This window comes from Lontra canadensis, unplaced genomic scaffold (assembly GCF_010015895.1).
Source record: "Lontra canadensis isolate GAN:19392208 unplaced genomic scaffold, GSC_riverotter_1.0 scaffold179, whole genome shotgun sequence".
Lineage (NCBI taxonomy): Eukaryota > Metazoa > Chordata > Mammalia > Carnivora > Mustelidae > Lontra > Lontra canadensis.
Window position 1 is genome coordinate 3031828 of NW_022631173.1, and position 142568 is coordinate 3174395.

General features: G+C 44.6%; 3 protein-coding genes across 10 annotated transcripts; all 3 read left to right on the forward strand.

The window, feature by feature from the left end:
- The first annotated feature begins 1272 nt into the window (after positions 1 to 1272).
- On the forward strand, positions 1273 to 69796 carry STIL (STIL centriolar assembly protein). Of its 4 annotated transcripts, none has more exons than XM_032846642.1 (17): positions 1273 to 1475; positions 3685 to 3771; positions 7588 to 7695; positions 10567 to 10679; positions 11003 to 11190; positions 12166 to 12413; positions 17406 to 17489; positions 18965 to 19051; positions 24528 to 24678; positions 26948 to 27057; positions 32092 to 32206; positions 33332 to 34267; positions 41341 to 41506; positions 44820 to 45048; positions 50311 to 50521; positions 52006 to 52253; positions 67332 to 69796. In XM_032846642.1, the coding sequence occupies exons 2-17, from the start codon at positions 3728 to 3730 to the stop codon at positions 68116 to 68118; spliced, it is 3825 nt and encodes a 1274-aa protein (XP_032702533.1). In that variant the 5' UTR covers positions 1273 to 1475; positions 3685 to 3727; the 3' UTR covers positions 68119 to 69796. The 4 variants fall into 4 exon arrangements, with proteins under 4 accessions (XP_032702533.1, XP_032702536.1, XP_032702535.1 ...); XM_032846645.1 differs by having other exon boundaries at positions 32092 to 32194; XM_032846644.1 differs by lacking the exon at positions 1273 to 1475 and adding an exon at positions 1728 to 2003.
- A 13972-nt stretch (positions 69797 to 83768) lies between these two features.
- TAL1 (TAL bHLH transcription factor 1, erythroid differentiation factor) lies at positions 83769 to 97345 on the forward strand. 4 transcript variants are annotated; one of them, XM_032846658.1, is made up of 5 exons: positions 83769 to 83825; positions 86511 to 86669; positions 90015 to 90458; positions 91781 to 91875; positions 95979 to 97345. In XM_032846658.1, exons 3-5 carry the CDS (start codon positions 90016 to 90018, stop codon positions 96431 to 96433), a joined length of 993 nt encoding a protein of 330 aa, XP_032702549.1. In that variant the 5' UTR covers positions 83769 to 83825; positions 86511 to 86669; position 90015; the 3' UTR covers positions 96434 to 97345. The 4 variants fall into 4 exon arrangements, with proteins under 4 accessions (XP_032702549.1, XP_032702550.1, XP_032702548.1 ...); XM_032846657.1 differs by lacking the exon at positions 83769 to 83825 and adding an exon at positions 83855 to 84913; XM_032846659.1 differs by lacking the exon at positions 86511 to 86669 and having other exon boundaries at positions 83771 to 83825.
- A 20771-nt stretch (positions 97346 to 118116) lies between these two features.
- Positions 118117 to 123812, forward strand: PDZK1IP1 (PDZK1 interacting protein 1). 2 transcript variants are annotated; one of them, XM_032846668.1, is made up of 4 exons: positions 118117 to 118327; positions 121050 to 121158; positions 122703 to 122798; positions 123383 to 123812. In XM_032846668.1, exons 1-4 carry the CDS (start codon positions 118261 to 118263, stop codon positions 123456 to 123458), a joined length of 348 nt encoding a protein of 115 aa, XP_032702559.1. In that variant the 5' UTR covers positions 118117 to 118260; the 3' UTR covers positions 123459 to 123812. The 2 variants fall into 2 exon arrangements, with proteins under 2 accessions (XP_032702559.1, XP_032702560.1); XM_032846669.1 differs by lacking the exon at positions 118117 to 118327 and adding an exon at positions 120060 to 120123 and having other exon boundaries at positions 123383 to 123491.
- The last annotated feature ends 18756 nt before the right edge of the window (positions 123813 to 142568 follow it).

Below are 142568 nucleotides of genomic sequence, written 5' to 3' on the forward strand. Positions count from 1 at the left end.
GAGGCTCTTTGTACACTCACACCAGAGCTGAGGAACTCACCATCATTTCTCTTAAAAATGTGTGCTTTACATTCTAATAATTTTTTCAGGAAAGCAGAGAATGACATTCTATAGGACATATATCTCTTGGCTAGTTTTTGTTTTGTTTTGTTTTTGTTTTTAAGATTTATGTATTTATGAGGCAGAGGGAGGAGAAAATCTCAAGTAGACTCCCTGCTGAGTGCGGAGCGCCCCCCCCCCCCCGGGATGATTTTAGGACCCCAGATCATTATCTGAGCTGAAATCTGGAGTCAAGTGCTCAACCAACTGAACCACCCAGGCGCCCTTCTCTTGGCTAGTTTTATACATTTTTCAGGATAGTGTTTTAGGAACACCTGGGTGGCTCGGTCCACTAAACGTCTGCTTTGGCCAAGGTCTTGATCCCAGCGCCCTGGGATCCAGTCTCCCAGTGGGGCTCCTTGTTCAGTGGGGAGCCTGCTTCTCCTTTGCCTGATGCGGTGCTTGCGCGCTCTGACCAATAAATAAATCTTTTTTAAAAAGTGTTTTAACTCCCTCAAAAGAGTGGACGCTTATTCAGAACAATACAATCTGTAGATGCATCTCACACTTTGACACTCCCATATTGCTCAGGAAACTAACATAAGTGAAATATAGTGGAAAGGTTAAGTGGCATTTCAAATCATCACTCTGCTCTAACTAGCTGTGTGATTTCTAACATTTCCTCCCATGTTGATTAGCGATAATAATACCCACTTTGGCTGTTGGAGGACAATCATATAAAATAATGGTGGAGAAGGCTCAATTACCAACATTAGTTGTAGAAACCAAGAATAAATGGTTTATAAATTTAAATCATGTTCTTTTTTACTCAACGGTAAGGAACAAGCTTTTTGTTGTTGTCATTGAGAGGAGAAGAGTCTTCTTCGTTAAGAAACTAGAAGGAATCGAACTTCCCTCCCTTTTGTCCATTTAAGTAGAAACTTTTGTCCGCTTCTAATCGCTCGGCGACAATCTGGGAAAGAGCACTTCCGACTTCCTCTGCCACTCCCGCATCCACCAGATTGGGCTTGTCATTGCGCGTGCGCAAGGTCCACCCCACCCCGGAACTTAACCGTTGACCAAAATGTAGTGTTTAAATCCTCCGGTATCTGATCTCGGAGAACGGGTGGCGCACTCTTTCTCCAATGAGGCTTGGGATTGGCCAAGCGCCGGATTGGTGCGGAGAGCTGATTGGCTGGTGTAGCAACACGTCGCGGCGACCGTGCGTGTTGCTTCTGGCACCGCCCCTGCCCCTGACGGGTCGGATTTCTGACCAATCAGTAGGCGCGGCGCGGGCTTTGGTTTCTCGAGGCTGTTTGCCGCCTCGGTTCCCGCGACCCCAACGTCCCGCAGGCGGGGCGGAGGCGGCGGAGGCGCTCCTTGGAGCCTACTGCTGTTCCGGTCCAACAAACAGACCCGACTGGGCGGAGGAAGCGGTGAGTGGGGCTTTCTGTTCTGGATTCTCTCGAAGGGCGGCAGCGAAGCTAGGAGGACGGTGGGAACTTTCAGGGCCCTTTGGTGGATTCAGCCCTCCTGGAGCCTGGCGCCGATGACGTGAAGGGAAACTAGTGGGAGGAATCAGTCATGCGGACCACGAATTCTCTAGGAATGGTTTGTCATTAGGTATGTGAAAGAGGTTTGCCGTCGATAACGTGCCATTTAAAGGTGAAAGTTTGACGGCTGAAGTGTGCTCGTTCCTGCATTCCTCACTTCCAGCTCATGTGGCTACGTAGTGAAGGGGTCAGTTAAAGTTTGAAGTCCGCGGTCTCCTGGGAATAGTGTGTCAACAATACTGTGTGAAAATGCTATGTGTGAACGCAGGCAGTGGTCACATCACTGTGGTGTCCAGGAGATGGTTTTACAGAGCCAGGGACATTCGATTGGGGTTGTGAAGGATGATGATTTACCAGGGCATTCCAAGTCAGGGCAACAGGCTGTGCAAAGATGCTCAAACTCGGGGAACTGTAAGTAGTTCAGTTTGGTTGGAATGTGGGATAAAGGGGAGTAATAAGGTGGACCAGACTGTGAAGGTGCTTTCTTCTGTATATAAAGAAGAGCCATCAGCGCTTTTTTTTTTTTTTTTTTTTTTTTTTAGGATTTTATTTATTGGATAGAGACACACCGAGACAGGGAACACACGCAGGGGAGTGGGAGAGGGGGAAGCAGGAGCCCTGCTGAGCAGGCAGCCCGATTTTGGGGCTCCGTCCCAGGACCCTGAGACCACGACCTGAGCTGAAGGCAGACGCCTAACCACTGAGCCACCCAGGCGCCCCAAGCCATCAGCTTTTTCAGCAGGGAAAATAATGTAGTCAAATATGCAAAAATACCCTTCTGGGAGCATTCTGGGGACTTTTCAGTAAATCTGGTGAGAATTGATGAAGTCAGGAAATAAGGTCCTAGAGATGTTAAGGCAGAATATATATCGGGAAACAGGGAGAAAGGGGAGGTAAGGATAACTTGAGGGTTTCCATTTTGATAAAGGATGATGCCATTATCTGAGGAGGGTGTTTTGCTAGGTATAGGTGTTAGGTGGTTTTAGTTTCACTGGCTTTAATTGCTTGCGTGATGCTGTCAGAATAAACTCATGTATTGTTTTAAAATGAGAAATAGATCAACATCATCTTTTTGCCCTCATACATAAAGAAAGAAGAGACAAATATGGAGCTTTAAGACTCTTTCATTTATTGAAGTAAAATGGCATTTTATATACTTCCTAGAGTTACAGTTATTGATCTGAATACTATTATGCGTGACAACCAAATGACATAGAAGGGCTTTCAAGATTAAAGCCTTCATTCCATAGATGATGCATGAAGTCCAGATATCTCCAAGAGAGACTTTTTAGTCAACCTTACAAGAGCACTTTAAACAAGATTTTCTTCTAGTCAATAATTTCAGCCTCTGGCTTTATCTGAAAAAATCTCTTCTGCACCTGCATTAATAACTCTTTCCTCCCTTATCTTGCTTCAGACAATTCCTTCTTGCTAGGACTGAAATAGAATGTTCAGCGCCTAAAGAACGCTAAGACCTAATAAAAGAGTAAAGGAAATACTGAACAGTAAAGAAAAGACTATGAGCTCTGTATTTTCCTTTGATAATATTTAGATGGAGCTATCCAGTGGGCAGTTTAAAATACAGGTTTGAAACTGAGAAGAGAGGTGGAAACGGAGTTTGCTATGTACAGTATAATGGGAATAGATGAGAAGTACCCAGAGAGGGCATGTGAGACCAAAAAAGGATCACTGATTCTGTAGGAAAACAAGTCTGTTTGTAGGGATGCAGTATTGTCTTCTATCTCCAGAAGATTTAAGGTTTGTTAACTTCATTACAGATTCAATAAATATCTAGTTTGTTGTTCCTATGTACTGTTTGGCAGTTTTTGAATATTATGAGGCTTTTGGCCAAAATTTCCTATATTAAAAACTTCCTGCTGCCCAGATTAATATTAACATTAGTTTATAGGCAGAATGACTATAAAGTATGAAAATGATCAGAATCCACAACCATTTTCTCTTACTAATCTATAGATGAAGGTACTTCATACAAGTAACCTAATTTTGTCTGTACTGTTAATATGTGGTTAAATCATGTTTCTTTTTTTTTTTTTTTAATCATTCATTAGTAACATTTTCTTTACTTTTTTAGGATTCTGAGCATTTGAAATCGAATACATAATTCACCAGCTGTCATGGAGCCTACATCTTCTCTTGCAGGGCCCCAGATGAATACAAGGTATAGAAGCATTTTTACAAAATGTTTTTTTCACTGCTTCTCATAACTTGGGAAGATAGGTTGGAATAGAAACAAAACAAAACAAAACTTTCAAGTCAGGAAAATCTGGATCCACGTCCCATCTGTACCACTTGGTAGGTGGGTGACCTTGATCAGGTTAATTAACTTCTATAAGCCTCAGTTTCCTCATCTGTAAATGGGGGATAGTAATCTCTATGTAACAGAAATTATTGTGAAGGATTAAATAAGATTACTAAGGTAAAGGGTCTGGCACACAGTAAGCACTTGGTAAATATTAGTTTTATTCCCACCTTCCCTTTTCTGGTTTCACGGAGCATCTTTATTGATGGGAAATAGAACCCGAGCTCCTGAGGCTAAAAATCATATACATATTTATTTACATCCTAGACAAATGAGAAAGTGGTTGGGTTCCTTCCCTTTTCTAAACCCTAATCCTTGATGGAAGATTTCACACTGGATATACCAAGTTTCTTTAAATGTCCCTAAGCCTTTTCCCACTCATGTAGAATGGGAAGGAGGAGCTTGCCACCTGTCCCCTAATTTTCTCAGTCTGTCAATACTGTAGGGATAAGGCAGATTGGCTTGTGTTATTTAGCTGTTTGGATCATTTATTGTTCTTTTTTTTCCCTCGAGAAAGGGACAATTATTGCTGACATGTGAATTTTTTTTCTTCTATAGTATAATTATATCCGTGAGTTACCTTCATTCTCTGTACTTTTCTTTTGTACCAGATGTTTTTGATGAAGACAATGGGAAACGTGACCCAAAGAGGCTATCATATTCCTTTTGCTTAATTTTGACCCTTCTGTTTTATCCTATTAGTACTTCTTATTCTTTGAAAATTTGTCAACTTCTGTTCTTTTAAGGAACTTGTTGCACTTGCAACAAGTCAATACATTATCTTTTCTATTTTATTTTTGGGTCAAATTCATTCCTTACATTCTAGGTAAGATAATATACTCATGCAATTTAAATTGATTTTTCCTGATATATTCAACTTAGTTTTTTTACTTATTTAATGATTTTTGGTTTTCTTTCTTTCCTTTTTTTTTTTTTTTTTAAATGAGAGTGAGAGAGAGAGAAAGCATAAGCAGGAGAGAGGGAGAGGGAGAAACAGACTCCCCACTGAGCAGGGAGCCTGACCTGGGGTTCGATCCCAGGACCCCAGGATCATGACCTAAGCATGAGGCAGACCGTTAACTGACCGTTAAGCCACCCAGGTGCCCCGACCTCTGGTTTTCAATAATCTCTGGGCTGAGAGCAACAGTTCTGAATTACTTAGGGGTTGCAGACCGCTTTGAATATCTGATAGCATGAATCCCCTTTTTATATGATAAAACACTTAAATACATACATGTAAAATTTTGTGCCACATTTCAAGATGTTTCTGTTTCCCCTGCCTCTAAAGTCTACTATGTACTTTAGATTAAGAAAACAACTAATAGCAACATTTATTGTTTATGTGCCAGGTGCTGTGCTAAGCACATTATGTGCATTATTCTTATTTAATCCTTATAACAAACCTATGAGGTATAGGTACTATTATTATCTTCATCCCCCTGCCTTTTTTTTTAAAATGAGGAAACTGACATGGAGAGATTAACCAATCCAAAGTTATATGGTTGGTAAGTGATATGGGGCAGGATTTAAACCTGATGTGACTTCTACTTTAAACCCTTTACATATATGGACTCATTTAATATTCAGTGTAACTGCCTGGAGATACAGATACAAGTATTACCTGTTTAACAGATGAGGAAACTGAGGCACAGAGACATTAAATAACGTGAGAAAGGTCACAGAGCTAGCAGATTTTGAAACGAGTTTTCAGACCTAAGCAACTGATTTCCAGACATTTTGCTTTACCCACCACATTATGCTGCCTCTCAGCAACTGATAAGTGATAAATATATTAAATATAGAAACAGATAAACTGACAGTTTGTTCCTACTAGCTTTGTGACCTTGAACAGATTTCTCAATCTCAGACTATGTCCTCATTTCAAAAAAGGGAGATTAAAGATCCTTCTTATAGATATTATGAGCTCAAATCAGACATGGATTTGAAAGCACACAGCTAGGAATAGTGGTGGAGCCAGAAATAGAACCCAGGTTTTAAATCTCTATACCATTCAGCTTCTGGAAGTATAAGTTTTGAAATCAGCCACACTTAGATTCGGAGCCCACCTTTGCTACTTTAATTATTGTATAAAGTTAGGAAAGTTACTGTTTGCTATCTATAAAATGGATAATAATGTGGTTCTGGAGCAGTTTTAGTGAGAAATATTGTGTATGTAAAGTGCCTGCTGGGATGCCTGGTACATAGTAGGTGACCAGTAAACAGTCTAGTTTTGTAGTTGAGAAGCTTCGTTAGATGATACAAGAAAGGAAGATTTAGAATGAGCTATTCTTAAAACATGATATGTTAAATAATCTTTCAGTTCAGCTTTTGAATAGTCTACTACCATGCAAGTGTATTGGTGTAGTTAACTCCCTGTCAGAGCTTTCTTAATTTAATTACATGGGACTTTGGCTGGTATCTTTTCCTCAGTCCTTTCTCTCCATTGTTTCTTATGGTTTTCTCATGTTACTCACTTACGTAAAATAAAAACTTTATGATTGTGTTCTGGATGACTTAACATTGAAACCTTGCTTTACGCTGTATCTAGGATGTTTGCTTAAGGAATTACTTATTATGCTGTCCTTTTGATGCTTCGGTAACAATTAAACTGAAGTGATAGGACCCAAGTTTAGAAACACTGAAAAATTAAGACTATATTAAGTTTTTGTGCTTTTCATAATTTTATTGGATATTATCTAGGAATTAGTTCAGAAGGATAGAATTTTAAATTTAAATGTAATTTCATGGTTTATACTTTTTCTCTTACTTAATGAAGATATTATAGGATTGATCCCTATTTATTTATTTATTCATTCATTCTTTCATTCGTCTATTGTCTTTTTTTTTTTTAAGATTTTATTTATTTATTTGACAGAAATCACAAGTAGGCAGAGAGGCAGGCAGAGAGAGAGAGGAAGGGAAGCAGGCTCCCCGCTGAGCAGAGAGCCCAATGCGGGGCTCAATCCCAGGACCCTGGGATCATGACCTGAGCCAAAGGCAGTGGCTTTAACCCACTGAGCCACCCAGGCACCCCCGTCTATTGTCTTTTTATTTTAAGTAGGCTCCATGCCCAGTATGGGGCCTGAATTCACAACTGTGAGATCAGGGGTCACATGCTCTACCAACTGAGCCAGCTAGGTGCCTTTTCCCATTCTTTTTAAGAAACGTGTGTATGTAAATTTATGTAAGCATAGGAAAAAAAAAAAGACAGGAAAAAGCTATACCTAAATTTTGAGTGCTTCTTTTTTTTTTTTTTTTTTTTTTAAAGATCATTTATTTATTTATTTGACAGACAGAGATCACAAGTAGGCAGAGAGGCAGGCAGAGAGAGGAAGGGAAGCAGACTCCCTGCTGAGCAGAGAGCCCGATGCGGGGCTCGATCTCAGGACTCTGGGATCGACCTGAGCTGAAGGCAGAGGCTTTAACCTAACACTGATCCACCCAGGTACCCCGAGTGCTTATTTTCTTGATAGTAAAGTTACAAGGATTTTTCTTTTCTTTTTTTCTTTCTTTCTTTCTTTCTTTTTTTTACTTCTTAAAAATATTTTTAAGTTTTAAAAAAATTAACATAAGTAGTTTGAAAAGCTCCATTATTTAATGTTAAACTGCTTCTTATAAAATTTCTGCTAAGTTTGCTTTTCATTGTGTTTTGATTTAAACATTTTTTTGTTTAAGGTTTCCTTCAAGCAGGATGGTACCTTTCTACTTTCCTCCATCAAAATATGCACTTTGGAACCCAATCCCAATTGGAGATTTCATCTACTTACACCTCAATTACTACAGGTATAAGATGTTTCTATTTTCAAATCAAACCAGTAGAAACAGGAATCAAAAGGATGTGTAAGGCAAAGTTGATTACTATAACTAATTCCTTTTTTTTTTAAACTTTTCTATTCAGAAACTCTGCTCAAACTATCTCTTTTACTGCTTCTTAAATCTATTTCTTGTGCTTTTGAGAAGTAATCTTAATTTCACAGTTAAAATGTTCTGCAAGTCTAAATTGCTAAGTATTATAGGAATTCAAGAGACAAAATATAATAAAAACTGGAAGGGTTTTTGATTGTGCTTTAGCATGCTGTCTTTGTAAAACATTGAGAAGACTGAACTTTAAGTGGATAGATCATGTTAGAAGGAATATAAATCATGGTTAGGGCAGGATCTTGAAAGAAAGATATAAAAACTTAAGCTTAAAGAAATAGAAAATAGAGATCCACTATGATTTTGTGTATAAGGGAGTTATTTGTTGAAAGTAGAATTCTAGGAAGGATGGGTCATAATGGGGAAAACCTGGAGTTAGCTTAGCTGTGGGATGGTTTTCTGTAATCTAAGCAACATCGATTTATGCCCTAGTGGTTTGTTTAAAGTTTTGTAACTAGAGTCAAACTGCCTGGAGGGTCAAATCCTGATTCTACCACTTCTTATTTATGCAACCTCAGTAAAGTAGGCAGGGATCAGTTTCTTTATTTAGAAAATGGAATAATGATACCTGTTTCGTAGCACTCTTGTAGGGATTAAATGAGACAGGCTCTGTAAAGCAGCAGTTGGCATGGTGCCTGGAACATAGGAAGCATTCAATAAATGGTTGCTATTATCAGGGTTTAGAGCAATGTAGCAGTATTAAGATCAAAAGGAAAGAATGAAACAAGGCTTTTTGAAGAAATAGCTTATAGTATTTGATGATGGATTCAGTGGAACTAAAGGAGAGATACAAGTCAAAACATAATGAAGCTCTAAACCAGTTGGCAGAGAAGGATAGTATCACTGATTAAAAAAAAAAACAAAACAGTCTTGTGGGGGTGCATGCGTGGCTCAGTTCGTTAAGCATCTTCGGCTCTGGTAATGGTTTCAGGGTCCTGGGATGGAACCACACACATCAGGCTTTCTGCCCAGTAGGGAGTCACCTCCCTTTCTCTGCTCACACTCTCTCTGTCTCTCTCAAATAAATAAATAAAATCTTTTTTTTTTTTTTTTTAAGATTTTACGTATTTATTTGACAGAGACGCAGTGACTGAGGGAACACAAACAGGGGGAGTAGGAGAGGGAGAAGCAGGCTTCCCACTGAGCAGGGAGCCCAATGTGGGGCTCATTCCCAGGACCCTGGGATCATGACCTGAGCCTAAGGCAGACACTTAACAAGTGAGCCACCCAGGGGCCCAATAAATAATTTTTTTTTTTTAAGATTTTATTTATTTACCTGAGAGAGAGAGAGAGTGAGAGATAGAGCATGACAGAGGAGAGAGTCAGAGGGAGAAGCAAACTCCCCACTGAGCAGGGATCCCGATGAGGGAAATGATCCTGGGACTCCAGGATCATGACCTGAGCTGAAGGCAGTTTCTTAACCAACTGAGCCACCCAGGCGCCCCCAATAAATAAAATCTTAAAAAAACAAACAAACAAACAAAAAAACCCAACAGTCTTGTGGAAGTTTAATTAAATATTTCTTAGACTTGTTCATTCTTTTCTTGATGTCTCTTGACCTTTTACATTTTCTATTGTTATCTTTCTGAGCTACAATGTGGGTAATTTTTTCTTCAACTCTACTAATTTTCTCTTTAGGTATACTTAGCCATCTAACCTGTATGTTTAGGTTTTTTACATGTGGAAGTATTCCATCTATATCAAAGATTGTTTATAATATATATGCAAAATTTATAGGATAGTAAAAATTCATGTACCTATCCCCTGTTCATTACATTGATTTTTTAATTGATTTTATATATATATATATATATTTTTTTTTTTTTTTAAGATTTTATTTATTTATTTGACAGACAGAGATCACAAGTAGGCAGAGAGGCAGGCAGAGAGAGAGGGAAGCAGGTTCCCTGCCAAGCAGAGAGACTGATGCAGGGCTCGATCCCAAGACTCTGAGATCATGACCTGAGCTGAAGGCAGAGGCTTTAACCCACTGAGCCACCCAGGCGCCCCAATTGATTATATTTTTATTTCTGCAAGTTCTTTGTGGTTCTTTTTCAAATTTGCCTCATCTTTTTTGATAGTATCTAGTTCCTTGCTCATATATTGGAGTCCCATTTATATATCTTTACACATTTTTTTCTTTTTTTTTAAGATTTTATTTATTTATTTGACAGAGATCACAAGTAGGCAGAGAGTCAGGCAGAGAGAGGAAGGGAAGCAGGTTCCCCGCTGAGCAGAGAGCCCGATGTGGGGCTTGACCCCAGGACCCTGAGATCATGACCTGTGCCGAAGGCAGAGGCTTTAACCCACTGAGCCACCCAGCTGCCCTACACATTTTAATCATAGTTTTATATATTCTACATTCAATAATACTAGGATCTGAAATCCATAGACCATATGTAAACAAACAGATGTGGTATTTCAACCAAATCTTATTTATAGAAACAGGAGGCTAGCCTCATAGTTTCTTGAACCTTGCTCTGGTTTGTAAAGTTAAGCAAATGCTCAGAGAACGACTATAACTTCAGCGTCTACTTAACTTCAGTTGTGGTTTCCAGGCAGCTCTCCCTATGCACCCCCAACTCCTGCCCATCTTTGACCCTAGGATTTCTCAACAGTGACTTTTCTGTATGTGTTAAAAAATGTATGTTATATTTAGGGCAGCATTTCATGGCAGGAGGGTTTTTTAGGATATCAGACCTACCATATTCATAAAAGGCTTTTGTTATTTTTCAGAAATCCAAAGCTTGTAGTAACTGAAAAGACCATCCGACTGGCTTGTCGTCATGCTAAGCAGAATAAAAAAAACCTGCCATGCTTTTTACTTGGTTCTCTCATAGTAGATGAAGGTAATATACTTTAAAAAAATATTTTTATAACTATAATAGAATTTGTGTTTCAAATTCAACCAATTGTTGTAATGTTCTTTGTACTAATTTTCTTTGCAATAGACCAAGTTTATAAAGGTAAGTAAAACTTCACACTGCCTATCACAGACTTCACAGGTCAGGTGGAAGAATATGTATGGGAGCCATTTTTTAAAATAAGAGCTTAGTGTGCTATTAGTATGAACAAAATGCTTTGTTATAATAGTAGGCTTACTTGGTTGATTTCAAAATTTTATTGTCATATCATAAATTTTATTTATAATAACTGCTGTTTTGTTCTTCAGATGAAGAAAGTGTGACATTGACAGTAGATCGTTTTGATCCTGGTAGAGAAGTACCTGAATGCTTAGAGAGAACCCCTACTGCTTCTCTTCCTGGGGACTTTGTGATTCCATGCAAAATTCATACTCATGGACTTTGTTCAAAAGAATTAATAGTTCATGATGCAGATGACTTCAGTTCAGCTTTTAAGGTGAGATATATTGATAACTTGATTATTCTTAATTGAACCCAAGTATCAAATTATGGGTATTATATTGTATTTCAATAAACCCATATTTAACAAGTATTCATAATTAATTTCTGGTTGAATGATTGTTGCTAAAATACGATTAAATGGGGTTTCTGAAGGCAAGAATTTTAAGGAGGTAATATGTATGGGTAGTTTTCTAGAAGGGAAGGCAGTATGACCAAGATAACAAAATGCAAGATGTGCTCAGGGTAATATTAAGGGTATAGATTTTTTGCTGCATTTATGGATAATCAGACTGGACTATTAGTTTGGCCAGATTGTAGAGAGCCTTGTCTGCCAGGCTAAGGAATTTGAACTTTGTTATATGGGCTATGTAGAGTCATTAAAAGTTTCGGAAAAGAGGAAATACTATTAAATCAAGGATAGTTAATCTGATAGGGCAGCCTGACTGAAGTTAGAGAGAGTAGGTAGGCCAAGTCTGTAGTCAGATGTGTGTTCGAGAATGTGTATTAGCCTGGAGAAGAGTGGTAGCAGAATGTCTAGGAAGGACACAGTGGGCCTGAGCAACTATGCAGGAAGAACTGACTTGACAATTTGTGGAAATAAAATAATTAAAGAAGAATGGACTTTGGATTTTCTTAGTTGAGTTGGAGTTAGTTTACATCTATTTTTTTCGTGTGATGAATGTTTACTGGAAGTGACATTCTCTAATAAGAATTTTAAATGCTGCTGGGACATCTAAGTGGGCAATATGTAATGGAACTTGGTACAGTAAATCTTACTTCCTTTGACATAATTATTCATGTAACTTTTTGGTCACATGGAAAAAAATCAGAATTGAAATGTTACAAATCAGAAATTGTTTAATTTTGTTAGATCAAGATGTATATATGTTGTACCAGTATGAAGCAGAACATTTAGAGATACAGACAAATTTCAAAGTTTTAAAGTAATTATATAATATTGATTCCTCAGGCTCTGCAGCACCATGTATGTAGCAAAGATTCCTTGGATTGGGGTAAACTGCTTTCCCTAAGAGCTCATATCACTTCCAGGGAAAGTTTGGACATTGTGGATTTGGATTTGCATTGGGCAGCAGTAACTCTGGCAAACACCTTTAAGTGCACACCTGTAAAGCCCATCCCCATTATTCCAACAGCTCTGGCAAGAAACTTGAGTAGTAATCTGAATATTTCTCAAGTTCAAGGTACCTATAAATCTGGGTAAGTAAGAGATAAATTAATTTTAAATATTGGTTACATTAGTATGTTTTCATGGCATTCACATCATATGAGATATTTGTGCATTCAGTTTATATGCCAGAGATCTGTGGTGGCTAGATAAATAGCCAAGGAAAGTGAAAAAAGAAGTTGTTCAATTTATTTGAATATAGTTCAGAGTTGTGGCTTATCATCCCCAGAAAAATAAATGGTAAAATTTATATTTAAAATTGATTGTATTTCGTGATTTGAAATTAGGAGGCATTATCCTCTGTGTCATTTTGCCCTTTGTATTTTGCCTAGGTTTGGGTTGTTGTCTTTTTTTTTTTAAGACTATGAGCCTACAGAGGCTGAAAATTTTTTTATTACTTGCTTGTTTTATTACTTGTTTTAATTGTGAATAATGAGCATGGCAGAGAGAGAAAGGAGATAGCTAAATAAAATTCGTAGTACTCTTGCTTACCAAATTGTCAACCACTTGAGGGTGGAGTTCCCCCACACAGCTGGAGCAGCATCCTCTCCAGCTTTCTGTCACCACTCTTAGTTTCTTAGGAAGTGGAAGCCAAATTGCATGCTTTCTGACTCTCAGCAGGGCTGCTTCCCTGAATCCTCATCCACTTTCTTTATCTATTGTCTACTGAGCTAGGTTAGACAATGGAAGCACCCTCCGCTTTAAAGTCTAAGCAACTCACTTCTGGTTTCCTTTCCCACTGACTCCACCCTAGTTCCTGTTAGGTCTCTAGAGCTGAAAATGTTTGCCAAGATACACTCAACTGCAAGTCCAGTCCTCTAAAAATGCCTCTTCAAAAGAGGAAAAGAAAAAGAGAGGGTTTTCTTTTCAGAGGGTCCCTGGAATAGCAAGAAAAGTCCTATTTTTGAGTCCTGCATGCTGACCAGAGCAATGTTCTTGTTGGAGTGGTACAAAGGGAAAAGTGTGTATGTTCCAATATCATGGTCTGGTCAAAGGTGATATTGATAAGTGTTTGAATTAAGTGAAACATTTAATTCTCTAGGAGTAATAAGTGGTATTCAGTTGGGACATGGGAATTTTTTAAAAAATTAACCAAAAAATTAGTTTTTCTTAGTACCCATGCCCACCTACTAGTGAAGTATGAATTTATCCTTCTTTAAATTTTCCTTCTGTGACCCCTTGGCATGTTAGTAGTAACCCAAGATGTTCAATATTCTATCTAATTACATGTCTTCCTTGCCCCTTCTTACCTAGAATTATCTAATTTGTGACATTGTCCTTTTCCTTGACCACATTCATTCATTTATCCTGACATTTTTTTAGGATCCATTATAGAAGAGGTATTGTGTTAAACACTGGAATTAAATAGATAAAAACCACATTTGTTATGCATAAAGTATATTAATATATAAACATGATGCAGATAAATATAATGGGAGTTTTTATACAGTGCAGGGAAAGCAGGAAGGTGTGTCCAAACTGCCTGGGAAGTCATGGAAAGCTTGAGCTAGTTCTTTTAAAGAATAGGAATTTATCAGATGGTCAAGGCATAAGAGCTTTCAGAGCAGATGTATTTTTATTTTTTATTTTTTATTTTTATCTTAAGTAATCTCCACACCCAATGAGGGACTCCAATAACTCAACCTTGAGATCAAGAGTTAGGTGCTCTTCTGACTGGGCCAGCCAGGTGCCCCAGATGTCATTTTTTTTTCTAAGATATTATTTTTAAGTAATCTCTATACACAACATGGGCTTGAACCCACAACCCCGAAATTAATAGTTGTATGCTCTATCAACTGAACCAGATAGGTGGCCCTAAGTATCGTTATTGATCCATAAATCTCCCTGCCAACTCAGGCTTAATCATCTTGTCACATGGCCTGATACATTCTTTATCTTTTTGTTTTAGGGTTATTATAGCAATAAAATATATCCTCAGTGGTACTATTAAGACTATATATCACTAATAGCATCATTTTGAAGCACAAGTATTTGTGCATCATTGAAGCACAAGTATTGGAACTAGCAAACTTTCTAACCTTTTCATTTTTGTGTTTTAAAGCCATAATGATGAAATTAACCCTTTTTTTTTGAGAGAGTGAGTGAGAGTGTGGGGGTTGGGTGTGTGGGAGTGTGAGGGGCAGAGGAAGAGGGAAGGATAGAGGAGAGAATCGTAAGCAGGCTCCATGCCTAGCGTGGAGCCTGGTGCAGGGCTCAATCTCACAGCCCTGAGATCATGACCTGAGCTGGTATCAAGAGTCCTGACATTTAATTGACTGAGCCATTGAGGCACCCAAACTCTTGACAATTCTATAGTTGTTCATATTCTTAAAACTTAATGTCTCAATGTAGTTTTAATTTGAATCTCCCTGATGACTAGTGATGATGAACATTTTTTCATGTGTCTGATAGCCATTTGTATGTCTTCATTGGAGAAGTGTCTGTTCATATCTTCTGCCCATTTTTTGATATGATTGTTTTGTGTGTGTTGAGTTTGAGGAGTTCTTTATAGATCCTGGATATCAACCTTTTGTCTGTACTGTCATTTGCAAATATCTTCTCCCATTCCATGGGTTGCCTCTTTGTTTTGTTGACTGTTTCCTTTGCTGTGCAGAAGCTTTTGATTTTGATGAAGTCCCAAAAGTTCATTTTCACTTTTGTTTCCTTTGCCTTTGGAGACATATCTTGGAAGAAGTTGCTGTGGCTGATATCGAAGAGGTTATTGCCTATATTCTCCTCTAGGATTCTGATGGATTCCTGTCTCACGTTGAGGTCTTTTATCCATTTTGAGTTTATCTTTGTGTACGGTGTAAGAGAATGGTCGAGTTTCATTCTTCTACATATAGCTGTCCAGTTTTCCCAGCACCATTTATGGAAGAGACTTTTTTCCACTGTATATTTTTTCCTGTTTTGTCGAAGATTATTTGACCATAGAGTTGAGGGTCCATATCTGGGCTCTCTACTCTGTTCCATTGGTCTATGTGTCTGTTTTTATGCCAGTACCATGCTGTCTTGGAGATCACAGCTTTGTAGTAAAGCTTGAAATCAGGTAACGTGATGCCCCCAGTTTTATTTTTGTTTTTCAACATTTCCTTAGCGATTCGGGGTCTCTTCTGATTCCATACAAATTTTAGGATTATTTGCTCCAGCTCTTTGAAAAATACCAGTGAAATTTTGATCGGAATGACATTAAAAGTATAGATTACTCTAGGCAGTCTAGACATTTTAACAATGTTTATTCTTCCGATCCAAGAGCATGGAATGGTCTTCCATCTTTTTGTGTCTTCTTCAGTTTCTTTCATGAGTGTTCTGTAGTTCCTCGAGTACACCTTACACCACTTAGAATGGCCAAAATTAGCAAGACAGGAAACAACATGTGTTGGAGAGATGTGGAGAAAGGAGGAGAAACCCTCTTACACTGTTGGTGGGAATGCAAGTTGGTGCAGCCACTTTGGAGAACAGTGTGGAGATTCCTTCAGAAATTAAAAATAGAGCTTCCCTATGACCCTGCAATGGCACTACAGGGTATTTACCCCAAAGATACAGATGTAGTGAAAAAAAGGGCCATCTGTACCCCAATGTTTATAGCAGCAATGGCCACGGTTGCCAAACTGTGGAAAGAACCAAGATGCCCTTCAACAGACGAATGGATAAGGAAGATGTGGTCCATATACACTATGGAGTATTATGCCTCCATCAGAAAGGATGAATACCCGACTTTTGTAGCAACGTGGACGGGACTGGAAGAGATTATGCTGAGTGAAATAAGTCAAGCGGAAAGAGTCAATTATCATATGGTTTCACTTATTTGTGGAGCATAACAAATAGCATGGAGGAAAAGGGGAGTTAGAGAGGAGAAGGGAGTTGAGGGAAATTGGAAGGGGAGGTGAACCATGAGAGACTATGGACTCTGAAAAACAATCTGAGGGTTTTGAAGGGGTGGGGGATGGGAGGTTGGGGGAACCAGGTGGTAGGTATTGGAGAGGGCACGGATTGCATGGAGCACTGGGTGTGGTGCAAAAACAATGAATACTGTTACGCTTAAAATTAATTTAAAAAATTTAAAAAAAATAAAAAACTTATTGTCAATAATAGGGGCACCTGGCTGGCTCAGTTGGTGGAGCATGTGACTCTTGATCTCAGGGTCTTGAGTTCAAACCTCACACTGAGTGTGGAGATTACTTAAAAAAATAAACTTTAAGCTACTGTCAATAATAAATGTAATAACAAAGTTTAAATGTGGTATAATGTCCTTTTGGGAAAAAGTGAATTTTGGCGTCTATCATAATGGTTCCAACGTTCTTTGATAGTGGTTGGAAGAGTATAGTGCATGGAAAATTGAATATATCTCACATAATTTAGCTTTGTTTGTGAGGAGTCACATCTTTTGCAGTCTTGTCAAGTCACCGGGATGCTTGAACACTTCTAGTAACAGGAAATTCACTTCTCCCTGGGAAACCTATTTGAATATGAAATAGCCTTGATTTTAATATTCCTGATGAAAATAAGTGGATACTTTTTTTTTTAAGATTTTATTTATTTATTTGACAGACAGAGATCACAAGTAGGCAGAGAGGCAGGCAGAGAGAGAGAGAGAGAGGGAAGAGGAAACAGACTCCCTGCAGAGCAGAGAGCCCGATGTGGGGCTTGATCCCAGGACCCTGGGATCATGACCTGAGCCGAAGGCAGAAGCTTTAACACACTGAGCCACCCAGGTGCCCCAATAAGTAGATACTTTTAGAGCAAAACTTTTTAAAAAGGTGTATGATCGTCAATGACTGTTTTAGTAGAAATTTTAAGATATTAAATCTCTTCAATCTCTTCCTCTTACTGGATTCTTTTTTTACATTTTGACCTATTTTCTGTGTGTGTGTGTGTGTGTGTGTGTGTGTGTGTATGAGGGAAAGCATTCATTTGAATCATCTTCCCTGCCTAAAATATGCTTCTCCAAGCACTCAGATTATCTCTTTTAGGTAAAAAGTACATACTCTTAATTGTTTTTTACATGAATATCTTCTGTTTAGGTATCTTACCATGGATGAAACACGCAAATTGTTACTTTTGCTGGAATCAGATCCCAAGGTTTGTTCTCTACCATTAGTGGGAATGTAAGTATTATATATGAAAGCTTTTTCAGCCACATATGTATTGAAATGTATATAATAAGCATGTTAATTAGTTATACTATGAATATATACTTAATACTTAGGTCAGCTTATAAAGCTACAAAGGCCAGTGATTCTTTTTTTTTTTTTTTTAAGATTTTATTTATTTATTCGACAGACAGAGATCACAAGTAGGCAGAGAGGCAGGCAGAGAGAGAGGGAGGAAGCAGGCTCCCCACCGAGCAGAGAGCCCGATGCGGGGCTCGATCCCAGGACCCTGAGACCATGACCTGAGCCGAAGGCAGAGGCCTCAACCACTGAGCCACCCAGGCGCCCCAAGGCCAGTGATTCTTAAGCTTTCTTATTTTCGTAGCAGAATCAGTTAAAACCAGATTTTGCTCAATCTTGGGAAGAACTCCAGTAAATAAAACATATAAAGTTAAATTCTTCTGATTGAAGTTGAAACCTTTGAACCCTGTTTCTTTACCCTTCATCACTATCCCCTGTCCTTAAAGCACCTTGAAGAACACAGGGCTCAGAATAACACTTCAAAATATACCGTCAGGCAGTTTTGCGGTAATTCCCTTTGGTGTTAATGGCTTTCTCCTTAGAGTTCATGGTTAATGACATTTAGACAGATTATTCAGTCAGAAATTTATGTTCTTTGAGTATTTATTGAGTGCTTACACTATGCATAGCATTATATTTGGTACTGTCTTAGGATTTAAAGCTCTCCAAGAAATTTGTAATCAAGGTGGAGCAATCAAATATACGTATATTCACAAATAGGAAAATAATAAGGAAGTATATGATTTATTATAAAATGAGCAATATAGACAGTGAGCATTATTAGTATTCATTAGAGGGATTATAAGGGACATTTCCTTAAAAAAAGCAAACTTGAGCTGGACCTTAAAGAGTTTGGATCATAGGAGGGAGGGGTCTGGTGGTATGTGCAGTTAAACAATGAGAATGTACAAATCTTCTGCAGACAACAAAATCTTACGGTCTTTTTCCTGTGGTCCTGGTATTGGCTATGTGTTATACCAAGTGAAGAGCCTTGGGTGTTGGGGGCTACATATGTATGTTACAGCATTTAATCCTCTCAATAACGCTATAGTTTTAGGCTGTGTTAGCATTCTCTCCGAATTTAGCCCATTCTTCTAGTCCAGACTAGTTTATTCTAATTGATTTCTGCTTTCATCTGTGTTGTTAACCATTTTGTTTCCCACCATTTTCTTGTCCTCTCAAGTGGAAGAGGGCAGAGAGAAATATCTCTCTGTCTATATCTATATCTATATTCCTTTTAATTATTAGCATGGTCTAGTGTCCATAGATTTCTTATTTATGAGCTGTAATGTGTTGCTGGTGAATATCAAGACTCTCTGCTATATCACCTTGAGAAGAATGTAATCTAATGTACATTAAGTATTAATTTGTAAGTGACTATATCTTTTAATTTGTATTTTTTCTTTTAGTTGGCTCTCTGGAATTATACATATCTATAGTCCTCAGGTATGGGCTTGCTGCTTACGATACATGTTTAGTTCTTCTATTCAAGAAAGGCAAGTGATATTTTGTATTTTATTTTGATCTTCTCCCTGTTCATGTTTAATTGGTCTTGTTTAAAATTCATGCAGTGCCTTAACCTTTTATAATACTTACAGAACGGTAGAATAAGCACACTAAGAAAAACAAATCTTACATTAAATGGGAATAAAACCAGACAGAAAAGAAGACGTTGCAGTATACATGGAAATGTGAAGAAATTCACTTGTCTAACCATAGTACTATAAGACAGACATACACTTTTCAGGTGGGGGGGGTGGTTACCTAGAGATCATCTACTGTAGCATCCTATTTTATAAATAAAGAGATTAATTTTTAGTGAAGTGATTGAAAATGAGTTTAAATTTGTTGCCTTATATGTGTTTTATTAAGTTACACAGTGCTAATACTAGTACCATAAGAAATATTTGAGAAGAGATATTTAATTTTCTTTCTGGAAGTGAAGTACAATTATTGGAACTAGCAAAGAAACTTTCTAACTTCAACTCCTCATTTAATCTTGGTATTTTGTGTGTGATACCACCATTTGCCTCAGCTTTTCATCTATTAAAATTTCCAGGCCTGTTTGTGTCTACCTTGGGTAGCTATAATACCCGTTTTTTTGTTTTGTTTTGTTTTTTAAGATTTTATGTATTTATTTGACACAAAGAGCGCATGCATGCACAAGCAAGGGGAGAGGCAGCAGAGGGAAAAGCAGGCTCCCTGACTGAGTCACCCAGGTGCCTCTATAATATACTTAAAAAAAAAAAAAAAAAAAAAAAAAACTTTGTTGAAAAGGCGGTTCAAGTCCATGGCAATAAATCAAATATATGTAAAGATACTTAAGTTTCTCTTCTTCCCCCATATCCGCAGAGCCTATTCCCAGAGACAGTCAGTATTAAATGTTAAATAGTACCTTGTGCTTCTTTCCTAAAATATCAGTGTGTAGACAGGTATCACACTCTCCTATCACAAATTAGGAATATAGTGTTCTTTTCTGTATGTTGCTTTTTTTCTCTCTATCATTATACCTTAGAGGTCATTACATCTTGGCACATACAAATTCAGTCATATTATTTGACAGTTGAATAGAAAGTAAGATGTATTGGGACGCCTGGGTGACTCGGTCTGTTAAGCATCTGCCTTCGGCTCAGGCTATGATCCCAGGGTCCTCGGATCAAGTCCCACATTGGACTCCTTGCTCAGCAGGGAGCCTGCTTTCCCTCTGTTGGGTGCTCCCTCTTCTTGTGCTTTATTTTTCTGTCTCTCTCTGACAAATAAATAAATAAATAAATCTTTTAAAAAAAAAAAAGAATATGTATTATATCTTAAAAACTAGTCCTTTTGCCTTTGCAGCAATTTTGTGTATACATCTTTGTATACATACACATATGTACATATATTAGCATATTTGTAGAATAAATTCCTAAAAGTGGTTTTTTTATGTCAGAGTATGTAATTAAAATTCTTTTCTTTTGTAATTTAAATTTTTATAGATATTGGCCTTCAAAGACTGCCAGTTTATAATCATTCCAACATTGTTTGAGAGTGCCTGTTTTCTCCATCCCCTCACTAACACTGTTGAACAAAATATTTATTGAGCACCTACTGTGTACCAAGCACTGTTCATGATATTGGGGATAGGCAGTAAACAAAGACCCTGCAGTGATAGGCAGTAAACAGAATAAGTAAAATAAGTAGTATTTTATAAGGTGATGAATGCTGTGGAGAAAAATAAGCAGAATAGGTAGATATTGTGTGTCTGGATGGTAGTGATAGGTAAAGAGTTGAAATTTTATTTTGTTTTCTTTTTTTTTAAGATTTAAAAAAAAAATTTTTAAGTAATCTCTACACCCAAATTGGGGCTAGAACTTACAACCCCGAGATGAAGTGTCACATGCTCTACCGAAAAGAGTTGGTATTTTATTTTATTTATTTTTTTAAAGACTTTATTTATCTACTTGACAGACAAGAGATCACAAGTAGGCAGAGAGGCAGGCAGAGAGAGAGAGGAGGAAGCAGGCTCCCCGCGGAGCAGAGAGCCTGATATAGGGCTCCATCCCAGGACCCTGGGATCATGACCTGAGCTGAAGGCAGAGGCCTTAACCCACTGAGCCACCCAGGCACCCCAAGTGTTGATATTTTAAATAAGGTGGTCAGGGAAGCAAAGGTTTGAGGGGAGGAGGTAAACAAAGCCATGTGGCCATCTGCAGCAGCATCCCAGTCAGAGGATACATTAAGTGCAAAGACTGTGGGTGAAAGATCACTTTGCATCTTCAAGAGACAGCAAGGAGGTTATGCCTGAGAAGAAGAAGGGGAGGGGAAAGTAGCAAACCTCAGAGAGGTAACTTTTGATCTTTACAAACCTGGTGAATGGAAAATGGTCTTTTCTGATTTTTATAACCTCTTCTGGGATCTTCACATTCATGTCTCTGGCCTTTCTATTGGATTATGCATCTTTTCCACATTGCTTTGTAATAGCTCTGTTTCTCTTTCTCATTCTCTATATACATATATAGTATGTAAAACACAGAAATGTACATTTATAAAAATGGGTGTGTGTATGTATGGTAGAGGTTATATAAATACAAAAATTTGTGTGTATATGTATATGGCAAAGATTTTTTTTCCCCCAGATTGTCCTTTCATTTAATTTTGGTTAACGATATTTTTCCCAGACTTAACTTCTAAGTCAGATTATCAGTCTTCTTTTTCAGTCTTAGAAAGGAATTGCCCACTCAGGAATATTTATTGAAATAAAAAATCTCTTGTGTTCAGGTACTTTTTGCAGTTCTACTTTTTATATTTTGTTTCACCTTTTCAAGATAATTAGTTTTATTTGCAATAAAATATTCATTTTAGTATATTAGTACAACTAAGTTTTGTTATCAGTGACTGGTCTTACTTTTAACTACTTATAGACAGTAAATGCTAGGTAAAATTAGTTTTGAAACTCTTTTAGTCTGTGTTCAGTCTGAAGCATTAGGCAATTTCTTTGATACCTGAACTCTTTAATTACTGCCAACTCTATGAACCAGAGAGAAGTCAGCACTGCTCAGCATAGGTTGGTGCTTTGCAACATTCTGAACAGTGGGCTTGTCTGACCCAAAGGAGGAGCTGAGCAGAACAAACATTCTGTCTCTACAGCCCTCACTGCGCTGTTTTATTAATGTTGTAACGTATCCCCAGATTATCTTTCATTCAGTGTTTTACAAAGGAGAGACAACTCCTAAAAGGGTTTTATTTATTTTAAGGTTGTACTTGTTTGTTAGAGAGTACGTGCAAGTGCGTGTGTTGGGGGGAGGGGGAGAGGGAGAGAGAATCTCAAGCAGGCTCCATGCTGAGCCCTGAGCCCAAAGCAGGGCTCCATCTCACAACCCGAAGATCACAATCTGAACCGAAATCAAGAGTCGGAATCTCAACCAGCTGAGCCACCAGGTGTTCCTTTATTTATTTAAAAAATTTTTTTTCTTAAAGTATTTTTAAATACAGTTTTCCTCCCCTACCCCATCTGAAAGAACAGAGCGCTCCTATGAAATCTTTTGTAAGCTGAAATGACAAAGCAAAGAACCAACTACCATTAATTTATATGGAAAATTTTTTCATTGTTCCCAGACTGAGAAAATAGCTTCTCAGGCTTTTTTGACACCTTAGGACATGTCTTACTAATGGATGCACAAAATAAATTGAGGTAAAACATAGTACTCACAGACACAGTTCAGAGCTATGGCTGCTTGATGCTGAGATGCTGCATGTAGTTCCTGAAGAAGGAGCCCGGCAGGGCTGCTCTCGCTTTTGATGCATGCTAGCTCTGTAATGGCTCATGCAGCACAAATGCTGAACATTATTTTCAATTTTGCCTTTTTTTTTTTTTTTTAATAAAAGCAAAAATCCTCTTTGGATTTCTCGGTTAGTGAAAGCAGGTTTTAATGTAGGTCTTCTATAAAAGTGAAGTGGCCTAATGTGAACTTTTGAAAAGAGGATATCTCTTGTTGGTTTTAGTATGTGTTTTAAGGATTCTTGATGACTTTACAAATATTTGTTGAGCCATTCATTGAATAATAAAATGAATGTTTTTATCCATGCTTATAATAGTGAAATATTATAAATAATTAAAATACCTACTTTTAGAAGTCTAGGTGAATAATGGCACATCTCTAAAATGTAATACTTAGTAGTCACTAAAGAAGAATAAAGAGGTCTGAGGTATAATACAGAGTAGTGACATGGGAAGAAATCCAAGACAGTGAACTGAAAATAGCAATTACTAATACAGTTGACCTTTGAAAATTCAGGTGGTGGGATACTCAGTCAGAAATATAGGGGTACCTGACTGGTTCAGTCGGGTAAGCATGTGACTCCTGATCTCTGGGTCATGAGCTCATGCCCCACACTGGGCGTAACATTTACTTTAAAAAAAAAAACTGCATATAACTTGATTCCCCAAAAACTTAACTGTAATAGCCTACTATTGACTAGAAGCCTTATAGATAACCTGGTTAACACATATTTTGTATGTTATATGTATTATATCCTTTAAATATTCTCAAAATATTACAAGTATTCTTCAGTAAAGCAAGCTGGAGAAAAAATGTCATTAAAATCATAAGGAAGAGTAAATACACTTACAGTACTGCGCTGTATTTATTGACAAAAATTCACATATGCTGCGCCTTGGTAGCTCCGTTGTTAAGCATCTGCCTTTGACTCAGGTCATGATCCTGTGGTCTTGGGATCGAGCCCCCGCATCGGGCTCCCTACTCAGTGGGGAGCCTGCTTCTCCCTCTCCCACTCACCCTGGTTGTGTTCCCTGTCTTGCTGTATATCTGTCAAATAAATAAATAAAATCTTAAAAAAAAAATTCACATGTAAGTAGACTTGCATAGTTCAAACCCATGTTGTTCAAGGGTCAACTGTAGTATGTATGGTACGGCCTCATTTTTGTAGGATTGTGTAAAATGTTTTTGTATGCCAAGGAGAAAATTATGGAGTTATATACACTAAACCAGAGAGTGAGGTGGTTTTCATTTTGTTTTATATATCCCTGTCTTGCTTTAAGTTTTTATAAGGAATATGTATTTCAACATAAAATGTATTTTAAAAAATAAAAATCAGTAACACTAAAAAGTAAGCACATTTGCTCCCTAGTTTTTTCATTTCTTTTTTTTTTTAAGAATTTATTTATTTATTTGAGAGAGGAACAGAGTGCCTGGGACGTGGGGAGGAGAGGGAGAAGGAGAGGGACAAGCAACCCCCTGCCAAGCCCGGAGCTGGAAGCAGCCCTGATCCCCAGACCCTGAGATCATGGCCCAAGCCAAAGTCAGTTGTTCAACTGACTGAGCCACCCAGTCATCAAACCTGCTCCCTGGTTTTCTTCCCAAAATTAGACTGCTTAAGTAGTTTATTAACTAGGTTGACAGATTTATGTAGATTTGTTAGAATATACTCTTAGTATCCTCAGTAAATTTTAATTAAATGGCTTTTTTTGTCCAGGGTTTTTTCCGAATCTGGAAATTTCATTATAGTTCTATATTCTGTGACACATAAGGATCCTGAATTTTATGAATGCCTCCCGTGTGATGGCAGGTCATCTGACCTTCAGTTCCAGCTACTAACCAGCAAGGAAACATTACGTCTTTTCAAAGTAAGTGATTTGATTAAGTAGCATATTAATGACTGTTTAGGGTTGCATGTTGGCAATTTAAATCCAATGGTCTTTTCCCTTTAAAACAGTAACTCAAACTACTAGGTTTTGTTTATAATTATTATTGAATATTAACTTTATTCATTTGTGGTTAGTGTCTTTTTATAAATGTTAGATCATATCTCTAGGACCAAATTATAATACAGGATCAGAGCTTTTCCACAAAATAACTTACTCATGTTCTAAAGCCTTTGAAGAATATTAAGAATTTATATGTTTGTATCATTTTATGATATTGAGATATTAATAATATTGAGAGTTAATTTGTGATCTTAACATTTGTTTTCCCTGTTGTTTTTTATTATTTATTTATTTATTGAAAGATTTTGTTTTTATTTATTCTGATAGACAGAGATCACAAGTAGGCCTAGAGCCAGGCTGGGGTGGGGGGGGTGGGGGGGTTGGGGAAGCAGGGGAAACAGGCTCCCCGCTGAGCAGAGAGCTCAATGCAGGGCACATCCCAGGATCCTGGGATCGTGACCTGAGCCAAAGGCAGAGGCTTTAATCCACTGAGCCACCCAGGCACCCCTCCCTGTTTTTTAAATGTAGATACAACAAATGGTTTCTCACATTTGAAAATTAGTTTTTATGTCTAATCCTAGGAATCAGAATAGATTGTTCTGCATCTCATAAAACACATAAAAAATATGTAGGTGATGGTCACAGAAAAAGTAGATATTTGAAACCGTAAGTGTAGTTACATGAAAACATTCAGAGACTACTTTTCAGTAAAATGATTGATTGTCCTGTGTCTCAGACTAATAATTAAAAAATTCTCAAGGTGCCTGGCTGGCTCATTTGAGTGTTTGACTCTTGATCTCCAGGTCATGAGCTCAAGCCTCATGCTGGGTGCAGAGCTTACTTACAGAAATAAAACTTTAAAAAAAAATTCTGTATTTTAATTATAAATATAATTATCTTAATTGAGGTCTAATAATTTATTTCCGTTTTAGAGACATATATCACTTATTTTTAGATCACGTCCTCAGTTCATAGTTCTTATTTTCACTGAATCCCTGGTTATTGAGTGAGTTACATAATACAGGTAATTAAGTTTTCACTTTTATTTATGTGGCAAGGAAATGGACAGTTTAAAAAAGGTTATATAGGGCACCTGGGCGGCTCAGTTGGTTAAGCAACTGCCTTCAGCTGAGGTCATGATCCTGGAGTCCCGGGATCGAGTCCCACATTGGGTTCCCTGCTTGGCAGGGAGTCTGCTTCTCCCTCTGACCCTCCCCTTTCTCATGCTCTCCCTTTCCTTTTCTCTCTCATTCTCTCTCGCTCTCGCTCTCGCTCTCAAATAAATAAATAAAAGTCTTAAAAAAAAAAAGGTTATATAAAAATAGAACTAACATATGTTTAAGCAGTTCCACTTCTGGGTATTTATCTAAAGGAAACAAAAACACAGACTTCAAAAGATATTTGTACCTCCATGTTGATTGCAGCACTGTTTACAATAGCCAAGACATGGAAGCAACCTAAGTATCCGCTGATGGGTGAATGGGTAAAGAAAATGTGGTATATGTATAAAATGTGGTGTGTGTGTGTATATATACACATACATATATGTGTGTGTGTGTGTGTGTGTGTGTGTGTGTGTATATATATGTATATGTATATATAGTAGAATGTTATTCAGTCATAAAAAAAGAAATCTTGTCATTTGTGACAACATGGATGGACCTTGAGGGCTAAAGAAGTCAGAGAAGCCAAATACCCTATGATCTTACTTATGAGTGAAATCTAAAAAAACCCAATCAAACTGAACTCATAGATAAAGAACACAGACTGGTGGAGCATTGGTGGAGGGCTGGATGGGTGAAGGGAGTCTAAAGGTACAAACTGTCAGTTATAAGACCTGAGGATGTAATGTATAGTATAGCATGGTGACTGTAATTAATAATATCTTTGTGAGTTGCTAAGACAATATATTCTCAACACAAGGGGAAAGAATTATAAGTCTGTATGTATGGTAATGGATGTTAACTAGACTTATTGTGATAAGCATTTTGTAGTATACGCAAATATTCACTATGTTGCACACCTGAAACTAATGTAATATGAGATGTCAGTTATCTCATTTTAAAAATGGTTTTTTAAGAAAGGTTATAGTAGTAGGAATGTCTCCCTCCTCTCAGTGTTTCAGAGCGACTTTTTATCTACATAGAATTTTAAGTCAGCTCTCAAAGTACAACCTACTTTATTTCAGAATGTTGAACCTTCTGACAAGAATTCACTCCATTTTGAGCTGACTGCTGAAAGCCAAAATGCAGAAACAGAGTTTTTCAACAAGGTTTCCAAGCATCTTTCAATTGAAAGGTAAAAGATGTTTTTGTTATCATGTATACTTTTTAAATTATATTTACTAGTTTTTGATGAGTAATAAAGTAACTCCCTAATCTGATGAAGCTAATTATATATCTTAGATATCATAAGATGTCCTTGCTTTAAATGCATTACTTCATACTCAGCATACTCAGATGTTGGATGATAATTTTTTTTTTTTTTTTTTAATTTCGTCAGAGAGAGAGAGATACAGAGCACAAGCAGGGGGAGCTGTAGGCAGAGGGAGAAGCAGGCTCCCTGCTGAGCAGGGATCCTGATGTGGGACTCCATCCCAGGACCGTGGGATCAATGCCCTGAGCCAAAGGCAGCCACTTAACCGACTGAGCCACCCAGGCATCCTGTTAGATGATAATTTTAATGAGGTGACAACTTTAATATGGTTGTCATTTGAGTTGCTTTATTACATAGGAAGAAAAAGTGTCAAGAAATTATCTTGTTTAGGAAGAAGCATCTTGTTTTTGTTTAGTTTGCCTTCTATTCTTCTCTTCCTTGTAGTTTTAAACCTGAGCCTATCAAAGAGACTACTGTAAAATATAACTTCTTTACCTAAAAAGGAAAATGCACTTGAGGAATAGTAATTAAATAATGACTGTGGCTTTTGGGGTCTGTATATACCTCTTCTGGTAAAAAAGATATTCCTTCATAGTAGAGTTCTCTAGAGAAACAGAAACAGCAAGATGGAGAGAGAGAGAGAGAGAGAGATTTGTCTTATGGAATTGACTCATGCAATTGTGAAGGCTGAGAAGAGTTGCAGTTAGAGAGTGATCTGCTAGCAGAAGTGCTTCTTTTTTTTTTTTTTTTTTTTATTAAAGATTTTATTTATTTATTTGACAGAGAGAGACACACTGAGAGGGAACACAAGCTGGGGGAGTGGGAGAGGAAGAAGCAGGCTTCCCGCTGAGCAGAGAGCCTGATTCGGGGCTTGATCCCAGGACCCTGGGATCATGACCTGAGCCGAGGGCAGATGCTTAACCACTGAGCCACCCAGGCACCCCCAGAAGTCCTTCTTGGGGGTGGTAATGCTTTGTTCTATTAAGGCCTTCAGCTGACTGGATGAGACCTGTCCACATTGTGGAGGATAATTTGATTTACTCAGAGTCTACTGATTTTAATATTAATCTCATCTAAAAATACCTTCACAAAGAGGCACCTGGGTGGCTCAGTCAGTTATGCATCTGACTTTTGATTTTGGCTCAGGTCCTGGTCTCAGGCTTGTGAGATTGAGCGCAGCATCAAGCTCCACACAGGGCATGGAGCCTGCTTAAGATTCTCTCTCTCTTTCACTCTGCCCCATTCTCCTCCTTCTCCTCCAGCCACCAAAAAATATCTCCACAGAAACATCTAGAATAATAATTGACCAAATATCTGGTTACCATAGCCTAGCCAAGTTGACACATTAAATTAACCCTTCAGATCTGTATTCCAGCTTTCTCATTTGTTCTATGATATGCCAAAGGCTGGGGATATGGTGGTATTAAAAACAGTTGTAGACATGATTTCTTCCCTCATGGAATTTATAGTCCAGTGATGAAGTGTGTTCAGTGTTCTCCGTATTATTGGAGAGGTCCACTAATGTAAGTTAGTAATTTGCCAAATGTTTAATAACCTCATTTAAAAGTTACTTTGGGGTGCTGGTTTATTCTTGATGCTGTGGGTCTGAAACTATTGTTTTTTTAGTAAACTCTGCACCCAACGTAGGGCTCTAACTCAGGCCTCTGAGATCAAAAGTTATATGCTCGACTGACTGAGCCAGCAAGGTGCCCCCAAAACTATTGTTATTTTAACTTGCCCTAGCAGTTAATTTATCCTTTTCTCAACTTTTTGACTATGACCTTAACTTGTCTAGGGGCTGCTTTAATACTGTCTATTTAGTGTCTCGCATGAGGATTAAGAGGTATAAGGTTCATTGTAGTTTATTGCAATTATTGAGAAAATGGCCTGACTTTTTTTATAGCATTCATTCATCTGTCCTTAACACTTGATTCTGTAGGGAGAAATAACTGTGGTACAATTTTAAAATAAATGCCAACTATATGAACTGTTTATAGTGGGCACAACATAATAGATGTGAGCTCAGTTTGGTATAAGACATCTGCATTCAAGTCCTGGTTTAAAACATCATTATTCCATCTGTAAAATGGGAGTTATGATTGAATCTGTATTAGTTTCTGGTTGTTGCTCTGACAAATTACCACAAACTTGTTGACTTAAAAACAATAAAATTTATTGTCTTCCAGCTTTGGACATCAGAAATCTAAAATGGTCTTTGAGGCTAAAGTCAAAGTGATGATAAGGCTGCATTCCTTCCAGAAACTTTAGAATCCATTTTATTCCCTTTTCCAGCTTCTGGAGGCCATCTGCATTCCTTTTCTGGTGGTCCCTCACTCTGTCTTCAAAGCTAGCTTCTGACTTCTGCTGCTAATCCTCACATCTCCTTCTCTAACTCTGACCTTTTTGCCTCCATTTTATAAAGGCCCTTTTGATAACATTGACCCTACCTGGGTAATTGAGGATAATCTCTACATCTCAAGTTCCTTAACTTAATCACATTTGCAAACTCCTTTTTACCAAGTGCAGTAAACATAGTCACAGTTTCTGAGGTTTAGAAAATTATCTAAAGTATACTATCTCCATCTTTGGGCATTTTAAGTTATCCTTGATATAGGTTAGATCACCAGAAAACTATATTCTTACAGCTTTTCAGGAACACCTTCACTGTCTTTTTAAGTCTTTATTCAAGGTTTTATTAAATATTTATGGAAGAAAAGACTAGATTAAGGGAACATAATTTCTTTAACATTATTTTTGAAAATTTTGCCAATATTCAATTCTGATCAAAGCTTTAGTAACCATCAGTCACTTTTAGATTTTTTTTTTTAAGATTTCATTTATTTAACAGAGGGAGAGAGATCACAAATAGGCAGAGCAGCAGGCAGAGAGAGAAGGGGAAGCAGTTTCCCTGCTGAGCGGAGAGCCTGATGTGGGGCTTGTTCCTAGGACCCTGAGATCATGACCTGGGCCAAAGGCAGAGATTTAACCCACCAAGCCACCCAGGCGCCCCCCACTTTTAGATTTTTAGTAAAATGTTTGTCTCACCTAAAGAACTGATGTTTAATTATACAACATAAGGTTTTTTATTTTTGCCTTGGCTACTATAAAAGCTCAGAAATGCATCTTATTGCTCGATGTCAGAAGTTTTATGTGTGTTTTTATATATGTTTGTGTTATCATAAGTAAGCATAGAGCAAATTTTAATTCCTGGGGCTCCTGGGTGGCTCAGTTGGTTAAGCGTTTGCCCTCAGCTCAGGTCATGATCCCAGGGTCCTGGGATAGAGCCCTGCATCAGGCTCCCTGCTCAGTGGAGAGTCTGCTTCTCCCTCTGCTTGTGTTCTCTCCCTCTCTCTCTCTCTCTCTCAAATAACTAAATAAAATCTTCAAAAAATATATTAATTCCTTGCCACAAACGGTTTCAAAAAAATGTAACTTTTTTTCTTTTTAAAAGTAATTGAACTTGATTTCTAATTTGACTGCCCAGTTGTTATAGAACCAAATTTCAGTCAATTCAAGATCTGTTTATCTTCTTTTCTATGAGGTTATATACAATTTGGAGGACTTAATGCTGTCCCAGTAGTGATGATGTGGGATGGCATAATTATGATCCAGCCAAGCTGCCATCTGCTCAGGTGTTTTCATTTGCATCTGGTCTTTGGCAGTAGATTTGTGTGGGCCTCTGCTATGACCTCCTTACTCTAGTCAGGTCACTGGCTCTCTGTCATGTCCATGCTACACTTAGGCACAGGGGGTATCATAATATTCTCCATGTCACTCTTGGGTGCTGGGGGAGAACTCTGTGGGGCCGAGTGCAGACCCTGATGCTTAAACACACCATGCAGACATCCTGATTATTTCTTTGCAGCCCCTTGACTCAGAAGGACCTCTGTGTTTGTTTCTCAGACCCATCAGGGTCTAGGACAAAGGTCTCTCAGACCTTCTGAATCCACCTGGGGGTTTCTTTTGTGCTTGCTGCCAGGGAGACAGGATGTGGGACCCTTTCTTAGGGATTCTGTTAATGTCTACACTCTTTTAGGTTCCTTCTGGCTCTTCTTTTCTCTTCCCTGAGCTCATCCTCTTGAGACTTTATCTAGGATGCAAAAAAAACCCAATGCATATAGTCTTCCAAATTTTAATCTTAAACTCTCAGCTTTTGAAACTCTGTACCAGAACTCAAAATTGGTCTCTGTTCTATTAGAGCAGGCCGCTGTGACACAATGATGACAATTGATTCAGTAGGAGGAAGTACCTCAGTTAATGTCTCAGTTTTCCATCACAGATATAAGTGTTAAGGAAAATGGAGTAGTTCCTTATCGAGTTCTCTTTTTAACAGTGTTTAATGAGTGTTGAATGCAGTGAGTGTACAGCTTTATCACCAGTTTATAATTTTTTTATGGCAAGCATTGTGCCTTATTTATGACTATGTTCCTCAAAGTGGTTAATCAGAAGATGCTCAGTAACTGTTGATATTTTGTGACTTTAATAATAACTGGGTTAAGGGGCGCCTGGGTGGCTCAGTGGGTTAAGCCGCTGCCTTCGGCTCAGGTCATGATCTCAGGGTCCTGGGATCGAGTCCCGCATCGGGCTCTCTGCTCAGCAGAGAGCCTGCTTCCCTCTCTCTCTCTCTCTCTCTCTGCCTGCCTCTCTGTCTACTTGTGATCTCTCTCTGTCAAATCAATAAATAAAAAATCTTTAAAAAAAAAAAAAAGAATAACTGGGTTAAACTTCCCATGATCAGGCAAAGGGAGGTAGTTTATTAATCATGAATCCGACTGGACCAGCTTTTCTAGGCAGCTAACACTGGCCTGAAAAACAAAATAATCTGTGATTGTCAGATACCAAATTAAATGATCCAGATACTACTGGGGCTTATTAAAGTACTTTATTCAGTTTCAAAAAGAAAGAACAAATAAACAGATCACTGAAAACTTTTCCTTACTCCCCTGTATTCTTTAGGTCCTCACAAAAGTTATCTCCAGGAAAAATGCCAATAAATGATCGTGATTCTGGTGTTGAAGATGAAGATTTTTCTCCAAGACCAATTCCTAGTCCTCATCCTGTGAGTCAAAAGGTATCACCGATCTTATAAAGAACCCACCTATGTGTTTAGAAACCTAAAATCTCTTCGTGTTAAAACATTCAACAGTATTACTGAAACTTATTCAAGTTTTATTCAAAGATATATCTAGGTATATATCTATATGGCTATATCTGTACATACAGATACAGATATTTTTCATGTAACTATTATATGTTACATATATAATGATACATATGTATATATGTGTACATATTATATTATATCGCTTCCAGAGAAAACTGAGGCACAGATTGGTTAAGTTGCCTGCCCAGTATTGTACTAGTAAGAGAAAAGTAGAATTCAGGAAGTTTGAAATTCAGTAAAGCTAGTAATTCAGAAGGTTTGGTTTCAGAACTTGGTGCCTTTAACCCATATAGGCTCAATATTCTTAACCTTCTCCAGAACTTGACATTGTTATCACCAAATCTGAGAAAACATGGTACTTGCTTTTGGAGATTGCTAAATCTCCAATCTGTTATAATTTTTTGGTTATACAGGCAACCAGTGGGTTATTATGGAGTTGTTGTACCTTAATTGGACCAATTACTTATTAGAAGAAAAAGGAATAAGAAAGATTTTTAAAAATTAATATCAAATTATAACCAAATTCACGACAGCAAATATTTAGTTTATTTTTTCCTGCTCTCTTCCAACTCTTAGTTGGTATTGGCAGTGAATAATTTCACTTAGTAGAAAAATATTCTGAAATACTTATCAGAAGATCTTTTGTTACTGAAGAGGCAGAAACATTATTTGCTATAAGATCTATTGAAACATTTTGACAGTGATACGTTTTTTGCAGAGAGAGGGTAAAAAAGTATTATAAAACAGTTTCCCATATTGTGTTATGTAATTTAAGCAACATAAATCAGTATTCCAATAAAGGGAGTTCCATTGTTAAGTAATAAGTTTGTGAAGGCAAAGACCTTGTTTATTTTACTCACAGTTGTATTCCTAGTGCTAGCACATAGAAGATGCCCAGAAAATATGTATCAACTGTCTAAAGAATAAACACTTTTTAATAAGTAATTGGATATAGTTTGGAAACTATTAGTCTAAATAAAACAGAACATCCAAAAAAATACTTTTCCTCTTTCATTTCATTCCCATTTATAGGTTTCTAAGATCCAGCCATCAGTTCCTGAACTTTCCCTTGTTTTGGATGGCAATTTCATAGAATCAAATCCTTTGCCTAAGCCATTGGAAATGGTAAATAATGAAAATCCTTCTTTGTTGATTAACCACTCTGAACACTTGGAGCCATTGCAACCCCAGCTTTATGATGACAAAAGCAACCTAGAAGCCGAAGCTGGAGAGCTTTCCTTGAAAGGGTTACCAAATCAATTAACCCAGAGCACTGTTCCTTTGAGATGCAGCAAAGTAAGACAGCCATCTACCTGTAAGAATGGGAGCGCCCATATCAAGAACAGTCTTAAAGCATCTTCTCTTAATAGGCCATCTTCTGATTCAAATGTACACAAAGAAGAATATCCTGTAAGATCCTCCACATTAAATTCCAAGCAGTCTTCTCTTGCCTCAGGGTCTCACCCACACAATTTGTTTTTTTCATCCCATAATTCAGAAAGACCAATGGAAATTCAGATACCTACTCCACCACCGTCTTACTGTCCTACGAATGTTTGCAGTTGTTGTCAGCATCATGCCCACGTGCAGTATGGTCCAATAAATTCTTGGCAAGGAGTGAATACAGTAGAGTCTGTTCAAGACCTCCAATCTGAAGCCATTCACAAGCATTCATTATTTCACCTAGGTGGATGTCCAGCTCTGTACCCTAATGCATTCTGTTCTTCAAGTAGTCCTGTAGCCTTGAGACCTCAGGGAAACATGGGTGGTTGCTCTCCCCTCAACAATGTGGAACCATCGCCTGTGGCAAGACAGCCTTCACATGTGGGCTCCTGTAACCCACCGCCTTGTGCAGTATGCATGCACACACCCAGGACTGGCTCAGACAACGGAATGATGGGACTGTCTCCGGATGCATATAGGTTCCTCACAGAACAAGACAGACAGCTGAGACTGCTTCAGGCACAGGTTTGCAAGCTTTCTTAGTTCTTTTGAATTCACGGTATTAATATGGTTGCTTAAAAATAACTGGCAGTTCTTCAATAACTACATTTTATGGAATAAAATTGTAGAATATCAAAACTAGAAAAAACCTTGGAAAATGAATTCTGGTTTCTTTTGTTTTACTGATAAGTAAGAAGAGGATTAGAGAGAGAAAATAATTTACCCAATGACACATTGCTAGTTAGGAGTAGAACTGGGACTAGAAAGTAAACCTTCTCTTCTCTGCCTTGTGCATATCCTAATCTACAACATAACTACATTTTTCTTCCGTTTGTTGCCTCTAACAAAAAAGTCTGTATAGTTTAATAAACCTTGGTATACAACTAAATATAAAACCTGCGCAATAGATTCCGATGCAGCTCTAATTTGTCAACCATGTAGTATATTTAGTGCTTTTAGCCAGTGTGCCTTTAGAGAATAGTTCTAGAACCTCTTCTGTGTATCTGTACTAGATGTGTTTCACTCATTTTATTATGAAATGCTTCCTTTTTTCAGGCCTTTATGGCAGTTTTTAGTATTTTAGTTATATCCTTACACCATTCAGTCTTGTACCTTTTTTTTTTCCTTTTCTTACTGGTACCCTTCTTCCACATACCTACCACAAATCCCCTACAAATCCCCTACCTCCTTCCTCCCTCCTCCTGACAGCATGAATGAAAACAACCTGAATTGCATTCTTCAGTATTTTGCCCATGATCCTATAACTATGCAAATATATGTGAAATGGACATTATATACATGTACAATTTAAAAAAAAAACTTTGTTTTATAAAACTGGAGTCATAGTGTTTGCATTTTGCAAAAACAAAAAAAGACAATTTAAAACTTCTGCTTAGGAGCACCTGGGTAGCTCAGTCAGTTAAGCTGTGTTTGCCTTTAGCTCGGGTATGATCCCAGGGTTCTGAGTTCAAGCCCTATGGCTGCTCCCTGTTAAGCAGAGGATCTGTTTCTCCCTTTCCCTCTGCCCTCACTTTGCACACTCATGTTCTCTGTCTCTCTCCCTCCCCCAAATAAATAAACAAAAAATCTTAAAAACCCAAAAACTTTAAAGACCCCTTCTGCTTTAAAATGCTGTAGTTAGGAAACCTGAGAAGAATGTAGTTTCACTGTTTTTTAGACCTAGTAAATTCTTCGAAGTTGTAAAATAAAAGTTTGATTTTTACAAATCCTTACAAATATTAGACACTCGTTTTAACGTAGCTAAATGTTTCACATTGAAAAGAAATAGTTCTTATATATTTCTTGTTTTGTTTTTTTAAAAAAGGCAGGCTAAAAAGATCTTTTAAACAAAAATCTTAGTTACTTGGGATTAAAATGTAGATATAGACTAATGAGCACATTATCTGAATCATTATACTTGGAGAATACAAAAAAATGATGTAGAAAATGCATTTATGATAAATACACACACTTTTATTTTGCTCATGTGAATTTTTTTTTGAAGATTTTATTTATTTATTTGGCAGAGAGAGAGAGAACACAAGCAAGGGGAACAGCAGAGGGAGAGGGGGAGGCAGGGTTCCCGCTGAGCTGAGAGCCAGATGCGGGGCTTGACCCCAGGACCTTGGGATCATGACCCGAGCAGAAGGCAGGCGCCTAATCAACTGAGCTACCCAGGCGCCCCAACTCATGTGAATTTTTTTAAACTTTGTTTTAGGTACCACTTTATTTACATGTAAAAAACTATCTTAACACATTTTCTGTATAAGAATATATAGAACTATCTTATTCTGTATAGGATTTTGTTAAAATGATGTACAACAAATTTTCTAGTTAGTCTCCTATTCCATAGTTTGAAGTTTTTGCTATTGCAAACAGTGCAGCAGTCAGCATCCCTGTGTTTGGCATTGCCCTGCATGTGTGCACATATCTCTGTAGCATAGATCCCTAGAAGTAAAAGTGTGAGGTTGAAGGGAACACACATTTTAAGTGTTCATAGATAGCCAGACTTGTTCCAGTCCATTAGGAGACTTGTTTCGAGTCTCATTTTGGTGTAGTGGTGAAGGGATGGCACCAGCCTCCTTGAGTTCTAGTCCAGTTTCAGTGTAAAATAAAGTAATGCAATCTTGGGCAAATTACTTCACCTCTCAAACTTCAGTTTTCTCATTCACAAAATAAGAATGTACCTAAGTGTATGGAGTTCTAAGGATTGAATGAGTTACTAGGGAGAAGTGGCTTAGAATAGTGCCTGGCATATAGTTAGTGCTCAGTACCTGTTAACTATGACTATTTTCATTATCATTATTAGTTCAGTTAATGACATCACTTCTCATCCTGTTGCTCAGGCAAAAATTCTGGGTATCAGAAACCCAGGTTTTACTTTCTAGGTGTATCTTGAACTTAACTGTTTCTTAACCATCTTTCCTGACACCTCCCTAATTGAAACCATCTTCTTTTCTTATCCAACCATGCTACTTCCAGTACTGTCCCCATTTTTCCTTGGAAACAATTGAAACATGACAGCCATCTTCTTTTTTTTTTCTTTGAGTTTAAAGATTTTATTTATTTATTTGACAAATTGAGATCACAAGTAGGCAGAGAGGCAGGCAGAGAGAGAGAGGAGGAAGCAGGCTCCCTGCTGAGCAGAGAGCCCGATGTGGGGCGGGATCCCAGGACCCTTGGAATCATGACCCGAGCTGAAGGCAGAGGCTTCAACCCTCCGAGCCACCCAGGCGCCTGACACCCATCTTCTTAAAGCTCAAGTCAGATCATAGGGTTTTGCTCTCAGTGGTTTTCCTTTGTAGTTAGAAAATCCAGATTCCTTACCCTGACCCTTGAAATCTTGTCATTTGGCTCTGTGTGCCTCCTCTTCTAGCTCATCTATTGCCGCCATCTTCTGTATTCACTACACTTCAGTTGCAGGATGTGCTTTTTGTTCTTCAAAAACATGAACTTGTTTGTTTCCACTTTAGATTCTTGAGCTTGCCCCTCTGCCTATACCTTCTAATGGCTCACTCCTTCTCAAGGGTCAGGCCTTAATTATGAGTTTTTGGTTTTTGTCTCTAGGGAGCTGTAGGGAGAGAGCTTACAAGATTCATCACTGTATTTTTTTTAAAAAGCACTTTGAATAGTACTTTACTTATAATAGTTACTTAATACATACTTTGTAACTTGAATGAGAATGGCCACCCAAAAAGATTGTGCCAGTTTAATACTCCAAAGTTGTTTTTCCACATCTCCAGTATTGTGCATACAAAACTAGTAAAATTAGTATCAGTCTTACAAAAAGACACTGTTTTAATTTGCATTGTATTGTCATAATCCAGATTGATCATTTTATTATTTATTGGCCATTTATATTTTCTTTGTGTAAAGTCCGTCATTTATCCATTTTAGGTCCTTTTCTAATTAATTTGTAAGAGCTCATTGTAAATTAGGAAATTGGTTTTTTATCATATATATGTGGTAAGCATTTCTTATAGTTTGTCTTAAATGTTTTTTGTTTTAACCATTTGTTTTGTGCAGAATATTCCAATTTAAATATAGTTAGGTTTATTGGTGATTTTCTTTCTGCATGTTAATTATGTTTAGAAAAGCCTGCTTCAAGATTATAAAAAATCTATTCTTAGGACACCTAGGTGGCTCAGTGGGTTAAGCTTCTGCCTTTAGTTCAGGTCATGATCTCAGGGTCCTGGGATCAAGCCCCACATTGGACTCTCTGCTCAGCAGGGAGCCTGCTCCCCACCCCCCTCCCCCCGCCTGCCTACCTGTGATCTCTCTCTCTCTGTCAAATAAATAAATAAAATCTTTAAAAAAAAAATCTATTCTTCATCTTCCCTCCCCCTTCAGGATTATTTTGTTGCTTTATTTTGATATATGAGATAAGAGGTTTTTCCATTTTAATCCTCAGATAACTGGCCTCATACATTTATTGAAATATATCTTTTTAATGATTTGGAAATACTTTTTTTATGGTGTAATGGAAGTATCATGCATTTGTATCTACTTCTATACTATATTCTCCATTGATTTGCCTGTCTGTTCTAACACCAGTACCATTCGATTAATCACTATAGCTTTATTGAGTGCTTCCTGTGTGATCTCTAAACCTCACTTTTCTCATCTGTAAATTAGGAGCAGTGATTGGTATTATATGTAGATTGGATGGTTTAATGAGTTTATGTATATGTGTGTGTGTCTATATGTATATGTATATATAAAGTGGTTAGTGTAGGTCCTGGCTATAGTAAACATACAAAAAGTTACAATTATTTTGTCTCTCTTTTTCTTTTTTTTTAAAGAGATTTTATTTATTTATTTGACAGACAGAGATCACAAGCAGGCAGAGAGGCAAGTGGGGGTGGGGGGGGGGGGCGCGGTGAAGCAGGTTCCCTGCCGAGCAGAGAGCCTGATGTGGGTCTTGATCTCAGGACCCTGAGATTGTGACCCGAGCCGAAGGCAGAGGCCCAACCCACTGATCCACCCAGGCACCCCAATTTTGTCTCTTAATCCTTACAATTACTTTAATTTTAAGTGATACTGAGGCTCATTGTGGTTAAATAGCTCATCCTAAAAGATAGCAGAGTGGGATTTAAACTTATATCCTCATGACACCAGAGTCCACACTGTAAACCACTATAAATACATATGCCATTTTGTATTATTAATGCAGGTTATATTTCTACTGATCTTAATAATTTATTGATAATTTATATTTTCCTATATTAGTAAAGGTAATTTGCTCAAATTAATAAGACAAATTGAACACAATGGTATAATTTTTTTTAAGATTTTATTTATTTGTCAGAGAGAGAGAGAGAGTGAGCGCGCTTACAAGCAGGGGGAGCGGCAGGCAGAGGGAGAAGCAGACTCCCTGCTGTGCATTGAGCCCGATGAGGGACTTGATCCCAGGACACTGAGATATGATCCTAGCCAAAGGCTAAGCTACCCACCTGAGCACCCAAGCATCCCCACAATCGTATAATTTATAGGGAAATAGAAAATCGCACTTTAAAAAGGGAGGCTCTTCTACTCCTAAATATATACCCAAGAGAAATGAAAAAATATGCTCACATAAAAACTTGTACACAAATGTTCATAGCAACATTATCTATGATAGCCAAAAGTGAAAACAGTCCAATGTCCATCAGCTCATGAATGGGTAGATACAATGTGACATATCTGTACTATGGGATATTATTCAACCGTAAAGTACTGATAGGTACAACAAGGATGAACTTTGAAAATGTTATGCTGAGCGAAAGAAGCAAGATTCAAGGCCACATACTGTGTGGTTTCATTTATGTAAAGTCTCCAGAATAGGCAAATCTGTAGAGACAGAAAGCAGATTAGTGGTTTCCAGAGGCTGGGTGTGGGCAATGGAAAGTGACCACTAGTGGGTACAGGTTTTTTTCAGGGGATTAATGAAAATGTTCTAGAATTAGATGGTTGTGGTGGTTGCAAACTTTGTGGTGAATTTGCTAAAAACCACTGACTTGTATACTTTAAAGGGATGAATTTAATGGTATGTGAGTTATATTTCTGTTTTAAAAGAAGCACGGGAAACTTGGTGTTTGAACCTCAGCATTGCTACTGGTTAGTTACATGACCTGGGCAAATAATGTTAATTTCTCAAGTTTTCTTATCTGTAAAGTGTGTTTAATAGTAGTACATTCCTGGGGTGCCTGAGTGGCTCAGTGGGTTAAGCCTCTGCCTTCAGCTCAGGTCATGATCCTGGGATTGAGCCCCGCATCAGGCTCTCTGCTCAGCGGGGAGCCGCTTCCCTCTCTCTCTGCCTGCCTCTCTGCTTACTTGTGATCTCTGTCTGTCAAATACATAAATAAAATCTAAAAAAAAAAAAAAAAGAACTATAAAAAAAATAGTAGTATATTCCTAATGGGGTGGATTGTAATAATCATACATAAAAGCTCTCACTATAGTGCCTTATAAAACAGGACCCACTCAGTAATTGTTCGCTACTGTTATTAATAATTCCAGTTTTAGCATGGCCAAACATGGACTATTCTGATTACCCTTTATAAGAAGAACCTTGTGCAAAAATGTTCACTATTTGGTAAGGAGTTAGATTATAGCTCTTACCTTGATTTTGATTTGTAAGTGGAAGAGGAGTGAAATACTGATTTGAAGTGTTAACATTCAGGCTTTTTTACACAAGTGTCAATTTATAAATGCCAGTTTAAATGCCTTTATGTTTTTACTTTTAAATTTACACTTAGCTATGGGACACCTGGCTGGCTCAGTCAGTAGAACACGCAACTCTTGATCTCAGGGTTCTAAAAGCCCCACATGAGGCATAGAGTTTCCTTTTTTTTTCCCTTAAAGATTATTTACTTGACAGAGAGAGACACAACAAGAGAGGGGACAAAAGCATGGGGAGTGGGAAAGGGAGAAGCAGGCTTCCCGCTGAGAAGGGAGCCCTGTACGGGGCTCGATCCCAGGACCCTGGGATCACGACCTGAGCGAAGGCAGAATGCTTAACAACTGAGTCACCCAGGTGCCCCTAGAGTTTACTTTAAAAAAATAAATAAAATTTGCACTTAGCCTACTTAAGTGCTTCTTAATAATGAAGGATGGTGATTTCTGCATTGAATAAGTTTTATGGTATGATCTAACTGAATTGTGAGAAAATAGAGTTAAAAGTATGATTGGGGGCACTTTGTAATTCATTTTTAAACTCCACCACCAATTTGGTTGATTACTTCACTGCCAGTTTAAAATATGTTTTTTTGGTTTTTTTTGTTTTTTTTAATTGTGAAATTTTTTTTTTTATAATTTTATTTTTTATAAACATATATATATATATTTTTTCCCCCAGGGGTACAGGTCTGTGAATCTCCACGTTTACAAACTTCACAGCACTCACCATAGCACATACCCTATAAGTCAATCGGAGAAAGACAACTATCATATGATCTCCCTGATATGAGGGAGAGGAGATGCAACATGGGGGGTTAATGTGGTAGGAGAAGAATAAATGAAACAAGTTGGGATTGGGAGGGAGACAAACCATAAGTGACTCTTAATCTCACAAAACAAACTGAGGGTTGATGGATAAAATATGTTTTTAACTGATACAGATTCAGCGTTTGTTGGAAGCACAGTCTCTACAGCCTTGTTCCCCTAAGACAACTTCTGCTGAAGACACGGTGCAAGCTGCAAGACAGATGGAGCTGGTTTCCGTGGAAGCACAGTCTTCCCCTGGCTTGCACATGAGAAAAAGTGTAAGCATTGCTGTGAGCACAGGTAATTTCCTTCTCTTTTAATTTGTAAGGAATTAAAAAAAATTCTTTTCATATCACTTTTAAAATTTTTGCTTTGAAATTGGTGCATGGTACAAACAGAACCAAAGCCAAAGTGAAGAGAGTATCATTTATTTAAGTCTTTGTGTAATTTTACTCTTTATGAAAGAACTGTATCAGAAAACAAATGGGAGACCACATGACATGATACTTTGTTTTTGCTTCTTTCCTAGACTGGACCCAGTTCTTTTTTTTTTTTTTTAAGTTTATTTATTTATTTGACAGACACAGTGAGAGAGGGAACACAAGCAGGGGGAGCGGGAGAGGGAGAAGCAGGTTCCTGCTGAGCAGGGAGCCCAACTCAGGGCTCAATCCCAAAACCCTGGTATCATGACCCGAGCCAGAGGCAGATGCTTAATGACTGAGCCACCCAGGTGTCCCTGGACACGGTTCTTATAAGAATAATCATCTGTGGTTTGAGGGATCAGGGAAGGTTTGTTTTATCTATGCAGTGGTATTGATTCTGGGCCTTGAAGGATGTGTAGGGTTTTAGGAGGTAGAATGGAGAGATGGCAGAACAGGATGGATAGGGAAAACAGTAGGGGCACAGGGAGAAAACACAGAGCTCTGAATTGTCTAGTAACAAAGGAGACCCTTTATTACATCTTTCAAAAAGGAATGTTTGCTTTATTCGGTAAGCAACATTAAAGGCCTTTAAAAAATCAATTAATAATGTAATGGCCTATATTTGTTCACATGTTTGATCACCACCAGACCATGAGATCTTCAAGAACGTCCCCAAGATCTAGCAAGACGCCTAGTACATAGGGTGATGGTGGTAAGAATGAAGACAAAGAGTTGTGTAGGGTGTTGATAAGATTTGGTTAACTAAATGGATGTGGCAGTTGGAATAGGAGGATTCTGAAGTTACTTGTTTAGATCCTGGAACAGAAAAAAGGACATTAGTGAAAAAATCAGTGAAATCCAAATAAAGTCTGGAGATTTAGTTAATTGTAATGCACCAATATTAGTTTCTTGATTTTGAAAAATGTGCCATGGTAATGTAAGATATTAATGTCAGGTGAAACTGGTGAGGAGTATATAGGAACTCTTTCTTATCTTCTCTATAAATCTAGAATTATTCTAACATTAAAAGTTTATTAAAAATGAAAATAAAAGTTACCCAGGATTTTCAGCTTAGAGGACCTAGGGAAGGCAAGTTAGAGAAGAAGCAAAAGAGAGAGGATGAGTTCAGTCTAAATACCTATTGCATTTGAGCTGCTTTGGGAAATGAAGATGGTGAAACTCAAACATTTGAGGAGTGAGAAGGGATGATGACCTAAGACTTGTAGAAGTAACAGATGAAGATTTGAACCGAGAAAATAAATATTTGAGAGGGAGAAAAGGAAGGAAGGCAGATTTCTATGTTCTATCTCTGAACCCATTTAACTGCCCATGTAGAGGGGAGCAAGGAAGGAGAGAAGGAAGAACCCCTTATACATTTATAAGTCAGATATTACTGAGTATTAGTCAAGATTCTTTGGCTGCAAGTAATGTAAACCACTTTGAAATAATTTAAGTAAGGAAGGGGAATTTACTGGGAGGATATGAAGTTGTTTCATGAGAACCAAGGCCAAGAGTGGGGCTGACTTCAGGAAAAAACTAGAACTAGAGACTAGAATACCATTAGGGCTATCCAACTATATGGCTGTTTTACTCAGTTTTTCTACTCAGTTTTTGTAGCTCACCCAAAGCTCCAAAGTGTATGTGTCACACAGTTTTAGCCATGTAAACAAACCAAGTTACTCTCCTTCCATCTTGTTTCAAATTGCAGAGAACCTGAAGGGTCTAGTTTGGATTAGGGTTTAATCCCTGGTTCAGTGGTGAGGGGGTTGAGAAGCATGTAAAGGGACATATCTGCCGGAGTCTCACCTTTGTTAATTGCGGGGGTGACAGTCTCCAGGGGAAGTTTGTGTATGTTGTGGAGGGGTGGCGGACAAGGAGCTGTGGGTATTATGAGCTAACCAAACATACATACCAAACATACCAAAAAAGTGCAGTTTCCTCCTATAAACTGTGCTTTTATTATATTACAGTTGCTTCTCATCTGTATCTGTTCCTAGACTACAAGCTTTTAGGATGTTGAACATTGCCTTATTCCACAATTGTATGTCATTAGCTAACATGATGCCTTAATCATAATGTGTGCTGAATAAAAGATAATTGAATGAAGTCATTTACATGTTTAAGCTGATATTCTGGAATTATTTTGAAACCTCATAGATTCACATTCAGTTATTCAACTTGGATGACCTGGGGTAGTTATTACTTATATGCAGAAAAAAGCATTATTAATAACTGTTAGAACTAAATGGCTTTTAAAACATGTTTATTCTACAATGTTACTTAATTTCCTGAAGGTATGTATTGGTAAATATTCCAGAAGAGTAGCAGCACTTATGTAACTTTGTCATAATTGTCCTTTCTTTTTCTTTTTTTTTTTTTTTTTTTAAGATTTTTAAAATTTATTTGAAAGAGAGAGAGAGAGAGCACATGTGCATGTGAGCTTTGGGGGTGTGGTGGAGGGAGAGGGAGAGAGAGTCTCAAGCAGGCTTCTCACTGAGTACTGTGCCGGTCATGGGGCTCCATCTCATGACCTGAGCCAAAACCAAGAGTTGGATGCTTAACCGACTGTGCCAACCAGAGCACCCAACATTTGATTTTTAAATAATTGCTGATATTACATATGTCTGATATGTCCCTGAATATTCTCATAAATATTGTATTTAAAGATAGAAATCAGAGAGCCTAGGGACTCATTATATTATATGTTTTCCCTTGTTTTTCAGAAGAGCAATTTTCTGTACACACATAAACCTAAATCATATTCAGAACCTTTATATGTGAAACACATCATTTGAGAGCCACACCTCTTGAAGAGACAGAGCCCAGAATGTCCCCTGTTCCATTTGTCCCAAGTTGTTTTTTTGTTTTTTGTTGTTTATTCTTTTTTGAAGTAGGCTCTGCACCCAGTGTAGAGCACGATATCCTTGAACTCCTGACCCTGATATCATGATCTGAGCTGAAACCAAGAGTCAGACAGTTAGCGAGCTGAGCCACTGAGGCTCCACCTTGTACACCAGTCCTCTGGCTTTTCGCCTTACCTCTTTATGGCATTTCTGAGAAGAGATAATCTGCAAACATTTCTAGGTAATTGTGTCAAAACAATATAGTTAGTCTTACTTAGAGGTTTGTCGGAGGATTATTTTTATAGTAAGATATTTGTTTCAGTATGTGCTTAATCATTTAACTTCCAGGGGCCAGCTTGTTTTGGAATGCAGCGGGCGATGGTGAAGAGCCTGGATCTCAGCTGAGGCAAGATGATACCAAGATTTCCAGTGAGGACATGAATTTTTCTGTTGATGTTAATAATGAAGTTACAAGTCCGCCAGGTAGCGCGTCTTCACTGAGAGCAGTTGATATTCCCAGCTTTGAAGAAAGCAACATTGCTGTGGAAGAATGTAATCAACCACTTTCTGTATCCAAGTAAGGTGTCTTTGATGATGCAGCATTCATCCTCCTTTTTTTCTTTTTAAGTTCTAATATTCTTTCGGTGTTTTCACTCAGAAGCTGTTTGTTTTGTAAATGGTATTTTCAGTAGTGTCTTTCCTGATACGGTTTTTACGTAACTGACAATTGTGGTGCTCCTAGAACTGTTCCCAGATGTCAGTCATTGGTTTGTTACAGTCTAGCTGAATCAGAACATCTGAAGAAAATTTCGGACATACATATGCTTAGACCTCACTGTAGAGATTCTGAAACTAGGCCCTAGATGGAGATGGGGCCCTGAATTTTTTAAATTTTTAAAGATTCTCCAAATTGCAATTATACATTATAAGAATTTATTTCTGAGATTTATTTCAAAGTAACCCGGTGAGAAAAAAAATAGCTGGTGGGAGATGAAATGACTAGGGGTGTAACCGGAGTAAGACTGATTATAAGTAGGTAATTTTTTGGGGTGCCTGGGTGGCTCAGTGGGTTAAAGCCTCTGCCTTTAGCTCAGATCATGATCCCATGGTCCTGGGATCGAGCCCCACATTGGGCTCTCTGCTCAGGAGGGAGCCTGCTTCCTCCTCTCTGCCTACCTGCCTCTCTGCCTACTTGTGATCTCTGTCAAGTAAATAAATAAGAATCTTTAAAAAAAAAAAAAAGTAGGTAATTTTTTTTTTAATTTACTCATTTATTTTAGAGCAAGAGTGCGTGTGAGGAGGGTGGGGTCGTGGGAGGCTTGGGGCAGAGAGAGAGGGAGAGAGAGAACCCCAAGTTGATTCCATGCTGAGTGCAGAGTCCTACATGGGGCTCGATTCCAGGACACTGAGATCATGGCCTGAGCCAAAGTCAAGAGTCGGCTGCTCAACTGACTGACCTACCCAGGTACCCAATTTAAAAATTAGGTAATTTTTTAAAACTGTGTATAATGGTTTGTTATACTGTTTTTGCCTGTGTTTGAAATTTTTCCTGAAGATTTTTTTTTTATTAAACAAGGATTTCGAAGTAATTTAGATCTTCAAGAAATTAGGAAAGAAATTCAAATATCTTTGAGCTTCTAATAAAAGCTGCCACAGAACTAGGCCCTAGAGATTGAGTAGTAGGTTAGGAAAAGCTGCTAACTTCATGGAATTTCCATGACTTGTTCCCATGACAAATAATAACCATATAAATAACAAATAATTTAATTTCATATAATGACAGCTGCTCTGAAGAAAATAAACCAGGGTGATCAAGTGGAGTCTAACCAGTTGGTGGCATGGGAGTGAAGGATATATTAAGTAGGGGATGGTAAAGGAAGCCTTCCCTGAGCTGGTAACATTGGAGCAGTGACTAGAATGATGAGAAGGAGCCAGCTCTGAGAAAATCTGCAGAGTGTTCCTGGTAGAAGAAATGGCATGTATAGACCCTAAGTTGTGCAGGGGCTTGACAGTTCAGGAAACAATTAGGAAAGCCGTTATGGCTAGAAACAGTGACAGAGGGGGAGGGGGGGGTTGGGAGGGAGTGCGGGTTGGAGAGAAAGTGCTCAAGAGAGCATGCTTATAGGAAATGGAGTCAGGGATATAGGCAGAAGCCAAATTATGCGGGAGCTTTGTAGGATGTAGAAAGGAGCTTTGAATTTATTCTATGCTCATTAAATCCAGGGAGGATTTTAGACAAAAGAGTGGTGTGATCTGATTTTTCATTTTTTAAATAGCTGTTCTGTGGCAAATGAACGGAAGGAGTTTAGAGTGGATGTAGGGAAACTGGTTAGTATAGTAAAAGCCAACCCAAGTGAGATGAAGGAGCTTGGACTTGGAGAAGTGCTAAAAGGAATCAGATGCAGAATAAATAGAATAAATTTGAAGGTAGAGGAATGATGTAGTGTAAAACACCATAGGTAACAGTTAAAAGAGGTGAATTTGGTGGTGGGGTGGCATGGGGCAGACAACTGATTTTTTTTTTAATTATAAAACTTGTGATAATATTTGACTTTTTTTTTTTTTTTTGCCTGATACTTTATAGGTGCATTTTATTTATTTATTTATTTATTTATTTATCTATTTTTAAGATTTTATTCATTCATTTGACAGAGAGAGATCACAAGTAGGCAGAGAGGCAGGCAGAGAGAGAGAGAGAGAGAGGAGGAAGCGGGCTCCCCGCTGAGCAGAGATCCCGATGTGGGGCTCGATCCCAGGACCCTGGGACCATGACCGGAGCCGAAGACAGAGGCTTTAACCCACTGAGACACCCAGGCACCCCGGTGCATTTTATTTTTAGGTATTTTTTTAATTTAAAGTTTAAGTAGTTAACATTCAATGCAATATTGATTTCTGGAGAAGAATTCAGTGATTCATCGCTTATATACAACACCCAGTGCTCATCACAGCAAGTGTCCTCCTTAATACGCATCACCCATCTAGCCCATCCCCCACCTACACACCTCCATCAACCCTCACTTTGTTCTCTGTTGTTAAGAGTCTCTTAGAGCTCGTTTCCCTCTCTCCTTTTTTCTTTTCATCCTTCCCATATATTTATCTGTTTTCTTTCTTTCTTTCTTTCTTCCTTCCTTTCTTTCTTTCTTTCTTTCTTTCTTTCTTTCTTTCTTAAGAGAGACACACCGAGAGAGGGAAGACAAGCAAGGGGAAGTGGGAGAGGGAGAAGCAGGCTTCCTGCTGAGCAGGGAGCCCATTGCGGGGCTCGATCCTAGGACCCTGGGATCATGACCCAAGCTGAAGTCAGCCGCTTAAAGACTGAGCCACCCAGGTGCCCCTCATCTGTTTTCTTTCTTAAATCCCACATATGAGTAAGATCATATAGTATTTGTCTTTCTCTGGCTGAATTATTTCACTTACCATAATACACTGTAGATCCATCTATGTCACTGCAAATGCCAAGATTTCATTCTTTTTGATGGCTGAATAATGTGTGTGTGTGTACCACATTTTTATCCATTCATCAGTCAATCTCTATAGTTTGACTGTTGTTGATAATGCTGCCGTAAACATTGGGGTGCATATACCCCTTCAAATCTGTATTTTTTAATCCTTTGGGTGAATACCTGGTAATGTCATTTCTTGATCATAGGGTAGTTCTATTTCTTTTTTTTTTAAGATTTTATTGTTTATTTGACAGACAGAGATCAAAAGTAGGCAGAGGGTCAGGCAGAGTGAGAGGGGGAAGCAGGTTCCCTGCCGAGCAGAGAGCCCAATGCGGGGCTCCATCACAGGACTCTGAGATCATGACCTGAGCCGAAGTCAGAGGCTTAACCCACTGAGCCACCCAGGTGCCCCAGGGTAGTTCTATTTTTAACATTTTGAAGAACCTTCATACTGTTCTCCAGAGGGGTGGCACCAGTTTGCATTCCGACCCAACAGTGCAAGAGGGTTCCCCTTTCTCCACATCCTTGCCAACACCTATTGTTGAAGAGACTGTCTTTTCCATCTATGGATAGTCTTTCCTGCTTTCTCAAAGATTAGTTGACTATATAGTTGTGGGTCCATTTCTGGGCTCTCTATTCTGTTCCATTGATATATGTGTCTGTTTTTGTGTCAGTACTATGCTGTTTTGATGACTGCTGCTAGCTTGAAATCCAAAATCATGATGCCTCCAGTTTTGTTTTTCTTTTTTCAAAATTTCTTTGGCTATTCAGGATCTGTTGTGGTTCCATACAGATTTTAGGATTATATGGTCTAGCTCTGTGAGAATTACTGGTGATATTTTGACAGGGATCGCATTAAATATGTAGATTGCTCTGAGTAGTGTGGACATTTTAACAATGTTTGTACTCCCAATCCATGAGCATGAAATGCTTTTCTATTTCTTTGTGCCTCTAATATTTGTCATTTTAAATTATTCTGATTACCATAGTGATTAAAACAATAAACATGTTCCTCCAGAAAACTAGAAACATTTATCCCCTTTGCTCAGTATAGTATATGTTTTAATCATATAATTCTCATATTATGTGCCACAATGTATTAAAAAAGTTATGTAAATATGTCTCCCCCATTAAATTGGATTCCTATAGGACAGGGATCATATTTGTTTCTGTATCTTTAGAACTCGACCCAGTGTATAGGGTATAGGGTATAGATGAAAATACTCTAAAATGTTAATAGTGGTTTTCTCTAGGTATTAAACTATGTACGAGGGGTTCCTGGGTGGCTCAGTTGGGTAAGCGTCTGCTTTCAGCTCAGGTCATGATCTCAGGGTCCTGGGATCGAACCCTATATTGGGCTCCCTGCTCAGTGGGAGGTCTGCTTCTTTCTCTCGCTCTCTCCTAACCCTGTTCTTGCTATCTCTTTCTTTCTCAAATAAATAAATAAAATCTTTTAAAAAACAAACTGTATTTTTTTTCATATTTAGTATAACTTTGAGCGGTTAGCTAACCTCTCTGTGCCTCATGACCTCATCTGTCAAATAAGCACAATATGTAGTATCTCACAGGTCTTTTTGGTAAGGATTTTGTAAGAGGATGCACTTAAAACAATGCCTAGCCTGTAATAAGCTTTCTGCTAGCTAATATTTATTATTACCTTTCTCTACAATAGCCACATTATTGTTCTTGTAAGAAATGTCTTTTAATATTGCTTTCCATAGTAAATTTAGAAATATGTATTTATATGCTAAGTTTAAAAGTAATAAATGCTCGTTGTATTAAATTTGAAAAATAAGTAAAAGCATAAAGAAGGAAAGAAATACTACCAAATATATAATGTGATTATAAATGGCAGCTTATGAACTCTTCTTTGCCAGGAATCTTTTTTTTTTTTTTAAGATTTTATTTATCCATTTGACAGAGAGCAAGCACAAGAATACAAGCAAGGGGAGCAACAGGCAGAAGGGAAAGGGAGAGGCAGGCTCCCTAGCAGGGAGCCTGATGCAGGGCTCAATCCCAGGATGCGGGGATCATGACCTGAGCTAAAGGCAGAAGCTTAACCAACTGAGCCAACCCAGCACCCCTTGCCAGGGATCTTAACTATATTTTAAAACTTAAAGTAAACAAATAATATATTTAAAAATTTTGATACTTGCATCAAGTTCAGGACAAATCAACAGGTTGTTTGCCAGCTTTCAAAAAAAAGTCTGACTATAAATAACATGACTTGAAAAGGTGTTATGATCTGGTTTATGTGCAGCCTATCAAGATGAGAGCTGAAAATATAAACCAGAATGCTGTTGAATCTTATCCCTTTATTTCAAAGTTACTGCACTTCAAATAAATGTATCTTGAAAGAATATTGATAACTAACACATTATTTATATCCTTCCAAGCAGCTCTTCTCCAGGTGTGAGAAAAGAACCCGACGTGCCTGTGTTCTTTCCGAATTCCATGCTGGCAGAAAATGTAAGCATGTGCTTACAGAGTGGACCAACAGAGGGTGCCAGTAACCACTCTGTAACATCAGGGGAACCAAAAATTGAGCAAGTAATGCAACCCTTGCCTCAACAACCTACAGATAATCAGAAAATATACCAGGATTTATTGGTAAGAAACAGTAATACATTTCATCTTTTCTGAGATGATTACTTTTGGGTAGACTAGTTAAGCCTCTCCTTTCTTTAAACTGATTGGGACCTTGATATAAAAAGATTTTTCCTAAATTAATGACATAATTTATTTCTTTTAGCTCTTCGTGATTATGATAACCTAAATTCAGTAATTTTGTATAAGCATCCCAGTCATCGGATACTTAGATAGCCGGGGGAAATCATAAAACAAAATAACAACAACAAAAACAGAGTAAAGTTAGTACCAGAAAAAATAAGGAACAATTTGCAGGAAGTTTGAAAGTTGCAAAGTAGGAGAATATCTATGGTAATATTGCTTTCAGGTAAAGAGATTTTTATTGAATACTTAGTCTAAGAAAGTGAACTAAGTAAAAAGTAAAATAAGTAAGTGAACTAAGTAAAAAGGAGTGCCTGGGGGGGCTCAGTCCGTTAAGTCCAACTCAGTTTCAGCTCCAGTCATGATCTCGTGGGTCATGAGATTGAGCCCTGCAGTGGGCTCTGCACTGTTAGGAGTCTGCTTGAGGATTCTTTCCCTTTGCCTCCCTCCCAACACCCCCCTTTTCTTTCTTTTTCTCAAGTAAATAAATCTTATTTTTTTAAAAGTGAATAATATAAAGATAAGTATGATAGTCTCTGCTCTTGAGAAGCCAGGGGAAATAACACATGGATACCAGTAGCAAACAATTATAGGACAGGCTGAGAAGTGCTATAAACAAGGCAACATGGAATAAAAAGGGTAATTCTGGTTGGAGGAAATGGTCATCTAGTCATCTTGGAAAAATTAAAATGTAAACTAAGACTTGAAGCTTAAATGACCCTGGCTGTCACTTCCATCCGAAGTGAAGACTAAGGAACATTTGATTTCTCCATATTTCATAGGGCCCTAAGTATTCTTCGGTGAACACATACTTGCTGTTTGCCGGCTGGGTCTTTTACTGGCGCTAGCAGCTGTGTGCTCAGGGAATGAAATGTCCTCTAATGTCAGGAAGGCAGAGGTAGTATCATAGGTCATTCTCATTCTGAGGGAGAAAAGAGAGAAACCAAATTCTGAAAGGAACCTAAAGATCTAATATATAACTCTGAAACTACCATTTTTCAAATGAAAGCGTGATTTAAAACTTTTGTTTATAGTTCCTATAAACCCTTAAAAATACTTGAAATATTATTCAAATGCCTCTAAAGCTGATAGCTTTAAAATGAACAAGTTCTGAGCATTCTAAACTTCCTCTAGGGTCTGATAAAATCATTCATTGAGATGGGCTTCCTTTATAAAAACCCCATAAAAAATATAAAAACCTCATAAAAAAATATAAGAAATTTCCAAATGTACTTGATTCTTTGTAGAATTTGGCTAGTCATTATTTTGCTTTTCCCTGGCCTTACTTACGCTGCTACTTACAGTTTTGTTTCCTAAGATTGTTAATAGTGGTTTTTCAAATACATCTTTTTTCTTTTCATCAGAGTCAAGTGAACCACCTACTGAACTCCTCCAAAGAGACTGAGCAGCCATCGACCAAAGCAGTAATTATCAGCCATGAATGCACCAGAACACAAAATGTTTACCATACAAAGAAAAAAAAACATGATTCAGGTCTGGTAGACAAAGATTGTGTTCTTAACGCAACCCTTAAACAACTAAGAAGCCTAGGAGTAAAAATTGATTCTCCCACTAAAGTGAATAAAAATGCACATAAAGTGGATCACGCCAGGTAACTTTCAAATTTGTTTTACTTCTTTATTTTCAAAATTTTATTTAAATTGTAGTTAGTAAGCATACAATGCAGCAGTATTGGTTTCTAGAGTAGAATTCAGTGATTATCACTTATAAATGATACTTCGTGCTTGTCATAACAAATGTGCTCCTGAATACCCTCACCACCTCCCTCCATCAACCCTGTTTCCTATCTATCTTTAAGAATCTCTTATGGTTTATTTTCCTCTTTTTTTCTTTTTTCTCCTATGTTCGCTTATTTATTTCTTAAATTCCACGTATGAGTGAAATCATATGGTATTTGTCTTTCTCTCACTTATTTCACTTAGCATACATTTTAGCTCCATCCACATCATTGCAAATGGCAAGATTTCATCCTTTTTGATGGCTGAGTAATGTTCCATTATGTATATATATCACATCATCTTTATGCATTTATCGGTCATGGACCTTTTGGTTCTCTCCATAGTTTGGCTATTGCTGATAATGCTGCTATAGGCATCAGGATGCACGTACCCCTTCGAATCTGTATTTTTGTATCTGTTAGGTAAATACCTTGTAATGCAATTACTGGATCATAGAGTAGTTTTATTTTATTTATTTGTTTATTTATTTTAAGATTTTATTTATCCATTTGACAGACAGAGATCACAAATAGGCAGAGAGAGAGGAGGAAGCAGGCTCCCTGCTGAGCAGAGAGCCTGATGTGGGACTCGATTCCAGGGCCCTGAGATCATGACTTGAGCTGAAGGCAGAGGCTTTAACCTACTGAGCCACCCAGGTGCCCCGAGTAGTTTTATTTTTAACATTTGGAAGAACCTCCATACTGTTCTCCAGAGGGGTGGCACCAGTGGCTACATCATTTTGCTTTCCCACCAATAGCACATCTTTTGTTTCTTGTGTTGTTAATTTTAGCCATTCTGACAGGGGTGAGGTGGTATCTCATCCTGGTTTTGATTTGTATTTCCCCAATGATGGGTATTATTATTGAGCATCCTTTCATGTGTCTTTAGCCATCTGGATGTCTTTTTTGGGAAAGTGTCTATTATGTCTTCTGCCCATTTCTTAACTTGGTTATTTTGTTTTTTGGATGTTGAGTTTGATAAATTCTTTGTAGATTTTGGTTGCTAACCTTTATCAGATATATCATCTGCAAACATCTTCTCCCATTCCATAGGCTGCCTTTTAGTTTCGTTGATTGTTTCCTTTGCTGTGCAGAAGCTTTTATCTTGATGAAGTCCCAGTAGTTCATTTTTGCTTTTGTTTCCTTGCCTGTGGTGATGTGTCTAGGAAGAAGTTGCTATGGCCGAGGTTAAAGAGGTTTCTGCCTGTGTTCTCCTCTAGGATTTTGATGGTTTCCTGTCTCACATTTAGGTCTTTCATCCATCTTGAATTTCTTTTTGTGTCTGGTGTAAGAAAGTGGTCCGATTTCATTCTTCAGCATGTTGCCATCCAGTTTTCCCAATACCATTTGTTGAAGAGACTGTCTTTTCCATCTATGGATGGTCTTTCCTGCTTTATAGAGGATTAGTTGCATCATATAGTTGTGTAAAACTCGTTTTAAAAGATGAAAAAATTGGGGCACCTGGGTGGCTCAGTTGGTTAAGCGACTGCCTTCAGCTCAGGTCATGATCCTGGAGTCCCAGGATCGAGTCCCGCATCAGGCTCCCTGCTCTGCGGGAAGCCTGCTTCTCCCTCTGACCCTCCCCCCCCACCATGCTCTGTCTCTCTCATTCTCTCTCTCAAATGATAAATAAATAAAATCTTAAAAAAAAAAAAAAGATGAAAAAAATTGTAGGGGGCGCCTGGGTAGCTCAATCTGTTCAGCATCTGTCTTCAGCTCAGGTCGTGATCTCAGGGTCCTGGGATTGAGCCCTGCATTGGGCTTCTTGCTCAGGGAGCCCTCTTCTCCCTCTGCCTGTTGCTCCCCATGCTTGTGCATGCCCTCTCTTTCACTCTGACAAATAAATACATTTTTTAAAAAACATGAAAAATATTTAGATGTATTATAGCAATATCATGAGAAAAGGTATAAGCTTGCCACTCGATTCAGTTGCTTCATAATTTATTCAGGGCCTAGTAGGTGTGTGATAACAAAGAGACCATCTCTACCCTATAGCAGGAGAGTGGGTTTTACATACATAAGAGATACTGTCAGATGTCTCCTAGGTAAAGATGCCAATAAAATGCTCTGGGACTCTTGAAAAAAGAAATGAATCTTACTCATTTCTCGTGTCTGGAAGGTCTTCCTGGAGGTGATAGGGTCTGTGTCAGCTATTGGATATTCAGTTACGCAGTTGTGCCATCTAAAAGGCAAAAACATTCCTTTCCTTAGGAATGTGTTTTGAACAGTATAGTCATACAAAGCTTACTCATTGCTTACCACTTACAGTTGACCATGTTCTTCTGTTCAGATTCCTCTTTATCAAAGATGACTTAGCACATATTTGTTTTTAAAATCTGAAAGTTATATTACTAAGATTAGCATGTTTTCTGTTAATTACTTTTATTATTTTCTACTGCAAAAGTAATATGGTTTCATGATTTAAGAAAGTATTAAATAGCACACAAGAATATCAGGTAAAATGTAAAAAGCTCCCACTCCCCGAATTCCTCAATCTGAACCCCCTGCCAAGGTTACTTCTCTTAACTGTTTTGTTTTTTTTTTTGTATTCTTTAGAAATGTTCCATGCATGTTCAAGTGTATATGGTTGTGAAGAATATTGCAATTTTGTTTTGTTTTGTTTACTTAACATTATGTCTTAGATACTTTTCTTTATAGGTCTATGCAGTTCTTTCGCATGCATTTAAACAGCTGCATGATACTCTCTTGTATCCATGTACGATAAGATAATGAACCTGTCCTCTGTTAATGGACTTTTAGGCTGCTCCTCTTATTTCTTATCTCAAACAATGCTAAGTAAGCATCATTCTATAGGAACTTGTACAAGTATATTTGTTGGATAAACTCTTAGAAGTAGGCAGGATCAAAGGATATGTGCATTTAAAGTTTTAGTAGTTGCTGCCATTGCTCACCAAAATAGTTGTACCAATTTACATTCCTACCAACAGTGTAAGAGAGTAAGGCTAGCATTTTTAAAGGTTTTAGCTCAATACTGTGAGATAGAGGCCACATAATGTATGTTAGAATATACAAATCACCCTGCTATCTGCGTGGAACACTGTATTTTGATGTGGTGCTGGGGGTTGGGGGGGTTAAGTAATTATTTCTTCAGACTGGTTACCTAGTTTTAATTCTTTATAGTGACACATTGGAAATCATAAATTTCCAGCATATAATGAACCTGATTGGTATTTTAGATGCTTTAGAATGAAATGGGAAGTAAAGTCTTTTTGATTTATCAATGGGAGTAGTCATTGTTTTAATCAGGTTTATTCTGTTCTCCATTTAAATAATAATCTACATTATAAATTTATACTATGAAAAGTATACATGCTCAGAGTTGCTGTTTTAGAAAATGAAGAAAATGTCATCTGAATTTATAATAACATCTGAAAAAAATTAGCTTTTTAAGAAACAGTTGCAGTTTACTATATATACATAAAAATTTTTAAGTATTTTAATATTGTGGCCTATACCCATTTTTAAAATTTGATTATGTGAGTTGAAAAACCCGTGGATATATTTTCATAGATGGAATTTTAATTTCATATAAGATAATTTTCTCAAGGAGGTGAAAGCCAATATGAAGAAAATTGTTTTCAGTTCAAAGCAATATGTTAAATTAAGTATTTCCATAGAGGAGTAGGCTGGCAAAAACCTAACAGTAACATAGGTATATCTTCATATGAAAAAAAATTTTTAAGTTTTATTATATGGTATAAGTTGTATAAAATATTGTAGAGCTTTGGAAATAGAGTTTGCTATTTGTTTTGTTTTCATTGTCAAGGTAATATAAACTTACTTTGTGAAATGTAGGAAAAAAACCATATTCATTACAAACTCATTTATTATTAAAGCTTTACTTTTTCTTTTTATTCCTTTTCTAAAACAATTTTATTTTGTTTTTATTTACTAGAGAGAGAGAGAGAGAGAGAGCATGAGTGAGGGGAGGAGCAGAGAGAGAAGTAGACTCCCCACTGGGCAGGGAGCCCGATGCGAGGCTTGATCTAGGACTCTAGGATCATGACCTGAGCCAAAGTCAGACCTTAACTGTTTCCTTTGCTGTACAAAAGCTTTTTATCTTGATGAGGTTCCAATAATTTGTTTTTGCCTTTGCTTCCCCTTGCCTGTGGTAACATGTGTTGTAAGAAGCTGCTTCGGCCAAGGTCGAAAAAGTTTCTGCCTGTTTTCCTCTAGGATTTTGATGGCTTCCTGATTCATATTTAGGTCTTTCATCCATTTTTAATTTCTTTTTGTGTATGGTATAAAAAAATGGTCCACAATGTCATTTTTCTGCGTGTTGCTATCCAGTTTTCCCAGCACCATTTGTTGAAGAGACTGTCTTTCCACCTATAGAGAGTCTTTCCTGCTTTTTCTTTTTCTTTTTTTTTCTTTATTTTTAAAAAATTTTTAAAAGATTTTATTTATTTGAGAGAGAGAGAGGGAGAAGCAGGCTCTCCACTGAGCAGGAAGCCTGATGCAGGGCTCGATCCCAGGATTCTGGGATCATGACCTTAGCCGAAGGCAGACGCTCAACCGACTGAGCCACTCAGGTGCCCCTCTTTCCTGCTTTTTCAAAGATTAGTTGACCATATAGTTGTGGGTTCATTTCTGGGTTCTCTGTTCTGTTCCATTGATCTATGTGTCTGCTTTTGTGCTAGTACCATACTGTCTTGATGATGACAGTGTTGTATAGAGCTTGAAGTCCAGAATTATGATGTCACTAGTTTTGGTTTTCTTTCTTTCTTTTTTTTTTTTTTAAGATTTTATTTATTTATTTGACAGACAGAGATCACAGTAGGCAGAGAAGCAGGCAGAGAGAGAGGAGGAAGCAGGCTCCCTGCTGAGCAGAGAGCCTGATGCGGGGCTCGATCCCAGGACCCTGGGATCATAACCTGAGCCGAAAGCAGAGGCTTTTAACCACTGAGCCACCCAGGCGCCCCTAGTTTTGGTTTTCTTTATCAACTTTTCAGTGGCTATTCAGGGTCTTTCTGGTTCCATACAAATTTTAGGATTATTTGTTCTAGCTCTCTGAAAAAAGTTGATGGTATTTTGATAGGGATTGCCTTAAAATGTAGATTGCTCTAGGTAGCATAGATATTTTAGCAATATTTGCTTTTCTAATCCATGAGCATGGAATGTTTTTTTTATTTCATTTTGTCTTCCTCAGTTTCTTTCCTGAGCATTCTGTAGTTGTCTGAGTACAGATCCTTTGCCCCTTTGGTTAGGTTTATTCCTGGGTATCTTGTGGTTTTAGGCAATTGTAAATGGGATCAACTCCTTTATTTCTCGTTCTTCTATCTCGTTGGTGTACAGAAATGCAACTGAGCTCTGGGTATTGATTTTATATCCTACCACTTTAGTGAATTCCTGTATGAGTTCTAGCAATTTTGGGGTGAAGTCTTGGGTTTTCCACATACGGTATCATGTCATCTGTAAAGAGTGAGAGTTTGACTTCTTTGCTGATTCAAATACCTTTTGTTTCTTTTTGTTGTCTGATTGCTGACGCTAGGACTCCTAGTACAGTTTTGAACAGCAGTGGCGATAAGAGGCATCCCTGCTGTGTTCCTGATCTTAGGGGGAAAGCTCTGTTTTTCCCCACTGAGAATGATATTCGCTGTGGGCTTTTCATAGATGGCTTTTATGATATTGAGGTATGTTCCCCTATCCCTACACTGTGAGAGTTTTAACCAAGAAAGGATGCTGTACTTAGTCAAATGCTTTTTCTGCATCTGTTGAAAGGATCATAGGGTTCTTGTCCTTTTATTTATATATTGTATCACATCGATTGATTTGCTAATGTTGAACCACCCTTGCAGCCCAGGAATAGATCCCACTTCTTAGTGACTAATCCTTTTAATGTACTGTTGAATCCTGTTAGCTAGTATTTTGGTGAGAATTTTTGCATCCATGTTCATCAGGGATATTGGTCTGTAATTCTCCTTTTTGGTAAGGTCTTTGTCTGGTTTTGGGATCAAGATAATGTTGGCCTCATAGAGTTTGGAAGTTTTTCTTCCATTTCTATTTTTTAAAACAGCTTCAGAAGAATAAGTATTAATTCTTCTTTAAATATTTGTTAGAATAGCCCTGGGAAGCGATTTGGCCCTGGGCTCTTATTTGTTGGGAGATTTTTGATTACAGCTTACGTTTCTTTTCTTTGTTATGAGTCTGTTCAGGTTTTCTATTTCTTCCTGGTTCAGTTTTGGTAGTTTGTATGTCTCTAGGAATGCATCCATTTCTTCCAAATTGTCCAATTTGCTGGCATGTAGTTGCTCATAATATGTTCTTATAATTGTTTGTATTTCTTTGATGTAGCTTGTGATCCCCCCTCTTTCGTTCATGATTTTATTTATTTGGATCCATTCTCTTTTCTTTTTGGTAAGTCTGGCCAGTGGTTTATCAATCTTATTAATTCTTTGAAAGAACCAGCTTCTAGTTTCCTTGATCTATTCTACTGTTCTTTTGGTTTCTATTTCATTGATTTCTGCTCTAATCTTTCTCAGTTTTCTTCTTTTGCTGTTCTTTCTCTAGCTCCTTTAGGTGTAAGGTTAGGGTGTGTATTTGAGACCTTTCTTGTTTCTTGAGAAAAGCTTGTATACTTGTATTGTTACATACTTCCCTCCTAGGACCGCCTTTGCTGCATCCAAAGGTTTTGAATAGTTGTGTTTTCATTTTCATTTGTTTCCATGACTTTTTAAAAAAATTCTTCTTAATTTCCTGGTTGACCCATTCTTTAGTAGGATGCTCTTTAGCCTCCATGTATTTGAGGTCTTTCCAAATTTCATCTTGTGATTGAGTTCCAGTTTGAAAGCACTGTGGTCTGAAAATATACAGTGAATAATCCCAGTCTTTTGGTACCAGTTGAGACCTGATGTGACCCAGTATTTCATCTGTTCTGGAGGATGTTTCATGTGCATTTGAGAAGAATGTGTATTCTTTTGCTTTAGGATGGAATGCTCTGAATATATCTGTGAAATCCACAGATAGTCATTCAAGCCTCTTGTTTCCTTGTTGATCTTCTGCTTAGGTGATCTGTCCACTGCTGTGAGTGGGGTGTTAAAGTCCCCTACTATTTATTATTGTATTATTATTAATGTGTTTGTCTAATTTTGTTATTAATAGTCTTATATAATTGACTGCTCCCATAAATATTTATAAATATTTATAATTGTTATATATTATAAATATTATAATATTTATAATTATAATTATAATTTATATGTAATTATAATTTATTTATAATTATAATTATAAATATTTATAATTGTTAGATCTTCCTGTTGGATAGACCCTTTAATTATGATATAGTGTCCTTCCTCATCTCTGACTACAGTCTTTGGTTTAAGATCTAATTTGTCTGCTGTAAGGATTGCTACCCTACCTTTCTTTTGATATCCATTAGCATGACAAATGGTTTTCCACCGCCTCACTTTCACTCTGGAGGTGTTTTTGAGTCTAAAATGGATCTCTTGCTGACAGCATATCTATGGGTCTTACTTTGTTATTCAATCCGATACCCTGTGTCTTTTGATTGGGGCAATTAGCCCCAATTTGCATTCAGAGTAGCTATTGAAAGAGTTGGCTTCAGTGCTATTGTATTACCTATAAAGTCACTGTTTCTGTGTATTGTCTCTGTTTCTTTCTGGTCTGTGTTACTTTTGGGCTCTCTCTTCCCTTAAAGGATCCCCTTTAACTTGCAAAGCTGGTTTAGTGATCACAAACTCTTTTAGTTTCCGTTTGTCCTGGAGGGTTTTTCTCTCTCCTATTTTGAATGACATCCTTACTGGATAAACTATTCTTGACTGCATGTTTTCTCATTTAGCACCCTGAATATATCATGCCTATCCTTTCTGGCCTTCTAGGTCTCTGTGAATAGGCCTACTGCCAGTCTAATGTTTCTAACCTTGTAGGTTATGGACCTCTTATCCTGAGCAGCTTTCAAGATTTTTTCTCTGTCTCCAAGATTTGCAAGTTTCACTATTATATGTCAAGATATTGACTATTTTTATTGATCTTGAGGGAGGTTCTCTGTACCTCCTGAACTTCAGTTCCTGTTTTCTTCCCTAGATGAGGGAAGTTCTCGGCTATAATTTGCTCCAGTATACCTTGTGTTCCCCCTCTCCTCTCACTCTCCTCTTCTTCTGGGATCCCAATTGTTCTAATATTGTTTTGCTCTTTGGTATCACTTACCTCTCAAATTCTTCCCTTGTGATCCAGTAGTTGTTTATCTCTTTTTTCCACAGCTTCTTTATTCTCCAGTAGTTGTTTATCTCTCTTTTTTCTCAGCTTCTTTATTTTCTATCATTTTGTCTTCTATATCACTAATTCCTCTTCTGCTTCATTTATCCTAGCAGTTAGAACCTCCATTTTTTATTGCATCTCATTAATAGCCTTTTAAATTTCAGCTTGATTAGATTCTAGTTCTTTTATTTTTCCAGAAAGGGATTCTGTAGTGTTTCCTATGCTTTATTTTAAGCCCAGCTAGTTGTCATCCTGAGACCGTGCTATTCCACCTAGGATTCCACCCTGTTTAGCCACCTGAACACCTTTCAGGCCCAAATGTCTGTCACTGGAGCAGAGTTATAAAAGTTCTGATTTTTGTGCTCCACTGCTCTATCACTTGAGGGTAGCCAGCTGGTAGAGGCCCCCTCTCTAGCAGTTTATCCTCCCATATACTGTGTCAGATTCACTTCTCTTCACCTCCTAACTTTCAGAAAGTGGTTGCTTTTCTATTTGTAGAGTTGCAGCTATTCTCTTAGATCCCTGGTTGAATTTGTAGATGTTCAGAATGATTTGGTGGCTATCTAGCTGAATTCCTGGGACCAGATGAGACTAAGGTCTCCTACTCCTCCACCATCTTGGACTATCTCCTATGCAGTATTTTTCATTTAATCCTTAACAGTAATCTGTGTGGTAGACATTATTACTTCTGTTTTGTAGATAAGGAAATTAAGTATCAATTTGCTCAAGTCCCTATACCTGTGATTTTAGACCTACTCTTCTCTAACTCCAAAGTCCATAGTTTGTTTTTTGTTTTGTTTTGTTACTGTTTTGCTCTATTGCTTACTGCTTATTTAATTTTGGTGGGGTCTCATGGTGATACTCTGTTTGCTGCTTTGTGTTTTGACCATCATGTGTCTGCCCAAAAAAAAAAAAATTTTTTTTTGTTTTTTTTTTTTGCTCCACACTCGTAAATAATGTTTCCAAGTCATTGTAACCCTTTCTAAGCATCAACTTTAATAGGGATATAATAATCCATTAAGTGGGACCTAGCATTTGTTTACCTTACCCTTCCCCTCTTGTCATAACTGAAAAGAACTTGTTGTGAAGTTAGTTACAATTTCTTACTTAAATTATTTTTTAAAAGATTTTTAAAAAAGATTTTATTTATTTACTTTAGAGAAAAAGAGTGAGAGAGAGAGCATGAGAGGGGAAAGGGTCAGAGGGAGAAGCAGACTCCCCACTGAGCAGGGAGCCTGATGTGGGACTCGATCCTGGGACTCCGGGATCATGACCTGAGCTGAAGGCAGTCGCTCAACCAACTGAGCCCACCAAGGTGCCCTTTAAATTACTTATTTATTTATTTATTTTTAAAAGATTTTCATTTTTGAGTAATCTCAACACCCAGCATGGAGCTCGAACTTAGAACCCTGAGATCAAGAGTCACATGCTGTACTGTCTGAGCCAGCCAGGCACCCCAGTTTCTTCCTTTTTATTTTTTAAGTGGGCTCCATATATAGCTTGAACTCACAACCCTGAAATTAACACCTGAGCTGAGATCAAGAGTTGGAATTTTAACTGACCAAGACAGTCAGGTGCCCCAATTTCTTACTATTTTAAATGTTGTTATGATGAACATCTTTTTCCAAAGATTACATTTTTGTTTAGTTTTAGGATTATTTCCTTAGAGACTCAGAAATGGGAAGACTAAGTCAAAAAGGTCAGAAAATGTTAAAGCTGTTGCTACATTGCTTTCTGAAAGAGTAAGGTTTTACAGTCTTAGCAGCTGTATATTTTTCACCAGTACTTTCACTCATTTTACTTTAATAAATATATATTGAACTTTTATTTTGAGCCAGCCCTGAGAGACATCATGGCATACAAGTTGAAGATATCTTTGCCCTCACAGAGCTCATAGTGTAGTGGAGAAGACACTCAGATAGTCAACTATAATATATTCTGTTGCCTCCTGTGAAAAGGATAGATACAGTTTGTTGTAGAAGCACATAGGAGAGATAACTAAAATTGCCCTTTTAAAAGATATGTGCTATTTAGACCAAATATATCTTAACCTATTCTTAGTTAATTTATTTATTTCTTAGTTTGTTCTTAATTTATATTTTATTGATTATTAATGGGTTCTACAAACTATTATGATTAAAAATGAAACTGGGACACCTGGGTGGCACAGTTGGGTAAGTGTCTGACTCTTGGTTTTGGCTGAGGTTGTGATCTCAGGGGCATGAGATCAAGCTCTCCATCGGGCACCATTTCGGTGTGGAGTCTTCTTGAGACTCTCCCTCTGCCCCCCCAATCAATCAATCAGTCAATCAACAAACAAACGTTAGAACCTTAGAAAACAAAGATTGTAAAATGAAACTTACACTGAAACTGTTTCTGACACATGGAAGTCAGATTTTGTCTGTCATTAGTCTTAGACTGAGAGAATACTCCAAACATAAGACCATCTAAAGCCTACCTGTTTAATTTACATTGTTTCACAGTTTGTCTTAAACTTGTTTTTTTTCGTATAATCTGTCATTCTCTGCCCAATTTCCAACTTACTCAGCATTGGATATGCAAGGTTCCTTGCTTTACTTTTATGTGGAATACTTTTTCTTCTTTCTGCCTGCCAGATCCTCTTATCTGTCCTTCAAAGCTGAACTCAGATGACAAGGTTTGTTAATCAAGGTTTCCTGGACCCCTCATCAGAATATTGATGTTTTTAGTCAGAATACCTTGTTCCCAATAGATTATAGCATGTTCCTGTGATAGTCTTTCCAGCAAGATTGGGAATTTTATATATCTCTGAATCCTCTTTTCTTTTCTTCTTCTTCTTTTTTTTTTTTTTTAAGATTTTATTTATTTGACAGATAGAGATCACAAATAAGCAGAGGCAGGCTGGTGGGGGGAGGTTGGAAAGCAGGCTCCCTGCTGAGCAGAAAACCCGATGTGGGGCTCGATCCCAGGACCCTGGGATCATGGCCTGAGCTGAAGGCAGAGGCTTTTACCCACTGAGCCACCCCGGCACCCCTGAATCCTCTTTTCTTCTACCACATTTGGTAGGCCTCCCATGAGTCATTTGCTAAATTAGTGAAATCCCACTATTTGGGTCATCACTGAAGCTTACAGTGAATGCTTTATTTTTAGCACCTCTGTAGTATTTATTGTCAGTATTTATGGTCTTATTATCTTTTAACACATATGAGTATATAACTGGTATGCTTAAAGTTCATAAGACAGTTATTTAGAATTTAAGGTACATTGTGCTTTAGAAATAGTGTTTTAAATTAGTTTAGTATTCTAAGTACTGTGTAATTCTTAAAATCTGCACCGTTCTCCCTAGTTCTGTATACCACCTATTCTTTGTCATTATACCTATGTGAAAACTAATTTCATGTTCCCCTTCTGGACTTCAGGAGCAGGTCCTACCACCAGATGAGTAGCTGAAACAAGGGAAGGCGGATTTCCTTTCTTTTCTTTTCTTTTTTTTATTTTAAGATTTTATTTATTTGAGAGAGCGAGCATTCATGAGCGGGGTTGGGGGGGTAAGGAGGAGGGAGAAGCAGACTCCCCACTGAGCGGGGAGCCCAATGCTGGGCTTATTCCAGGACCCTGGGATCATGACCTGAGCTGAAGGCAGATGCTTAACAACTGAGCCACCCAGGTGCCCCAGAGATTTCCTTTCTGCTTTCCTGTTCCAGAATACTTCAAAGATTAGACAGCAGAGCAATGAAAGAAGGTCCTAGACAACCCTAGAAATTGTGGGGAAGATGGAGATTGTGGTTTTGGTGTCTGGCAACAGCCTTTATAGGCAGATTTCCAATTCCTTTCAAATTTGAAACAGATCTTAAGCCGTCTCTTAGTTGCTTCCTTCCTTTCTACTTATTAGTTGAAAATTCCATGTAGGATAAGTAGGAGGTGACTAATTGGAATTCAAACAGGACAATAAAGTCAAGGTTAGTTTTCATCTTGAAGAAAGTTGGAATGATTTTTGAGCATCCCTTAATTGTCAGCCTGTGACTCTTATATACAAACATCAATGGATTCTCATCATCCTTTTGTGACTGCCTATATAATGAGATTCTACCATAGTATATTTGTGCTCAAGGCTGTAAGTGTTGTTTAGCGGAATTGGCCTCCTTTTGCTTCTCACCTTTAATTACCCTGGTGTTTATATGCACTGGTTCTGAGGATTATTGATTTGTTTTCTTTTCAAAGTAATGTTGTTACCCCAACCCCAAATTGAAATTAGTGAGCTGTGTTGCACAATGAAACTTAAAGAACCTTCTAAACTGATATTGACTGATTTACAGATTTATATAGATTCTTTAGCTATTCTATCAAAGAAAATCTAATTCAAATGAGACCTTCTTTTTCTAAATATTTAACATTTTGCACTAGAAGTTTTTGTCTATTCAAATTATTTACATTAATATTATCTCTAGAGCTATTATACCTATATATATATTTTAATGGGTACAGGTCTCCTGGTTCAGTATGCCGATTGCTTATAATTTTGAAGAAATAGGCAAAAAAAGTAGAAAAAGATTTTATAGTCAGAAGATAATGCCACTATGAATATTTCATAAAAGAATAATGTCTAGGGGCACCAGGGTGACTCAGTCAGTTAAGTGTCTGTCTTCGGCTCAGGTCATGATCCCAGAGTCCTGGGATTGAGCCCCAAGTTGGGCTCCCCTGCTTCTCCCTCTCCCTCTGCTGCCCCCACTGCTTGTGCTCTCTCGCTTGCTTTGAAATAAACAAAATCTTTTAAAAAAAAGAAGAAGAAGAAGAAGAAGAAGAAGAAGAATGTCTAGATAAATTGGTATCATTTCCATCGTATTAAGACAGTCTCCAAAGCAGAAAGTACCAAGAAGCTTAAGGAAAAATTACAAGATGGTTTTAAAAACCAACATTATTGAGCATACAGTTCCATTTCTTGGTGATGACATCACTGGTTTCAGGAATATTAATGGTTGGAAATAGCTTCTTCAGAATTTCAGATGCTTCTCAGAATGAAAATACCTGGTCATTATTTGGGTTTTAGAGAGTTGGTCATATAGACAGTGGCTGGCATACATAAAACAGCTACATTGGCTGATAGGGAAAGTCATATCCTAGTTTTTGACTGGAATATAATGTTTACCACAACAAAATGGTACACAAAAGATTCTTTTAGGGAACCGAAAAACTGATAGCAAAATACAAGTTGCTGAATATAGTGTAGTGAAACAGTGGTTGTAGAGCCCCAGAGAAGAAGACAGACCTGGGCCTAGCGCTTCAATTCCTAGCTGTTCAGTTAGGAAAAGCAGTTAAAAATCTCTCTTCCTTAGTTTTTTCAACTGTAGAATCAAGATAATGGTACCTATTTCTTGTATTCATGTAATAAATAATTAATGAGTGCCTATTATGTACCAGATACTGTTTATAGCCACCAAGGATATTGATTGGTGTGGGGATGGGTGTTAAAAATCCTTGCCCTCATGGGGTTTCATGAATGAGTTAGATGATGAATAAGAAATGTGAGTTAAGGGGCACCTGGGTGGCTCAGTGGGTTAAGCCTCTGCCTTCAGCTCAGGTTATGATCTCGGGGTCCTGGGATCGAGCCCCGCATAGGGCTCTCTGCTCAGCGGGGAGCCTGCTTTTCCCTCTCTCTGCCTGCCTCTCTGTCTACTTGTGATCTCTCTGTCTGTGACATAAATAAATAAAATCTTAAAAAAAAAAAAAGAAACGTGAGTTAAATATATGGACTGCCAGTAAATGATACAAATGTGAAGTGTTGGAGAATGGAGAATGAGGTCAGAATATTTGAAAGGGAAGACATCTCTGAGAAAGGTTTCTGTGAGGATGAAATGAGATACTGAATGTTTATCAGAGTGCTTGGCATATAATAAGGCATCAGTAAAAATTAGAAGCTATTATTGTATTTGTGGTATTAAAAAAAAGGCAAGTAGATTGGTTAATATTACTGAGATAACACCAATCAAAAGTGAGTTGAAGATTATATCTAATGAAAGAAAATTAGTGTATACAGAGATACACACACACTAGTCCATATCCAGAGACTGGTTGATATTTTTTATTCAAATGGAATCTCTTCGGGACGCCTGAAGGCTCAGCTGTTAAGCATCTGCCTTCGGCTCCGGTCATGATCCCAAGGTCCTGGGATCAAGCCCCACACTGGGCTCCCTGCTCAGCAGGGAGTCTGCTTCTCCCTTTCCCGCTCCCCCTGCTTGTGTTCCTGCTCTCACTATCTCTCTCTGTCAAATAAATAAATAAAAACCTTTTAAAAAGAAAAAAACAAACAAGTGGAATCTCTTCAACCATAAACAATTTAATATTCTGAGCTACTCACAAAGTTGTAAATGGTACATCATCAGATGTTTTTTCTGTTTGATTTTATTTTTGTTTTATTTTACCAAAATTAAATGACTTTTCATTTTGGGGTGTTGTATTTCTTAAAACCGTGATGTATGTATAAATTTGGAAAAACTAGTTTGCATTCCACTTTCAGTCTTTGAGTCAGGGATTATCTTCTAGTTTATCATGTTTGTCTCTTGAATGTATCTAGATCATTAAGACTTAGATGTTTGAGCACTCAGCTAAAAAAGCACCATGAAGCCTAAAGCTGAAGACCTTTTGTTATTTTCATAGAGTGGAATACATTTAGAATAACACAATTTTGGTACTCAAAATAAGATAAATGATGGCCTACTCCTTTGTGTCTTTCAGTGTATTGGCATGCATCAGCCCTGAAGCAGTGATTTCTGGATTAAACTACATGTCATTTGCTAATGTTGGCATGAGTGGCTTAAGCCCCAGCGGTGTGGATTTGAGCATGGAGGCAAATGCTATAGCTCTGAAGTACTTAAATGAAAATCAGCTGTCACAACTGTCTCTCACTCGATCAAACCAAAATAATTGTGATTCATCTTTTAGCCTTCTACATATTAATACAGACAAAAGCACTGTGGGGCTTAGTTTAATTTCACCAAACAACATGTCATTTGCAACCAAAAAATATATGAAGAGATATGGACTCATACAAAGCAGTGACAACAGCGAAGATGAAGAAGAGCCTCCAAACAATACTGAGAGCAAGAGTGAACATTTATTGACTCAGAACCTTACATCCACACCTGAACAACTTGACTGTCAGAAAGAGCCTTCTAGGAATGCCTGTGAAATCATTAATCGTTATGACTGTGAATCCGGGAGCACCCACACAGACACGCCAGTATTGAGAAATATTACAAATGATGTTGTTCAGCCAAAAGCAACACAGCAATTGGATGAAAACCCAGCTTTCTTACTAAAAAACCATAAACCAAGTCCTGCAATGAACCTCCGAACCGGAAAAGCAGAGTTTACCCAACATCCTGAGAAAGAAAATGAAAGGGACACCCCAATTCTTCCCAAAGGTTTGAAACCTGAAACTTTAAAACAAATGAGTAGTATGAATTCAGTAGGCACCTTCTTAGATGTAAAGCGGCTCAGACAGTTGCCAAAACTATTTTAAACCTTAAACTTGCCACTCTCCTGTTTCAAGGATGGGGGTCTCTCTTGAAGAGGCTTAGGGAAGCCGAGCCTTTGGTAGTTTGGGGGATACCCTAAGCATTCTAGGGCCCAGTCTGTTTCTTGGTAGCAGCTGACTGCAAAGAGCTGAACAGGTGACCCAATGGTCGGTGAGATGGTGCGAGCGTAGAGGAGCGAGAAGTGTCTGTTCACGGAGAGCCGTTCAGCATCCCTGCAACCGTTGTTAAAACAAATCCTGAGATCACTTATCTCGACAGATATAGGTAAACCAGTACTATCCAACTCTGAATCTGAACTGCTGTTTTATATTGTAAATTGTGAGAAGTAACTCCATTTTCCTAGTGTGTTGCATCTCTCCATCTACCCAGTTTCACCTGAAATAACGTAAAATAAACTTATCATGACCCTGGCTAAATTAGCTAAATTGGCCCTTATTGAATTTAAGGGGAAGGTTTTATTTTTAAAAATAACTTAAAGATCTTTTATACAATGAGTATATATGTTCTCTTAATTAAGATCATATTTGTTAAATTCTGTGGAGGTAAATCTTTTAGTCTGGTGGTTTGATGTTAATGTAACATTTTCAGCTTATAGCACTAGCTATCACAAAATAAGAAAATTATTGAGCATGAGTTGTTTTATAAACTTTGAGTATTTCAAGTGTTTTCATATTTTTTAATAGAACTTAATAAAAATGTCTAGATTTACTCTTTTCCTCTATAGCATATCCTTCTCCCCTTGTTATTAAAAAACTTATTTGACTTCACAAAACTTACAAAAATAATAACACAGTTTAGGTATACCCTTTACCCAGTGACCCCCAATTATGGTATCTTACATAACTGTAGCAAATGATCAAAACCAAGAAATTGACATTGGGTGTGATATTAGTAACTAAACCACAGGCCTTGCAGGTTTCACAGGTTTCTACTTGTACTCATTTATTCACTTTTTGGTGTATAAGTCTGTGAAATTTTGTCACTTATTACAGATTTGTATACCCTCCACCGCAATCAGCATACAGAACTGTTCCATCACCACAAAGAAACTCCCTAGTGCTGCGCCTTTAGAATACAATCCAACCGCCCCCAGCCCTAATCCCTGACAACCAATGGTCTGTTCTCCATCACTAGAATGTTGTCATTTTGAGGACATCAATATAAATGGCAGCACAGTGTACAACTTTTTGAAATTAGTTTTTACTAAGCATGAGGTCCTTGAGATCCATCCAAGATGTTAGTGTTGCTTCCTTTTTTCTCCCACCTTCTTAAAAATTAAGTTTTAAATTTTTATTTCTAAATATAAATGGAAAAAGTCCTCATTCACTTGAGAGATAAAGCTCTTCTGCTGAAGTTAACTTAAGCTGTGGTTGCCTTATATCCAACTTTGACATGTAAGCTGGAAAGAAGGGGACTTTGGATCTCTAAATACTTTCCAACTCATCTGGGCCTTCTGAGCTAATAATCTGATAGAACCGCTCATAGTTTGTAAGCCAAAGTGTAGTGACCTGGTGGCTCTCTGCTGGTCCCTGCTGGAGCCCTGACCAGTTGCTGCCTGTTGCCCTGCAATGTTGCTCTTGCCAGTGGAAAGTAAGACATGGAAATAGCAAGGACAAGAAGTCTGTGTCTTCCCTTTGTTTCCTTAGGTAAGAATCATTTGGCAACTTTAGTTATTTTGTTAAATAGCATAAAAACCCACTTAAAGGCTTCACTAGAGTCAACTTTTAAGAAACGGAATTGTCAACGCCACTTTGCATGTGCTATACTTAACGCTAGCCCCCAGTACCTCACCCAAGGAGCCAGTGTGGGCACAATTTATACTGCACGTGATTAAAAAACCTGAGAGAATTCTAGTAAATTAACTGACAGCCTCACTAACTCTACCATTATCACTGGGAACCCTATCATTTTCACAGCAAATAAGAAGCTCTCTGTCTGAACAATAAAAACTGAACTTGAGGCTTTTTAGGCAAAATCTAATTCCATCCCTTCTGTTAACCACATCTGATTTAAGGCCTACGATAAGACACTTAAGCAGTTTTGGAGACTGAATTTAGACTGCAGACGAATTCAACAAAACGTGTCTCTTTCTACTACATGCATGTCTAGAGAAGAGGTGACCATCACTGAAGCCTCCTTTGGAAAGTTTTCTAAGAATGTTTTACTCTGGGAGCACCTGGGTGGCTCAGTCGGTTGAGCATCAGACTCTTGATTTCAGTTCGGGTTGTGATCTTAGGCTCGTGAAGTCGAGCCCTGTGTGGGGCCTCGTGCTGGGTGTGGAGTCTGCTTGAGGTTCTCTCTCCTCCCTCTGCCTCCCTGCCACTGCCCACATGCTCTCACGCTCACATTTTCTCTCTCTCTCAAAAAAAAAAAAAAAAAAAAAAAAGTTTACTGTGTGAAGTTATTTGGTAAATTCATTGCTATGGTAGCTTTTAAGCATCTTTGAGCAAAGCATGAGTACTGGAAAAATTGGATTAAAAGACTAGATACGATTGCCTCTCAAGTGATATTTGTCTGAATATTTTTCTTTCATTCAGTCCCATAGCATACTGTTTAGATACATGGGTGCTATTTCAAACGGAATAAGGAAATGATGGAGCTTCCATTCCTCAGCTTCTGGAAAACAAACCCACTCATCTAGGTCCTGGCCAACTGGCCTTTCTGCTTTCACCAAACATCCCCTCTCTGAACCTCTGAACCCTTTGCTGCCTCATAACGCTATGCTCACTTGTCCTCTGCCTTACCCTTCCTGTGCTAACCTGCACAGAAGTAGATGCAGACATATTAGACATAAACCTTGCCTTTGCCAGCCGTGAAGACTAAGGAAAAGAGATACGCCCCGGAAAGAGTCATACCACAGTATGAGACAGGTGAAACACTGAAAGGAGTGATGGAGACTGGAAGGATCACAGAAGCATAATCATGACAGCTTCCATCTTTTTAGGCCCCCTGTGTTCACTGGGTGCTGTGCAGAGTACTCCACATGCATTGATCGATTCATTTAAGCGTCCTTGCTGACCCCAGCTGATGCCTGTCATTCTCACAGTTAAGGGAATAGCCTGAGGGAGATAATTGACCTAAGTAAGTTGCTAGCAGAGATGCAAGCTCAAGTACAATCCCAGAGCCCAAGCTCTTACTAAGCCACTGAGAAATACAACTCCTCTTAGGCCTGAGGAATTCCAGAAGAGCTTCCTACAAGAAACATGTTGAGCTGAATGAGTGATTTCAAGTACTGCAGTCAATGCTGTTTTGAATATGTGCTGTCCTCCAAGCTGCCCTGCCTCTTTGGCCCCAAGAAGGAGTCCTCTGGCCCTTAAGCCAAGACCAAAAATTACTATTTTCTACTCAACAGTCCTGAAGTAGACAACCCCAGCTCTGTCAATGTTAAAGAGTTCACGTCAATGATTTTACATCATGGTAGTCAACTGAGTCTACTCTATGAGCTCCAGAAAATTAGAGGAACAAAAGAATTTTCTGTGCTTTTATTTTCTAGATGTTATGAGGCCAGAACCTTTCCTACTTCCCTAGATTAACTGAGAGGGCTTTGTGCCTGTAAAATAAATTTAATGGTAGTGTCTTGGGTTTGTAGACTGCTTTGGATTTTTCAAAGTGCTTTCTGACATACTTCCTCATACAATCCTCACATCCAAAACCAGACTGAATCATGGATGGAAGGCATCATTAGCCCCTTTTTACACATAATGAGAAAGACACAGATAAGGTACAACTGGGTCAAGGTCATACATTTATAGTTAACGAGAACATGAGCCTTGTGTTCTTCCATAGCATCCAGCCCAGCAACAGCTTTTTCCTCCATTCTTCCTCTCCCCACCAGCACCTGTTTTACTCCTAATCATTCAACAGGTATCCAGCATTGATTCTGCTGGGCATGCAGCTAGATGCTGAGCACAAGGTGATTAACAAGACAAACTTGCCTGTGTAGGATCTCAGTCTAACCGGGGAGAGACCTGCAAATATTAGCAATACAGTGAGGTCAGCACTCATTTAAAAAAAAAAAACTCTATAATGTGTGAGGGTATATGAAGAGGAGCTGGGAGGTGGGGTAATTCTGAGAATGTTCTAGATTTTTCCAGAAACTTGTAGGAAGAATAGGGAAGAAAAGGCGAAGAAATATTATTTCTGATAGAAAGAACAGCTTGTTGGGAAGCATGGAGATACGAAGAGGCACAGCATTGGAGGAAGGAATTGGGGTCAGGAAACCAAAGGGAGAAAACATGCAAGTAGGAAGAATACTTCACTGAGTCAGCAACAGTTGGGTTTCTCTTGCTGCTCTGCCCTAAATTCTATGACTTTGGGCAAGTCACCTCTTAACACTTGGCTTCTGTTTCCCAATTTTTGAGGTGAAGGGTAGCCTATCTATCTGGCATTCTGTGATTATGAAACAATGATGCAGAAATACAAGGTATGAGGAGCGGTTTGCAAGTCCAGAGGAGGGAGAGGCTTCTGCAAGAGACAGCATTGGAGTTAGGCCTTGAAGGATTTTGAAGGATTTCCACAGTCACAGTTAAGGAAAGGAAATTTCCCTACTTTTTATAATGCTTAATATATTTCACAATTTAAAATGAAAAAGAAAATTCCATTTTCTCCAAAATGTTGAGTGATACCTGTTGTAAGGGGTATCAACATGTCTTTCTCCAGCTCTGAATTTTGTAGTCCCTGTATTTAAGGTGTTCAAAGTCCAGCGTGGAAGGAAACCTCAAACCCACAAAAAGGGGCTTTATGGTTTGGAAGCATGGGTGAAATTCCCTATCTCCTCCTCTCCACCCCCCAAACCGGAACTGTCTGGGTCACAGAGAACATCCTCAGAGGAAATCCTGTTTTCCACTTCCTGGTCAGAGGCTGAACTCCAGGAAAAGGATGGATTTGGGGAGAGCTCTGTGTCCTGCCTCTTCATGGGCGGTCTGAGGCTAGGAGGATGAGAGGGACTAATTAAAAAAACAATGGAAAAGATGACGTCAGGTATCCGAGTGTGTCAGAGCTGCAGGGCCCTCAGAAATTACTTGGTCTTCATTGTACAAATGAGGACATTGGGGTCCTGAAAAGGGACTTGCTCAAGTTCACACACTTAGTAAGCACAGAGCTGGGACTGAAATTCAGGACTCCAGACCATACTACCATATGCCATGGTATCTGAATCAGTAAGTTAGGTATCAAGCAACGACCTAGGCCCTTCCTATTTTCCTTTATACCATAAAGGGAATAAAAAGGCAGTGTCTGTGCATACACACACACGCACACGCACACGCACACACACTTCCCAGCCTGCTTGGTTTGCTCACATGGCTTCCTTCGCCCAAACCCTCCATGGGTTCAAATCCCTGTGTATATCCTTCAAAACACAGCCTAAAAACTACCCTGCCCCACATGCCCTCCCCATCCTACAGGAAACCTTCCCAAAATCCTGTTGTGGAACTGAAATTTTACTCCTTTGACTTTACATAATTCTCTCTTTGATCCTCTGTCCTCTTACAGATTTATTACAACCAACTAGTATGTTGGCTATGTGTCCCCATGGCTGGGAGCTCCTCAAGGTCAGGGACCACATATGATCCCCTTGTCCAGTGAAGAGTCACAGGGACAGGGTCTACTGACCATTTCTGCTATATCTGGGGCCTTGTGCTAGACCCCAGGGAGCATAACCAAGGAAGCAAAAGACCCTGTTAAACCCTGCTCTTGTACAAATGCATTTTTTGCGTGCCTAGACACACACGTGCAAATCCTATTCATATCTATCCAAGTCCTACTCAGAACCTCATTTAGACCTCACGATAATCCTGCGAAGTGACGGGAGCAAACGTGTAGTTTCACCTGCAGACACACATTGTCCTCAGTGAAGTAACGACAGTTTACTGAACGCACCTGCTCTGTTCTAAGCCCTTTACGTTTGTTGACTGAGTCCTCGGGACAAATCTTAAGGGGCAGATACTTTTACTATTCCTTATGTTATGGGCTAGAAATTAGGAACAGAGAGGTTAAGTAACTTTCCCCCAAGGTCACACAGTCAACAGGAAGAACAAGGATTCAAATCCGGGCAGTCTGGCTCCAGAGCCATTGCTCTTAACCTGAGCATTGTGTCAGGATTCTCCCTGAGAGGAAGTGGAGACTCGGTGGTAAAGTGATGTGCGCAAGGTCACAACAGGTGAAGTCAGGATTTGAACTCAGGCCTGTCTAGCTTCAGAGCCCATGTTTTCCTTCACTTCCCCTTTTTCTCCTCCTCCTCATCCCTTGGCGACAGCAGGCACTTGAAGGAAGCATGTCTTTCAGTTCCCTAAAGCCCATGTTCCTACCTTGATAAGATGATGCAAGGTCATAGATGCTTCTTGGAAGGGAAGCGGGTACATGGACCATAGCTGTCACTCCTGATGAGGGATTTGCTCCAAACCCCCAGAATCACGCTGAAGAGGCCTGCGCTGTTACTCTCAAAGCCCCCTCCCCACCTATGCTCCCTCCCCACTGAGCACAGAGAGTACACGCAGAGACCAGAGACCAGGGGTTCAGGAGCCCCATCCCCATGAAGGCCCATATTTCCTGGGCTTCCCCAGGAAGAGGCTGTGACTCACAGCTTGCATCCTTGTAGAGTCATTTCTCTCTCCTAGTAAGGACCATACAGGACACATTCGCACATTCTCTGTGACTGGTTTCTAGGGCCGGGAGGGCTGGCCAGCTGGGCTTCCTTTAAGCTCATGGCCTAAGTTCCTGCTGGGTGGTGTCCTTTTCCCTCAATTTCTTTCTCCAGTTGTGCTACTCTTCATCCTTCAACATACAGTTGCGGGCTGCTACTCTGTCTCTATGATATGTTGGGGCATAGACAAATCAGACCCGGTCCCGGTCTCCAAGGGGCTCATTGGGGGTACAGAATACCCCTGCTATAGGTGTTTGGCACCATATTGGAGGGATGTTTAAGGGACATGGGAGAAAAAGCTAGAGGCAGAAACTTCTGCTTTCCAGGAAGTCCCAAGGCAGCCAAAGTCCTTGGCTTCCTCAGTCTGCCTAAGGAGATCTCCTTGGTGTTCACCTTGTCCCTCTCCCTCTGCCACCCAGTGCCGCAGGACCCCAGTGTACAGTCCTGGGGAAACAAGACCAGGGTGGGACTGACCCGGAAAAAACAAAATACCCAGCCTTGTGCTGTCAAAGGCCTGAGATCATGGATATGATTCCAGTTGGCTCTTTTCCATTCTCCCAAACCTCACAGACATAAGCCTCAGCTCCTGGCAGGTAGCCCAGGTGGACTCTGGGTCCTCTCATATCCCTGGCAGCCCCCACAGGGCCCAAAATTGCCATTCAAAAGTGTTTGTTTAAAATGAACAAATAAGCAGGAGCCATGCCCACTATACAGATGAGGAAACTGAGTTCCAGAGAGGGTGGAGAGTTGCTCTCCCACCACAGCTTTCAGTAATCGAATGAGAAGGAAGCCAGATTTCTTAACCTAGCGCAGAGCATGCTATCCAAGAAAGGGAATAGGTTTCCGGGCACTTATGATGTTGTCTGGCACAAACTAGACACTTTGCAAGTGTGGAATAAAGGAATGAATGAAGCGGGGCAGGCATGCATTTTGGATAGCCCTGGCCTGCTGTTCTTGCCTTATCGACCACAAAGCCCCTTCGTATAACTTGAGGGACAATCATAGCTTCTCACTGTCCCCATAAGTACCCTTTCCCTTCCCACAACTGGGCCTTTGCACCTACTAATGCACTTCCCCTCATCTGACTGGCTACTCACAGTCCAAGATAGATGACACCAGTTTTGCAGAGTCTAGCCTGATCATTCCCAGTGAGAGCACCCAACACGCATGTACAGACAGACAGACACACACACACACACACACACACGCACAGTCTCTCCTGGGTTCCCAAAGCATCTTGCATACCCCTCTCTGGAAGAGCATGTGTGAAGCTGCACTGTGATCCTTGCTTCTGTGTCTTTCTCTCCCGTCTTAGTATCTGTAGGTCTGAACCCAGGGCCTGGTGTGGAGTAGAGGCTCACAACAAAAATTGTAGCTTCTATTTATTAAATTGTGCTCAGCTATGTGCTAAGCTCTTTATATATGTCTCATAGTGTTTCCAACAACCTTGTGAATCATGCATTATTTTTAACCCTATTTTGTTTTATTTTTATTTTATTTAATTTATTTTTTAGAGAGAACACAAGCCAGGAGAGGAGCAGAGGCAGAGGCAGAGCAGGCCCGCCCAGCTGAGCAGGGAGCCCAACTCGGAACTCAATCCCGGAACCCTGAGATCATGATCTGAGCCAAAGGGAGATGCTTAACTGACTGAGCCTCCCAGGTGCCCCCTTACCCCCATTTTAGAGATGAGGAAACAGAGATAGGGAAAAGTGCAGTGACTTTCTTAGGGCCACCAGCGACTAAGTAGTTGAGGAGGAACTTGAGCCCCATGCGGTTGACCTTCAATCACGTATTCTTATCCAAGCCATTAGGCTCAATCCTGTGAGTAGGTTCCAGGCTGGACACACACAACGCAGGCCACACAGGGCCATGCAGGTGACAGGGCCTCCTGCCACGGCTTTTCCTGGGGACTCAGAGCTGTGTGAGAGAGCCTGGTAGGCCTATGTGTCTCCTTAATGGTATCTTTTAAAAAACGCTCCCCTTCCCTTCACATCCTTTTCGTCACTCCCGTGCCGCTGCCCCAGTTTGCTGGCAGACCGGTTGTGACTCTATGGGTCTGATTTGCTAGGGTGTTATGGGGAAGCAGGTTCCCTCGTGGGGGCACTGGAGTTGTCACTGAGAGCCTGAGTGGAGACCCAAAAAGAGGAAGGAGGCAAAGATGAGAGCCAGATTAAAGGCAGAGACAGAAAGAAGAGCAGACCCAAAGAGTGAGAGTTTAAGATAGAGACAGCAGAGTGAAAGAGATGATAAGAGATAAAAGGGAGGGAGTTCTTGTGGTCCCCTCGCCCCACTATTAGAGATGGGGAAACTGAGGGTCAGAGGAAGTGACCTTACTTCCTGGCAGATGTGTCTGTCACTTTTGCAAACACCATCAATCCAGTTCCTCTCCTGTCCTCAGATATCTACCCTGCTCGGGGGTCTGGCCCTAAGCAACAAGTGTCAGGCTGTCAGGCTGTCCCGGAGGGCTCTGGGGCATGCTAACGAGGACAGCGAGAGGGGGTGTCAGCACAGGATGGATCAGGGACGGTGTCCTGGACAGGATAAGACCGAAGCCAGACCACAAAAAATGTTTGTAATCAACTTTATGGAGTTATGATTTATATACAATGAAATGCACCCATTTGAAGTGTACAGATTTTTGACTTTTGACACACATAGGCTCGTAAAACAGCACCTGAAGAAGGTATAGAATATTTTCATTCCCCAGAGAGCTCCCCTCTGCCTCTTTGCTGTCATCTCTCCTGTCACCCCTGATCTGAACTCTGTCCTTACAGATTAGCTTTGCCTTTTCTTGAGTTCTCTATAAGTGGAATCAGACACAAGTATACTCTTTGGGCCCGTCCTCTTGCACTGAGCATAATGTTTTGGGGACGATTTCATATTCTTGCGTGTACTAGTAGTTTGGTTTTTTTAACTACTGAGTTGTGTTCTATTGCATGACTGCACCACACTTTATCCATTCACCTATTGATGGGCATTTGGAATGTTTCTGGTTTTTAGCTGTTACAACTAAAGCGTCTGTGAGAATTGGGTCCTAGAGTTCTTGGGGATATATACTTTTCAATTGTCCCAAGTAAGTATATGTCTATAAACTGTATATGTATAAAGAACTGCCAAAGGGTTCTTCAAAGTGGATGAGTCATTTTTGCACATTTGCTCCGCTTCCTCACCATTCCTTGCTATTATCAGTCTTTTATTTTTAAAAAGTATTTTATTTATTTTGAGAGAGAGAACGTGAGAGAGAGCAGTGGGGAGGGGCAGAGGGACAAAGAGAATCCCAAGCAGACTCCATGTTGAGCATGGGGCCCGTCATGGGGCTCGATTTCACAACCCTGAGATCATGACCTGAGCAGAGATCAAGAGTCAGACACGTAAACGACTGAGCCACCCGGGCAGCGCTATTGTCAGTCTTTTAAATTTTAAATTGTCTTTTAAATTGTTTTAGCTATTTGTTTTTAATATTTAGGGTCACAAAGGATTTAAAGTGGGTCATAATCACAGTGCTATCCCTTGTCCTCGATTATGAAGTAGTTCTCTCAGTGTCCCAATACATCGTTATAGCTAGCAGGAATGACAAGGACATCGGGTCCAAGCCAACATGGGTGCCAACCAGCTGAGTGACCTTGGGTGAGCTGCTCCTGCTTCCTTATCTCTAAAGCTGGGGTCAACACTAGCAGCCTGGCAGGGCTATGGGAGAGGACATGGCAGAGGGGAAGCAGAAGCACGGAGTGGTACAGGCAAACATAGCAGATGCTCAGGAAATAGAGCCCCTTCCAGCGGCCCAAGGGGCCCACCCACAGGTATGTACACACACCCTAAGTCCCGGGCCTGGGTCAGTGACCACCAGCCACTATTTGCTATCGAGAGGGCTGGGGGCGGGGGGCCGTGGCACACGTACTCTGTCCTTTTCTGATGGCTCTAGGAGCAAACCTGTGGATGGCAGAGCTGTCTGGGCAACTCTGCTTGTGAGGACAAAGTTAAGACACTAACCATTGCCTCTGGGGAGCACCCCTTCTCTTCTGAATGCTCCTGTAAGGGCTGTGGGTCAGGGAGAGGGATATGGCTTCAAAGCATTAGGAAGCACAGTGTTTTCAAGGGTCTTCTGGTGGCCCTTCCTGCAGGCGACAGCAGCAAACCAGAGCAGCGGTTCTCTAATTTGGGGTAGCATGCGAATTACCTGGATGGCCTGTTGAAATGCAGACTTCCCAGCCCAGAGTCTCCCATGTATCAGATCTGGGGCGGGGCCTGGAAATTTGCATTTCTAGTAAGTTCCCAGGTGATGCTGATGGTCTACTTTGAGAAATGTGGAATTAGAGGGATGCCCTTTATGTCCCGGGGAGCCAAGGCAGCTGTGCTGGGGTTTGGTAGCACAGAGAGTTCTCTCCCCACCTTTTCAGCTTGGAATTCCATCTCAGGCCTGCTTGCGGGCAGGGCGAGGTGTCTCTCAGAGCAAGGAACAAAGGGAGACCGCAGGGAACTGGGAGGGGGAAACCAGGACACCTCCTCCAGTCGGAGTTCTTAACCTTGAAAATGTGGCTCCGCAAAGTTGCTCAGCCTCTGTGCCTCAGCTGGCTACCTACAAAATGGAGGTCATGGCAGCCCCTATTTCACTGGGTTGTTGTAGGATCAACTGAGTTAACACTTTTGAAGTGCTTAGACCAGTATCTGCTACATGGCACCACCACCTGGATGTCTTGGAAGGAAATCAGGCTGCCCACCAGCGAGCACACCTCCAGCCTCCCCTCCGGAAAACAAGCTCGGGGGAGAAAGCTCAGAGATCCGCTAGAACCCAGAACCGGGTAGGAGGAAACACTTGAAAAAATTAAAGCTTCAAATTTGGGGTTTAGGAAGAACCCAGCCTTTGGTAGGGGTATGGAAGGAGGTGAGGGACGGGGAGTGGCCACCAGAGCCGCAGGCACCAAACCCCAGGAGGCTGTTCCCTCCAGGCTGCTCCCCTCCAGGACCAGACTCCAGACTGACCTGTCTGGGTCCCAACCTCCCCTCCTCCCTCCACCCCGCCCCCCAGCCCAGGCGCTCTGGGTTTCCTGCCCGCCCAAGGCCCCTGCTTGGGGCCGGCGGAGGAGGGGTGGCATTTCCTGGCGGGGCCATGGGCCACGTCACTCGCTCCTGGACGCTCGGACAGCGCGCTGACCGACAGGCACCAGATGCTATTTCGGGCGGCGCCCCGCTTAGTGCGCAGTTTCCGTTTTTCCACCGACTGTCGGAAACAGGGCTTGGGGGGAGGGTGTACACGTCACGAGCCCCCAGCTCCAGGCCGGGGTGGGGGTGGGGGACAGGTCCGGGATGGCTGCCAGACTGTCACAATCTGGAGCTCTGCGAACAGAAGGCGGTGGTGAGCGTCACCTCCGCAACCCGACCGATGCCTGGGCACATTCTCTGCCATGGGACTGGCTCACAAGAGCTTTGCCTCTGTCCGTTGTTCCTTCCCTACAACCTGGTAGGGTCATTTAATGACCCGTAAGAGAATCCGAGAGCCTGTAGATGCCTCCAGCACCTAAAGTCAAGGAATTCAAAACCAAATGCAGATTCTCTCCCTCTGCCCCTTTTACTCCAGGCCCCCATCTCCAGGAATGACACCAACATCTAGGCAAAGGAAAGCCAGAAAGCCAGAGGGTTCCTGGATTTCTCCTTCTCCCTTCTCCCCTAAACCATATTCTTACAAATTCAGTTTTGTATCCTAAATACATGCCATCTTCATCAGCTTCAGTCCACCACCCTCCAGTTGGACCACTGTATGTCAGAACTAGTCTTCCCACTTTCCACACACCCACACCCCTTCTCCACCTTGCGGCCAAAGAGCTTTCCAGAAATGCAAATCTGATCTTATGTAGGACTATGCCCACTCTCAAATCAAATAAACAAAACGCCCCCACCCCAATCCTTTAAAATGACCAATCCTTTAAAATGACCGCAGGCTTGCTCCAACCAGACTAAACTCTACTGTTCCTTGCATGAAATTAAGGTCCTTCTGCTTCAGCCCTTGTCCCACGTGGAAGGCTCTAGATGTTCACTCTTCTACCCACCCTCAGATTGCATGCTTATTTTTTAAATTTTTTACAATAAGATATTTTTTTTAGGTTTTTTGGGTTTTTTTTTTAAGATTTTATTTGGGGCACCTGGGTGGCTCAGTTGTAAGTGTCTGCCTTTAGCTCAGGTCATGATCCGAGGGTCCTGGGATCAAGTCCCATACCGTCTCCTTGCTCAGCAGGAAGCCTGCTTCTCCCTCTCCCATTCCCTCTGCTTGTGTTCCCTCTCTAGCTGTGTCTCTCTCTGTCAAATAAATACATAAATCTTTTAAAAAATAAAAAAATAAAGATTTCATTTGACAGAGAGAGAGAGAGAGCACACACGCGCACAGGCAGAGAGAGGAGTCCCCGCTTCTCCCTTCCATTCGAGGCTCAATCCCAGAAAGGCAGTTTCCTGGGATCATGACCAGAGCGGAAGGCAGCTGTTTCACCGGCTGAGCCACCCAGCTGCTCCTGGATCCCACTCTTAGATCTCAGTCCAGGCATCATTTTCTCAGGGAAGTGCTCCCTGGCTGGGCTTTCTGATGGGAATAGCCAGCACCTATTTGCAGGGGCTCAGAGGTGAACTGACTTGCTCAGGGATGACAGCACTGGGCTTGGAACTCCAAATTACATGACTCCCACACTTTTAGTTAAGTGATGCTGCCAGCAAAAGCAAAGGGGACCAGAAGAGGGAGAGAGGAAAGCCAACCCCACTGCAGGGAGGCTTCAGGGAGGAAGTGGCCAAAAGGCTGAGTCGTGAAAGATGGATGTGAGATGAGAGGGCCATTAAGGGAGAAGGAGCAGCGGTAGCTAGGGCGCGAGGGAGGGCTCGATTTAATACCAGTGGGTGAGGCAGGGCCGGGGCAATGGGGAGAGAGCAAGAGATGGGGCTTAATAGACCCAGGGACCCCTCCTCAGAGTCCCTGCCGAAGGCGGGTGTGGCTGGGCCAGGGGACACCTTGTGGCACGTCCAGGAATTAAACTCTTTTCTGCAGACCAAGGATGGCTCTTCTCCCATGAGATTCTGTAGATGTTACCTGGATCCACAGGGCACCCTAACTTCCACCAGAGAGCACAGAAGGAACTGAAGGGACAGCCTGCACTGAATCAACCATATCTTCACAAAGACTCATCCTGATGGCAAGAAGGGGCCAGGACTCAGACTGTGACCACACTCTGGGCTCCATCCTTGACTGGGACTCAGTCTGGGACCAGGAGAGGGACTTTTCCCTAGTTCTCAGGCACCAGACCAGAGCTGCTGGAAGGACCAGGCATCCTGGCATGATGGGTAGACTTGTGGACTGGGAACTGGATACTTGAGCTTGGATCTCAGCTTTTCCTCGAGTCACTGTGAACTTTGGCCAAGTCATATCTCTCTGTGACTTAATTTCCTTCCCTATAACAAGAACCAGAATTCCCATGCCATATGCATATGGTGTCGTCCTGGACTCTGGGCTGGGTGAGCTTCCCTAGATTCTTATTCTCACCTCTGCCCCCCCACTTTTTGGTGTAAGATTTATTATTTATTTGAGAGAGAGAAAGAAAGAGCGTGAGAGGAGCAGAGGGAGAGGGAGAGGGAATCTCAAGCCGACTCCACACTGAGTGTACAGCCTGACATGGGGCTCCATCTCACGACCCGTGCTGAAATTGAGTCCCTCACTCAACAGACTTCACCACCCAAGCCCCTCACCACTGACTTTTTTTTTTTTAAATTATAGTATCAGGTAGGTATTATCTCCCCATTTTACAGACAAGTAAATGGAGGTTAAGAGCCAAGTGACTTGCAAGATTTGAGCTTGTGCTGTTTCCACTCCACCATAAAAGAATGAAAGCGGGTGCTTTCCCTGGGCTAAGTCCCAGTTGCCCACTCCTCACTGAACCCAGATTTCTACCCCACAGTAAGATCTTGGTCCTTCTAATGAGTTGAGCCCAGATCTGTCCTCCCAGCCTAGACTCTATCTAGCTGCCCTTCTTCGTCACCTGGGCTCCCAAGAGGACTCTGAGGCCAAATTTGTTTCAAACCCAGGCTCCACCGCTTACTAGATCTGTCACCTGGGTTAAGTTTCTTTGACTGTCTTTGCCACAATTTCTTCATCTCTAAATGGAGGATAATAATAGCACCTGCCTCTTAGGATTGTTTATGAGAAGGAAAGGAATCTGTGTTTGTAGAGTGCTTAGAATGGTGCTCCCATAGCAAGATTAAAATGTTTAAAATATAATGGGGGTTGGGACGTTCCCAGGTTCCGGGCTTAGCCTGGAACTCAGCAGAAGGGACATTTAAATCGCTCCGTTGACAACAGTTGTCCCTCCCCAGAGCCCGTGGATGTGAGTTCAGTCTATGGCCCTGGAGGCAAGCACGCTCCATTTTAGCGCAGAATAGAGCCAGGGCTGAAGGGGGTGAGGTGGGTAGGGGGAAGCGGGGAGCTTTCTGGGATGAGGAACTGCCCTTTGAAATGCGGGTGTCTAGGACACTGGAGAATGAATGCCAGGGAAAGGTTGGGGAGTGATTGTTTGGGTGTCAAAGGCAGGGACGGGGTTCTGGGATGAGAGCCGCCTTAGAAAGGTGTCTGGACCGCCCAGGGACTGAGGTTGCGGTGCCCGGTTCCCGATAGGCTTCGGGATCAGAAATGGGGCTGGACTCGCCGAGTCCTAGACTGCGCGCCTAACTCTCTCGGTGGCGCATTCCGGAGCCGGTCCCAGCGCCGCACAACCAGGCTCCGCTCCCTCCGGTGAAATTGCCAAATTAAAATGAATCATTTGGCCCATAATGGCCGAGGCGCTTATCGGGGGCGAGCGGACCCGCGGCAGTGCCTTATCTCGGCGGCGCACACTGCCCCGGCGCGCCTCGGCCCATGCTAACGAGGCCCAGAACGTGAGCGGGATTAGCGCGCGTCGCTGGAGGAGCCCGGGCGCGCGGGCGGGGGACGGGGACGGGGACGGGGACGGGGGCGGGGGCGGGCCTCCGCTCCAAGGACCAGGCCTCAAAATGGCCACACGCATCCCCCCGTAGCAGCAAAACGTGAGCATTCCGGCCTTTTTCTAGGGGAAAGCAACCTGCGGCCCCCCGCGGAACTCCCCATCAGTTCCTCTCTTCTTTTCCCCGCTCGAAGAAGAGGGCTTCGCTCCTTTTCCCGGTGTTTCTTTGGATGGGGGGCATTTTCCACCGACGCCCTCCGCTCGCCGCCGCCGCCCCTCCCGCCTCGGAGACTCTCTTCCTTCCTTCCCCTTTTTCCTTACGCAATATACAGAAATGCGCGAGGCGGTGGTTGGTTTTCATTTCTTCTTGGTGGTTGTGTGCATGCGGTGGGATTGTGAGTGCGTGTGCGAGCCGTCGGCAGTGCTGACTTCTTCCGAGTGTGGTCTTCCAGGCGGAGGGTTGTGTGTCCGAGTGTGATGGTGTCCGCGGTCTTTGGGCTGTTGATTTGGATTCTTCGAGCCCTCCTGCGTTTTCATCGCTGTATACGATTATGCTCGTTTTTCCTTCTCGACAAGAGTCTGGCTCTGCGTGTTGGGTTGTATTGTGACTTTGCGACTGTATTTGGGTGGTTTCGTTGTTGTGTCGGGCATATGTGATCCTGACTACGTTAGATATGTGTCCATGAACGATTGCGTTCTGATTTCGTTGTACCGTGTTGGCCAGTGTGCGGGCCTGACCATGTCGGCTTGGAGGGCAGCGCTGGGTTGTGTTTACTTTGCTTCCCTTCTGTGGGGCTGGACCGTGTGTGGTCCTGTCCGTACTGGGTTGTGTGCCTGTGTGCTTGTGTCCTTTAGAAGTGTATTTGCAGATCGGTGGGAGGTGGAGGGGAGGGCGAGCAGGAGATGGAACCGCAAGTTGAGGAGGCGGCAAGGGGGCGGGGAGAGGGATTTCACATTTTATTCCAAATTATGATGTATTCGGAAGCCAGTGTTGGCTTGGATGGGCAGACGGAGCCCGATCGGCGGCTGCTCTGTCCAGAGGCCGGTCCGTGCCTCGGTGTTCGAGGGGTTTGTTAGGGAGTGGGAGGTTCTTCCAGGCTCGAAGCTGAGCAGCGCTCGCCGAGGCCCGCGCCTTCACGCCGGTAGCCGCTGGCTTCGGTTTCCGCCGCACCCAGGCTTCATCCATTTCTGGTCAGTTTCGCAGGTACCTCCGCGGGGTCTGCGGTCTCGAGAGACCTGGAGAAGACAATGAGCGCATTCTCCGGGTTTCGCTCCTGGGGTGGGGACCCTCAGGTTAATCTACAAAGACACTTTTCCATCCCTTCCCCGGGTGAGCGACATTGCGGTGTGGGTCAGGTATCCGTCGCATGGGTGACCAGAGCCAGGCTTTGTGGAGGGATGGGGTCAGTGCTGCCCTCGCTGTATAAAAATGGATTTTGTTTTGCCAGTTATTGTGGTTATTAATGTCATCATCATCATCATCATCATCATCATCATCATCATTCTATTTAATTAAAGTAATCGTTGAGTAGCGAAGTGGCTTGTCCAACCTTTTAGCTTCTTAGGAGCGATAACAAAGCAGCCCGGTCCCCCCCCCCAGCTCTATATTTTTAAGTTGCTGGGTTTGAGGTAGGGAGAGAAAATGGAGAGAGGAACGGGGCACAGAGACGCTGTCATAAAGCAAAAATTAACCCGGACCTAAGACACGGGAATGAGTGGATCCCCCCTCCCCCACCATCTGGATTGGAAGAGGAGAAAGAAAATCTCCCGCATTGGACTGAAACCCCAGGGAAGAATTATTCCTATAATTCCACCAAAGCCAGAGCAAAAAGGAGTCCTTTGGAATTAATCCAGGATGTCGATGTGTAACCATAAACTGGACAATTTAGGCAAAACAAATTAAATAAAACCCTTTGGAGAAGAAAAAAATGCAACCTAGATCCCTCTGTCTTACACACTGGGGAGCAGTATTGGATTTTACCCTCCCTGTCTTTGCCTTGTTTATTGCTGCAAGGAATTATTAGAATTCTCCTGTACTCTGAACACTGAAAAAATGAAAATCATTGTGTGGAGATGGTTGAAAGGAAGGTGGCGGCGGGCTTTTCTTTTCTTTCTTTTCTCTCTCTCTTTCTTTCTCTCATTGGTAGGAAGAAAAGAGGGGACAGATAGATCAGATATTTGCCACCCCCATCCTCTTGGATCCGTGCTGTTCTGACTCCATTCCTGTGGGAAAATAGCCTTTGGAATTGGGTTCTGGTTTCGTTTTGCACTAAAGGTGGGCATGGAGAGAATGGGGACCTTGGACGTTCTGCCCTACAGATCAGGGTCTGAAAACCGGATTCCCCTTTTCCAACACACATTTACCCACCCAGTGGTGCTAGGCGTTGAGGCCGCTGATCCCGCCTGACCCGGGTTCCCAAGCCAACCGCATAGACCCGTCAGTGCTTAGAAAACAAACTCGGCCACACTGAACCAGACAACCCCGTTGGAGGGCCTGAAATTGTTCCCGCGGTCGGTGCAGACCTTATGCTCGTTGTTGTTGTTGTTGTTGGAGTAAATAGTTATTCCTGATTGGTCAAGTGTAGGGTTCTTTTTAAAGGGGGACTGGGGGAAGCTTCAAACACCTGCAGGGTGGGGGCAGAAAGGCATTTGCAATTCCCTGGGCTGCTTGGCGACAACAGGAGGTAATTCCCAGCCATTGACCCCCATTTCTCTCTCTCCCTCCCTCTCGCCCTCCCTCTTTCTCTCCACCCCCATCTTTCCTGGAAACTGGCTTTGGGCGCGGCAGACTGCCCAGGACCACACCGTGGCCTAACTGCTGGTCTCTCAGCGAGAGAGGGGAAAAGCAAAGATCCCCGTCCGCAGCTTGGACCTTGGCTCCCGCCCCTCTCCAGCGGCGGAGTGGAGATCCTATTCAGAGGGGCCGGTTTCTCTAAATATGCCCCAGGTGAGTTTTGGGGGAACAGTATCAGTGGAAACAGTGTCCAGGAAGACCTTGGGTTCCGGCCTGGGGTGGGGGAAGCTTAGGACAGAGGCCAGTCCAGTCTACAATTAGGGGAGGGAAGGACGAACCCAGAGCTGGGAATCTGGTATCTGTGTCTCTGTGACTTCTAGAGCCCTTTCCATTTTGATCCTGGGTAAAAACACCTAGCCGGACCTAGTTCCCCAGGCCGCTCCCATCAGTCCTGGTTCTGTGGGTGTTTCACAAGGCTCCTAACTTTGGCGCGGCTATAACCGGATGGTGCAGGCTGTGTGTGCCTGGGCCTCTGGCAGGAAGAAGGCCCAGCCACCCTGGCTAGCTAGCGCAGTCCCAGCTCGGGTGGGCCTTTACTGGGGCCTAAGGCCTAGGGTGGGGCTGTGCTGGAGCACCCCCTCGCTCTCTCACTCTCTCGCTGTCTCCTAGTGGCTGGGAAGGTGGTTCTCTTCACTGGTGCTTTTGGTTCTCCAGCAGGCTTGGGGCTCCCCCAGGGGGTCATTCGGGTGTGGGTGCATTATGAAGGACAGGAAGCCAGCTAGCTCTTAACTCACATACCAGGAGAGGCTGTTTTCATAGGAGAAATTTTCCCTGGCGGGCATTGGGAGCTGCCCGAGACCTAGTGCCTGCCCCCCAGGAGCTCCTGGGATCCCCATCTTGCTCAGACACAAGCGGAAATGTTGTGGCCATCTGGCAACAGGAGATGAGGATCCGGTGTTGGGGGCTTCTAGCTGGTTCTGGGCGACACAAAGACAGAGGACTTGTAATGGTCAAATAGTCTAGTGTCATTCTGTTCAAAAGCTTCTCCACACTCTCTCATCTTCCCCAAATAAAAACAAATGGACAAACAAAAATCACTCAGGCTTTCCTTCCAGTAATCTTAACCGAAGCCAAGTGATGGGGTTTAGTCCCCTACAACCAAAGGTACTTATGAGTGCTCTGTTGGCTTTTTCTGGAGCATGGACCCCTCCCCTGGGTGATCCTGGTTGCTGAACAGCCCGCCAGGTTTTCCTAAGGTCCGGGGATGGGTGGGGAGAGGTCGGTCACAGACCCTGGGAACCAATCATAGGTTTATCACAGGGAGCCTCCGAGATATAGATATTTATAGGTGGCTGGGGAGGGCATTTTGGGGCCAGGGTCAACTCATTTGGAATATGTGATCCTCTTGCCTCTCAGGGATCCGTGCCTACATGAAGACTTGTAATTAATCAGAGGGTATAAATGTGTCATAAGGAGAGCTTGCAGTGTGCACAGTTTGTTACTGAGTTAGAAGCTGTGGCTGAAGCACGTGTCACTGGGCACACAACGGTGTGTGAGGACAAGGTAGGGTAGGGCGCCAGGACCTTGGGGCTTGTCGCTTTGACCACAGGGTAGTATATTACTGGTGCATTTCCCTGCTGCAGGGAAGCCAGGAAGACTGGACTAGTAAACCTCTGGTGCAGTGTCTTGGCAGTCCCATTCTGTGGATAGGGATCTATTGTTTCCGCCATAGTCATAAACTCACTTCCAGTGAAGCCTTGAGGACCCACTGCCTTTGCGGCTCTTTTCACCAGGTCTTGGGGAATTCTGTTATTTCCTGGTGAGCCCATGGAGTTGGCACACCCAGGGCAGAAGCGCAATCCAAATGACAATTCTCCGTCAGCTTGTGTGTGGCAATTTTGCTGAGCTCTGAAGGAGGTTTCAGAAGGTCAGGTCTCTCTTCTGGGGTGGGAGGACGTTTCTCAGGCCAGCCCCCGCCCAGAGTGGTGCAGTGGCAGCACAGCTGCCCTGAATGATTAGATGGAATCTGCTTGGGGCCAAATTTGATTTTTGTGTATTTTATGCTATGAAATATCCCAATCATCTAATTTTGAGACGAGAAACCCTATTTTGAACATCTTATAAAGCCTATCGATTTGATTATATATGTGTGTATCTGTGTCTGTGTATGTGTGTGTGTTTATTTTATTAAAACAACTCAAAAGCACCCCCAAACTCCAGACCCAGAGTCTCCTGGTTTTTTGGTTTTTATTCTTTTGGGGCCTGGCTCCACGGGCATCCAAGCAGGGTGATGGAAGCTTCCACCCCTCCACCAGCAAGTGTTAGTGGGGAGTAGAGCCTCTTTGGTCACCCTGGAGTATGGTTGTGGAGAAAAGAAGGAGTGTCCTCAGCCCCAGTGATACACATAGGAGGGTGTAGACAGGAGGATAGTGTAGACAGAGCGAGATCGTAGTTCTGGTCTTGCTCTGTGGCTCCGTGGCAAATAGGTTCACATGACCTTGGGCAAGGCAGTCCCCTCGCTGGTTGGGTCTCCTTGTCAATAATAATGTTTACTTGAGCATTTGAACGGTGCTTTTAAATGCATTAATGAGGTATTGCTCCCATTTCCCAGACTACAACAGAGGCAGGAGAGGGGGATGGAAGAATTCAAGGGCCTTCATGATATCTCTTCCCACTCAAAGGTGGGAGCTGAGATCCCAGTGGCCTGGAGGCACTCTGAATGCCTGGGTTCCACATCCACTTAGCCAAGCCTCCCTTCCAGACCACACCTCATTTCTGAGTCCAGCTGAGCTCAAGGAGGTGGAATGTGGAGCTGGAGGAGGACTAGGGCTAGGATCATCTTCTCTCCCACGAGTCTCATCTCTGGTCTGGTGGGGAGTAAAGGGCCACTGGGGTTTCCAGCAGCCGCATAGACTACCCGGTGTATTTGCTTAGTGCAGAGGGACACTCCCTGCGGGGAGGGGGGGTGAATATGTGTTGAAAAGGAGGGCAGGAGTCTCTGCCAGCTGTGGCGACCCCGGGTCCTGCAGCCTCCATTCCCTGAGGTCTCTACTTGTTGAGAGGCAAGGGAGGCTCGAAAAGCACCCCACCTCCGCGCCAGTTTCCCCGCCAAAACCAAAAGGGGGGCGGGAGGAACACGGTCAGGGGATTTGTTCCCTCCTCTTCCCTTGCGGCCTGAGCAGGGGGACACGATGTTAGTTCTTTCTCGCCTCTTTCTACATTTCCTTCCTCCTTTTTTCCCCCTTCTGTTTTCTTTCGCTGGCTGTATTCCTTTTCTTCCAGTGCCTGTCGTCTTTTTCCATCTCCTCGGTCTCTGTGTCTCCCAGACACCCTCTCTCTTCTCCCAAACCAAAGTCCCTCTTTCCCTCCTGCCCCAGCCCAGCCGCTGGGCCTTCAGGCCCCGGAGAGGGTGGGGGGGGGGCGTGTGTCCACGTGGCATTAAGTCCGCCTCTTCCCACGTCTCGGTGCGCGAATTTCTCTCTGCCCTTCACCCACCCCTCCGTGGGCTGGGGGCGGTTGTAAGAGCCGGCGTCCCCTTGTCTGTCTGTCTGCCCGCAGGATGACGGAGCGGCCGCCCAGCGAGGCGGCCCACAGTGACCCCCCGCTCGAGGGACGGGACGCGGCCGCGGCCGAGGCCCGCATGGCCCCCCCGCACCTGGTACTGCTGAACGGCGTCGCCAAGGAGACGAGCCGCGCGGCCCCCGCGGAGCCCCCGGTCATCGAGCTGGGCGCGCGCAGCGGTCCGGGGGGCGGCCCCGCCGGTGGGGGCGGCGCCGCGCGGGACTTAAAGGGCCGCGACGCGGCGGCGGCGGCCGAAGCGCGCCATCGGGTGCCCACCACGGAGCTGTGCAGACCTCCCGGGCCCGCGCCCGCCTCGGCCCCTGCGGAGCTGCCCGGCGACGGCCGCATGGTGCAGCTGAGCCCGCCCGCGCTGGCGGCCCCCGCCGCCCCCGGCCGCGCGCTGCTCTACAGCCTCAGCCAGCCGCTGGCCTCCCTCGGCAGGTCAGCGCCACGGCGGGACGGGCGGGCGGGGTTGGGGGGGGGCCTCGGCCCAGGCGTCCCTCCTGCCCCTCGGAGCCACCGCCTTCCTCCCGACGGCGCGGAGCGGCGGGAGCGCAGGAAGAGAGGGGGTGCTATGAACCCGAGGGCGGAAAAGCCCGCGCACCCGAGCCCGAGCGCCAGCGACTGGGGGGTCCTCTGCGGGCGTGTGCGTGTGCGCGGAGCCGGCTGTGGGGTGCAGAGTGCATGAGGGTGCGGAAGCCCGAGAGTGGGTCCACGCCTTCGGGAGCGCGGGCTGTGGCTGCCAGTGAGCAGAAGCACGCTGACCCGCGCTGTATGGGGTGTGTGTGTGTGTGCGCGCGTGCGAGCGCTGTGGACCAAAGGGAGTCGTTTGAGTGTGAGCAAGAATGTGTCTGAATGCGCTCGCCATGCAATTCTTCTGGAAGCTGCAGCCCTCAGTGGACAGGTAAGAGATAGGGATCTGAGGTTGCAAGAGGGCTCCCTCCCCTGAAACCGCTACAGGGCCGGTGTGGGGAGCGGATTCCTTCCTCCCCTCCTGAGCCCCTATGCCCCTAGCTTCCGTCTCCGGCTGGGGTCTGTACCCCCCTCCTGTTAAGGTGTCCGTTCCCCAGCTGGGGCCACTGAGATGGTGGGGAGATGGAGGTAGGTTTGGGGTGGAGACAGGAAGATGAGGCAGGGGTTGACAATGTGGGGCAGTTAGTGAGTCTATAGGAGACCTTGAGGAGGAAGCTGTTGAGAGCCCAGAGTGGTGGGGCGGGGGGTGTAAGTAGCGGTCAGTGGAGGGAGGTTTCCTTTCTGTTGTCTGTCCACAGGCCCCCTGGGACCAGGGCAAAGGTGAGGGTGATTTGTGGGAAAAGGGACCGTGTGCCCTGTGAGTTGCCCACCATCAGGTGTGAATGAGACCCCCTGCCTGTGTGGGTACCTGTTTGGGAGGGTAGGTGTCTGTGGATTGTGTGCTCGCTTCTGGGAAGGGGCGTATGTCTGCCGGTGGGGTGTGTGTATTCAATTTTGCGTTTGCTCCATGTGTTCACTTCTGACTGTGTGTCGGAGGGAGGGGTGTGTGGGTGTGTGGCCCCTTCTTCCCTTGTTTGTCTCACCGAGGAGAGAGAGTGGCAGCATTCTGTGGGTGTGTTTGGGTGTCTGTGTGTGATGCTCCTTCTATCCCAAACCCAGGTACGAAGGGAGCAGGGTTGCCCTTGTTTTCTGGGGGGAGGGGGCTGAGGAACCTGTGGGGAGGATCCCTCAGGAGGCTTTCTCCCCTCCACCTACATGTGATGTTGTGATCTGCCTGCTCCCTCCCACAGTGGGTTCTTTGGGGAGCCAGATGCCTTCCCTATGTTTGCCACCAACAACCGAGTGAAGAGGAGACCCTCCCCTTATGAGATGGAGATTACTGATGGTGAGTCTACCTGCCTCTCCCTTTGTACTCACCCCTCGGGCTGGTTAGAGCCACCGAAGATGGGATCTTCAGGGACTACACCACAGGTGTCTCACATAGATGGGTTGGCTGCCTTGGAGGGAGAGTCCTTGCCCTGCAGCTGACCTGGGTCAAGGGAAAGTCATGGGTGGGGCTGGGGGGGCCATCCTCACGCTCCTGGGAAGAGGGCACATGGCAGTGAGGACACATTGCAGCATTTAGCCCAAATCTCTAGGGTCAGTTGCAGTCCACACTGTAGCTCCATTTCCACACTTGGTAAGAATCCCAGGGGGAGGGCAGAAGACCCTCAGGGATTTCTTACACCTCCTCCCAAGTCCTTTTTGGAATCTGGAGTCTGCTCTCTGCCTGGAATTGGAGAGCTAAGGCCCTTGTCCCAGGTCCCATTATTGTGGGGCCCTCTTGTCCCCTGTTCCATACCCAGGGCTGAGACCTGGAGTTCCTGTCCCGACATCACAGAATCTACCCTGCCCTCCCGGCATCCTCTAGAAGGTCCCCAGCACTACTATTGTGAACTACCTGAGTAGTCTTCCATGCTGAACTTGGGAAAGGGGTTGGATGAATGGGAAATTTGGAGTATCCTGGCCCTCTTCCCATGTAGTAGATGAGACCCAACACCAGGTGGCGGGAGAGCAGGCCCTTCAGAGCCCAGGACTTGGAGCAAATCCCTGGAGCTGCTGCCCATGTGTCAGCTCCACTGGGGCCTGGAACCCCTGTGGGAAGGACACCTGAGGCTTTGAAGCCGGACTGGGATTTATTCAGGGAGCCAGCAGGAGGGATATGTATGGAGCTGGAGCTTCTGGAGAGGAGTCCTCTGTGGTGTTCTGGAGGGGAGAGGGCATAGAGTTTGGACAAGGAACAGACCTTATAGGACCTAACCAGCCAGGGACTTGAGGCGTGTAGGTCCAAGAGGGAAGCGTGGTGGGTTGTCAGCGCTGCTGGGTTAGAGAGGGGAGGGAGGTATATCAAATGGAGAGTAGGCAGGACCAGCCACAAAGTTCCCCAGGGAAGAGACATTTTTTACGGAGGGCAGAAGATAGGAGAATCAGGCACAGAGAAGAGGAAGGAGGAGAAGGGGACAGGAGTTGAGGGTTTGGGGGGAGTGCGGAACTACAGGGAAGCCATTACTCATAAATGTCACCAATATTTACTGAGCACCTACTCAGTGCCTGGCCTAGGAGAGGCGGAGGACACAGAGGGATGGACAGACTTGGGGAAGAGGAAGGTGTAGAGAGGTGGGGAGTTCTCTGGGAAGCTGCCAGAGAGGAATAGACAGAAATGGAGGTGGAGAGGAAGGTGTGTGTGTGTGGGGGGGGCGGTACAGAGTAGGTCCGTGAGACTTTGGAATCAGAGATTTCACCAAAAATAATCCATAGAGGTGGAACTAATGCAAGGGCTGAAGTCGGGACTTGGGGTGGATTCCTACTGCTGAACTTTTCTGATTCTCTGTTTCCTCATTTGGAAAGTGGGGAGAGTAGTTTCCTCACAGCTTGTTGAGAGAGTACAGTGGGGTAAAGTGTTTTTAGGACCTGGCTGGGGGTAGGTCCTCCTTTCGGAGTTCTGTCTCGCTGCAGCCGTGACAGCAATTGTCATGTGTCTTCCCCACCTAGTTGCTCCCTCCAGGTCAGCCAGCATTAGCCATGGAGCAGGGATGGACCTCCTCATGTCACGGTTGAGGGACGGCCCTCTGTCTGGCCCGGAGGCCAGAGAACAGAGAGTTATTTCCTCTGCGGCAGGCAGCCCAGGGGAGGCCGGCCGGCAGGTGTGCTGTTTTTTCCCAGTCTGGGGCTGGTCTTTGGCAAAGAGTCAGCTGGGCCCTGGGCCTGTTGGGGTTTGGAAAATCAGCTTGCAGAGGCTATCAGGCAGGGGGTACGTGGTCCTCCCTGAGAGGTGGTGTGTGTGTATATGTATATACATGCATGTGTGCATCCGTGTGTATGTGTGTCCATGCCAGTGTCCATGACCGGATGAGCCATCCTGGGCTCTCCTTAGAGGGGAAGCAAGCTGTAGGTCCAGGGGAGGCCTTGACCCCTCCTCTCCCGTTTTTGCCTATCTTAGCTTCCCCTTTCTGAGGTTGAAAAGGGCGAACAAATATCCCCAGCCTGGGAGTTCTTTCAGTGCATGGAGCTTCCTGGTGACTGCTGGGAGCCCAGTGCTGGGCTGGCCTCAGTGTTGGGGAAGGGAGCGGCCACCTCAGCCCAGGAGCTCAGGAGCATCAGGAGGGCCCCCTTCTGTTTTCTCTGGCTTTGGGAACGCCAGGTCGGGCTGGGACATTGAGTGCAGTGCTTTGAATGCCATAGGTGCTCAAAACATGCACACTGGAGTCTGTCACTGCTTCACAAGGCTCAGGACATGAATATAGTCTGAATTTCAGTCTAGTCTGTCATCAGTAGACATGGAGAAACTGAGGCAGCCCTCAGACACCTGTTTCGAGCCTTGCATGGCCCATCTCTCCATTTCTTTTCTTGGGGAGAGAGCCCACAGGGTAGGTTGTTTTCCCTCTTGTCTCTACTCTACTCCATTCCCGCCACCTGCCAGCATGATCAGCCTACCCTGTTTTCCATCACTCTTAGAATAGAGTCCCCACACTTACTGCAGAGACCTGTGGGGCCTGGAACCAGTCTACTCTGATCGCACCCACACTAATTAACCAGGTTGGCTTGGGCCATTTTCCAGCTCAGGGCCTTTGCACATGGTGGTCTCTCTTCCCTACCTGGGCCTGGCTGGCTCTTCTTCAGCTCAAGTTCTTACCTTATAGATGTCTCCTTCTCCAATATGCCATCCCCAACCGCCTCAGCTAAACGTAGTGGCTCCTTTCCATCTGTTACTACATTTGGCCTCCGGTTTCTTTATTTGTTTGCTGCTTGTTCATCATCTGTCATCACCATTAAAATGTATGCTCCATGAGGACAGGGACCCTATTTCCCTTAGTGCCTGACACGGTGTCTGGCGCGGTGCCCGGTTATTAGTATGTAACCGGTGGATGGGTGACGGTAGCTGCCATTTACTGAATGTTTAATCTGAGGCAGGTTTGTATTAAGGACTTTACCTGTGGTAGTTGTTCGATCCATGTGACAGTCTCATGATTTCAGTTACTCTTGTATTATCTCTGTTTTACAGATGACTAAGCTAAAGCACAGAGAGTTTAAGTAACCTGCGCCGAGTCACTGTCTAGTGAGTCCTAGTCAGGGATTCAGTCCAGAAAGTCTGGCTCCAGAGTTTGTCTTTCTCACTAGGGCTGTATGGCCTCTTGGCACAATGAATGAATGACATAATGTCCCTGTCCTCAAATGCCTCACAGCCCCAAGAGAGAGACAAGCATAGACACTAATGGTCAAAAGTCACAGAGGGGTGCCTGGGTGGCTCAGTCAGTTAAGTGTCTGATTCTTGGTTTCTGCTCAGGAGGTGAACTCCGGGTTGTGAGATTGAGCCCCTCATCAGGCTCCACACTCAGCACAGGACTGTTTAAAAGACTCTCTCTCTTTCTTCCTCTGCCTCACCCCTTCCTCCTCTGTCAGATGTGTGCACACATGTGCGCACATGCTGTCTTTCTCTCTCTCAAATAAATAAATAAATAAATATTAAAAAAAAAAGATGATGGAGATCAGGGAGTTGTAGGGCCATGGTTGTTGGTGAGGTCTGGCTGGAGGGGTTGAGGGAAATTCCCCGAGTGGAGGAAACAGATGAATGGGGGTTTGAAGGCTGAGTAGGAGTTTTCTTTTCTTTTGGTAAAGATTTTATTTATTTATTTGACAGAGAGGGACAGTGAGAGAGGGAGCACAAGCAGGGGTCGTGGGAGAGGGAGAGGGCAAGCTTCCCATTGAGTAGGGAGCCCAGTGCGGGGGTTGATCCCAGGACCCTGGGATCATGACCTGAGCTGAAGGCAGATGCTTAATGACTGAGCCACCCAGGCGCCCCAGGAGTTTTCTAAGTAAAAAGCAAGAAGGCATTCTAGGTTTCCCAAGTTTTCCAAAGGATAGTTTCCATCACTCTTAGAATAGTACAGGAGAAGGTGCCTTGGGGGACATCTATCTCATATTTTTAAACTCTTGTCCTCCTACCTCCAGGTCCCCACACCAAAGTAGTGCGACGCATCTTCACCAACAGCCGAGAACGATGGCGGCAGCAGAATGTGAATGGGGCCTTTGCTGAGCTCCGCAAGCTGATCCCCACACATCCCCCAGACAAGAAGCTTAGCAAGAACGAGATCCTCCGCTTGGCCATGAAGTACATCAACTTCCTGGCCAAGCTGCTCAATGACCAGGAGGAGGAGGGTACCCAGCGGGCCAAGCCTGGCAAGGACCCTGTGGTGGGGGTTGGTGGTGGAGGCGGTGGGGGAGGGGGCGGTGCACCTCCTGATGACCTCCTGCAGGACGTGCTGTCCCCGAACTCCAGCTGCGGCAGCTCGCTGGATGGGGCGGCCAGCCCGGACAGCTACACCGAAGAGCCGGCCCCCAAGCACACAGCCCGCAGCCTCCACCCCGCCATGCTGCCAGCCGCTGATGGAGCAGGTCCTCGGTGATGGGGCCGGGGCTGTTCAGGACCAGCCGGGAGGGCATCCTCAGGCCGCCGGGCCCATGGGCTTCAGGGCAGGTGGGGTGAGGATCGGGCAGCTCTGAAGCAGGGCAACGGACTCGATGAGCTTTCCTTGGTGTCTGAACTTGGCGGAGCTCTAACTGTCCCCGGGGCAGCTTCCCTGACTCCTGCCTCAGTGGGAGAACAGAAAAATGGAGCAAAGTGGTAGGTACTTTTTATGAAGACGGCACGGTCTTCCCCCTTCCCCCAATCCCTAAGACTTCTCCAGTAAGAAGCTGGACTGACACTGCTTTTGGCCTGGAGCTTAGGGGCCTTGTCTTTGCCAAGACCTGGGGTTATCAGCTCTCCCCAGCAGCATCCAGCAGCCTCTGCCTTGCCTTTAGCCCCTCCCAAGCTGGCTGGTGTGGCTTGTGTGGCCACTCTGTCCAAATATGTAGGTACCCAGTCGCCGCCCATTTCTGGGTGAGCCCCATCTTCACCCAGGCCCATGTCGGTTCACCCAGCTTGCCAGCTGCTGTAGACAGTCACAAGCCTCGAGGTGCCTTCTACAGGGTCTGGTTGAAGAAGATGGCCAGTGGACAGCCTGCTCTCAACTAGCTGGGCCAGAGGGTCAGAAAACCCAGTAGCCCTTACTGCTTGCCCCGGGGATCAAAGCTCTGCTTTCTCCCCACTGAGACTTGCCTTCCTAATCCTTGCGGGGACTGAGTCTGTAGCTGAGAGCATGCCTTGGCAGGCCTCATGAAGGCAGAGAGAGGGAGAATGGTGAGTGTGACATTGAACCAGAGCTCTTTGGGGCTTTGGGTTCGAATCCTGGCGGTGTCTCAGAGCAGCCTGCCTGTACTCTCCACTCCCCGCCGCTGTTCTGGTGGCGAGCCAATGGCTGTGTGCCGATGGCCCTGCGCCGCTGCTTAGAGTGGATGTGCAGCCCCGTCTGTGGGTCCCCCGATGTTCTTCTCCAGGGTGTGTGTCTGCTGACGGTCTGGTCTGAACCCAGCTCAGCACAAACCCTGTCCTGCGAATTCCTGGCATTTGGGATTTTTGCTTGACTTTAGTTATTGGTGGGATCTTTAGGTCTTGATAAGACCCAGGCTGTAGCCCCACTTGGAGGGCAGGGGGAAAACCAATCAGAGACCAGGCCCTGGCTGAGATCCAGACAACTGCACATTCACGCAGCAGAATCTCCAGCACCCCTGGATTCTACAACTCTCAGTCATCTAGGGTGTGTATGGAAGATTGGCTTACCACCACAGGAGCAACCCCCTCTGAGAGCTGTACATGAAATTTTTGTAAATCGAACCCTTATCCTTCATCTTTTAAAGAAATACTACCGCAAGTCCTTTTGTAAAGTGAAGAATTTTTTTGTAGAGTGGACCACTGCCCCTTGTTGATCTCTTGTGTCAATCCAGGTGGTGGGACATGGTTTTCTTAAGGCCAGGCCTGCCTGTGACATGCGTTCCACACCCATGGAACAAACCCCGCACAAGCCCTATACACGTGTCATTGTACCCTCAAGTCACCGCAGCCACCTCCCACCAGATTCTGTCTTTGAGGTTAAAGGGAAGACAGTCCCACCCAGTGAAGGGCTTTGAGCAGAACCCTGTGCTCACAGGGCACAAACCTGGCTCCGTCCCTTCCCTCTTAAGTTGTGAGGTCCAGTTTGTGAGTAGGGGAGCAACGTGGTAATCCTTTAGCACTCAGACTCTGTCCATTTCAGACCCCCAGCATCCTATTTTGCTGAACATTAGGCTTGTTTTCTTTCCAATGCTTGGAAGCTCCTGTGAGGAATCCCATCTGTGTAAAGAGGGAGCTCCTATCCTCAGTCCTAAAGCTGCGTTTGTTTCCCGGTGGATTAATTTGACTCGGAGTGAACAGTGGCCACAGTATGGATGGATGGAGAGGTTTTAGGAGACGGATCGCTCATTCTATCAGGAACTCAGGCTTCTGGCTTCCTCTTCTCTCAGACTTGCAGAATGACATGGATAAGTTACCCCTCTCTCAGTGTCCATTTCTCATAAAATACCCTGGCTTGGCCTGTCTACTAGGGCTGTGGATTCCATTCCAAGTGAAATCATGAAAGTAGAAGCATTTTGAGACCAGAAAGAACTCTTTCGACCTCAGCATCATTCCTGCAATGGGGTTTCCCATCCTGAGTCCAGGGCCTGGGCAGTGGGCCAGTCTGCCTGACTGCGCAGGATCTGGGTAATTTAGGTTCCAAACCACTTTTGCCTGAGTTATCCTGATTGTCCTCATTTCTCCAGGTTGACCTCATTTGTGTCTCCTTCCAAGGAGAGGTAGAGGAGTGAGAATGGAAAAAGATATGGGCAGAGAACATGTAAGACATAACACAGCTTCCCGCAACGGGCCTGGGTAGGGATGGGCAAAGCCTCATGTTTTTGTAAGACTGACTGAAGATCCAAAATTTTAATGTTCATCTGCACCCCAACTCGCCCCACCCACCACACCCTCCTCCTTCCTCTGCCTCGTCACCTATGAAGAAATGGCAACCTTCCAAGAATAATACCTGTGCCAAGGGAAAAGATGTAAAGGGGGAAAAAATCGAGAACAGAGATGATTGTAAAAACTGGAGGGATTCGCATCTTTTCAGGAAAATTCTTATGCTTTTATTGGCGGTGACAAACGACAAGATGGTACAACCTTTCTTCTTTTCCAAAAACAGAGCAAAGGGCCCAGCATCTGTAGTCAGCCGACAACTATCTCGGCCTTTGGGGATGGTCTGGTCGTACTTGTGATTCCAATGGTACGTGACCCCCCGCCGAAGGCTCGCCCCTGCCCCTGTACATAGAGCGTTGTTCCTGTGGGCGGGCCCAGCACTTTCCGTCTATGTTGTACTGTACGTGATGGGTTGTATTGGTCTCTGCATTTTTCTGCAGAAGAGGAGTAACCGCTCCAGGTACCTTGACCTTTGTACAGCCCGGAGGCCAATACTGTGGGCGTGACTCTTTAGCGACACAACCCTTGTGGTGATGATGTGTGTATATATATATGAGGATATATTGGGAAGATTTCTAAATAAAAGTTTTACAGACGGGCTTGGACTCTGTCCTTGTAGCTTATACACCCCACGCCTGGGAGTTGGGACATTACAAGGAAGGGGCCTGGTAAGAGCCTGTCTCTCCCGTAATGGAGGGAACTCCAGAGCTCAGCTGTCTTCTCAGGGTGGGATCCTACCCACCACCCACCACTCGGAGGCTCCCCCCATGAAGTTTCCATTCTTTTCGCTCTGCCAGACTTCAGAGCGGGGGACTCTTCTTAGCATCGTGCACCCACACTTTTGGCTCGGGGCCACCCCACAGATGGTCCCCTGTATGCTTTGGGTTCAGCCGCCATGGCTGAGCCGGTTGCTTTTATCATTGGTTCAGGACAGACTAAGTTCTCGGCAGAGCAGGATCCCAGGGGCCCTGATGACTCAAAGGGAGGCTGCCTCTCTTATGCCTGGCTCTTTAGGGTCTGGGGGTGCAGGACTCACGTGGGGCTCGGGGACAGGCTGAGGCTTTGGGGTTAGTGATCAGTGAATGGAGGCTCAGGAATGTGAAGGCCCATACAGGCAGGGACTCCGGATTCTGGGCAGGGAGGGGAGGTCAGGGGTAGGGTGGAAGGGGCGGGTGGGGTTCCGCAAATGGACCGTTGGAACTTCAGGGAGCTCAGTAGGTCAGAATTTCCAATGGAGAGCCAATCCTTTCATTTAACAATATTTTTTTAACCCCTCCAATGGGCCAGGTGTTATTCTAGGTACTGGAGATCCAGCAGTGAAGAAAACCAACATCCCTGTTCTTGTGTTGCTTGAATTCTAGCAGGGAGATGGTAAATGCACAGATCAGATACATGTGAACATATGAAATACATTGATTATGGGATTGACATAGTAAAGATACAGCACATTAGAAGCGGATTAGTATTAGGGAAAAAAGATGAGCTCAGAAGGGAACTCAAGGGGCCCATGGATAACCCTGGCTCCTTTGGGGTCAGCCTTGCTCATTTCACCAGGCTTGGATCTTGGTGGCCCCTGTCCTAGGAAGCTTCCACCTGTAGCTAGGAGGGCCAGGGCTTGGCAGAACTTGGGATCATGCCCTGGCCCAGAGAGAAGCTTCTGGGCTTTTGGAAGACTCCCAAGTGTGCTTCTCCCTGGCCCGGGGAAAAGAGGCCCTTGGGGGGACAGGATGATGAGACAGTCCTGGCGGGGAGGGCAGGGTGGCAGGAAGAGAGAGAGTGTGTGCACAGGACAGTAATTTCAGAGGCTATGATAAAAGGGGGTTTGGAGTTGAGGAAGTGGTTAGCCAAGCCCAACACAGCGGTCACTGATGCTCTGGCCAGAAGAGCATCAGGGGAGGAAAATGAGAAGGGAGGAGCACCCACTTCCGGAAGGACCTTTCCCAGGAGAAGGCAAGGCAGTCCACCTCCAGAGAGGTCAGGAGGAGCTGACTCTGTGACCACCAGGCAGAGGCTGTGAGGCTCTTGACTGCCCAGGTGGGCCAGGCCCTTGGGGATCATTTGGGCTAATGTCTCCAACTCCAGGTGGGAAGACTGAGGCCCAAAGAGGAAGGGAGTCTTCCCAGGGCCACACATCCCTGGAATGGTAAGAACAGTGGCAAGCAGGGCAGGACTAGACTTCCTGCCTCCCGGGACATCCTGTGCCCACCTCAGGGAAGGGACCGTATTCCTCTCCTTCTGCCCTTTGTTTTCTCTGCTCCTGCTGGACTCTCCTTTCTGTCCCACTGCCTTTTTTTTTTTTTTTTAACCATCCAGTTTTAGACTTTTTGTTGCTATCGTCTGTGTCCATCTTCCATTCATCTGGCTAACTTGTCTCCAGCATCCAGAAGACTGCCCTGACACTGTGGGGCCTTCCTTTCCTCTGTGCTGGCTAATGTTTGCCCCCTTGTCTGCTTCCCCACTCAAACATGAGCCCCTCAAGGGTCAGACCACGCCTCATTTGTCTCTAGGCCTCCCACGGGCCCTGGAAGACCCAGCATGGGACCCATTCAGTATTTACTGTATGAAGAGGTTCTAATGTATGGAATGTCCTAGCTCAGTGTTGAGGCCAGCATGGAAGAGAGGGGGGATGGGATGGATGGGTGGGAGGCTGGGTCATCCCTACAAACATCCCTACAAACACCCCTCCTGCAATGTTCCTCAACCCCCACCTAATACCACAGTCCTGGGTTGGTTAGGGACAAATGGACCACTCTTCCCCTCCGGTTGCTTCTGTTGGTGGGGAAGTAGGATGTGAAGTTTCTCTGGCTGGGCCCCAGCAGCTGGTGAAGATCAGGAAGCCGTTTATCCAAGTCCTCAAGGCAACCTTGCCTCCTTGTGCTGCCCACTGCCCCTTCTCTACCTGGAAAGAACTGAAGGTGCCCCCTCTGGCCCCACTGCCCCGCGCAAGTCAGGTAAGTGCCTCCGTCCAGCGTACTGAGGACATGCCATGGGGCTGCACACAGTGTCCAGCAGCGGCCATCATGAGTCACAGTAAGGAACCAAGTAAGTCAGGATCCCCCGGACATTCTCTCTGTTGTCCAGAGAAGGAAATGAGGCCTAGAGAGGGGCTGGGGTTTCACATAGATTTTGCAGGATTTGAATTGAGGTCTGAGTCCAGAGCCAGTACTCACTGACATTCAAGAGCGGAAGAAGAAATAGCCAATAAGTAGTTGGCGTTCGGCGAGCAGATAGGCCTGGGCTGTGCCTCAGGGAAGCTAACAGCTCAGCTTGTCCAGCAATCTGCCCAGGACCACAGGCAATGAGTGTGGGCACGGGGGAGCTTGCCCAGACCAATGGGCTCGGCTTGTGGCAGTCGACGTGGTGTTGGTTCAGGAAGGGAGAGGCCAGGACGTGGGTGGGATAAACCAGGAAAGGCAGCTGGGTTGCAAAAAGACCCTGGCTTTTGGGGTCAGACTTACCTGGCTTGAAGTTCCAAGACTGCCACAGATTGTGGGGATGGCAGAAGATAGAAAGAGGGCCCTGTCTGATTCCTGGTGGCCTGGGCTGGAGTAGGGTCCCCAGGAGGGAGGACCAGTATCGCTGGAGCAACTCGCATCCGCCATTGAGAGGAGATGCCTGGGGCTCAAGACAGGCTGAGCCTCCCTGCAGAGGCACCTGGATTACAGGACATGACATTCTTTAAGAAACGTGCCCCAGCCTCCACCTCAGGTTCTTTCCAATTCAGCAAACATGTACTCTGGGCCTCCAGGGTCTCCCCTGGCCCCTGCACTCCTCTCACCCAACACTTTCTTCTGGGGTTGTAGGGCTCTGTACCTGTTACCCTCCATGCACTCTCCACCCAGCCTCCGAGCCCCTGAGCCCCTGGGCTCCTGACAGACAGGGACAGGGTAAGCCCCTTGCCAGCTCCCCCACACTGGCCAGCATGCCGCAGGTCCAGAGGAATGATTAATGTTTCCACTCCCCCCCCTACCCTCTTTCTCTCTTCTGCCATCCCCAGGTATAACCCTATCCCAACCCCATTTCTAGCAATAATAATGGCTCTTTCTATAAAGCACAAGCACTCAATGTAGATTCTTTTGAAATCCCATGCCAGCCCTGAGAGGTGAGAATTTGTAGCTTCACTTCGCAGATGACAAAACTGAAGCTCAGAAAGGGTAGGTGATTTACCCAAGGTCGCACAGCAGTACAATCTGTGTCAGTCTTGGAACTTCAAGCCAGGTAAGTCTGACTCCAAAGGTCAGGCTCTTTCTGTGGCCCAACTGCCTTTCCTGGTTTATCCCACCCATGTCCTGGCCTCTCCCTCCTTGAGCTGACCCCAGGCTGCCAGTGTAACCTGATGCCCACTGTGACATTCCCTCCATCTCCTCCTTTCCCTCCGCACTCACTTAGTTGGAACCCTGCCTCCCTCCCCAGCCCCTGGCCTTCTCTGTCCACACAATAACAGGATGTGATCCGTTCAAGAGAGGAAGTGGGGAGGACGGGCAGTGCTGATAGCGCATTTCTGACTCTCCACTCCATGCCTCCCCTCCCCTTTGGGCTGCCTTCCATGAGGCTGCCTCCTCCCCGAGGCCCTGCCTGCTTCGGGAGGGATGAGTTCGGGGTCTGCAGGCTTCTCAGGCCCGCATAAGTCTATGGAAAGATACACGTTGGCCCTCAGTGAGGCCTGCCCCCTGGCTCCAGCTTTGGTGACCTGGAGACAATGAACTGAGACGCTGAGACTCAGGGAGGCTCGCCTGACAAACTTTAGACTCCACGGAGTATTATCTGGAGCTGCTGGAGCCTGGGGCTGGGCAGGTGGGTCCCTCAGCCTCCACATCATCAGGGCTCCGCCTACTCACCTGTTTCCACAGGGGCCTGATCCAAGGCAGTGGGGCAATAGAATCAATCGAAAGGTCCTCATCAAACACTGACCGTGCTCTGCCTTGCTCAGAGTGTGGGATAGGCTGTACAGATGGAGAAACTGAGGCTCCCAGAGGAAAAGGGACTTGTTTAAGCAGCCTGAACCAATTCCAAGCTGGAACTAGAACCCAGATCTCCTAACTCCCAACTTGGAGCTGTCTCCTGCCTTAAGGCCAGTGCTGCCCAGTCGAGCTTTCTAGAATGGTGGACGTGTTCTATGTCTGCCCTGTCCAGTGCAATAGCCACTAAGCCCCCGTGGCTCTCAAGCTCTTAAAATGTGGCTAGTGCAACACAGCACCTGAATTCTAAGTTTGTTTAATTTGAATTAACTTAAATTTAGACTTGTTATGATGCTAAACTCCCAGGGAAGAGCAGATTTTCACAGACAGAGACCGAGGGACCCCACCGCCAAATCTGGGAAGCTTGGGAAGAGGACGTGGGTCACTGAAGGTTAGCCTCCCCTGTGCTCACCGTCCAGTTTACACCAAAGAGCTGGGCTTTTGACTCTGCTGTCTCACTGACTCCTCCCGACAGCCCCCTGCAGGAGGACAGTCACTCCCATTTTACAGATGACGTCAGACAGGTTGAATGATTTGCTCGAGGTCATGTAGCTGAGAGAGAAGCCCAGCTGCGATTCTGCCCCAGGCTGTTCAGGAAGCCAGTTTGCGCACCCCACTGCAGGTGAACCCCTAAATGCTGCTGGGATCGCTGCAGAGAGGCACTGCTCAGTTCTGGGCCATCAGGATGGGACTACCCTGAGCGGAAATCAGGGGCTCCCCCATACCTTGTGGGAGGGGAGGTTGGGTCATGTGCTATTCTGCGAGTTCCCTGATATGGGGGATACACAATTTCCCCTGACTCAGCCTCACTGATGCAGATGGTGGTTTGAAGATAACGTCCCTTCTCCCTAGGCAACCCCCACCCCCTCATCATCCCATAACTAGGTCCCGCGACAGACCCCTGCCTTTCTGAGACCCTGTGGACCTCCGGGACCAGGGTGGAAAACTCTTTCCCATCCCATGCCCAGTGACAGCTCAGCCAGCTGAGACCTGGGAGCCCAGGGTCCTCAGCTCTTCCCAGCTCACTGCCTGCAGCCTGGGACCTGTGGTGCTCCTGGGTCCCAGGCTCTAAAGGATCCCGCGAGGCTGGGCCTTCTGCCCTCTGGCCGTTCCCACACAGGCTAGCCCCTGTTCCTTCTCTCGGGCTCCGCCCCTCTCTGCAGCCGTCTCCTGGGAGCTGCGTGTTCAATGGGCTATCAGGCCTCCCCATCACTCTCACGCCCCTCTCCATTACCCCTGAATAGGTGGGACCCAGACAGACACAGGCACTCCCAGCCCTAAGCCCCCAGGCAATCTCACCCAGGCCCACCTGGGACCTCAGAGCTCTGGAGCCAGCTACCTGCCTGGCCAGTCTGGAGACTTAAGTCCTGGGAAGCCGTGACTCTGTGGTCTGGCGGTGGCACATTCTAAAGCAGCTGTCTAAACTAGGGACTGGCAGGCTCTGACCGCCGTGGTCCGCGAGGCTAGGATTTGAGCCTGCGTCTAATGACAGGTACAAGTTGAGGTCTCTAAGACCCTAGGCATCATTGTGCAGGGTTTGTCCGTTGCATTTGGCTTTCTGGCAGCCTCCGCAGATTCTGGGGGCGGTGCAGTGGGGCAGGCAGGACAGGGAGGTGGTTGCCTGGCGTGTTTAGTTTTGAGGGAGGGGCAGGGTGGCCCACAGGGCCCTTCAGGGTCCACATCTGCTTGGTTGGGGCCCAGCCAAAGCCAGGGCTGGCCTGTCCAGTTGCCGGGAGCCTGCTGGCAGGTTTTCTGTATGATGCTAATGAGGGCAGTGGCAGGCGGGGTGTGGGGGGAGGCTTGGCTTTTGTCCTGCACTTGTCCTTGCTGGAGGGTCCTCAGAGAGAGGCAGGGGCCCTCCTCAGACCCAAGTGGCTGTGATTAGCCTGCTGTCACTCACTCTGATGGCTCCCAGTGCTCTGGGGGTGTGGCCAGAGTTTCAGGGAGGGAAGGTGGGTGGGTAACATGCGTGGAGTGGGGAACGTCCTAAAAAATCATGCTAGTTCTAGTTGGGAATGAGAAGAAACTCTGGGCCATTCTTTGCCTTCCATCCACCCTTAAGGGCCTGTTGGGCTCCCCAGGCAACCCACGTGTAATCGTGCGTCGTCGCTCACTTCCCACATCTGAGCTTTTCCGTGGCTGAGATGCCTCCCTGAATGCCCCACGGCAGGTGTACTCTTGTGTGTTCAACTTTACCCCAGAGGCTCAGATGCTACACTTGCTGGATGCCCTACCCCCCAGGGATGGGTGTCTCCCCTACTTCTGAACTCAGAGCTCCTTGAACCATATCTGGGTCCTGCTTGCCATCAGCCCATATTTGAGTCAGGGCCTCATCTCCGTAACTGTGAATAGGTCAGTGCTGTGATAGTGTGTCCCTGGTCACTGGGGGCTCTGTCACGCCCAGAGTGTGTGGGCTCACATAGGTGCTCAGTAAATATTTACTGAATTATTTCATCAGATCCTCATGGTGAGTGGGCACAAAAAGATCATTACCTTCATTCTATTAAGGGCATTTCCAAATCTATATGAAAATGAAGAGCATAATATAATAAATGGCATGAATCCATCGCCAACTTCAACAATCACCCACATGGGCAATCTTGTTTTGTCTACGCTTCCATCCCTCCCCACACACCCTGTCTACAAAATGGATTATTATGAAGCAAATCCCAAACATCGTGTTATTTCATCTGTAAATTCAGATAAAAATCTTTACTAGTTCTTATAATTAAAAATATCCACTGAATATCCACCCTGTCAGATTGGATATTATTGGATATGAGTAAATTCCTACCCATCCTTCAGAGCTCAACTCAAATGACACCTCTTTCTGGAAGTCTTCCCTGATCTTTTCTTCCCCCTGGGGAGTTTAATGGCTGCTTCTCTGAGGTTCCAATTGTATACTTCCTTCACAGCACTCACTGCTTTTTAGTAATTGATTTTTTTTTTTAATGTAAGGAGGAAGTTTAATGTAATACTCAAGAACATAAAAAAAAATACTCGAGAGCATCAAATAAGTGTGAATTCAAAATCTGGATACACTTACTGAGTTTAATTTCTCTGAACCTCTGTATTCTTGTTGCTAATGGGGATTGCACTCACCTCATGTGGTAAGGATTAAGTAAGTCGTGTCCACAGCACCTATCCTGTGCCTGGCACATGGTAAGCATTCCTTCAAGAAGTGGTAGCACTGCCAATGTTACATGTCTTTCTGGACTGAGCTGGAGGGCAGGCCCCAATGCTTCCTATGTGTGTCCCAGCACCTGGGACGCCTTTCTAGAAGAGCACAAGGGGGACAGGCTCCCATTCACCAGAAAATAGGCAGACTGGGCTCCGCCATAGAGTCCGAGTGCACCAGCCTGGCCAGAGACAGATTCTTTGGCAGAGAGAGGCTCAGGGTTAACTTCAGGCTATTTAAGAGCCCTGGTTAAAAATCAGAAAAGTGACTTGATTTTGCCTTTTAAAACAGATTTATTTTGTTTGTTTTTAAACTATAAGTTGTTTTTTTCTTCTCTTCCAACAAACATTTTTTTGTTGTTGTTATAGCAACTCTGGAAAGAACAGAAAGAGAAGCAAACAAAATAAAACAAAACAAAAACCACAAACTGAGCCCAGGTCACCAATGAACATTTTGTTGTATTTCCTCCCTTTAAAAAACAAAATCTATTTTGGGGGGGGTGCCTGGCTGGCTCAATCAGAAGAGCGTGCGACTCTGATTTAGTCTGATTTAGCGGTTGTGAGTTTGAGCCCCATGTTGGGTGTAGAGATCACTGAAAAATAAAATCTTTTAAAAAAATCTGTTTTTTTCCAATTATGAAATTATGATTGATTTAACTTTTGCATGAAGCTCCAAACTTTTTTTTTTTAAGATTTTATTTATTTATTTATCAGAGAGAGAGAAAGAGAGAGCACAAGCAGCAGGAGTGGCAGGCAGAGCACACAGAGGGAGAAGTAGGCTCCCTGCTTGATCCCAAGACCCTGAGATCATGACCTGAACCAAAGGCAAACACTTAGCCAACTGAACCACCCAGGCATCCCACAGCTCCAGACTTTAAAAGTCCTTTCATGTTGAAGGTCAAAGTCTGACTCCAACAAAAGCTCCAAACAGAAGATGTTCAGATGGCTTGGGTGTGGCTTGCTCTACACTGAGTTAGAGATGGTGACCATGTGGCCAGCGGAATGTGCCCATAATGCCTCTCACTGCCCTGCTGAGGTCTCCATTCTGAAAAAGGCCTGGTTTGGGACAGGGCAGTACAGGTCAAACACTGGGTGCTGTGTTTAGATCTGGGTGCTCCCAACATTTATCCAATATCTACTGCTACCAGGGGTCCAGATGCTTACCCTCCAGCCAATCCTGTGCAGCACTGCTGGGACACAGAGGCTCAGAGAAGGAGTCTTGCTTATGTCACACAAATAGTGGTGGGTGAGGGTCTTGACCCCCAGCTCATTCCTCCTGGGCCCCAGAGACTTCAGCATTGAGTCCATTCACCATTCACATTCCCCCCCACCCCGTCTCATTCCAGTGCGCCACCTGTCTCTGCAAGCTCACAGCTCCAAGTTGCATACCTCTAGTGATGGGGAGCTCACCCCCTTTCAGGCTCTTCTTTGCTATCACTAGATATTCTTCAAGATAGGCTTTCTCTCAGTGAACTAAATGCAGTCTCTCTGTGACTCTTCTCATCCCCCAGCTCTGTGCCTAGAGGAAACAGAGCACAATTTTTCTCTGGTCTAGGGCAGCCCTGCAGATATTTAGAGACAGAGACTCCTTTTCAGGCTGAAAATCTCAGCTTCTCTAAATATGTAATAGACTAATGGCAAAATTAGTATCAAGGGAAGAAAACAGTTTTTTAAAAAAATATTTATTTATTTATCTGATAGACAGAGATCACAAGTAGGCAGGGTGGGGGGAAGCAGTCTCCCCGCTGAGCAGAGAGCCCGATGCGGGGCTCAATCCCAGGACCCTGGGATCATGACCTGAGCCGAAGGCAGAGGCTTTAACCTACTGAGCCACCCGGTTGCCCCAAGAAAACAGTTTTATTCAGGGTGAAATAAAATCAGTTATATGACTCCAAAGGCCCTAAAATATGGGACATGCCTGATGCTGGTACTTTGATGATAAGAAGTGTGAAGGGGATATGTATTCCTTCTTTATTTTCCTTTTGGGATGGAGACCTACTCTCTGCATATTTACCTAGACATTTCTTAGGGCTGGGTCCTAGCCTTCCTGCTCATCCTTCCCTATCCCAGCCACATCAGCCCCTCTAAGCCACTACTTCCAGCTCAGATGTCTCCCACACCCCAAGCTGAATCCGGAGATGTCCCATGGCTGCTGGGAACTCAGCCCGCCCACACTAGGGCCCAGCTTTCGGCTCACTGCTCTTTGCTTGTCTCAGAGTCTCGTTAAATGAATGAATAGTCTCCCCTCACCCCCAACCTGCTGCTTTTCTGGCACAGCCACCCTGTGTTATCTGAGAGGGAGGACTAGGTGCTCCTTGGACACCACCCTTCCCAATCCCTCTCTCCTCACATCCAGGAAGGCATCTCAGTCTGCTAGTTGTACCCCTTAAATTGCTCTTCTGTCTTCCCCCTTTTCTCCACATGCTGCTCTAACCCAGCCGGGCCTCCTGTCTTCTGGGCACCCCCCAGCCCCGCCCCCAGCTTGCTCACTGCTCCCTGTTTTGTCTACCCCGCCACCCAAGCTGTGGTTGGAGAGACCTCACTGAAACGCAAGACGGTCCATGCCATGTCCTTGCCTAAAACACTATAATGGTGTGTAAGGGAAAGACCAAACCTCTTAATAGCTCCTACAAGGCCATCAAGACCATTTTCCCCACCACCCCCTGCTCTCCAGATGGGCTGATTCCCCAGTAGCTCCTCCTATCTGCATACTTTCCCATCGGCTCTTCCCTGGATGACTGGTACTTCCGATCTTCTCTCCCCATGTCCTGGGGAGCCCCCCGCCCCGCCCCCGTCACTGCCTGACAGCTCCCAGATACACATCTCTAGCCCAGACCACGCCTCCGAACTCCTGACTCAGGTACTCCTCTCCAGACAAAACACGTGAATCCTGCCCCTGCTGGACCTTCCCCATCTGTCTATTGTAGCTGAGCAGACTCAAAAGCTTGAAGCCATCCTCGGCTTCTCGTTTCCCCTCCTATTCCATATCATGTTGGCTGTCCCCTCAGAATGTATCTAGATTCAAATCCTGCATCCCTAGTTCCCCAGCTGCTACCTTGACCCAAGCCACCTCGCCTGTGGTCTTGTGGTGGCTTCCGGACCCGTCTCCCTGCTCCTGCTCTTCTTGCTTTCCAAGGTCTTCTCTCAACACAGTGGCCACATCTTGTCTTCTGTGCTCAGAGCCTATAGCTTCTTGGCTCTGATTCAGAGCTGGAGTCCGTACAGTCTGAAGTCCTTGCAAGGCTCCAGATGCGTGGCTCTCCAGCGGCCTTTCTTTTTTTCCCTTTTTCCTTTTTAAAAAAGATTTATTTATTTATTTATTTGACAGAGAGAGAGCGAGAGAGAGAGAGAGAGAGAGAGAGAGAAAGAGAAAGGGAATACCAGCAGGGAGAGTGGAGAGGGAGAAGCAGGCTTGCCGCGGAGCAGGGAGCCCGATGCGGGGCTCAGTCCCAGGACCCTGGGATCATGACATGAGCCAAAGGCAGAGGCTTAACCAACTGAGCCACCCAGGCGCCCTTCCAGTGGTCTTTCAAACCTCCTCTCCTGCCATCACTTCTTGATTGGCTACTCTCACACCGTCTTCCCCCAGACCTTTGTCCTGGCTGTTGGCTCTCCATGCCTGCAATGGGCTCCTCTCTGACAGCCAGATGTCTGGCTTCCTCACCTCAGCTCTCTGCTCGAGTGTCGCCTCTTAGAGGAGTCTTCCTTGACTAATCTATGTGAACTAGCCTAGCCCTATCTGCCAGCACCCCATTCTCCTGATCCCGTCGTGACTTTCCCATCCTGCCCTGTGACCTTTTTTTATCGATTTATTTGTTTCCTGGGTAACGCCTCTAGAATGTAAGTACGCTCTGTGAGAAGTCAGCTCTTGACTTTCTTTTGTTCATTGCTGTATCCCTGCATCTCGGAGAGAGACTAGTCCATGGGAGACATTCAATAAATGTTGGTTGAATGAACCAACAAATGAATGAATGAACTTTAGACTTAATGTTAATATTAATACTACATTTTCTTGATTTCCTACAGTGGAGGGAGTCCCCTTGGCCCTCTTCCATCTCCTTTAAAAATCTGGTACAATTAGATTACAGCTTACCCTTGAACAACATGGGGGATAGGGACACTGACCACCCCCATCCCGGGCATGGCCAAAAATCCACATATAACTTTTGACTCCCCCAAAACTTAACTACTCACAGCCTACTGTTGACCAGAAACCTTACTGATAACATGAGCAGTTGATACACAGCTCTTGTATATGTATTATATACTGTATTCATATAATAACATAAATAAAGTAGAGAAAAGAAAATCACAAATCACAAAGAAAATACATTTACAGGGGTGCCTGGGTGGCTCAGTGGGTTAAAGCCTTTGCCTTCAGCTCAGGTCATGATCCCAGGGTTCTGAGATCAATCACTGCATGATCTCAGGGAGCCTACTTCCCTTCCTCTCTCTCTCTCTCTCTCTCTCTCTGCCTGCCTCTCTGCCTACTTGTAATCTCTGTCTGTCAAATAAATAAATAAGTAAAATCTGAAAAAAAAAGAAAAAATACATTTACAGTGCTGTACTGTATTTACTGAAAAAAGTCCACATATAAGTGGACCCAAGCATTCAAACACATGTTGCTCACAGGCGAATGGTAATTAGATAATTAATCAGATAATTGTATAACATAAGCCCTATCTTAGTCGTTACTGTATTTCCAGGCACATGGTAAGTTGAGTGAATGAATGAAAGCAAAGCCAGAAGCCTATTTGGGAAACTGACCAGCACAGAGAGCCCTATCTCTCCTACTAACTTACTGTGTGACGTTTAGTTAGTGGCTGTCCCTTTCTTTACTTTTCTTTTTTTTTTAAGATTTTATTTATTTATTTGACTTGTGATATAGATCACAAGTAGGCAGAGCAGCAGGCAGAGAGAGAGGGGGAAGCAGACTCCCTGCTGAGCAGAGAGCCCGATGCAGTGCTCGATCCTGGGAACCTGAGATCATGACCTGAGCCGAAGGCCCAGGCTTAACCCCTGAGCCACCCAGGCACCCCTGACTGTTCCTCTCCGAGTTACAGCTTCCCGAGGTGAAAAATGAGGAACAAGATCACAACATTCAAGATGAGTGTTTAGGCCAGGAGACACTGTGATTCTAGACACCAGCACCCCCAGTGCAGTTCCACGGCTGGGGCCCACAACAGTGGGCAGGGAACAGGGCTGCGCTGGAACCACCGGGCAAGGATTGGGCTTTGGGACCTCTGCTGGCAGCTGAGCTCTTGGCAGAGGGTCAGCCCTTTAGTTTCTTGGCTGAGTGAGTAAGCAGCAGGAGAAGGTGATTGATTTTCCCTAACTGGGGGGTCCTGGTCATAAATCTCACCGGCCCAGTGGAGTCGCCTAGGACCCAGGAGTCACATCCAGTACATTCCTTGGCTTGGGCGCTTCAGGGCTTGTCTTTTCGCCCCTTCCAGCTTCCAGGGATGGGGCCCTGTATGGGGGTGATCACCCATTCAACCTGACCGTGGCCCCAGCTCGAAGTCCCAGGAAGCCCCTGTCCAGGAAGTGCCAATCTTTCTCTAGATCTGACCATGAGTTCATGTGGCATTGCTTTGAGCAGACCTGCCCTGGGCTCCTGGTGAGTCCTGCTTTGTGTTGTGGGACCCGTGGGTGGTCTGGTGCAGCCCATGGACACCCATCTCGGAGTAATCTTTTTAAATGTATAAAGGAAGACGAAACCAATTATATTGAAATGTAGTTATTAAAATATCAAAAATATAAGGTTATAGTATGGTAACTTATGTGTATTTTTATAATGTATTAAATAATAAGATCTAGTGGGAATGGAGTCCTAGTGACTCCTATACTTCCATATTGAAGAGCACAAGGGATGTATCCAGATGTCTGCGCCAATGGTGTATAGTGATATGGAAATAATGCAGAGGGACTGTGGTTTGTTGTCTAAATTCCTTTTTTTTCTTTTTTTTTTTTTTTCATTTTTAAGTAAGCTCTACACCCAACATGGGGCTCAAACTCACCACCTCGAGATCAAGAGTTGCACCGACTGAGCCAGCTAGGTGACCCTGTTGCCTTCATTCTTTTTTTTTTTTTTAAAGACTTTATTTATTTATTTGACAGAGATCACAAGTAGGCAGAAAGGCAGGCAGAGAGAGAGAGAGAGAGAGGAGGAAGCAGGCTCCCTGCTGAGCAGAGAGCCCAATGTGGGGCTTGATCCCAGGACCCTGGGATCATGACCCGAGCTGAAGTCAGAGGCTTTAACCCACTGAGCCACCCAGGCGTGCCATGTTGCCTTCATTCTTAATGAAAGAAAATGGTCAATTTCGGGGTGCCTGGGGGGCTCAGTGGGTTAAGCGTCTGCCTTTGGCTCAGGTCATGATCTCGGGGTCCTGGAATCAAGCCCTACATTGGGCTCCCTGCTCAGGGGGGAGTCTGCTTCTCCCTCTCCTGCTCACCCTGCTTGTGCTCTCTGTTGCTGACAATTAAATAAATGAAATCTTTAAAAAAAAAGAAAGAAAATGGTCAATTTCAGCTAGAGGTTAGTGAAATGCAGATGTAATGTTTTCCCTGTGCAAGTTCATGAACCTCTGAGTTTTGCCCACGGGCCCTTGTGATAGGAATGCTAAGTGAAGGGGAGCCAGGTAAGAGAAGTACTGAGTCTGAGGGGAGAGAGGCTTACCACAGTCCTAACCAGCCCACGTCCTCAGAACCTGATCAAAATGTATCGATCTTAGTGTATTAACAGAGTCACAGAATCACAGGCCTTCGGAACTGGAAGGGCCAGAACCCCTTTTGTAGATGTTCCCATTGGGTGACCTAGCTCTGGGTCTCTGCTTGTACACCTCTAGGGATGGAGAGTTCACTCTTATTCCGGGCTAGGTAGCTCCAACTTCTCTGAGCAATGTGACACAGGGATGAATCAGACCTGTGAGGCTCCGCCCTCACAGCTAGAGGGTAGAGAAAAACAAGCACCCGAAAAGAGCTAAAATGCTTGCTTTATTCAGTAATCATTCCCTGAGCTCCAGCTTTGACTGGGCCAGAGGTAGGGACTAGGTCTACTGAGACTTATTTCATAAAGTATTTGTTGAGTGTGTGCTCATGTACTGTGCTCAGTTCCGGTGTACTGGGGGTGATATGGTTATGATGCCTTCTCCCTGGGGAGACAGATAATTAAACAAATAAGCACACAAGTCAATATGTAATTGCACTCATGATCATGGCTGTGAAGAAATGAGCAGGGGACTCAGGAGAGTGACTTCAGATGGGGGAAAGGGGAGGTCAAGGAAAGTCCCTTGAAGAAAAGTGACATTTAGGAAAAAACCTGGAGGATGGGTTGGAGTCCACCAGGCAAGTAGGAGGGGAAGAGTAGTGGCCCTGATGTGGGCAAGAGCCTGCCTACTCTTAGGAAGAGAGAGGGGGCACTGGGGCCAGATGGGGCTGAAGAGGGGGCACCAGGGCAGCTTGTGGGATCTTTAAGCCCATGCTAAGAAGTTTGCATATTATCTTAAGAGCTGTTGGAAGCCCTTAAAGGGTTTAAGCAGGATCTGCTTGAAGGAATAAAACAAGGTATCCTGGAGCTCTCAGGCTTGCAGCAAAGACATTAAAGAGATTGAAATAATATGAGAATGAGTGAAAAAAAAGCTTTTGTTTCTGGGCTCTAAACACCCTACTCCAACGCCTCCCTGCTTGTCCTCTCTGTGCCCAGATCTCTTTCTGAAGCTTTCTTTTTCGCGTTGCCTCCTCCAGGACGCCTTCCTCAACAATTTAGTCGTCTGTGCTGCTCTCCAGCACAGCCCTGAGCATGCCATGGGCCCTGTTCCCAGCATGGCTGACCGTTTACATGTCCGTGTCCACCCTCTCTTCCTCCAAACCACCCACGGAAGGGGGCGGAAGTGGTGGGCTGGAGGGAGGGGAAGTTGCCGAATCTTCAGCGCCAAACCGGCCCCCTCCTTTCCTCCCCCACCTGGCTGGGCTCGGAGCTGGACTCTGCCACCTGCTGGCATCAACTGTAATGGCAGGCGTCTTGGGTTGGGAGAAGGCCCCTTCTGGAAAGTCTAGGCTTACACTGGATTTTCTGAAGGGTAAAACCATCACACAAGGTCTAGCTAGATGGAGGACCTGTCCAAGGCGGACTGATGATTCCGGGGGGGCAGAGCTGAGCTGGGACCAGGAGGGAGGAACTGAGTGTTGATGGAGCAGCAGCTCAGGGATGAGGACACAGAGTCCAGCCCTGTGGCACCCTGAGGCCTGAGTCTAGATCTTGGGCTCACACCAAAGCAGCAGGGGGCCCAATTTGTTACCATGAGGACCCAGGGTCATGTCCATACAGGTGGGGAGGTGATCCCCCCTCCCCAGCTGGATGAGGACGCCCAGTGAGCAGAGACCAGCCTCAAAGCCAAGTGTCCACCCACACCCCTCTTTTCCGGAACAACTTGTTTTGCTCTAAAGCTTGGGACTTTGACCTGGGAGGTGTGTTTTCCTCCTGTTGGTCATCTGATGTCCTTCCTGCTCATCCCCCTCCCTCTCTACCCCAAAACCCGGCCAGCCAGGCCCCTGGAGTCCTTGTCCTTCCCCGTATTCTTTAGGGAAGGGGGGATGCTTGGGTGAGGGAGCAAGGACCAGATACCCTGGGACTGATGGCAGAGGCTGGGCTACTTCTGGGGGGCAATCCTTAAGGGGGGCGTCCATCTCTTACTGGATGTCTCCTTCCTGGGTTTCTGGGACATCTCACTCTTCTGAGGTTTCTTCCTCCTGCTCTAACCTGCTCCTCTTCCTTTTTAAAGACCCTTATCATTGGAGTTGTGTCCTGCTCCTCACTTCTCTCCTTTCTCCTGCTCTCCTCTTGCTACACACACACATATACCACACACCACACCCATACCACACAAACACCACACACATATGTACACACACCATGGACACCATACACCACACATAGACACACACCATACACACATACCACACATACACACCACGCACACATTACACTGCACATACACATATACCACACATGCACACACACACACATACACACTCACATATATACACACATCGCACACACCACACAATATACCAGACACCACACACACACTATACACACACCACACACACACAGACACCAAACCACACACACACACACACATACACACCCCGCCCTGGGGAGACCATACATTCCTGTGCCTCAGTTACCCATGCTGTGCCACCCATGTCTCCCAGATCTAGTCCTTTACTCCAGACCCCAGATTCTGCTGCTTTCCTCCTATTTCCTTCCGGAGGATCCACAGGCACCACGAGCATCATACTCCTGAGCCTGAAGCTCACCATACCCCCACCGCTTCTGAAACTTGCTCTGGTTCCTTCAGAAGCTCTGGGCATCACCTTTGGCAACTCCCTGTCTGACCAGCCACTCCCTGCTGGTCACTGCATCCAGAAGCCGCGTCCTGTCCGCTCCATCCCCTGACCAGGGCTCAGATGCACAGCTGCGCGGCCCTGTGCTGCCGCAGCGCTGGGTGCGGGGCTGCCGTATGGCCCCCGCGCCACCCCCCACCCCGAGTAGCCCCCTTTCTCCAGCCCTTGCCCTCCCCACTCATTCCCCACCCTGGGACCAGAAGTGTTTTCTCAAATGCAGATCTGCCCACCTGACTGGCCAGCTTTAGGCTGTCCAAGAAGGCGTCCTGCTGTTTAGTAAGTTCAACTCCATTCCTTGCATTCCAATAGGTGATTCCCTGGCTGTTCATTAACATGAATGGTGCCTATGCTCGCCAAACTTTGTGCCAGAAGGTTCAGAGGACACCCAACTGGGGGTTATGGAGGGAGAACAGGACATACGTGTCTGTGTCATTCAAGTCCAAGCCAAAGCACCCCATCTTGAGATGATAGTGGGCGCTCTGCCCTCTAAAGTGCGTACTGTCCTTGAACCTGCATACATAAGGAGCAGGGGTGAGGCATGACATCCGATGGCTGCCACTGGCTGAGCCATCCTGCAATGGAAAGGGTGGCCCACAGGGTCCTGTGAACAGCAGTTCGGTGGCTTCCGTGCAGGAAGGCTGTGGAGGGACTTCCAGCCCTGACTTCTGGGGACCCTCCATTTCTGAGACTTTGCCTCAGGATGCTGGGCCCTTCTTTCCTAGTGTCTGTGGAGTCAGCCTCTCAGCCTTTTTGGCTTTCTGGGGAGGGGTGAGGCAGGGAGACCCAGCGTGACCCTCTGGCCCAGGCCTCAACAGGTCCTTGGGTCATTCTTAGCGCATGAGCTGGAGGGCCAGGTGGATCCATGTGATCCCAGTGTTTGAGGGACCAGGGGTTCAGGGCCCCACATGGGACCCTTCCATATGGGGATGTCTTTCCTTCGCCTCCACAGCAGGGCTCTCCCTTGTCTCCCTGTGATGTTGGAGGTAGATCGGGAGGTGTGTATTAATGGTCTGTGACCGAGCCTTGATCTTGTCCCAGGGAGCTTCCACCCACCTTCCAGAAGCTACATCTGGGGCTGAAAGGACAGCTGAACAGGACCAGGGCAGTTGGGCGGGTAGGGAAGGCTGGGGACAGGGCCCCTCAGGCCCTCTGGCATGATCCCCACGGGACAGGGTAGATGATAGAGCTACGAGGCTAGGCCAGGGATGGAGGGACAGAAACCCCAAGGTCTGGCCTGGCTAGGGAGGGACAGGTGAGCTGAAGAGCAGGAAATGGGCTGGGCTGTGGCGGGGAGGGTCAGTTTTGACCTTTCCCTAGCCTCTGGGGTTTTCCCCAAGCTCCTGCTCCTCGCCAGACAGCAGATTTCTTAATCCCACTGTCAGCCTTCCAAGGCACCCTGCCCATAGGAACCATAATGTGTCACTCCTCGCCTCAGAGCCCAGGCCCCCTGCCAGGAAAGGGGAACTGACACAAAAAACTGGGGAGGCCTAGGGCTTGGAGGTGAGACACCAACTCCCCTCACCGTCTCCCAGGTCCTTAGACCTGCTTTCTTGTCCAACCTTTGAAAGATGACCTCGAATGCCAGCTCGAGTGGGCAGGGCACCAACCTGGAAGGCCAGGCCTGGAAGCTCATTACCATGGGAGGGAGGGCAGTTTCTCTCCACCTCCCTTCCTTCCTCCCTCGCCTTTTTCCTTACTAGCTCCTCTCCTCCAGGGCCAGACTGAGCCAGCCGTTCCCAGGCGGACGCTGACAGGCCTCACAACTGCTCCAGAAGCCCAGAAACCAGCAGCCCGAGTGAAAGCCCAGAAGCTTCCTGCAGCCATGTCAGCCCTCATCCTGCTCCTCACTGTCCTGTTCACGGCAGTGCCACCAGCCAGCTGTCAGCAAGGTAGCCCAGGACTGGTGGTTATGGCAAGGGGGGCTGGGCTGGGTGCTGCTAACCCAGGGGTGGATGGGGTGCTTGTCTGGCTTCCCTCACCACTTTGGACACCTACAACTGGGAAGGGGAAGCAGGGACTGGGCTCGCTGGAGGAACCGCCAAAGGCAGAGACCCCCAAGCAAGGCTTCTGTCTGGGGCTTGTTTTCCAAGAGTGAGGAATGTGGGCAGCAGGGGAAACGTGTGAGCTTGGCCTGGAGCCCTAGAGGAGTTGACACCCAAGCTCTAGGAGCAGGAATTGCCAGAGAGATGGTGGGGTCCCGAGGACAGGGGGCCAGGGAGTGGGCCCGAGGGGCCCCTCATATGGCAGGTTTGTCCCAGGGGAGGGAGTATGCTGTCAAGGCTGGGCCCGTGTCTCTGGCTGAAGTCCTCATTGTTTCAACTTCCTGGGCTAGGGTGGGGTGGGGGACAGTGCCCCAGGGTGGCCCCCTTCAGAAATCTGAGCTCTCCCTCTGTCTTGCTGTGTGGCTGGGAGAAAAATCACTGCCCCTTTGTGACACTCAGTTTTCTCCTCCATAAAATGAGGACAATAGAGCCACCCTGCCTACCCAGGTGAGGGCGTGGGAAGGCTGCACAGCAGGGAGTCACCACACCCCGAGATCTGCTGTCCGCCCTGAGCTGCAGGGCCCCATCTACCTCCCAAGTCTGGGGGCTCTGCAGGTGGGATTTGGGTGCAGAGGGGACTGGCAAAGATGCTCCCCGAGTAGCTTCACAGGGACCCTGAGCTAACACGCAGGTCCACTTCCCCTCTGCCTCCCAGTCTCGGGAAACTGAAGATCAGAGGGGTTGAGTGACTTGCGTGGATCACACAGCAGAGTGAGAAGAGATGTAGCCAGGTGCACGAGCCCTGGCTCTGGGGGCCCCACACAGACCACGTTCGGCCCCTGGCTCCTGACAAAATCCAAATGCAGGGAAACAGGGGCGGTGAAACAAACAGGGTTTATTTCAGTGAGGTCAACCCCGGGAAGACAGCGGACTAGCATCTCCAGGACTGTCTGCAAAGTGCAGAAAATACTTCCAGGTTTCTCTAAGAAAACTGTGGGGCAGAAGTAGGTGGGCCCATGCAGATGGGCAGGGAAGGTCAAGGCTGTCTTTGTTTTGGGGGTCTTGCTGTCTCGGGGCCATCCTTACTGCTTGAAGGCAGAGTTTGGGTTCCCAGAACTGCCCTCGGGGTCTTTGCCTGAGTGAACAGATAAGCCAGAAAGAACTTCTTCAATGGGAAAGTTTGAGATCACTCTGGAGGGACTTGCAGTCTTTCAGGGACAGGGCTCAGGTCACCTCTCTCCTGCTGCAGGCTCTGCCCCTTGTGCTCTCTGCTCACTTCAGAGCTACGTGGGTGGAGGAGCAGGGTCCGGGGGTTCCCTGGGTGTCTGGAGGGAGTTGGCTGCAGGGTCTGGAGGAGGCAGGGAGGCGCCTCCCAGGGCTGGAGCCCTAACTCCCCATCCTTGAGTAACCACGGACAGACAGACAGACCGAGGAAACAATGGGTGTGATCCATTGTTTCCTGGGGAAACAGTGAGTCCAAAGTACTTTGTTTCAGCAAGTCTGTAACCACACTGATCCGGCCCCAGGCCCCTCCCCTTGTCCCTGTACCTGGCAGGCTCAGAGGGATCTCAGAGAAGGGGTGCAGCCTTCACAGCTGCAGGAGAGCTTTAGGGTAGACCCAAGGAAGGACTTTGAGTGAGAGTGAAGCAGAATGAGGTTTCCGATGCCCAGCCCAGGCCCCTCTAAATACAGGGTGGCACCAGGTCTGCATGTGTCTTGGCCTGGACCGAAGACCTCTGGGGGCCTCCTGTTGACCTGTCTCCTCCTGACACCCACCTGCTCCCGCCTTTCTGTTCTCATAGGCTCACAGAGCACAGTGATGCCTGGGGGAGGGGAGAGCCCTTTTGGGGTTGGCAGTGGCTGAGGGCAGAGATTTTGGGAAACGTTGAGGGTTGAAGGTGGTGTCAGAGGTCAAGAAGGAAAGAAGGTGATGAATGGGGGGGGTCTCAGCCTGGTCTCTGGTCTAGTCCTGTAGGCATCCAGCCGGAGGAGACAAAAGGGGCTCAGGTTTTGAGACTTTTTTCCTGGTCCCCCGACCTAGAGGAGAACTTGTCCTTCTGTCTTGCTTTTCCAAAGGTGTTCAGTCCCACCCCTCTCTCCGGGTGCCCCTAGCTAAGCTGCTGTGCTTGTTCTTCACTCCTGCGCCCTAACCAGTGCCAGAGAAATCTCATTACAGAACAGGATCTTCCAGATGCCAGCCCAGTCCTATCAGCTCTGGCCTTGCCAGCCTTCTGGAAGTCAGGGAGAAGGGAAGAGACACACGGCTGGCAGGGCCCGGGCTTGTCCAGAGGGCTGCCCTTTGGTCCCTGGGGCCCAGACATTCCCTAGGGGGCCCTGCATGGGACCCATGTAGAGGGGTGGGCGGGGGCTTAGGGCTGTCTCTCCTAGGCACCTCATTCCTTTTTTGAATTCCTGTTTTCCCACTGTCATCCCTTTCTGAGCTCAGTGGGGGATCAGGTGGGTCCTCCTGGCCACCCTGGCTGTCCTGGAATGTCTCGTCTGGTCCTGGCCACTGGCAGGCCGATGGCCTCTGACACAGGCTCTAGCCTTTGGGGCATGAGGCCCTTCCCTCCCCTGTTTTGTACTTGGAGCCCCTAGCCTGCTGCAGTGACTACGCCCCTCTTTCCAGGCCTGGGGAGCCTGCAGCCCTGGATGCAGGGCCTAATCGCAGTGGCTGTGTTCCTGGTGCTGGTTGCAATCGCCTTTGCTGTCAACCGCTTCTGGTGTCAGGAAGAGCCGTGAGTACCGCCCCTGGGGGCCCCAGGGGTGCCGGGGTCTGGGCTGGTGCCGGCAGGGCCGGCCCCGGGGTTGTGCCACTGCTCTAGTCATGCTGAGAAGGGTCTCGGAAGCCCAGCAGCCAGTCTGTCACTGTGTGGAAGTGACACTGAGGCCAAAGGTGTCTGGGACCAGGGCAGAGGCTCAGCGACTGCCAGACTGGGCTCTGTCGGTCCCCGCGGCTCGGTGCTCGTTCATGGTGAGCTTCCCCCAGATGTCAATGTCTCTCTCTCTCTCTGTAGAGTCAGAACACTGGCCCCACTTGTGATGGGGGGTGTGAAAACCTCTGGGAAGGAAGGTTCCATCCTTCTTCAGGGTCAGGTGCTGTGCCACATGCTGGGGTCCAGGGGGTCAGCAGGACAGACACCGAGGTGCTCCCAGGCTCCCAGACCAGAAGGCAAGGAGCAGTCACCATGCGGGGCTGGGCTGAAATGCAGCCCACTCTGTGCTCCCCAACCCAGGCCGCCCCTGCCACTGTCTCTTACGAGGGGGGCCCAGTGACCTGGGGGCCAGCTGAGGCCCCACGTGGCCCCGCGAGGAACCACGAGCCATCACGGGTGGAGAGAGGCATAGGGAGGACCAGTGAGAGACCGGCGAGGTAGGCAGGACCTGGGCCTAGAAGCAACCGATGCCCCGAACTTTGAATCCAGAGAAAGCTTGCATGCTGGTCTTGAGATGAGGAGTGGCCTGAGCAGAACCACGCTGGCGGCCCCGGGTGCATGTGTGGGGGAGGGGCAGGCGAGAAGGGCAACGACCTCCCCACCACAAGCTTGAGGTCGGGAGAGAGTCTGGCCTCTGGAGGCAGCAGAGAGCATAGAGAGGGGACCTGTCTGAGAGCTGTCCAGGGGTCCGATCCCCAGGACTTGTTGGAGGTGGACTGCTGCGTGCAGGAGGAAGGAAGGACAGGGATGGGTCCAGGCTTCTGGTGGTACTGCTCAGAGACACGGAGCCCCCGAGGCAGATCTGGAGGCAGCTGCGGAGTTAGTTTGAGACATACTGAGTCTGAGGTGCCCGTGTGGTGACCCAGGAAGGGCAAAAGCAGTGGTCAGAGTGCCGAGCTTTTGGTCAGAAAGAAGCCTCATTTTTTCACCTGAGCTAAGCTCTGCCTTGAGTGGAGGTGGACTGTGTCCACACCCGGTGCAGGGAGAGCCACGTGGACATGGGGGGGGCAGACAACAAAGCCTGTTGGGTCTTGAGCTGAAGCCAGAAGGAGAATCACAGAGGGAGGCTGAGTGGTGGTCGGGGAGCTTGGATAATTCTGCAAATCTCAGCCTGGGTCCTGAGGCCCCCACCTTAGCAGGAAGGGTGTGCAGGCCCGTGGAGCAGGGCCAGAGTCAGACCACTGACAGGGGCCCGGCTGGAGAGAGGGGCTTCTGCTAAGGCCCAGCCACAGCCCTTGGACTTGTGAGAAACAGTGCCTAGAAGAGCGCCTGCCTGGACAGGGGGAAGGAGGGAGAACAAAGAGGGTAGGGACCCAGGGGGCCCTACTGATAAGCCTCATCCACAGGGAGCCCGTGAACACGGTCATGACCATTGGAAACAAGGCAGATGGAATTCTGGTAGGAACAGATGGAAGGTACTCCTCGATGGCGGCCAGTTTCAGGTGAGGGACTGGTACGGAGCTGACCGACCACCCTGTGCTCCAGAAGGACCAGGTGCTTCTGAGAAGTGGGGTGGGAGGGGGAGGAGGACTCATGTGGGGAAGAGCTCAGTGAAGGGAGGAGGGAGGGGTGCGGTGGGGGCTTTGTGAGGATGCAGGGCTCCTGGGGGACCACCAGCTGAGCTGGGGAGAAGGCCCAGTAAGAGGGTGGGATTGGCAGGGGAAGGGGCTCAGCCAGGGGACTGGGACTCATACAGAGGGCTGGAGGGGTGCGGTGAGGCAGAGGGACTCAAGGAGGGAAGGGGACTCTGAAGGGATGAGTTGGGGAGGCAGCTCTGTGGGGAGACGGGCTCTGTGAGGGGGTTGTTCAGTGGGGGTCCAGTGGGGGAGGGGCTTAGCCTAGGAGGGAGATGGGGGCTCAGGGAGGGGTGCTGAGAGGCCTCTAGTCACGGGTGCACCTGGGACAAGATGTGGGCAGGGGAACTCCCTTCTGGCACTCAAGTACATTTATTCGGGAAGATACTGCTGTCACAGGTGCAGCAGGATAGAGCACGGAGGGGGTGATGACCCCTGTCATCCTCTTTCAGCTCGAGTGAGCATGAGAATGCCTATGAGAATGTCCCCGAGGAGGAGGAGGGCAAGGTCCAGAGCACCCCCATGTGACCGCCGCTTGCCTGTGGCCCCCAGCCTTGACCCCAGGTGCCTGTGATGGATGCCCAGCTCACCACCCAAGCCAGCCACTCCTTTGTGCAGGAACCTACAGGAAGGGGCCAACTCTCCAGCTCCACACTGCCCACCTTCCCTCCAACTGTCACCAGCCGAAGTCAGAGCTGTGTCCGGGTGGGACTCAGCAGTGGCCCTAGGGGTTCCTGCCAGGTCTCCCACCCAATTTAATTCAGAAGACCCTTCCGAAGAGGACAGTCAACTCATCACCTCCAACCCTGCCTCACATCCTCTCCCTCTTAACCGTGGAAATGGCTCTCATTTCTGTGAAATAAAGATGTTTTGTATTTCCAAGCCTGATGTTCCCACGGTTCAGAAACAGCCCCTCAGGCTTACAGCCGGGCCCAGTCTTGCTTTCTGAGTCATGACAGTCACCTCCCCAAGCCACCGTCATGGTGACTTTGGAGGATTACCCAGGAAACCCTCTCTGAGAGCCCCCTTGGGGTAGGGAGCTCACCTACTCCAGCCCTTGTTCCAGGCAGAGACCCTCCTGCCAGTGCCCCTCCCTGACTACCCTTCACAGCTATGATTCTGGGCCCTTCTTTGTTCAGTACCGATACCTGTCCCTATCCTCTGTGCTGCCTGGCTTTGTAGGTGTCTCACTTGTCCCTCATCCAGGCAGCTCCAGCTGTACTTAGGCTGTACTTGGAGTATAAGAGGTTCTTAGACAGAGCTTGCCCTAGGACGCAGGGAGCCCAGCTTTGAGTCCCTGTCCCCTGCAGCCTTACTAGGTAACTTTGGGAGTCACAGTCCTCTCTGAGCTCAGCTTCCCCTCTGGGGGTGGTGGTGGTGGTCAGTTTCATCACAAAACCAGAGTAGAATCATTCTCAGCAGTGCCCCTGACTCCCTGTCCTGAGGGGTAGGTGGAGTCAGGGAACTGGGTCCCAGGGGGAATGAAGCAGGAGGGAGGGAGGTGGGAGGAGGCGGCCCCGTCATCGGGCTGGCTGACCCTGGAGGCCCCTCGTCCCTGTGACTGTCATTCTTCTGGGAACAGACAGAATATGGGGTGACAGCCTGAGACAGGCCTAGCCAGGAGCAATCCCAGATCCAGATGAGTGTGGCTAGAGGGTAGAAGGCAGTCCACCTTGTCCTAAAGATCTCCCTCTGCTGACTGTCCCAACCAGTCATGGCCCCCTCACTTCCCCACTGTAACCTTTGCCCTGCTGTTCGGGGGTTTCAGCCAAATGCTCCAGGGAAGACCCATCTAAGATCTGATTTATCCTTTCTTACCACTGAGGTCTAACTTGTAGCCTGCAGCAGAAGGAAGAGTCCTGTGCAGAATGAAGCCAGGGTCTTTGCCCCAAGCCTTCTCTTGCCTGCTGTGTGACTCAGGATAAGTTGCTTCTCCTCTCTGAGCCTCAGCTCAGTGAATTGTGACCGTGCTCTTGTGGGCAGATGCCTTCTCACTCACTGCTGCCAGTTCCAACTCTGCATATTCCTTTTTCTTGGCTCTGCTAAGGTTCCTCTTCCTCTAGGAAGTCCTCCTTGACTAGACCAGAGGGCAGAGCCAGGAGACCAGCCTGCATAGCCTCTAACTTACTGGAGGAGGGACAGAGGTTACTAGAGGGCCTCTGCTAAGGCACAAACACGCTGTTCTTCCTTTCCAGCCTCCTTGTCTGAACCTTTCGCTGCTTGGATTGATTCTCCTTGCACAAACCTCCATTCCCTCGCTCTCACTGCTGCCCTGAGTTGTCCCTGAGGGCCTGGGGTGGGTTCATGTCTGGCCCAACACACCCTCCCAGGTAGAAGGCAGAGCTACCATCCCTCGGACTCCTTGCAGCAAGTGAAGCCTGGCCTCTCTCATCTGTGAGGCTGCCTAGCAAGGGCCAGTGGCAGTCGCTGTCCTGCCTGGTTCCTGGGGCAGGCCACCCTCTTCCCTGCCTCCGCCGCCCTGGGAGCCGCCTTAGCCCCCTCTGTACGGTGGAGGAGGCAGGGTGGTGGGAACTCCTGGATCCTTGCAGGTGCTGGACTGGTATTGACCTTCCCCCCACCCCATGTTCCTGCCCTGACAGGGGGCAGGGGGCATGGACCTGCCGGCCCCAGAGCCCCCAGCCCTTATCGCCTGTTCCCACCTGCCAGCCTGGCCAGAGGGAGGGAGGGAAAAGAGGCTGGGCCCGGGCCAGGGCGGTGCTTAATGACCCTCCGGGGCCTAATCTCAGGCTGGCAGCCGCCGAGAGGCTCAGGCTCGCTCCTGGAGGAGGCTGATAACACACCAGCTGGGCCCCCCACCATCTATCGGGGCTGCACAGCTAGTCCCAAGGGGGCGGCGATCAGGGGGCCTGGGGAACGGAGCCCCTGAGCTGGGGCGGGGAGGGAGTTGAGCCCCTCCCCCGCCAGCCCTGGGGGAGGGGATTCTCATCTCCTTGAGTGACAGGAGGAGGGACGGCGCCGCTGGAGAGGTGGGCTGGCCTGAAAGAAGCCCGGCACAGGGCCGGGGGGTGGGCCTTCACGATATCCTGCTCCCTCCCCGCCCTTTTCTCCCACTCGTCCCGGTCTCCTTTTTTGCTCTCCCACCTTTACGGATCTCTGTCTCCCTGAGTGCACCTCTTGGCCTGTTTTTATCTCCGTCTTCTAGTCTCCTCCTCCTCTTTCCTCCACCCCGAGCTAGTACTCACCACCTCCTCTTTCCCCCTGTTTCCTTTCTCTGTATCCGATGGGTTCCCCTGCGCGCCCCACCTGCCCAAGCGGCACCGTGCTGGTCCCTTGGCCCGGGACATCCCTCGGCCTCCCTCACTGGCGTTTCACTTCTTCGCGTGGCATCATCTCTCGCTGATCCCTTCACCCGTTCTCCGGCCGGAAAGCTCAGGCCGCCCAGACCCTGGCTGAACCCTTACTGCTAGAGGACAGTCTTGCTTTTCCTGGAACAGGGCTCGCACCTTTTCTCTTCTCTACCTAAAACTTGTGAATTTCACAGAGTTACCTATAGATTACATCCAGACTCAGGCACTAAAGGCTCCGACCGGCAACTGCTGAATTGGAGGTAGATTTCGGGGTGGCTTACTTCAGTTAGACTCCAAGAGGAACTTCCAATCTGGTGTTGGTTTCAAAAACAGGGCTGTGGAATTCTATCTCGAGTGTCACCTGTTATAGGACAGAGTGTCGGGTGGTTGGAATATTTTTCAAGATGATTTCCCTTAGGCTCAGAGTAACCTGAGCAGAAAGACTGCTTCAAGGAACCATCAAATCAAGACTACTGCTCTGCAGAGGTGGCATCCCCCCAGCTTAGGGTACAACTGGAGGCGGGAGTGCAGAGTGGCACTCCAGTGGTGATCCCAATCACACGCCCTCTGCCTTGTCCTCTTGGACCAAGTTCACCCGTGAGTCAGATAGTTGGAGCTGTCAGAACTTGCTCTGGGACCAGGATGGGAGGCATCTGCCTATTCTCCAGGTCTGGTCTCGGGCCTGGACCTCCCCAGCTTGGCTCTCCTCCCCCATTTCCAGTCCCCACAAGTGCACGCATTGGCCAAGATCATGAACTTGAGAATCCTACAGACTCTGGCTCATATTCCAGCTCTGTGCCTCGCCTATCAGTTGTGCCACTGGCTTGCCAATAGGATTGATTCTGCTGGGTTTTCCCTGAAGGGCTGCTGGGAGGAAATGGAGATCATGTATGCCCTTATTGCCCCTGCCACTGCCGGGCCTTCCTCTGGGCTGTTCCAGCCATCTCTGTACACACCACCCTGTGGTCTGTTTGCTTGCCAGATCTGGGAGCTCCTGGAGGGCAGGAATGGGGTCACTTTCCTCTGCATCACCAGCACCCAGGACAGGGCTGGTCTCAGAAGAAGGGAAGCTCCAGGTGTGGTGAGGAAACCCAAAGGAAGGAAGAGGTTAAACCCAGTTGTTTGTCCAGGTGTGTGCTTGTCCATATCCTTCGCACACACAGGTGCAGAAAAACACACGGGCACATGAAACACACAAGTACTCGTTCTTTCCTGCTCTCTGACTGAAGGTGACGGGGTCAGTGATGAGCCCCCTGAACATCCACACACCCCCCCCCCCCCCCCCCCCCGCCTTCTCTGTCTGCCTATGGCCTTGGCTGCCATCTGGTGGCTCCACGCTCAATAGGAAGAGCAGATCAGCAGAGCACTTTTGAACTTGAGCTTCAGGCTGTACTCTTCCCCCTTAAGTGCTGTACCAGAGGCTTTCCCATGGCATAGCTCCAGAACCCTACCACCCCCCCCGCCGCTGTCCCCCAGTTGTGCCCGCACCTTGCTCATCTTTCCCAGGAGACCTCCTGGAAAAGCAAAATAGAGAGAGCTTGATATGAGAGAGAGGGGAGGAAAGAGAAACAGAAGTTAAGGACGAGTTCTGGTGCTCTGGTATTGTTCTGAGCAAGTTGGAAGGTGGTGGAGCCTGGGACATTGCACTGGGCTGTGCAGGCCACGTCTCCACTAACCAGGCCTTGCAAGCTAGTTTGGGCCCGTGTCTGCATGAAGGGCAGGGGAGCCTTTTTCCACTCTCACCAAGGCCCCATACAGCCTAGTGAGTGGCATTGAGAATGACAGGTGCGAGGGGACAAGCAGCAGTGTGTGTGGGAGGGGGGTGGTGAGGACACATTTATGGGCATGTGGAATTGAGGAGGCCCTGGGCATGTGCAGGGATGGGCTGGAAGGCAAAGTGAGTGCACGGTTGGGTTAGCAGTCGTACCAGAGTTGGACACCCCCTGGGAGGTTAAGAGCCAGGACTGGGTCAGGCAGCCTGCATACAGCAGTGCTCAGACACGTTGTATCAAGTGACCTTGGATAAGTGAACTCAACTTATCAGGCTACAGTTCATTCTCCTGTAAACTGGGGCCAATAAATAGTATTTGTCTGGTAAGAGATGGTGTCAAGATGAAAAGAAACAATGCACAGAAACACGTTGAACAGTGCCTAGCACACAGTTCATGCACAATGAATGTTAGCTGCTGTTTTTTAATTTCTACTAGTATTCCAGGATGGGCTGAATTGTGTGCAAGACCACAGTGTGCCAGAGCTAGCAAAACCCTTAGAATCATTTAGGCCGGGTTACTAATGCTGTACTATGGAATCTGAAGCCTAAGGTCATGTACCAAGTTGGGGTGAGAGGCCGCTAGAGGCTCTGCATGGCTGGTGAGGACAGAACATGCTGGACACAGCTGCTCTTCTGGACCTCTGGAGGCCCCAGCATAACGGAGCTGCTACATGGGTTCGTTCTGCATCACTGAGGCTGGGACAGTTCTGGATGCGGACTTTGCAAATGAATAACCAGGCTCTTGACCAGTTCTAGCCATGAGCCCACATGTGGGACAGAGGTGGTGAGGACAGGTGCTATTAAGGTGGGGAAAGGGTCGGGGAGGAGAGGGACCTCCAGCAAGCAGAAGGGAGAGGGACAGAGAGGGAGGGGGAGAAGCTGATGGAAGCATCTTCCAGGCCCCAAGACCTAACAAGCTGGAACAAAAGACTAGGAAGAGCCTTCCCTCCATACGCAGAGGTAGTGCGGGCGGTGGTGCTGGTGTTCACACAGAAGCTGAGGTTTCTATGTGGCGGGAGAATGCTTTTGACTCAAGCCCCATTCTGACCCTACCAGGTGGACATAACTGGACCCATTTTCCTGGGGGAGGAAATGCAGACTCAGAAAAGGAGGAGACTTTAGTGGCACAAGCCTAATTAGGGGCATTGGGCTAGCTAAAGGCATTGGGCTCTAGGCTTTTGACTTTAAATCCATTGCTAATTCTACCCCAGCATACACCCTGTGTGTTTGTGTGTGTGTGTGAAATGGGGAGCTGAAGAAAATAGGGAGTTTGCCATTACAAAGCTTACAGCACATTTGGAAACATGTTGGGAAAGGGAAGAAGGATTGCTTCGAGTATCTAAAAGGACTAGTCCGCATTTGCCATTTCTGCCTCTATCCTTCCCACTTGCTCCTCGGCCTCCTGGCCTCGATTCCACCCCTAACACTGCAGAGACAGCTCTCGCCAAGGGCTCCAGAGTCCCATCTTCTTGTCGCAAGGTGTGTTGGTTTATCTGATCCTTCCACTCTCAACCTAATAGGATCATGCCCATTTTCTCTGGGGCACTGCTCCTGACCCCCTGCCCTCACCTTGCTGGGTTCCCACAGGATGGTGGGCTCACTTTGGCCATGGGATTGTGCTCTGGACAAGACAGTGGAGTTGGCATTCTATGAGGCAGAGATGCATCTGTCTTGTGTATTGTAGTGTCTGGGTGCCTAGCACAGGCTCAGAATACTGGGGATCCCCAGGACATGTTTGTTGAAGGAACGACATGTGGGGCCTCATCCACTCAGTTCTTTTCCATTACTGCCACGAAGTATCAACTTCCAAATCAGTCCCATTCCAGTTGCCTCCTGCACCACTCTTCCGGCACCTTAGGTCCAAATGGAATCCCAACATTTTGCCAACCTGGGTCCCCTGTCCTTGTTGGTGGTACCACCACTCCTCTGCCCAGGACAGAGACCCATCTCTTCACGCTAAATTCCCCTCCCTCAGTCCCACTCCTGCTCCTCTGCTTCTGGCCTCCAGCTCACCTGGATGTTTGCAGCCAGTTTTCCTGTCTCCCTGTTTTCACTCACATTTCATGCTCTCACCAGCTTCCACGCTGCCACAAGAGAGACTTTTCCCAAACACAGCCAGGTGAGACCCAGCCCTTTACACCTGCAAGGCAATCCCCACTGCTCTGGGCAGGTGCAGCTTCGTGTCTGTGGGCATGGGCTTGAAGCCAGACTTCCTTGGGCAAATCCCTCCCTGCCAACTTTATATTGGTGTGATGTTGGGGAAATTTGTAACAAAGGTACCTCAGTGCCTGGATCTGAAAATCAGGGGTAGAATGATGCCCATCTTATTGGGTTGCGGTGAAGAGTAAATGAGCTCATGCATGCACAGAAAGCATATAGTAAATAGTGGGTGAGCGTCCGCAACAGCCGGCATAATTTTCCTTTTCTTTGTGCCTGCAGTATCCTGAGCAGCCAGTAGATGGCCACACTGAGGTCCCTCTGTGACTTGCCGTCCTACTTCTCCAGCTTCTGTGCTCCTGCTCTTGAGGGCACACTTTACACTGCATGAGGTTCTCCAGCCTCCCGTTCCCTCTCCTCCCACAGGGCTTCACATCTTCATGCCTGTTGTTCATGTTGACAGCTCGTGTTCCTTCTGCCAGCCTCACGTCCTTCAGCTTGGCTCTCTGACACCGCCTTCCCTTTTCATGGTCCATGTCTGTGAGTTCCTGGAGAGCAGGACATCCCCTGGATATCTGGCATAATCCCTGCATAGAGCAAGGACTTGGTGTTTGTTGAGTGACTCAATATGTCAATGAGTCCCAGCTCTGCCAATTAAATCCGTTGCATGACCTTAAGCAAATCACTTCACGCCACTAGGACTTAGTTTTCCTTTCCTTAAATGGACATTAAAAAGAGGATCTGCTTCATATTTGTAGTAAGAGTCCAGCATAAGGCCCTAGCCAAAGATCTGGCATGCGGTAGCCCCACACTTGCCATGCCCAGCACCTGCCAGTCACTCAGCACATAGTCCCATTGCCCACCAGCTGGTGCCCACCTGTGCTCCCTCTTTTCACCTGGCCCAGTTGAAGGTATTAAAAATGGTTTTACTTTGGGGTGCCTGGGTGGCTCAGTTAGTGTCTGCTTTTGGCTCAGGTCATGATCCCGGGTCCAGGGATCAAGTCCTACGTCGGGCTCCTTGCTCAGTGGAGAACCTACTTCTCCCTCTTTCTCTGCAGCTCCCCCAGTTTGTGCTGTCTTGCTTTCTCTCTCTCTGTCAAATAGATAAATGATAATCTTTAAAAAATGGTTTTTACCTCTTTGCAAAGGTCCTTCTTTAACAAGTAGGGTCTAGGATTAGTCTGCAAGCCAGCTGGGTTGGGCGGACCTAGGCTTGTTTGACAGATAGTGGAGTCCAGTGAGCTCTCATTTGCCTGGAAAGAACCACCTAGTCTCCCCGTCCCTGAAGCCCCATTGTGCCTCCCAGATGACTGCATTCCCAGGTCTCTTTTCCTCCATCTACGCTTTGCTGATGTCCCAGCTCAGTCTGGGGTGGGGCTGGAGGTCTGGCTCCTGACCACTCCCCGTGGATCTCTGACAGTGCCTGTGACAGTATGAGAGTGCCTCTGTCTGGATGACCCTCATCCTTGTGCCTCTCCCATCAAAGCTCTGAAGCAATAAAACCCTTCCTCAGGACAAACACCCAGGAGTTACAAACACCCAGGAGTGGGACGACTCCATCAAAGAAGATGAGCATTTCTTTTTTTTTTTTTCAAGATTTCTTTTTTAAGTAATCTCTGCACCCAACGTGGGGCTTGAACTCACAACCCCAAGATCAAGAGTTGCCCATTCCACTGACAGAACCAGCCAGGTGCTCCAAGAATATGAGCATTTCTAAGGTTCTAATAAGTTACATGCTTTCTATTGGTTTCTGTAAGGATTGAATCCATTTATACTTAATTAGTTCTGCCACAGTATAAACAAGTAAGGGGAAGGAGAAGATTCCAGTTTGCTTTGAGCCTGAACACTTTCTAAAAGCTCATTCATAGAACACAGTGCTTTCTTTTTGCAAATGTCTGTTATCTTTTCTCCCCACTGCTTGCAACATCTTGATTAGCCACCAGATGGCAGAGCTTACACAGTCCCTGGGAAGATGGATGCTGTACCAGCAACCCGCCTTTTCCCGAGCAGAGGGAGGAGTCTGCCCAGGCTGGGAGTCTGGGTGGAGTGACCTTTGATGGGATCCCTCGCGAGTTGTGGGGGCGGACCTAATGGATAGAATCCTGTCTGGAGTACAGGACTTTGGGATTCTACAACTGGCCCTGCCCTGCCTCAACTTTAGCTGCCATTTCTTTCTTGAGAACTACCCGTATGCTCCCTGTTGTCCAAGCGTCACTGCAGAAGCGTCCATCATTGGCATTTGTGTCTCAGGCAACTGGTTGTTTTATGCAGGTCTCAGGCAATGTAAAGCCCAACACGAACGTGCAGGCTCATTGGCAATTTGACAATATGTATTAAAGTGGAGGTTTTGAGGCTGAATTTGTAAACCAGGTATGGTGAGGCAGAAAAGCCTGCTGGCCAAGGTGGATGAGTTTACTTTTGTTAAGAACTGCTTCCAGGCAGAATTTGGAGATGCTGGAAGAGAGGAGGTGGGGCAGCATGCTACTGGAGGGAGTAGCTGGTGGTGAATGAGTCTACTTCCTGTCCTTTAGTCACTGACCTGTTCACCGAGGCACTGCCCTGGTGCCTGAAAGCACACTTCATAATGGTGTTCAGGGTCATTAGGAAATGTGTTCAAAGAAGTTCAGGTAATGGGCCTGTCTCACATGTTCTGGAAAGAGAGATGAAGATCACGTCACACAAAAAGCCTATCAGTGTCTACTGGCCCCTTTTTCTACATCTCCCTGATGCTCAAATTTTATGGTGCCTTTTAGAGCTTCTTTGGGCTCTGAAGTAGAGAGATATGGTACAAAATAAATGTACAGTATAATTGTAAGTACTACAAAGTGAAGCCACCTGAAAGCACTGAAAGGAAATGGTGTGTCCAAACTGCCAACTTCCCATCAATTGTATCACGAGGCTCTACCAAAATGCTGTTTGACTTCCAGAAAATAATTCCCACTTCAGTGAACCTACTAGAGCTCCTACAATTCTTTTTTTTTAATTTTATTTTTTATAAACATATATATATTTCCCGCCCCCCCCAGGGGTACAGGTCTGTGAATCGCCAGGTTTACACACTTCACAGCACTCACCATAGCACATACCCTCCCCAATGTCCATAACCCCAACTCCTCTCCCAACCCCCCTCCCCCCAGCAACCCTCAGTTTGTTTTGTGAGATTAAGAGTCACTTATGGTTTATCTCCCTCCCAATCCCATCTTGCTTCATTTACTCTTCTCCTACCCCCTTAACCCCCCATGTTGCATCTCCCCTCCCTCATATCAGGGAGATCATATGATAATTGTCTTTCTCCGATTGACTTATTTTGCTAAGCATGATACCCTCTAGTTCCATCCACGTCGTCGCAAATGGCAAGATTTCATTTCTTTTGATGGCTGCATAGTATTCCATTGTGTATATATACCACATCTTCTTTATCCATTCGTCTGTTGATGGACATCTAGGTTCTTTCCATAGTTTGGCTATTGTAGACATTGCTGCTATAAACATTTGGGTGCACGTGCCCCTTCAGATCACTATGTTTGTATCTTTAGGGTAAATACCCAGCAGTGCAATTGCTGGGTCATAGTGTAGTTCTATTTTCAACATTTTGAGGAACCTCCATGCTGTTTTCCAGAGTGGTTGCACCAGCTTGCATTCCCACCAACAGTGTAGGAGGGTTCCCCTTTCTCCGCATCCTCGCCAGCATCTGTCATTTCCTGACTTGTTAATTTTAACCATTCTGACTGGTGTGAGGTGATATCTCACTGTGGTTTTGATTTGTATTTCCCTGATGCCGAGTGATATGGAGCACTGTTTCATGTGTCTGTTGGCCATCTGGATGTCTTCTTTGCAGAAATGTCTGTTCATGTCTTCTGCCCATTTCTTGATTGGATTATTTGTTCTTTGGGTGTTGAGTTTGCTAAGTTCTTTATAGATTCTGGACACTAGCCCTTTATCTGATATGTCCTTTGCAAATATCTTCTCCCATTCTGTCAGTTGTCTTTTGGTTTTGTTAACTGTTTCCTTTGCTGTGCAAAAGCTTTTGATCTTGATGAAATCCCAATAGTTCATTTTTGCCCTTGCTTCCCTTGCCTTTGGCGATGTTCCTAGGAAGATGTTGCTGCGGCTGAGGTCGAAGAGGTTGCTGCCTGTATTCTCCTCAAGGATTTTGATGGATTCCTTTCTCACATTGAGGTCCTTCATCCATTTTGAGTCTATTTTTGTGTGTGGTGTAAGGAAATGATCCAATTTCATTTTTCTGCATGTGGCTATCCAATTTTCCCAACACCATTTATTGAAGAGGCTGTCTTTTTTCCATTGGACATTCTTTCCTGCTTTGTCGAAGATTAGTTGACCATAGAGTTGAGGGTCTATTTCTGGGCTCTCTATTCTGTTCCATTGATCTATGTGTCTGTTTTTGTGCCAGTACCATGCTGTCTTGATGATGACAGCTTTGTAATAGAGCTTGAAGTCTGGAATTGTGATGCCACCAACTTTGGCTTTCTTTTTCAATATTCCTTTGGCTATTTGCGGTCTTTTCTGGTTCCATATAAATTTTAGGATTATTTGTTCCATTTCTTTGAAAAAAATGGATGGTACTTTGATAGGAATTGCATTAAATGTGTAGATTGCTTTAGGTAGCATAGACATTTTCACAATATTTATTCTTCCAATCCAGGAGCATGGAACATTTTTCCATTTCTTTGTGTCTTCCTCAATTTCTTTCATGAGTACTTTATAGTTTTCTGTGTATAGATTCTTAGTCTCTTTGGTTAGGTTTATTCCTAGGTATCTTATAGTTTTGGGTGCAATTGTAAATGGGATTGACTCCTTAATTTCTCTTTCTTCTGTCTTGTTGTTGGTGTAGAGAAATGCGACTGATTTCTGTGCATTGATTTTATATCCTGACACTTGACTGAATTCCTGTACAAGTTCTAGCAGTTTTGGAGTGGAGTCTTTTGGGTTTTCCACATATAGTATCATATCATCTGCGAAGAGTGATAGTTTGACTTCTTCTTTGCCGATTTGGATGCCTTTAATTTCTTTTTGTTGTCTGATTGCTGAGGCTAGGACTTCTAGTACTATGTTGAATAGCAGTGGTGATAACGGACATCCCTGCCGTGTTCCTGACCTTAGAGGAAAAGCTTTCAGTTTTTCTCCATTGAGAATGATATTTGCGGTGGGTTTTTCATAGATGGCTTTGATAATATTGAGGTATGTGCCCTCTATCCCTACACTTTGAAGAGTTTTGATCAGGAAGGGATGCTGTACTTTGTCAAATGCTTTTTCAGCATCTATGGAGAGTATCATATGGTTCCTGTTCTTTCTTTTATTAATGTGTTGTATCACATTGATTGATTTGCGGATGTTGAACCAACCTTGCAGCCCTGGAATAAATCCCACTTGGTCGTGGTGAATAATCTTTTTAATGTACTGTTGAATCCTATTGGCTAGTATTTTGGTGAGAATTTTCACATCTGTGTTCATCAAGGATATTGGTCTGTAGTTCTCTTTTTTGATGGGATCCTTGTCTGGTTTTGGGATCAAGGTGATGCTGGCCTCATAAAATGAGTTTGGAAGTTTTCCTTCCATTTCTATTTTTTGGAACAGTTTCAGGAGAATAGGAATTAGTTCTTCTTTAAATGTTTGGTAGAATTCCCCCGGAAAGCCATCTGGCCCTGGGCTTTTGTTTGTTTGGAGATTTTTGATGACTGTTTCAATCTCCTTACTGGTTATGGGTCTGTTCAGGTTTCTATTTCTTCCTGGTTCAGTTGTGGTAGTTTATATGTCTCTAGGAATGCATCCATTTCTTCCAGATTGTCAAATTTGTTGGCATAGAGTTGCTCATAATATGTTCTTATAATTGTTTGTATTTCTTTGGTGTTAGTTGTGATCTCTCCTCTTTCATTCATGATTTTATTTATTTGGGTCCTTTCTCTTTTCTTTTTGATAAGTCTGGCCAGGGGTTTATCAATCTTATTAATTCTTTCAAAGAACCAGCTCCTAGTTTCGTTGATTTGTTCTATTGTTTTTTTGGTTTCTATTTCATTGATTTCTGCTCTGATCTTTATGATTTCTCTTCTCCTGCTGGGTTTAGGGTTTCTTTCTTGTTCTTTCTCCAGCTCCTTTAGGTGTAGGGTTAGGTTGTGTACCTGAGACCTTTCTTGTTTCTTGAGAAAGGCTTGTACCACTATATATTTTCCTCTCAGGACTGCCTTTGTTGTGTCCCACAGATTTTGAAACGTTGTATTTTCATTATCATTTGTTTCCATGAATTTTTTCAATTCTTCTTTAATTTCCTGGTTGACCCATTCATTCTTTAGAAGGATGCTGTTTAGTCTCCATGTATTTGGGTTCTTTCCAAATTTTCTCTTGTAATTGAGTTCTAGCTTCAGAGCATTGTGGTCTGAAAATATGCAGGGAATGATCCCAATCTTTTGATACTGGCTGAGACCTGATTTAGGACCAAGGATGTGATCTATTCTGGAGAATGTTCCATGGGCACTAGTGAAGAATGTGCATTCTGTTGCTTTGGGATGAAATGTTCTGAATATATCTGTGATATCCATCTGGTCCAGCGTGTCATTTAAGGCCTTTATTTCCTTGTTGATCTTTTGTTTGGATGATCTGTCCATTTCAGTGAGGGGAGTGTTAAAGTCCCCTACTATTATTGTATTATTGTTGATGTGTTTCTTTGATTTTGTTATTAATTGGTTTATATAGTTGGCTGCTCCCACGTTAGGGGCATAGATATTTACAATTGTTAGATCTTCTTGTTGGACAGATCCTTTGAGTATGATATAGTGTCCTTCCTCATCTCTTATTATAGTCTTTGGCTTAAAATCTAATTGATCTGATATAAGGATTGCCACCACAGCTTTCTTCTGATGTCCATTAGCATGGTAAATTCTTTTCCACCCCCTCACTTTAAATCTGGAGACGTCTTTGGGTCTAAAATGAGTTTCTTGTAGGCAACATATAGATGGGTTGTTTTTTTTTTTAATCCATTCTGATACCCTGTGTCTTTTGATTGGGGCATTTAGCCCATTAACATTCAGGGTAACTATTAAGAGATATGAATTTAGTATCATTGTATTGCCTGTAAGGTGACTGTTACTGTATATTGTCTCTGTTCCTTTCTGATCTACTACTTTTAGGCTCTCTCTTTGCTTAGAGGACCCCTTTCAATATTTCCTGTAGAGCTGGTTTGGTGTTTCCAATTCTTTCAGTTTTTGTTTGTCCTGGAAGCTTTTAATCTCTCCTTCTATTTTCAATGATAGCCTAGCTGGATATAGTATTCTTGGCTGCATGTTTTTCTCGTTTAGTGCTCTGAATATATCATGCCAGCTCTTTCTGGCCTGCCAGGTCTCTGTGGATAAGTCTGCTGCCAATCTAATATTTTTACCATTGTATGTTACAGACTTCTTCTCCCGGGCTGCTTTCAGGATTTTCTCTTTGTCACTAAGACTTGCCAATTTTACTATTAGGTGACGGGGTGTGGACCTATTCTTATTGATTTTGAGGGGGGTTCTCTGAACCTCCTGGATTTTGATGCTTGTTCCCTTTGCCATATTGGGGAAATTCTCTCCAATAATTCTCTCCAATATACCTTCTGCTCCCCTCTCTCTTTCTTCTTCTTCTGGAATCCCAATTATTCTAATGTTGTTTCGTCTTATGGTGTCACTTATCTCTCGAATTCTGCCCTCGTGGTCCAGTAGTTGTTTGTCCCTCTTTTGTTCAGCTTCCTTATTCTCTGTCATTTGGTCTTCTATATCGCTAATTCTTTCTTCTGCCTCATTTATCCTAGCAGTGAGAGCCTCCATTTTTGATTGCACCTCATTAATAGCTTTTTTGATTTCAACTTGATTAGATTTTAGTTCTTTTATTTTCCAGAAAGGGCTTTTATATCTCCCGAGAGGGTTTCTCTAATATCTTCCATGCCTTTTTCGAGTCCAGCTAGAACCTTGAGAATCGTCATTCTGAACTCTAAATCTGACATATTACCAATGTCTGTATTGATTAGGTCCTTAGCCTTTGGTACTGCCTCTTGTTCTTTTTTTTGTGGTGAATTTTTCCGCCTTGTCATTTTGTCCAGATAAGAGTATATGAAGGAGTAAGTAAAATACTAAAAGGGTGGCAACAACCCCAGGAAAATATGCTTTAGCCAAATCAGAAGAGATCCCAAATCGTGAGGGGGGGGAGGGGGGGGAAAAAGAAAAAAAAAAGGTTCAAAAAAAAAAAAAAAAAATAAAAAAGAAAAAAACAAATAAAAAAAAGAAAACCAATAATGAAAAAAAATATAAAAAGGAAAAAATATATATATATTGGATAAACTAGTTAAAAAACGTTAAAAAAGAAAAGGGTAAAAGTTTAAAAAAATTTAGCAGAAGAAGAGAAAAAAATTGAAAAAGAAAAAAAAATTAAATTAACTGCAAGGCTAAAGAATCATGGGGAGAAAGCCATGAGTTCCGTGCTTTGCTTTCTCCTCCTCTGGAATTCCGCTGCTCTCCTTGGTATTGAAACGCACTCCTCATAAGTGAACTTGGTCCTGGCTGGGTTTCTTGTTGATCTTCTGGGGGAGGGGCCTGTTGTAGTGATTTTCAAGTGTCTTTGCCCCAGGCGGAGTTGCACCGCCCTTACCAGGGGCCGGGCTGAGTAATCCGCTCGGGTTTGCTTTCGGGAGCTTTTGTTCCCTGAGCGCTTTCCGTCGAGTCCGGAGGACGGGAAGGAAGATGGCGGCCTCCCAGTCTCCGGCCCGGAGGAGCCAAGAGCTAGGGGTCCCACTCCTCAGTGCGCCCTTAGGGAACAGCGTCCAATTACTCCCGTCTGCCTGGCCTCCAGCCGCGCTCCGAGCTCACCGAGCCTGCGACCAGTTCAAGGTAAGCCCGAGCTGAGAGTCACTCCTCGGCTCCGTCTCTGTAGCCGGCTTCCCTGTTCTAATACCTGCGAGCTCTGCGACACTCAGACACCCTGATCCTTCTGTGACCCTGCGGGACCTGAGGCCACACTGGCCCCGCGTGGGCTTCACCCCAGTTAAGCCTCTGGAGCGATGTCCCTCAGCGGAACAGACTTTTAAAAGTCCCGATTTTGTGCTCCGTTGCTCCGCCGCTTGCCGGGAGCCGGCCCCTCCCCCCGCGGTCTGTCTTCCCGTCCCTTTGGATTCACTTCTCCGCCAGTCCTACCTTTCAGCAAGTGGTTGATTTTCTGTTTCTAGAATTGCTGTTCTTCTTCTCTTCGATCTCCCGTTGGATTTGTAGGTGTTTGCAATCTTTAGATAAGCTATCTAGCTGATCTCCCGCAACCTGAAGTAGTCTCAGCTGCTACTTCTCCGCCATCTTGACTCCTCCTCAGAAATTCTAGAATTATTTAGCAAAGTTTTGTAGTTTGCGTCTATAGGCTTGAACATATTTTTGTAAAATTCATTCCTACATGTTTTATACTTGGGGCTGCTACTGTAAATGGACTTGTGTTTCTAGTTTCATTTTAACAGCTGTTCATTGCTACTGTCTACAAATACAACTGATTTTTGTATGCTGACCTATTGGCTTTTGTGTTGGGGGTTCCCAAAACCACCATCAGGTTTGATGATTCACTGGAAGAACTCAGAGAATTCAGAAACGCTGTCCTACTCACAATCATAGTTTATTACAGTGAAAGGATGTACATTAAAATCAGCAATGGAAACAGGCTCATAGAGACCAGAAGTGAGATTCATGCTCTCTTCTACCACTGGGGTCAATGAACAGCACTTGATTCTCCCAGCAATGATGTATGACAACACATACAAAGAATGGCAGACCAGGGGAGCTCGCCTTAGCCTTGGTGTCTGGGATTTATTTTTATTGGGACTCAGGAATTTAAGAATGGAGAATGTGACTGACCTTAGTTACTCAATCTCTCTAGCCTCTTAGGAGGTGGAAATGATACAATATGACCCAAGGTCTCCACCATAAATCACATTGTTAGCATAAACTCCCTGGTGAGGTCCAAGGCTCCAGGTGTACCAGGACACTCATCAGGCAAGATATTTGAAGAGCTTAGAGCTTATCTCCCCAGACTCAGTCAAAAGCCAGTCTATTTTCTGGCTTGTGTAGGGTTTGAACATCTCAAGTCTGTTGAAATAATTCTTTGGTGCACAACCTTCCATCTTGTAACCTTCCCAACTTAGTTATTAGTTTTGGTAGTGTTTATCTTTCTAAGATTGTTTATTTATTTTAAAGATAGAACATGAATGGGGTGGGGATGGACAGAGGCAGAGGAAAAAGCAGATTCCCTGCTGAATAGGGAGACTAATGTGGGGCTTGATACCAGGACCCTGGGATCATGGCCTGAGCCAAAGGCAGATGCTTAATTGGGTGAGCCATCCAGGTGCCTCTTGGTAGCTTTTTTGTAGATCCCCTAGGATTATTTTAATTGACTTTATTTTTAGAATGGTTTTATATTTATAGAAAAATTGACAAGATAATATAGAGTTCCCATACCCTGCACCTAGTTTCTCCTATTATTGACATTTTACAAAAATGTGATACATTTTTTACAATTAATAACCACTGTTGATACATTATTATTAAATAATGTCAATAGTTTTATTCAGATTTCTTTAGTTTTTACCTAATGTCCCTTTTCTGTTCCAAGATCCCATTTAAGGATACCACGTTGTATTTAGTTGTCAAGTCTCCTCTGGCTCCTCTTGGCTGCGTTATGGGAGTTTCACAGACTCTACTTGTTTTTGATGACTTTGATAGTTTGAGGAGTTCTGGTCAGGTATTTTTTAAGACGTCCCATTAATGGAATTTGATATTTTTCTCATGATAAGACTGGATTATGAGTTACTGGGAAGAAGATTACAGACATTTTCACCACATCAGAGGGGCTATTCAGTGACTCCAACTTACAAAGTACTATTCTAGAATGAATTTCAAAATACTCACAAGGTAAGATGATGATCAAGGATGTCCTAAGAGCACCTCTTAGCTTAGCCAGAACATAGGGGATCTAGGAAGTTCTGGCTATGATGTCCTGACCTAGCCCAAAGGTCCTCACTGGTCAAGTTTTTTCTCTGTAGATTGGAACAATAGCACCATTTAAAAAGTGAAACATGGGGAGCCTGGGTGGCTCAGTTGTTAAGCATCTGCCTTCGGCTCAGGTCATGATCCCAGGGTCTTGGGATTGAGGCCCACATTGGGCTCCCTGCTTGGCAGGAAGCCTGCTTCTCCCTCTCCCACTCTCCCTGCCTGTGTTCCCCCCTCTCTGTGTCTCTGTCAAATAAATAAATGAAATCTTAAAAAAAAAAAAAGTGAAACATGATACTTTGAGTCAAAAAGATTCAAGAACAATAATAAATACCTACAAATTCAAATAATATTGTTCAACTGTGAACACAATTTTGAAGCCCAAGTCAAAATACTTAAAGGAAATGAAGTACTTTGAGCCAGTTTATGTCATAGAGAAAAAATTGCGATACCCTGATTCAGGAGATGGAAAGCTTCTGACAGCGCAAGTGTGTGGTCTCACTCAGTAAATTCATTAGCTTCAGAACCAAGGAAGGTTTTGGCTCTGTCATTAGCTCTTGTTGAAATAGTTAAGAACAGGCAAGATAAGACAAGAAGAAAGCATTTCATTGTTTCAAAGGAAGCTTACTCAGCACGAACCCGAGGAAGTTACCCAAGACTGGGAAAGCACACCTCAGTGTCTTAGCAGGACCAAAGTCAAAGTCTCACAGTCTGGGAATATTTATGTTCCCACCAGTGAGAGCAAAAAACCTCAGAATTTATAAACCATCAAGTAAAGTACTCAGAGGGAGTTTGTCATAGTAGTGGGACAGAATGGGACCTACATTTAATGCTGCGCTGGTCCAACAAAGCATGGAGGCAAGACTTGAAAGGATCACATGGTCTCAGAGTCCCTTAACTGCCCTCTTAGAATAAAGTCCCCAAATACTTATCGCTATTCACCTAGTGGCCAACAGTGGAATGAGATTATGGATCTAGAAATAGATCAAATTAGGCATAAACCAACATTTACAGAAGATAGGCAGAGTCATGCTGTGAATTCCAAAAGGTACCTCCTCGAAACCAGTCAGGTCAGCAGACAATATTTATCACTGCTTGTGTCAGGACTTCATGACCACGAAGAAGAAATGGTCTTCCTCATGCTGAAAAAGCCCTACTTAAACATTAAGAAATCATTCCTCCTACAAAGCATTGACAGGAGACTGGGCTGTGAGAGAAGGCGTGTGTAGGAATGGAAAAGCCCAGCACCAGTAGGTGACAGTACGACCAACCCTGGGATGAGGAGACCTGAGGGGCTTTTGGCTTCAGACGCATTTCCAGAGGAAGATGCTAGGGCGAGCAAGGGAGATGGTGGCCAGCTATCCCTGATTTGGAATCTTTTGTTTGACTATTTATTGAGACTTCT

Excerpts from the sequence above, each read along its gene's own strand:
- STIL (XM_032846642.1), top strand. The coding sequence starts at position 3,728 with ATGGAGCCTACATCTTCTCTTGCAGGGCCCCAGATGAATACAAG. Across the intron at positions 7,696-10,566 it reads TTACACCTCAATTACTACAG|AAATCCAAAGCTTGTAGTAA; the intron begins GTATAAGATGTT and ends GTTATTTTTCAG. Across the intron at positions 10,680-11,002 it reads TTCTCTCATAGTAGATGAAG|ATGAAGAAAGTGTGACATTG; the intron begins GTAATATACTTT and ends TTTGTTCTTCAG.
- TAL1 (XM_032846658.1), top strand. The coding sequence starts at position 90,016 with ATGACGGAGCGGCCGCCCAGCGAGGCGGCCCACAGTGACCCCCCGCTC. Across the intron at positions 90,459-91,780 it reads CCGCTGGCCTCCCTCGGCAG|TGGGTTCTTTGGGGAGCCAG; the intron begins GTCAGCGCCACG and ends TCCCTCCCACAG. Across the intron at positions 91,876-95,978 it reads TGAGATGGAGATTACTGATG|GTCCCCACACCAAAGTAGTG; the intron begins GTGAGTCTACCT and ends TCCTACCTCCAG.
- PDZK1IP1 (XM_032846668.1), top strand. The coding sequence starts at position 118,261 with ATGTCAGCCCTCATCCTGCTCCTCACTGTCCTGTTCACGGCAGTGCCA. Across the intron at positions 121,159-122,702 it reads TTCTGGTGTCAGGAAGAGCC|GGAGCCCGTGAACACGGTCA; the intron begins GTGAGTACCGCC and ends CCTCATCCACAG. Across the intron at positions 122,799-123,382 it reads TCGATGGCGGCCAGTTTCAG|CTCGAGTGAGCATGAGAATG; the intron begins GTGAGGGACTGG and ends ATCCTCTTTCAG.